The 144,179-nt window shown below is 39.4% G+C and overlaps 1 pseudogene; it reads right to left on the minus strand.

Annotated features, from left to right (window-relative positions):
- Positions 1-68,581: 68,581 nt before the first annotated feature.
- On the minus strand, positions 68,582-68,932 carry LOC118674476 (annotated as a pseudogene).
- Positions 68,933-144,179: the final 75,247 nt, after the last annotated feature.

The following is a 144,179-nucleotide window of genomic DNA, read 5'->3' on the forward strand; positions in this document are numbered from 1 at the left end:
ACTGGTGTAGATACAAAGTGTTTTTTGTCATGTTCTAAGGTAGCAGTTATTCCTTTTACCCACTCAAATGTCTCCAAAAGGATGTTTAGTCTTTTTTGGTTCATTTCTTTCCACTTCTTATATTTTTTGTGTATCTAAGGATTCTCTGTGTCTCCACACTATCAACTCCTCATAGGACGCTCAGCCCCAAGGGTCAGGAAACTTCTCTATAAGGGGCCACCGAGCAAATGCTATTTTAGAGTTTGTTTCTGCCATTGAAATATGTAATACATAAGCAAGGGGTATGTCTGTGTTCTAATAAAACTTTATTTAAAAAATAGGCAGCAGGCTAGATTTTTCTGATGGTTTGCTGATTCTAGCCCATATCCAGGTTTTTCTGGGGCTAGACTTTGGTATTGTGTCCACTTGCTTTGGTTTATACCAAATTACTGGAACCAGTTCAGTTTTGTGTAATATTATTGCAGCCTGTGCTACTTATGACTGCTCCTTTGGTCTGATCTTTTTATGAACCTTCACCTAGCCTGAGCCAGCATTGAGTCTATTGCACTTCTATTAAAACTTGTTTATCATTGTGGCATAAGGAGGACATCAGTTCTACTCTATTTGCCCTTCAATATATAGACTTAAGTGACCCTCCCTGTCCACTCAAGTCTTAGTTACTGCTTACCCAACCAGCCCCACTTCCGTTTTATTATTATTAATACTAGAGGCCCTGTGCACAAAAATTTGTGCACTCAGGGAGGTCCCTCAGCCCAGCCTGTGCCCTCTCGCACCCCTCAGGGAATGTTCACCTGCTGGCTTAGGCCTGCTCCCTGGGAGCCCGGGAGCCCTCAGGGGATGTCCACTTGCCATCAGGGAGCAAGTCTAAGTTGCAGTTGGACATCCTTAGTGCTGCTGAGGAGGCAGGAGAGGCTCCCGCCACCACCGCTGTGCTGGCAGCCATCAGCCTGGCTTGTGGCTGAGCAGCGCTCCCCCTGTGGGAGTGTACTGACCATCAGGGGGCAGCTCCTGCATTGAGTGTCTGCCCCCTGGTGGTCAGTGTGTATCACAGTGACCAGTCATTCTGCTGTTAGGGTCAATTTGCATATTACCCTTTTATTATACAGGATTATTATTATTATTATTATTATTATTATTTCAATCTTTATTGTTGAACATATTACATATGACCCCTTTGTTCCCCATTGACCCTTTCTAGCTCCCCAACACCTTAGGCCTTCACCACCCTATTGTCTGTGCCCATGGGTTATGCATATATGCATACAAGTTCTTTAGTTGATCTCTTACCATCCACCCACCTTCTCTCTGAGGTTCCAAAGTCTGTTCTATGCTTCTATGTCTTTGGACCTATTTTGTTAGTCAGTTTATTTTGTTCATTAGATTCCACATATAAGTGAGAGCATGTGATACTTAACCCCATTTTCTATGCAAGAGCACAAGGCAGTCTGCTTGTGATATGTACTCTGAGCTCATCTATTAGTGATGCTTTCACTGCAAAAAAAAAATAATAATAATAATAGTGGCTTTCACTACACAGACTTTTAGTTAATTCATTCAACAAGAAGTCTGGAGACAAGTGGTTCCAGGTTTGTTATACTGGCTCACAAATATACCCCAGGACCACAAGCTATTTTCATGTTTCTGTTGGTCACCTCATGGACAAAAGCAGTTGCCATAGCTCCAAGCATCCTTATATCACATACAACAGTAGATGTAAGACTCTGCAGTTTATGTCAGGAAGAGAAGCCCTACAACTTATTTATATTTAATACTCATTATCCAGATCTGGGTTATATACTTACCCCTGGAGCATCCATTTTAATTAGAGACTGAACTTATCAGTGCTTGTTCAGATCAGTTAGTATTTATTTCCTAGTGCTAGGAAAAGAGGCTTGCCTTTCCCTTGAGTAAGAGTATTTCTTTGACCAGCCGAAGTCAGTGTAGTTGTTACCGGGTAAGAATGAGTGTGGGAAGCCCTGCCGATGTGTGGCTCAGTCATTGAGCACTGACCTATGAACCAGGAAGTGAAGGTTCAGTTCCTGGTCAGGGCACATGCTTGGGTTGTGGGCTTGATTCTCAGTAGCGGTTTTAGAGGAGGCAGCCTATCAATGATTTTCTCTCATCGTTGATGTTTCTACCTCTCCCTCTCTAAAACCAATACAAATAGATTTTTTTAAATGAAAGAATGTGTGAGTAGCTTGATGAAAAATGGTATTAGTAATATCATTGTTTGTAAGTAACAGGAACACTGAGTCCAAAGGAAAGGATAAGAAAAAATATTTCTACCATTCATTTTCAGCATGACCTTGGATGTACTGCTTAACCTTTCTCTCTGCTTGAGCTCCCTGCTGTGAAAAATGAGCTTGATAAAGCAGCTTCTTACATCTCATGGAAATAGGAGGCATTGGAATATATCACTCAGCCCCAAGCACTTAATTCTGCATAGACCGGGTATAGATTGTGAAAAGTTTGATTAAAGAGTGTACTCAAATGACACTTCTGTTGTTGCTGAAAGCTCAATAGAGGATGCTGTGTCTCGCCTGCAACCCACTGATTTTCCAAATTACCAATTTATAAGTTCTCTTTCAGAAACACTTTGCATAATGTGCCTATTGTTCTACCTTTCTTTCCTATTTTTGAACAATCAGCAGCAAAGAGACATATTTCACTTACTTCCCAAGAAGGTTAGTTGCTTCAGAGATACAAGACTGAATGACCTTTTAGGTGTTATGTGTGGAGATAATGTACAATGGCAAGCCTGTTTTTTAAGTAACTTCTTTTTAAAAGAACCAAGAGGACCTTGGAAAATTCATGAGGGTAAGAGAGTGGAGAATAGGAAGCAGGTGAGATTTAAGGATCAATAGTTTCATAAGTCGGGGACTCTTCAGTATCTATTGAGGTCGGCAGTGTGACAAAAGCTGAATTCTTCTCCCTCTCCTGTAACTCTGCAACACTGAATTAAATGTACCACTCCAGAAACAATGTAGAGTTGATGGCACGCAAGTGCAAATGACCACTTCTATGATTAGAGTGGCTGGGAGAAAGTCCTCCATTCAAAGGATGCACTTAAGATTTCATTGACAGTGGGCTTAATGAAGCCACAACAATCACTTCTGATCTTGGGATCAGTGACTACAAATGATGAGATGCTGTTATGATCATTTTGGCATATTTTCTGAACTAACGAGCTAGCTAGCATATGCTGCAGGATTCTATCAGGTTAAGTAAGCAGAGGATTTCTCCTTAATAAAGCCATTCCTGTTTGGTATCATCTCAAAGGAATAGGAGCAAATTCTCATCCTTGTAGACAGTCCCTAATCATGGATTGAATGACCACTCATCTCAACCTTGGGCTAGGATATAGACATAAAAGCATATATCTGTACAATCTTGGCCCTCAATTAGCTTACTATGTTCTCTCTTCTGTCTCCCAAACAAATACGTTCAAAGTGATAAGGAACACTTATCTAACCAGTAGATTGTTGAGCTGGTTCTTGGAGGATGACGAGTTAGAAAAGATGCTTAGGAAAGAAGGAACTTAACATGTCTTACATTAGACCTGGAATTGTGATGGATTTGGGAATCATGTAAAGCAGTTTGGGTTTGATATGCTGAGAAAGTTGCACAGAAAAGTAGAAGAACTGGGGAGAGGCTTATCTTGGATCTTATTATCAAAAACATGATATTTTTTTTCCTGAAAGTAGTAGAAAATCAAATAACCTTTAACTACTTCTCATCAATGTTAGGGGATAATTTTCATTGATCTTCCTATTTATATGTACAGGGAGCATATAGTAAACTAAATAATTAGTGAGGAGAAAACATTCATTAAATGACAACATATACTATTTACTGGACATTCTAGATTGAGTTACCATCAATTCTTTTGAAAAACATGGCTCTAAATATACACAAAATTCTTAGAAGCTAAGTTGTCTTCATATGGCTACTTTCAGAACATGTGGAGGACTAAAGTGTTAGATTGAAGCAAGACAAAATAGCTATTTTTATTTGCCCTTTCTTTTTTAAAAAAATATATTTTTATTTATTTCAGAGAGGAAGGGAGACAGAAAGAGAGAGAGATAGAAACATCAATGATGAGAAAGAATCATTGATCGGCTGTGTCCTGAACCTTCCCTGTGGTGATTGAGCCTACAAGCGGGGCATGTACCCTGACCAAGACTTGAACATACAGACAAACAGGCAAAATATGATGCGCATACTTTATGGCATTTTGCTTACAGGTATAGCATCACAATCTGAAAAAGAACTAAAAGTAAGGTAAAACAATGCAGAAAGTCTTAACAATATTGTCAGAACAGAGGATCTAACTTTCATTCCTTTCTCATAATCTGGGCCTCCTCCAAATCCAGGAAAAGAGAGCAATCTGTCAGTTCACTTTGGTTGTTTTTTTATACTACATTTTTTTTTTTTTTTGCCTTCAGAGAGGAAGGGAGAGGGAGAGAGAGAGACAGAAACATCCATGATGAGAGAGAATCATTGATCCCTGCCTCCTGCATGCCCCGCACTGGGGATTGAGCCTGCAACCTGGGCATGTGCCCCGACTTTGAATCAAACCATGACATCCTAATTCACAGGTAGATGGTCAGCCACTGAGCACACAGGCCAGGCTCAATTCACTGCAGTTTAATGCATATTTTATTGACCGCATCTCTGAGTTAGTCACAAGTCTTGCCGTTTCAAATGATAAGAGCTTCACATTGTGAATCAACTATAAGAGTTTTCTTTCTCTTGAAGATGTTTTCTTCCCCCTGCACGTCATACCTTCACTTACCTTTAAGCCGTTCCTCAGATGCCCTTTCGCTATGAAGGTTTCCCAGAGACCTCAGAGCAGGTTCCTCGGGTTCTTTGCATTGAACCCGAACCATACCATTCTGTTCTCCCACACACCGGTCTCACACTCCTGTGGTTTATTCCTTATGCATCTTTCAGGAGACATGGAGCTTCTTGAACACACTCAAGAAATGCTTGCCAGTTTACCACTGCACGGTGTAATTTATGCAGGGCCAAATATTGGGAAAAGAAATAATGATGAATTGTCAGGTTCAAAGCACATACATAAGGTCAGAAGTGGGTGCTGCTTGGAGCCTCCAGCCCCTCTGGTACCCGTACTTTGCACAGAATCCCTCGCTGTAGCCTTGACTTTGGCTCCCGTATGTTAACACTAGGAAGCTTGGATAAGCCTTCATCCTAGTCCTCAATGCCCCTGAATGAAAAGGGTTGGAGAGAGGGAAGGGAAGTTACACTTAAGGTTTTGGATCTCAGTGACTTTAGAAATAATTTCCTTTGCCTCTCACCATGGTACAAATGAGAAAACAGAGAATCCTGTAGTTAAATTAATTTTATAGTAGATGTAATACCTGAGACATTATATCTGATTCATCACTACTGTTGTCTTAATTCCTCATCCTGGGTCTCTGCCAAAGCTCTGCCATCCCACCCCTCTTTTGGATGACTCAGCCATGACACGGAATTCCCTAGGGCTCTCCACATGCCTGACTCCTCTGTACTCTAATTTACTTTTGAGTGGAATATAGATGAAAGCCTTTTCCTCCCCTTCCCATTATGTGGCATAGCACCTGTACTCGGAGCAGGATTAATGCCTTCAGTCCAAATAAGACAGAAATTAAGGCTTAGTCTACTCCTTGATATATTTCAATACGTGAATGCAAAAAAAAAATTAGATTCTCTAAAAAGAGTTAGCTGGTACAAATTACAGCATTATTAGTATAAACCTATCTAGGGGAAAAAAAGTGATCATGAGGTTGGGACAATGCCTTTGACTTCTTACTTTGCTTTAAAAGGTATAATATATAATTTCTGACAGTGCTATTTTTTCTTTAAACTAATGATTCTGCTTTGTTACTTTTACAAAGCACTTAGCTACTACTTTCTCTAAGAAAAGGCTCTTTTATCTTTACCTCAATAGAAAATGCTTCCTGGCTTTCCCCAAACCACTATGCCTCCTAATATGGCATTGTTCTTCAATCAATCCCACAGGTACCTATTACAGAGTCAGAAGAATCTATTTTGAAAGAACCCAAAGGAATTTTCTTGTTCTCCATTGTAGGCAAGTGGAGAAAAACCTCACAATTACCCTAACTAACTCTATAACATTTATAATGCAATATTTGGAAATAATTTATTGAATGCTAACCATTTATCCATTCATTTAAAAATATGTATTGGAATCCTATGTTTTATATGTTTTCAATGTGAATCTGCTAATATGAATCCAATATGAAGTTGATTTTATCCAGAAATTATAGATAGAAAGAATGAAGCCATGAGAGGAGGTCCAGAGTTGGATAATTTATTCAAAACTATAGAAAAAATTTTATAGAAGCCAAATAAGAAGGTATTATGATTTTAGGAAATTATTGAGATATATTTTGGTTCCATGCAGACATTTTTCCAGAGAGAAATAATGCCTGCTGAAGATCTATCTACCTTTCATCTATCCATCTATCTAACAGTTTATAAATCATAGAACTTTAATCACAATGCTGTCATTACCACTTGCCTATAGAAAATGTCAGTAATTTATATGTAAAACACAGTTTCTTCACGTAAAATAAGAATAATAATAGATCAAATCTACTCACAGAATTCGAGGATTAACTAATTAAACACACACACTCACACACACAATTACAGTGGTCATTTCAGTGCCTGCCAGTTGATAAATACATGCTGCCTTAGCTAGCACCATCTCTATTTTCTTTCAGTTGATGGACCAAAAAAAATGGACTTGGTCTTAAAAGCTTTAGAGTACCAAAATCAGAGAGGTTTATAGCATTGGCTTAGGAAAAGACTTTAGAACATAAGCTATATAAGAGATGGTCATTGTTATGACTCTGATGGGCTGATGGAATAGTATGCCATAGAAAAGGCTACACATGTCATGAGAATACAAACCATCTGGAAAGATGCGTAAATAACCTTATTTTGTAAAACTGTACCTGCAAAATATAGATATGTTGCAGAATAAACTTACGTTTGTCCAACTGTGTCTTTTGAAGATGCTCATCTCAGTCTTAGAGAAGGACTCATGATAGGTTTCTTCATCAGGAACTTTGAATGAAAGTGAGAGAGTATGAGGTGGGATGTGGAAGCTGAAAGCTCCAGATGCAGCTTTGTGTAATGAATCAAGGCTTGTGCACTAAAAGGTGAATAGCCAGAGTGGGTCAGTATCAGTTTTCTCACTATGCTCTTTGCCAAGTTGTTAAATCTCCCTGAATGTCTAGGTCCTCATCAGAGAAATTAGAATGACGATAAGATTTTTCTCTCAATGTGTGTGGGTGAGTGATGTGTGTGTGTGTGTGTGTGTGTGTGTGTGTGTGTGTGTGCGTGCACTCACACACAAGCATGCACATGCACTTAAGTCATTGTCTGGCGAGTAATGCTCAATAAATGCCCGTCAGCCCTAGCCAGGGTGATTCATTGGTTGGAATATTAGCATTGCACCAAAGGGTTGATGGTTCAATTCCCAGTCAAGTGCATGTACCTGGGTTGGAAAAAATACCCCCTGATGGAGATTAACAAAAACAAATAAATAAATGTTTATCATGTGACTCATGCTATAGCTCCTGATAAGTGGAATTTTTACCCTCAGAGCTCACAAAACCTTTCTCCAATGTAATTTACCTCTAGCAGTGACCTATGCAGATTCACCTCAGCCCCTCAGCCCTTGTTCCCATGACCTACCATGGTGGACTTCTGTAGCTGACTCCTACGCACAGATCCGCAAGCAGCACTCGTGCTTGGTTTTCCAATCCAACACAGTTCAGCTAAGAGTCCAGCTTCCAATTTGGCAAGACACTCTGTCCACACCTTAGTTTCCTCATCTTTAAGATGTGGCTAAACTAGAATCCGCCCCTAAGACATAGATGAGGTCTGTCCATCTCCTTGAATGATGGTAGGGACTGAAATATGTCCCCTTAGAATTCACATGTGACTATATTTGGAAATTGGGCCTTTGAATTGGTACTTAAGGTGAAATGAAGTCATAAGGAGTTGGCATTACTCCAGTATGATTTGGTATCTTTATCAGAAGAGAAAGGGATACCAGAGATACACACACACACACACACACACACACACACACACACACACACACACAGGAAAGGCCATTTGAGGACACAACAAAATGTGTGCCATCTGCAAGTCAAGGAGAGGTCTCAAGAGAAATCAAATCTGCCAACACCTTAATCTTGGACTTCCTGCCCCCAGAGCTGTGAGAGAGTACATTTCTGTTGTTAAAGCCACTCAGTTTATGGTTTGATATTTTATATGGCAGTCGTGGGAGACTACTGCAGGTTATTATGAGAATCAAAGAGGTGATGCATATATAACACTGTGCCCGACACAATGCAGTTGATGTGTCCTACATAGGAATCTTCCACTCGTACATGGTGAAAAAAAACCAAACAGAAACTAATGCTCCACATAGAGATTTTTTAGAAAAAGTGGGCACATTATGACAAAAGGATGCAAAGATCCAAGACATACATTCAAGGAGATAGTTTATATCAGTCATAGAGGAGAATCCAGGATGATAACTGAGAATCTCAGGAATCTTGGGTATTTTAGTATGAAAATTGGACGAATGGAAAGGGTATATTCATGGCCTTTCCTGCTTATACACAGAATAAATATTTGAGGTGCTTCTTCATCTTTCAGTGTAAAATAAATATTTTAGTAACACTTCTGTATGCTATTTTCCCACTCACTGGGAATGAATTTCCTTCAGGATATCTAAGGAGACTATGAGTATTTATAATCTTGGAGGTATTCCCAACTCTCCACAGGGGAAAGATATGCTCTCACATTGTCACATCTAAGAATCAGCGCAGTGTGAAACTGAGGACAATATCCAGCTCCAAAAGGACCCTATCAGATGCCAGTGGAGATTGAAAAGAGGATAAGAACCCAGCCACAGCTGGTAAGAACAGAGTCACCACAGGCCAGCTCTTCATCTGTGCTGGTTGTAATTATAGCCCATTTCGCAGGCCAGAATAGCAGACTAAAAATATAATGTGAAGATGGAGCCAGGATCATTGACCTCCTTGGGAAGGGAAATGGAACTGGCATTCCAGTGCATGTGATGAAGCCAGCCTCGCACTTAGCACCCTGGGGCGCCAACAAGGCTGTGTTTAAGCGATTTCCTATGCACCATTTCAGAAGTTCCATCATCATCCCTTCTGCCACCCTTTATATCACCCATGTTCCAATCTTAGGGGCTCTAGGGAGATAATGTGCTTGTAAAAAAGACCGGCTCTTCTGAAAGTTGTGTCCAGGTCTTAGCTCTTTTACCAACCAAATGCAAAATATCTTGGGTAAGTTAAACCACCTGATCTCAATTTCCACATCTCCTTTCCCCCCATAAGTTTACTCTGAGATCCAGTGAAGAAATACTTAATTTTACTTTTCTAAGAATATATATATATATGTGTGTGTGTGTGTATATATATGTGTGTGTATATATATGTGTGTATATATATATATATATATATATATATATATATATATATATATATATATTTAATCCTCACCTGAGGATGCTTAAGCATATATATATATATATATATATATATATATATAGAGAGAGAGAGAGAGAGAGAGAGAGAGAGAGAGAGAGGTCTATCAGTTGCCTCCCTTACATTCCCTGACCAGGGATAGAACCCACAACCTTCCAGTGTATGAGGACAATGTTCCAACCCACCAAGCCACACTGACCAGGGCTAAGATTTAATATTTTAAAAGTAAGTTATTTTTAATAGCTACAATATTAAGATTGTTCTAGATTTTATTTAACAAATGTAGGAAAGTTCAGATTAACAGCCCAAAATATTTCATTTATAAGAGCTCTATTGGCATGTGTCAGTAATCATTGTGTGGGCACAGTCTCCTCTCACACTTCTTCTCTCAGACATGTGCATATATCTCTCCCCCAACCTACAGCTCAAAAAACTTTTTAAAAGGGTCTTCTATCTCACACCATTAACCATCACAATATGCATTTTAATGTGGCCTGGTTGCACTCTCCAAAATTAATGTCTGACACCAGCAATAACCAAGGTGTCAATCCCTGTTAACAGTCAATGCCTTGGCAGATTTTTGCCAATCCATTTATAATATGTGTAATTGATAGCAACAGAGAGAGGCCCCTGCCATTAATTCACTACAGATCACTGACGGTTATTAAGGATGATGGTTGTGGCTTTTTATCTCTTGTCAATCACACTTTAGTACTTCAAAATTAGCTGTATTAGATAAGAAAAACAACACAATGTAAAGTTCTAGAGGTTGATTCGTATTTAGCTCAAAGGAACTTTGATTATTTGCTCTGTGCTAGTTACTAGACTATGTACTTTGCGTGTGTTCTCTACCTTAATCTTTGCAGTGACAATTTGAGACATATTTTACTCTTCTGCATTGCGGTGACTTCTGTGAATCAAAGCGTGAATAATATGTGTGATTCAAAGGCCTTTGAGAAACATAGGGCTACATTTTAATTTATTGCCCAGGGTTATATAGGTACACTAGAAATAAGACATTGCCTACTCAACTGTTCTTAACCCACAACCTCTGAAACTTTGTCCTTGCTGGCAAATAGAACTTCACACAGTCAAGGTGAAAAAAATTCAAAACAACAACAAAAAACACAGTCTCAGCCTCCCTTGAAGTTAGGTATATTCAAATTAAGTATTAAAGGCTTTTGGAAATTCTGCTCTAGGGAAAACTTGGTAATGTTGTTTAACCCAAGTTTTGCCAAACCTATTGAGCCAAGAAACACAATTGTCATGTAACACCCATAAACAATCCATGAGATGGAGATTCGAGACTCTGTAAAAAAGTGGTCTTAACCTATAAGATGACAAGAAGTAAAATCACATTGGTATGCAAGAATCAAATAAACATCCAAGTACCAATAAGTAAAACATTCAAGGTTGTCACTGTGACAAGTTTTCTATATCATGAGGCTTGGTATGTTTTTGTAATAATAAAATTCTATTGTTCAGGGAATTCTCAGAGCACAGAATTACTTTCTAGACATTAGACATGTTTTTGTTTGTTGGGAGGTGGTAAAGCAAAGTGGCTAAGAAAATGGGGTTTTCCAGTCAGAGAGGCTAGAATTTAAACCCTGGCCATAGCACTTACTGAATGACTTTAGTAGAGTTACAGGACATTTCTATGACTTATTTTTTTTCTTTCTATTATTTAATTTTTAATCTGACAATAAAAGTTTTAATAGTTCCGATTTATTGAATTGGTGAGAAAATCAAATGAGGATAAAATAGTTCTTTGTAAATAGCAAGCTTCCAAGAAGGGTTAGTTCTAATTACAATCTCTCCACCGTCATCAGCAGTCCTATGAAAACCATGGGGAAGAGTCTAGACACGGCAAAATAGGGAATAGAGAACCTTATTTCTTAATTAAGGTATTCACATGAGTAAAAACCAAATAAACAAACAAAATTGTATATTATAAAGATGAAACTGGGTAGTTTAACAAAGGAAAAATAGAAGACAAGGAGAAAAGTAAGTTTTTTTATTGGGGAAATAGAGGCAGACCAGACAGATTACACTTTTCATAGCCTAAAAATGGAAAGGGAAGGTTGAGACTGGCATATTGCAGTCCTATTTATTCTTCATGAAAAAAAATCCCTAAGATTCCAGGATGCCAAGCTAGACAGTCAAATTCATTCAGACATACACAGTTTATTCTCCAAAAAGCAATCTCACCGCTATGCCTATAAAAGCAGCTCTGCACTATAGTGACTGTTGTGAAGCCACCAGGCTGTCATGGCCTGGAGGAGTTCCATTTGCATGCTAATGAAACCAGAGGCCAGATGCCACTAATTACAGCCCAGTCTCTCTGTCCAACACCCACAACCAACTGCTAGTGAAGGGACCTCATTCCATTATGCAAATGACAGTTAGGCTGGACAGAAATAAATTCTAAATAGTGGCAACCAGAGCCACGTATTGGCAGGAGGTAAATTAATAAATATATTTTAAAAATGGAAATTAAAAATTATTATTCAACACAATATTAATCATAGCTAAATAAATATGGAACAGTACAACTCCTCCCCTTACCCCACCGCCAGTGTCCTGTGTAATATAGTAAAAATTCCAGTAACTTGCTAAGGTAGAGTAAACTGTGTTTTCCAAAGTCATCAATCAGGTTGCTGAAGTGTGAGTTAAATGTTCTTAATACATTCAAGTTGTTTCTTCTTCATTAAGGAAACAAAGCCTCCAAAATGCCTATAGGGTGTTTTCCTTCTTGTGAGTGATAAAATTGTTATATCTAGATTGCATGTCTATATCAAAATAACTAGTTAATAAGAAGGAAAAAAGACATCAATGCATTTGCTACTGGTGGTTTTTGACATAGAACTTCTGTTGTACTCATGGCTTGGAATTTTTTTCTTTCTTACATTTTTTAAAATAAATGTATAGCGAGGCAGGCTATAAAATTCAAAGAAGATTGGTTTGGAGGTTAAACATCTATGTTAAGACTAGAGATAAATGACCAGTTATTTGGGAAGGTCACTTCAATTCTCCAATTCCCTTCTGTCTTAAATAAAGCTAGCAATATCCACTCATAGGCTCAATATGCTGCGCAAAGGAGACAATGTGTTTACAGCACCTTGGCCTGTGCTTGCAGCATAATAGGCTTTCACAAAAGAGTAGCTACCCTATTCCATTCCACATTCACAGCTTTCCTAGACTCTCCTCCTGGACAAGCTGTATGTCCCTTAACATACTTGAGCCTGTATTTGTTTAGTGTTGAACAAAATCTTTGGACTCAGTGGTGTCAAAGAGCCCCCCTTGCTCTGATTTTTAGAATAACATGGAGTAAGTAAGGAGGAAGTGGAGATGTACTTGGAAGCAGAATCATTCAAAAAGCGTTCTTCCTCTCTGGTTTGAAAGCAGCTTACCTGGAAGTGCACTGAACCTGGCAGCCAGGTGTTCGTTCGGGCTGGGAAATCAGCCTCCCCAAGAAAGGGATAGGTGAGCAGAGATCAGTTCTCCCTCAGGCAGTGTCTGCATCGTGGCATCATTTGCATGAAAATCACAATGAGCATTTAAATATATCTTCCACATCTCTATTAGCTGCCTGTTCTCTGGGAACATTTCATGAATTCCCAGCTGATTGAACTCCTTATTTTCTGAACATATACTTTATATTTTTCTAGCAGTTTCTGATTGTTTGAATTCTAATCCATACTTAAGGTATTTTGTTGCATGTTTAACTAGCTGTGATGAATATACTATGCCTTAGGGCAGCGGTTCTCAACCTGTGTGTCGCGACCCCTTTGGCGTTCGAAGGACCCTTTCACAAGGGTCGCCTAAGACCATCCTGCATATCAGATATTTACATTACGATTCATAACAGTAGCAACATGACAGTTATGAAGTAGCAATGAAAATAATGTTATGGTTGGGTCACAACATGAGGAATTGTATTTAAAGGGCCAGAAGGTTGAGAACCACTGCCTTATGGCATTTAACTTTCACATTTACTCTTTATCAGACTAAATATTGTAATTATATTCCCAGAGACCCTTCTTCTTTGCTCCCCGACCTCTCTTATCTCTAAAAGAGTCTGTGAGTATTCTACTCAGAGAGGTTCCTTCAAAACAAATGGGATTAATAATAGAAGGTCCAATGGAATTCCCCAGTCTCTCACAAGATTGGCAGATGGCATTTAGCTTCTGTGTTGGTTTAGGTGATTCATGTGTTAAACCCCAACCACAGGCCTTGCCTGATACCAGTCTCCCAATCAATCTTCACAGGAACTGTGGCACATAGGCATTCGACAAGTACAGACTGGATAAACAATTCAGTGAAATGTGCACGTGATCTATCTCAGATAGGAGAATTGGGTCTTAGTAATGGTGAATAATTCCCCAACACCACGTGGTTCCTAAATAAGAGAGTCAGCATCCAAATTCGTCTTCTTTTCATTCTAATCCCTATGTCCATAACGAGGATGTTAAAACAATTCTGTTCCTTATTCTTCACTTTCAAGCAGTCCTTGGCATGCAGTGGTGGCCTATCAAGCTCAAATGTCAAGTGTTGGTCCATCCTTCCTTCCTCTGGGGAGAATTTACGGAATCACTGGACACGAGGAAAGTTAAAATGAAAACTTCTTACCTGATAGTAGGTAGTGTTAACGTAAAAAACCATTGAAACCTGTAAAGAATTTTGTGAGTTTATTTGAGCCAAACTGTCGACATATGCCAGGAAGCAGAACCTCAACGAATTGAGATAGTGCTCCGGAGAATGGCAGGGTTACATCCGTATTTATACATGAAATTCATTGGTGACAGATTTAAGGAGGTGGGATTAAGTGAAGTGGGGGGGGGGAACCTCTGTGATAGGATAAAGAGCAAAATGATGGACACATACTTAGGTGGGTGCAGGAACAATTAACAAGGAATCTGTGGTATCTGTCCTGGGCCCTGCACACCTGGCTGTGCCCCAGGGGCTCCATAAAAAAGGAAGTCACAAGTTACCCAGACATCCCAAGGACATGTTATCATAGATGCAAAAAGACAGATAGGCTCAGTTACGGTAAAGATTGACCTTATCAGTGAAGATATCTGCCTAGGACGTAACTGCCCACCATAACTGCTTTTAGTTAAGGTTTAATTTCAGACCATCCTTTGTGGTTACTTCAGATCTGCAAAACTGCCATGCAGGCCTCTCCTGAGCTTGTCAGGTCAGCATGTGGCCCCTTTCGCCCACAGTAGGATGGACAGTGAATGGTGTTTTACGGGAAGTATTTATTGGAGTCTGATAAAGGAGGTTTTTAAAATATAGATATACTGGGGAAATTAGTATTTCCACCTCCCAAGGGAGCTAAATAAAAATACTCTAGTTTACTCCACCTGGGCAGCATGATGCATAGTAATGAAGAGGGCTAGCTAAAGATGGCAGCGGGCGCAGAATGAAGGCAGAGGAAAAATGGAAGGACACACAGATAGAGGTGAGACATTCTCTTAGAAATAAATGATGAGCAGCATTTTTTAGAGAATTTGTCAGGATTATCTTTAAATAACTGATTAAAAATATTCTATTAAAGTGAACTACAGATACTTATTTAAAAGAATAGAGATGTTGGAACTACATGGAGTGGTATGAATTTGATCACATTACTTACTCTCTCTGAGTCTCTTTGCATAGAAAATAGAAGTGTTAATATCTACCTCACAGGATTCTCATGCAGGTTAAGTGAGATGTCGCATGTAACACTTTTTGCTGTGTACCCAAAACATAAATAATGTACAATAAATACTAGCTGTTATTCATATCCTTATGATAACCTGAGCAAACACTGGGAGTTTTATGCAAATAAAGGCTTTGGCAAAAAATATTTTATTAGCACAGATGATGATTAATGGAAAGAAAGAAAGACTAAACAGAAGATAACCTCAACAGAAAGTGTTTATTGTCTATTTTTGTTTGTTTGTAGTCCTGAGTAAATCTGTGTCCATTTACTTAAAGTAGGTGAGATAGTCATTGGTGATAATGACAGTAGATTTTCGGATGGAAGTAAGAGTGAAGTAAAAATCTTAGTGTTGCCCTAGCTTGTTTGGCTCAGTGGGTAGAGCGTCGGCCTGCCGACTGATGGGTCCCAGGTTCGATTCCAGTCAAGGGCACATGCCCGAGTTGCAAGCTTGATCCCTATGGGGGGCAAGCAGGAGGCAGCCAATCAATAATTCTCTCTCATCATTGATGTTTCTATCTCTCTCTCCCTCTCCCTTCCTCTCTGAAATCAATAAAATATATTAAAAAAAAAATTCTGAGTGTTATCAGAGAAGGCTTCATAGAAGAAGCCTAAACAGGCATATGTGTTATGGCAGAAATCAGGCTGGCGAGAAGCAACAAACCAAATGCACTCAGAGGTTCAGAAAAGGACTGTTCATTTGCACCCATGCTGGCTCAGAGGAGCCAGCTCTCAAGGCTGAGCCACGAATAAAGTGGGGTTTTGGCCTTTTATATTTTCCTAGGCTCTTTGTCTCCCATATATGGCATGCAATACATTCTAGACATTCTTTCTATGTTACATGTTATGCTTCCGGGTATCTGTTGCAGTTTGTGGGGGAGGGCCGTAACCTGAGACAGCAGAAGCTTGACCTGCAAGAAGCAAAGGAGATTAGAGAAGCTGAGGCATGGTTATGGTGATACAAGCAGGGAGGGGGCTTGCCATCTCATAAGTACAATTTGGGAAACAAGATGCAAGTATTGACCATGGCTGTCCTGTGTAATTAGGAAGACCTGGTGTACACCTCAGTTCTACCTCTGTAGCTCAAGAGCTATGCAATCCTCTACAAACTAGGTAATCCTTGAAGGATTTAATTTTGTGATTTGTAATATAAAGTTAATGCCATGCCCTAGCCGCTTTGGCTCAGTGGATAGAGCTTTGCCTGTGGACTGAAGGGTCCAGGGTTCAATTCTGATCAAGGGCACATACCTCGGTTGCAGGCTCAATCCCTGGCCCCTATTGGGGCAAGTGCGGGAGGTAACCAATCGATGTGTTTCTCACATTGATATTTTTCTCTCTCTCTCTGTCTCTCCTCCTCCCTTCCACTCTGTCTAAAAATAAATAGAAAAATACCCTCCAGTGAGGATAAAACACACACACACACACACACACACACACACACACACACACACTCAATGCCAGTATCTTAAGATGACTGAGAGAATTAAATAAGATAAAGTTAATGAAATCCTTGGCATAGACCTTGGTACATAGAATGCATTGGACAAGTACTAGCTCATTTGATTATTATGATAAGATGGAATTGCACCAAATTCTAGCAGTTTTTGTGCTTGCTTCTTTCAATTTTCACATTACAAATGGCTATATGAGTCCCAAGGAGAATTTCCAAATATTTTTTTGGAATCTGCTCATATTTCATGGGTGCTAAGAGCCAGTCTGTCTTGAAACTTTTCATGGCCTCTGTGCCAGTTTAACAATTGCACTATAAATTGGAATTTAGTCCCTTGTGTCCATGGAATAGTTTTAGGACACTGCTGACTTCAGAGTCAAACACAAACACATATTTAATGAATCAATCAAGTTCTGTGCTTCTAAGTCTACATCCCAGGGACAGGGGATGCTTCAGTTCCAGCGGTCTTCTCAAGGGTAACGTTGTCCACTTAATGGAAATGTAATTTCTCCTCATTTATCTTTTCTCATTAAGTCAATCCCAGGACATGGAAGTCTCATAGCAGTGATCCACAGATTTATAAGAAAAGCTGTCTCTAGCTGAGCTGAGAGGCCACTAAACCCAGAATCATTGCTTACTCCTGAGTGCCTTATGTAACATGCACATGAACTTATAAACTCAACACCAAAACACAACCAATCCAATTAAATAAATGAGCAAAGATGGCCAATCGACATATGGAAAGATGCTCAACATCAGGAATCATCAGAGAAATGCAAATTAAAACCACAATGAGATATCACCACATATCTGTCCGAATGGCTTTCATCAATAAATCAAACAAGTGTTGGTGATGCTGTGGAGAAAAAGGAACCCTAGTGCACTGTTGGTGGGAATGCAGATTAGTCCAATCACTGTGTTAAAGCTGTATGAAGTTACCTCAAAAAATTAAAAATGGAACTGCCTTCCAGTGCAGTGATTATACTTCTGGGAATATATCTGAATAAACCAGCAATGCTCATTCGAAAGAATATATGCACCCCTATGTTCATTGCAGCATTATTTACAATAACCAGGATTTGGAAGCAGCCTAAGTGCCCATTAGTAGATGAGTGGGTAAAAAATGCTGCGGTACATTTATTCAATGTAATACTACTTGGCTGTAAAAAATGAAGGAAATCTCACTTTTTGTAACAATATGGATGTACCTGGAGAGTATTATGCTAAGTGAAATAAGCCAGTCAGAGAAAGACAAGTACTATATAATTCCATTTATGTGTGAAATCCAAAGAACAAAGTAAACTAGCAAACAAAACAAAATACAAATAGACTCATAAAGACAGAAAGCCTGATAGCTGACAGAAGGGCTGGGTGAAAAAGGTGAAGGGATTAAGCCATAAAACAAAAACAAAAACAAAAAATGCCAATATCTTAAAATGACTGAGAGCATTAAATAGGATAAAGTTAAAGTCCTTGGCCTAGACCTTTGATTCATAGAATGCATTGTATAAAGATTAACTGATTTGATTGTTATGATAATTAAGATGGAATTGCACCACATAGACATACTGTATGTTGACTACCAAAAGGAAAAGGGGTGTGGGAAAAGGTAGAAAAGGGTAAATGGGAATAAATAGTGATGGATGGTGAACACAGAATGCAATATACAGATGATGTATTATAGAATTTTCCACCTGAAACCTATATAATTTTAGTAACCAATGTCACGCCAATAACTTAAGTTAATAAAACAACAACAACAAACAACTTCCAGTAATCCATTGGTTGCAAAGACACAGGAACAAGAGGAACAAAATATACCTTCCCCTTCCAACCAAAACTCATGGAATAGTTATTCAGCTCAAATGTTAATAACTACCTTCTCTCCTTTGAACAGTTCTGTGTTTTACCTACATTAGCTAATTTAATTCTCACTGTTAACCATGCACTAACTATGATCTCTGTCTTACAGATAAGGGAATTGAACCTAGAGAGGTAATTGACTCTGCTGGGCCAAAGATCTTTTCCAGGTTAGACTGATAGTCCTCTAAGGTTAAGTACCGCCCTCAGCACCATTTTGACTTTATCGTGCATGTCCTTTTCTCCCCCTGCTCCCCACTACACACACACACACACACACGCACACACACACAGCCACCTGAGAGGGGAAGGGAGGGTTGTCAATGCCCTTGGAGGGACAATGCTGCGGTTCCCTGGGTTGTGAGGCTGTAGCTTTCTGGTGAAGCAACAGGCCTCTGCCTCCCGGCTGAATATGCTCACCCATGTCTGACTCCCTTGCTCTCTTTCCCTCCTCGATATCTAGCTAACATTTAGGCTTTGCACACCATATGGTGTCTGCTGCACCTACTCACCCCTGCTGGTGTTGGGAGACAGCAGCTGTGGGCCATACAGGAATGAATGAGCTTGGCCGTATTTCAAAAAACTGTATTTACAAAAGCAGGTAATGGGCAGATGTGTCCCATGGACTGCAGTATGCTGACCCCTGCTATAGATAATGAAGGTGTTTGTTAGGCAGCTGGGATTCTGATTATGGATTTACCACTAAGCTCAGAGGCTTTGGGCAAGTCACTGTGTTTGGAGGCCTTGCTTAGTCATCTATAACATAAATCATTTAATCTTTCCCAAAATGTGGACCAATAACGCTGACATGTAGGTTTCATGACAGCAGAGATGAGTCTGGTTGATTCGATGCCATATCACATAGAGCCTAGAGCTGTGTCTGACTTGTGAAAAATGCTCAGATATTGGCTGAATTAATGAATTAAATGAAGCAAAAGGTTTACTGGATTCCAGAATGTAAGACCTGACACAAGGTTGCTCTGAGCAAAGACAATTTGGGAGTAAAGGGTCACGATGAATAATACCCCTGGTCAAAGGACTGTCCCAGCCGATGCCAGCCACAGAGTCAGGTTAATTTCTACATTGCCGGCAAATGCCCTTTAAACCCCACTGAAGTGCTCCGGCCTTTACACACTCAGAGATCATCTTCAGAAGGAGCAGGAGAAAGGGGGGAAAGTGAGAACTTTAGCGTTTACCTATTAGAAAGTGAGTTACTTGAAAAAATGCATTTTAAAATCAGAAATCCCTACAGTGCTTTTAATTAGCAAGTTAAAATCTCCTTTTCCAGACCTGACAACATAGCAGGGTAGAGGCACAGACAGACACACACACACACACACACACACACACACACACACACACACACACAGCAGTTAGTTACAAAAGGTAAAGAGGTTGCATTTACCCTGCTCATTTATGAACTAATGGGCAAATCTCTACCCCTCTACATTTCCTCCTGGATCTAATATTCCATCATCTCTGTGTGCGACAGACCCCTATGGCCAATGAATCCCAATATAAATGAGTAGGAAATTCTTAGCTGGCATCTGCAAGGGAACTCAGTCAGAGGCACTTAAGTCCTCAGTGAACTTAATCTATTGTCCTTAATGAATAAGCCTGGGTGTGCATTTCCATCACAAAAGTAGCAGCCCTTTCTTTTCCTATTGCAAGGCCAATACCTGGGAATGGGAACAAAGGATGTTTAAAGACACAGGGCCTGAAAGCTTCGGAAAGCCACCTAGTGAGATGTGAAAAGCAACCTGAGAGAATTCTATTTCAAAGGCAAGTTCATGTCTGAGCATTTTAAAAAATATGATCTTAAATGTGACAACAAAGAAAAACAGAACATCTTGGAAAAGTTTTTGCTCAAATCCAAAGACGAAGTCCTTTAGCAAAGATTCCTGTTACCAGAAAGGGGACCTGGCCCTGCACGGGTCTGCCTGGGGCCACCCGGCAGTGTGTGGGTTCTGGACTTCGTGGAGGAAAAATTTCACAACGTGAGTCCAGGTGAATTTTAGAGGACGTTTATTAAAGCTGGGGATAGTGAAACAAGAAAGGGATGGGGAAATGAGCCTAGGCTAGTCTGCTTTGGCTCACTAAGAAGTCAGAGAAAAGGGGGCCTTGCGGATGGGTTAGGGGGGTTTTCTGGGATGAACTGCTGCTGTTCATTGCTGCCCTAGTTGCAAGCCTTGTGTGGTCCCTTAGAGTTTAGGTGAGGCATGTGTGTGGGGAAAGACGGAGGTGGTGGGAGGTGCAGGCATGCTCCTGGGAAAGAGAGCATGTGCCAGACCTTTGTTTATTTTTTCTCTCTTTTTTAAAAATATATTTTATTGATTTTTTTACAGAGAGGAAGGGAGAAGGATAGAGAGCTAGAAACATCGATCAGCTGCCTCCTGCACACCTTGCACTGGGGATGTGCCCACAACCAAGGTACATGCCCTTGACTGGAATCAAACCTGGGACCTTTCAGTCCTTAGGCCAATGCTCTATCCACTGAGCAAACCAGCCAGGGCCAGACCTTTGTTTAGAGGGGTTTTAAAGGCTTGGCATTTAGGGGAGGTCTTAGGGGATGATTTCAATAGAATATTCATTAGCTTTATGCTGATGTACTAAAATGAGATTTATTCTCTTAATTACCTGTCCTTGGGTGTGGTTGGCAAATGGCACTAATTGGATTTCTGCTGCCTGTCTCCCTGAGTAGGGTGATTTAAGCTATTTATCCTCAGCTTGGGAAGAAGTGCAAATCATTTACTTTTAAGTGTCCCTGGTTTAGGGAAGATAGGACTTACTAGAAGGCTGCAAACCGCTTGGCATCTAGATTTTCTAGATGCTGCAAACTGCTGTTTAACTATCTGTCTCACTTCCCTCTTCTGCTTGTCCTGGCTTACTGGCCTGTCTCATTCCCATAGGAATCAAAGCACCTAACAAGGGCTCTAAGTGTTGTCAGTGAAGGGGACTTCTTGTGGTGCCTGGAGGAAAAGAATTTCCTGAGGTCCCCATGGGAGGATGGAGTTCCATGGAAAGCTTTAAAGATGATGTAAAATTAAGAGGGTTCTCCTGCCAGGTCTTATCTCTGTCTCACCGTGGAGGACGTCCTGTCTTGTCCTCAGCAGGACCCGAATAAAAGCCATTGCCCGTAGTTTCTTCTCCATATTGAGGTCGTCCAGTCCAGCATCCGGCTAGCTTAGCTTGTGTTCCCAGCTGCAGTCCATTGCTTAAGTCCACATGGCCGTGGAGAGAGAAGGGCTAGTGTGGGGCACAGAGCAAGAGCTAACAAGGAGAGAGCAAGAGTGAGGAGGCTCCTTTGGGGATTTTAACCAGGATTTTCTTCAAACTAACCATTTAACTCGCCAAGATTTCTCACGTTTCTGATGGCATCCACCCCTTAGTCAATTTATTATTCCCCAGGCTTGACTGACAGGCAAGCATTTCTTCTGTGCCACCCTGACTTCAACTGTGCTGGGCCTATCTCCTTTTTCTCCCCCCAACAATCCAGCACCTGACAGGGGGTCTGCGGGGAGTGCCAGGAGGGGTGTTAATCCCCTTGGAAGAACAAGGCTGTGTGAAGCTGTAGCTTCCTGGTGAAGTTTCCCATATAACCATGCTTCCAATGTCTGACTTCGCTTTGCTCTCATTATTTTATTAAAATGAACTTGCTAATTATGATGATAACATAAGGACTGGGGCAGTGGAGGAACTGGACCGTTTGCTCTGATTCTGACTCTGAATAGCCACAGCAATCTTGAGAAGAAGAACACAGTTGGAGGAATCATACCTGATATCAAACTATACTACAAGGCCATAGTAATCAAAACAGCCTGGTACTGGAATAAAAACAGACATATGGATCAGTGGAACGGAATAGAGTGCCCAGAAATAAACCCACACCTTTATGGTCAATTGATATGCTTCAAAGGAGGGAAGAACGTAAAATGGGATACAGACAATGTAGTCAACAACTGGTGTTGAGGAAATAGGACAGATAATGTGCAAAAAATGAAATTAGACCACCTTCTTACACCATGTACAAGAATAAACTCAAAATGAATTAAAGACTTAAAAATGTTAGACTTGAAATGATAAAAATACTAGAAAAAAACATAGGCAGTAAAATCTCAGACATTTTTGGTAGCAGTATTTTTCAGTGTGTATTTAGTAACATTATTCTGATTTGGTATTCCAAAGTTTTCCAGTTATCCATATCAAACTTGAGCAAGTTAATGGGATCTGATGTGAATAACTTTTTAAATTAGGCAGAATTAAAATACTTAGACTAAAAACTCTTCAAAGGAGCTTGTCATAGTTCTATAAATTGATCCTATTTGCATTCTATTTTTTTTTAAATCAATGAATACTGCAAGATATAAGCTGTCAATAATAGCACGCATTTCTCTTTTACTTAAATTGCAATTTGACTCATTAGTAAAGGTGAAAATGGTGGACACAGATTGATTCTGTTCAAAGAAGTTTAGAAAACAAGTTCTTTTGTGGAAAAAAAAGGTAGGGCATTGAATTATTTCTTTGTTTCACTCTACTAACCAAGGTAAAGCAGGGTCACAGACATCTGTGGACATTTTGGAATGTCTCTGTGGCTACTCCTTCCCCTCTACCCACTTTCTCCTGCTGCACTCACAGATAACCCTCTGCATATTTATAGCATTAGAGGGGGAATAACTCTCTAAGAGCTAATTGCAATTACACATTGGTGGGAAGTAACTCTGTTTGAGTGCCAATCAGAAATATATGACAAAACTGAGACCTTCTGTCTTATTAAAGCTGACTTAGCAGAAAGAGATAAGATTTAGGGCAAGTCAGAATTCTTGTTTCATTGTCCTATTTTCAGTAAGAGATGGAATTTAGGACAACTCAAAATGCTCTTTTCTGCCCTATTTTATTGCACCTGTGTTTATTCATATCCAGCAAAATAAATACCAATTTTAGCCTTCGGTTTCTTCATTTTGAACAAAAAGTAATTTTCCCAAATTTATTTTATTTTTCATTTTAAAATTAATAGAGGTGATGAAAGAATATAGGACAAATTATATAAATGAGAGCAAAATTTAAAACTGGCCCAGTGTTCCACTAGAGAGGAATAAACTCTGCTTTCAATGAACTCTTGAAAAGTTCCTTTGTAATATGCTTATGGTTTTATGTTCATTTGATTTGTTGCATTCATAATGCTTGCATAGATTTGCTTTTATCATTTATTTTACATCACAATCATTTTATTCATTATTGTAATTTACATGGCTGTATATATTAGATAGTTTCTAATCTATTGTAAGGACATCCCATGTTTACTTAATATTTCTTCTATGTGTTAGACATTTTATCTATTTTAAGGCTTTACATATTTCGATGATGTGCTATGTCTATTTATTACCTTCTCCAAGTTTCTAATTTATGAGGATAAATTTCCAGAAATAAAATCAATACATCTAACCTTAGGATTTATTCTAGGCTTACTCCGTGGCATATTGGAATGCATATATTGCTAACAAAATAATAGGGCAGTAATATATATGATATATATATATATTCTGTACACATACATTCTTACCTACCTCTTTCACTCATTTTACTCATACTGTGCTGATTCTATAGAATTTTTTCAAAATGTACTACATATACAAATCTTGTGAAAATACAGATTCTGATTAGATAGCTTTTGGGTGGGGCCAGAGAATCTGCACTTCTAACAAGCTCCTGAAGTATATGACTGCAATAAAACCCTTACTCCCATAGTCCCAACTTTAACTATGATGTGAATGAGTCTGCCATCAGATGTGAATACAGGGTATATCAATATGCTTTCTTTATTTAATCAAACTTTTAATAGTCCTTCCAACCCGCCTATGCTCTTAAATCTATCATTTATTTTTCCTACTATCACTTTAAATGATATTCCTTGGAATTAATAGCCATTAGATTTAAATATAAACTGTCTTGACTGGATGTGTTATGTGCAGATATATGTAATTTTAATAATGCTTCAGTGCAAGGAATCAGGTTTTAAACATCTGCATCAGTCCACATTTACTAAAAATGGAATAACATGGATTGTGTTAGTTTTTACAGTAAACACATTAAGTTTAAAAATGGTCCAATGTCACTGTAAACTCTGAAATTTCAAGTCATGCAAATTATAGATTTTATGTATTAACTAATTCTTTAAAAAAATATTTGATTCTCTTCCATCATCTAGATACTTTGGTAGACCATTTCTCTTTTCTGCCTTCCTGTTCTACTTGATAATTATTCTGCTTCCTAGTATTATTCTGCTTCCTGCTGTCATAACTTATTACCCTTTCCTATGACTTGTTAATATTTTTAAGGATATGTGTTTCTAATCTTTTTCTATAATTTAATTTCCATGCACTATCTTCTGTCAGGCTTTATTTCCAGGGTAATCCTCACTTCAGGAAACAAGTTTGATAGTATTCTACCTCCTGAATTTTTTTTAAGATCAACTTTGTTTACGTTTGGCATTTTTTCATCCTTAATGTTTTATGTAATTTCATAATTTTCCAGAGAAACCATTCTGGACTGGATTGTGTGTCTCTCTGTGTGTATCTAATTAATTTAAAATGTTGATTTAATAGAGAGCTATTCAAATATTCTCTTTCTTTTTGAGTCACTTTTGGAAAGTTTTGCTATGTAAGGAATTTTTCCATTTTATCCAAGCTTTTCAATTATTATATAAAATATCTATTATACTGCTTTCTTATCTTTATACTCTCTGCAGGATCTGTAGTGATATCACCTTTTGAAAACCTGCTATCTGTGATCTCTGTTTTTTATTGTCACTTCTCTGTTTCATTGATTCATGTTCATGTATATTAACTTAATTCTCCTTTCCTCATAGAAGCATTGAAAGCTCTGAAAATCCCTACTTATAGCTTGGCTTTAGCTTCACCCCACAAGTAGTTAAGTCACCTGTCTGCCAGCAGCACCGCTCCCACTGCCACGCTCCCATGCACTGATGGCACCAGCCCCGTTCGCACCCACTGATAGTGCGGAGCATTTGGGGTAGGCACCATCAGCGGGTACCAGTGGTGGCTGCCGGCCTGATTTCCCCTCAGGAGCGGGATGAAGAAGCCCCAAGGGGCAATTGGGCCAGCAGCCGCCAATCCCACCTGCTGATGGCCCTGAGAGATTGGGGTCGGTGCTGCGCGCTGGCAGGGGGTGCGAGTGGCGGCTCCGGTGCTGGCAGAGGGTGCAAGCAGGGCCGGTGCTGGCAGCAGATGTGAGCACCAGGCGGGACAGGGGTGCGCAGGAGCAAAGAATTTTCAGTAACCACCAGCGGCTCACTATGATGACAGCGAATGGCGCCTTGCCTTGGTCTGGCGCCCCGCTCACCTGCTCCACCATCCCACCAGGGTGGATGCCCGCCATGTCTGTGCTCTGCTGCCTGCTGCTGATGCCCACCATGTTTCGCGCACATCATAGAAATCGGTTATAGGTTGTTTGCTTGTTCTGCCTGTTCGGTCTATTTGCATATTAGCCTTTTATTATATAGGAGGATATTCTTTTTGGTATGATACATGTTACTTGGTAGCACCAAAATTTTAATAAATAAATCTCCATTAATATGTGGTATTTTCCTTCTTCAAATAAAGCAGAATATTAGGTCTACATCTAGTGTCAACAATTTTTATAGGATTACGTCTAAATGACCAAGTCTCTTCCTAACACCTTGTCCAATGTACCTAACACAAAGATTGATAATGAAAAGCTAACACTATAAGTCACTTATAGAGAACTTTTAAAATTATTACTGATATGCATATTTAGTTACTATTACAGTTATTATATTTTGTTTTTTAAATTCTAACGCAAGGATATTTTTCCATTGAATTTTTTTTTTTTAGAGAGAGAGTGGAAAAGAGAGGGAAAGACAGAAATATCAATGTGAGAAAAACACATTGATTGGTTGCCTCCTGCATGTGCCCCGACCAGGGCCTGGGCCGATGTTCTATCCACTGAGCCAAATCACCTAGGGCTAAAATTATTACTATTTTTGATAATGATTGGAAGCTTAAGCTTTTTTTGTATCTCCAATTTGGCCCTATCTCTTAATAAAACAAATGGATATGAATGAATGGTTAAGTGATTTCTAAAAGGGGTGAGTAATTCTCTTCACTTGTTGTTATCATACTAAGTTCTCCAAAGTATATGAGTAAATCATCTCAGCTAATGTTCTTAACTATAAGTAAACTTTGTAAAAGTTGTATACAAATATCAGTTCTCTATTTATTTAGTAACCATCTGCTGAGTTCCTACTACATAAGTCCTCTAACATCTATAAGCAGTCAAAATGCATTTAATTTTAATTTTTAAAAAAATTAAACTCATTTATACCTGATGGATCATATTGAAGATCTAAACATCACAGGGTAGTTGTATTGAAGGGAGAGGTTTTGTTGATCTCTCTCTCTCTCTCTCATTCACGTCCCCCACCTTTTTAAAATGTACCTTTATTGTTTAAAGTATTACACATGTCCCCATTTGTCTTACTTATTGTACAATTCAGGTAATAGTAGTTTTTATATAAAGGGATACAATGTATGTTCTTCTGATTTTAGGAATGCATGTTCTATAAGGGAACTTGATTGAATCAGAGGCAAACTCAAATCTGTTTGGTTCTAATTCATATGATTTTCTGTAACAGATGACAGTGCAGGACGAGTATTCATGAAAACCCTCAGCCGTGGATTCAGCCTTCTTTTATGCTCTACTGAAGAAGGTAAGCAATTGGAAGGCAGCCTATCAGTACAGGTAATCAATGGGTTCATTGTCATTGTGCAAAGGAAAAGGGATATGATTGGTAGTAAGATGGGGGGTGGGGGGTTACCTTCCTTGTTTTACCTAAGCTGCTTTTGCATGAGTTTCATGGCTGCAGATACTGTTGTTATTGGTGTTACCATCATCATGATCGTGATTTTACCGCCTTTGCTTCCATATGCTTCTTAATAAAATGATAATGATAGGCCTTGTTTACTTACTTCACTTGTTTTTGGTATGTGTGTGTGTCAATAGAATACGGAATATGGATTTCACATGTAATGTGTTCAATTGTTGTTTGTATTGAGTCATAAGTAAAGTACTTATTAATTTGCTAATTTGGGGAGGGAAAGCAGTTCCCCCCCTCAGGCAGATAAAGAAATAGAGTAAAAATTGGGCATCCTGAGGAGAAGTATCTTTGTTACTGGGAAATCCCTCTTCTTCCCTGGACCTACAGAGAATAGGAAGAATAGAATGAGTTGGGGATAAGAAAAAGCATGCATACAGAATTATGGGAAAATAATTCCAGATGAGAATATGCTATGAATAACTTCCTCTTCTGTAAGTTAGCTTAAGGGTGTGTTATGCATTTTAAATGAGTTAATGGAAGATAAAAAGCTCGTGTACTCTATATATGGATGGCTTTAAGCGTGGATTCTATATTATAAAGTCAGAGGTGAATTAAATTCACAGTGTACTGCTTGCTAGCTTGTGATATTTGGAAAAATGTTCAGCTTCTATGAGATTTATATTTTATCAATTCAAAGTAGAATGCTAATAGATATTAATACAATTTTCCGTATCTGTTAACTTGAAGATTCAGTGAGAAAATATGTGAATTGCTTTTCATAGACTTGGAATATAGCAAGGGCTTAAATATTATAACCATTAGTAGTAGAAATGATGGTGTATAAGGGTTTAGTGCCCTTGAAGCTCATTAAACCAGTTGTTTCTGCTCGGTTCTTCCATTTGAATGAGTATCAGATAGAAGGAGAAAATGGTTACTTTTATTCTTTCTCATGTAAATCTTTCAAAAAACTCATTTCCAAAGTCCCAAAAATGATGGACAACAGGTATTAGCAGGAAGAAGGTTAGTTAAAAATCTGTGTGACTTTATTCTTTATTGTGGCTCAATTTTTAAGATAGTTGATTTGTGAAGTAAAATATTTCTAAGCATCTCTGTAGCTCAATTTTCTTAAATACAATATGGGAATAGTGATTATATGGCTCAATTTTTTTCACAGTTAACACATTGTTTGCGGGTAGTTTTTATCGCCCGCTAACCGGTGGCGCGGGCCATTTTTGCTAATTTTTTGCGCAAATGGCAACGTTCAGTAAAATTATGATAACTTTAGTTTACGTATATATACGTTACCCGCATTCTACCGCTAGTCTATAAAAAACGTATTAATACATGTCCCGCACTCTACTACCAGTCAACGCTACCAGTCAACGTAAAACGTATAAATACGTTTCCCGCATACAATGTGTTTTAAAACTTATACAAAACCTAAATTCATATTATTTCATTAAAAAGAGAAAAGAGATAAATGAACCATTCAGAACTCACCACCTGTACCCTTTTCACTATTTACGCTGTCCCCTCCAGTCAGGCTCTCAAATGGGATGGCAAAGTAGTAACCAGTTCTTCCCTCTTCATATCATTAGGTCCAGTGAAAAATAAGTTTTCTTTCTCCCCAACTTCACCAAAATTCCCCAAAATATATGTCACTGGCCATTTTGGGACATTTGCCCATCCATGATCAAAGCAACCTGATTGGAAGCCATGAGTTATATCCCTTATGGCATCCCTAGAGCATACTGGAGGTAAGCCTAGCCAAGATATGACACTCAAAAATGTATAAAAATAATATTTTAAGCAAATGAGCTCTTAATTCATTTCTAAATGCAAGTGAAATTTGGGAAAGTGGAAGGCATTCATGTCCTATAATCATCTATCATTAATGAGTAGAAATGAGCTGAATCAGATACCTGGCTTCCAGCTCCTCACCGTGCAACTCAGCCAGGCAAGGTCCATGAGGAGCTGACCATCCACCTAGCTCTGAGGCTTAGTCTGTGTCACCTATATTGTCCATGCATGATTATTTTCAATTTCCGCTCAGCTATAGAGCGGTGAGATACAACAGGAAGTGAGCACAGCCCAGATGCAATGTACTTCCATAAGTTGCAATGCCTACCAGGAAGTGTGGTGGTGGGGGAAGCGGAAGAATGTATTCAAACAATCTGAGGCCTGTTATTTCCTATTGGAAGAATGCTGACTAATAACACACACACACACACACACACACACACACACACACACACACACACACACACACCTGAAAAGTGAAAAGAAAAAAAGAAAAAGAAAAGCTAGTGTTCAGCAGGTAATCTGAAATGAAATAAACCCTATATGAACCAATGGGCAGAGTAACAGCAAGCGTACATATGTGTTGCAACATCGATCTGCAATCTAACTACCTCTACCATTACCCTAATTCTTTTCCAGTTGACAGAGCTCCTCTACCAGAAGTCAGCTTTCAGATGACCTGCTTATTTTTATAAGTTAACACGCATTGTGGCACGTAGTGTTTGAAGAATATCTTTGGCACGTGGATGTGGTTCTCAGTGATAGCAGACGTGCTGTTCTCTCCCTGTGCAGAAAGTGAAGGTCTAACTAGGGCTGTGTGAAGTTTTAGTTGAATTGAAAGAGTGCAGGACCATATCTGCTCTCCAGCAATGTGAAAATATTAATTTTAGGAAAACCTCTTTTGTTCTCAGACTTCTGATCTATACTCAGAAGGTCAAACCACAAGAACTCTAGGATTCTTTTCTAATGCAAAAGACAGAACATTGAATGATGAAGCAAAAAAAAGTCCCCCCAGAGACCCCTGTTGTAGGATGCTTGGCTTTTAAACATGCCTCGCTGCTCAACTTGGATGACGGAGAGGATAAAAGCCAGGCTGATAGGAAATGAATCCATGCATCTCTTCTTAGCAACTGAAGCTCCGAAAAGACTCTGACTCCCTGGTAAATGTTAGTTAAATATTCCTGAATAGCTGGCTGTCATCTCTTTATTGATAATCCCAGTGACATAGATTGTACTCATTCCCCTCATTATTCAAATCCCTCCTTCCCAGCCAAAGCAATAACTGGATCCAGGAGCCAGAGGGATATTTTCTTTTCCTTTCAACTCCTGCTAATTTCCCTCTGATAATTGACTTCAAAAAGGAGCATGGGAACCAGAATTTTTTAAAAGAAAAAATCCGTTGACTTTCTAATGATTTCACATTGCAGAGGGTCCCATTAGGTTTAGAACACACTTGGCATCCCCTATCAAGCAACCTATCTGAGATTTGAAGTAAAACTTGAAACAGGATCAGGTGCACCTGTCTTCTACCCACTGAGGGGATCTGGACACAGAGCCAGGTGATCTGTGGAAGGGCTGGTGTGGGGAGGGCTTGGGAGCAGCGGGTTGTGCATGTACAGCACACCCTTTCCCCCTACAGAAACACATCTGTCTCCTGAAATTATCTGATCAAGGGGAAATTGGTGACATTTAGTGTTCATAAATAATGTAAGCGTCCCGTTTGGGGTTGGCAGCTTTGTCGCTGGCTGTCAGCATCATTTCAGTATCACCCATCTCATCTCAAGACTTGGTTTCCATTGTTTCTTTTTTAAAAGAGAATGGCGAAATGAAAGAGATAACCAGCCCTGGCGGCTTTTGTTGGGAAAATCCAGGGGGAAATAGAAAAGATGAAGAGGGGAGGGGGGCTGGAAAAAGCTAGATTCTCTGGAGGCCTCTGCTTATTAATGGAATGGTAATGAGTCCACTGGTGCCCAGCAGGAGCTATCGGATCTAATAAAAGGGATATTTGTCACTCTTGTAAAGAATGAAAAGGGGACAGAAATGCATAATAATGTTATCACTTGTTTGTAGACAGTGAATGATTGTATCTCAAACTGAATACAGGTGGCAGAGATTGTTAAAAAAAAAAAAAAAAAAAAAAAAAAAAAAAGCCTCCTGGCATTAAAACGAAAAAGAAGCACTAGTATTCCACATTAGCACCAAGTAGACTAAACATAGCATTATTGCGTTTTTCTTATTCATTAGTGTTTTAAAATTGGAAACCTTTCTCTGTTTAAGTGGAGGCTCATTCAAATTGAATGTAAATAGAGATCAGAATGTTAAAAGTCCTACTTCTGCCCTGCTTTTCCTGGAATATTCATAAATGCAAAGAAGAGCAGTTAGTGCAATGATGAAGTGCAAGCATGTTTCAAAGCCACAGACCATAAGACAGTGAGATTTTTTTTATTGTTATAAAGTCGCTTAAAGGAATGGCCTCACCCAACATGCTAATTTGCTAGTTCTAAAAGTGTTTTGAAACAGATATTCAAATCCTAGCAGCAGCTATCAAATGGTTCTTTCAATACACTGATAATTTTCAAAATAAAATGTGGAATTTCTACTACCATTTGTCTGGGAAGCTTTGGAAATGTGGACTCTTCTTGGGCTAACAGAAGCTGAGGAAAACAATTTCCTAGTTAAAGATCACTTTATCCTCAAGAAAAGGTGTTTGTTATAAACTCAAATGTTTTGTATTGCAACTTTATTATTATTATTGCTAGAGGCCCGGTGCATGAATTTGGATTTGTGCACCAGTGGGGTGCACCAGCCTGGCCTGTGCCCCCTCGCAATCCGGGACCCCTCCAGGGATGTTGGACTGCTGGTTTCGACCCTGTGGGGATCAGCCAGAAACTGGTAGTCCAAAGCTGCCTGCTGCTCCTGCCTGCAGCTCCTGCTCATACCGGCCCTGCTGCGCCTGCTGTGAGCTTGTACCCAGTCAGTCCCTATCAGGAGAGGCTCATGCTGCCGCAGCAGCACTCTCCAGTTGTGAGCCCTGCATCTGGCACCCATTCATTGGTCAGCTAACAGGCATTCTCGCTGTGGGAGTGCACTGACCACCAGTGGGCAGCTCCTGTGTTGAGCGTCTGCCCCCTGGTGGCCAGTGCTCATCATAGAGACCGGTTGTTTGGTATATTAGGCTTTTATTAATTATTATTATTATTATTATTATTGTTATTGTTATTGTTATTTTGTTAATCCTCACCTACGGATATTTTTGCATTGATTTTCAGAGAGAACAAAAGGGAGAGAAAGAGAAAGGGAGAGAGAGAGAAAAATATCAAGGTGAGAGAGAAACATCGATTGGTTGCCTCCCACAGGAGCTCTGACTAGGGCCAGGGATTGAGCCTGCAACTGAGGTACATGCCCTTAACCAGAATCAAACCTTGGACCCTTCAGTCATTGGGCCGATGCTCTGTCTACTGAGCCCAACCGGCTAGGGCTGTATTGCAACTTTAAGTTGAAGGGGACCTGAAAACTTAGAGTTCCAAATATCCTTTGGAGGAAAAAAAAAGAGTAAGATACCCACTATGGACCCTCCTCATAGAAGTTCAGAATTTCTGGATTAATTTTAAATTAATGAAAAGCTTCCATCTTGGGGGAAGCCATTCATCCCAATGTCCTTGGTGATTGGTTGACAGAGCAGATGGAAGGGGAAAAAAAGTCTCTTACAAAGGAGTTATAGTGAGAGTTACAAATAGTGATTAGGAAAGGGACATGCACTCTCTCTCCAAAAACACAAACAGCCCATTCATTAAACACAAGGCTCAGATGGGGAACATGCCATGCCCAGACTTCATGGCATTGTAGGAATCCCTCTCCCCGAAGAGTGTGTCCTGGCCCAAATACAGAGAGGCATGCTATGTCTCCAGTTTTCATTAGGAGGTGGTGCCCACTGTGTGGGTGGCATAGAGATGGGTGTGTGTTAGCAAGAACACGGGCCGGGGAGGGAATGTGTGGCCTACACAACCATTAAGATTGTAGGCCGCTTGGATAATACTAAATAACTACTCTCTAACTTATATTGTGCCAAGTGGGAAATAAAGCTCATCTTCCAAATGTCAGAAACTCCCCACTTTTGCAAAGAGGTCAAGGTGAAGGGATTAAACAAAAAGAAATAAAGAAAACACAGAAGGCAGTATGGTAATTACCAGAGGGGAAGGGGTTTGGGGGAGAAAGAAGAAGGTAAGGAGGGGTGGTAAATGGTGATGGAAGGAGACTTGACTTGGGGTGGTGAACACAACACAATATATAGGTGAAGTATTATAGAATTGTACACCTGAAACTACACAATCATATTAAGCAGTGTCACCGAAATAAATAGAAAAATAAGACAAGAGATGCTGGGAAGTATTTCACTGCACAAGCAAGTGAAATGAAAGTTCCTCTTGGTTTTGAGACAGCATCAGAGTTTGGTACTGAGGCAGAGCGTTCACTGCAGACTGTTGCTGGGAACCCCTGTGACCGGAAGGCCCCTGGGTCTGCAGGCTCCTTTTCTGCCTCCCTGTGCAGTTCTCTGTGTTGGTTTCAGTGACTAGTTGTGTATGTACATTGCCAATTAGGTTAAGATTTTGTGGCTAGAAACCTAACAGCATTTCAAAGTTCCTGAACTAAGTGCTGTGCTGTCAACTTGTCGCACTTGGTCTTCTATCCGTGGTTGTAGGTGCTGTGAGGCCCCAAACAGAATGAGCATTCTGTAAACAATACCTGTATTCATCAGCGCTCTCCCCAGAAACAGAACCAATGGGAGATATTCCCTAGAAAAATGATTATTACTTATAACACCACTTATTTTATCAGAGTTTCTGTGGATCAGAAACCGTTGAACTGGGTCCTTTGTGAACTGGGTCCTTTGTGGCCAGCTTTCACAATGATGCCATCAACGTTTCAAGTGAAGGCTCAAGTGAGGATGGACTCTCCCACCCTCACCCAGCTGCCTGTTGGCAGGATTAGTGTCCTTGTGGATTGTGGGTCTGAGGGTCTCAGTTCCTCACAAGCTGTTGGTCACAGGCTTCCTTCAGTTCCTTGCCATGAGGGTCACTACATTATTCACCCCATCAGAACAAGAAGAGCCAGAGAGAGTTCTAGCAACACAGAATTCAGTCTTTTTTTTAACCTGGGCACCAAAGAGACAGCTCATTACTCTTGTCTATTCTATTAGATTGAAACCATTTGCTAAAGTCCAACATCTACTTGATAGGTGGGAAGGTATTAGGCAAAGTGAATGCCAGGAGACGGGCATTACTGGGAGCCATGTCAGAAGTTTTCTATCATATCCTCAATGTCTAAAAAAGAACTCAAATCAGAATTTTTTACTCACAAAATATAAGGTAAACAGGAAAGGCAGTGGTTCCTACAAAAAGAAATGTATGCCTATGAAGCCCAAATCTAACATTCCCAGTGAGCTGCTGTGAGGCACACATATCTTTTAAAAAGCCCTGTGTACTGTTATGTTGACACTGAGCAAGTCCTGTCTACACTCCTGTAAGCCAGACGTGTTTGTTGTCTGCACATTTACCACTGAGGCATCCAGGAGGCATCTTCCTATGACTAATTCATCACAGGAACAGGCATTTCTGTGAAGCATAGCACTTATTCAACAATTGTTTGCGAGCTTGTTGCATTCCAGAAGATGTATTATATTTGGTACCCAAACAATGCATAATTCAAGTTCTATCCCTGGTGTCCAAAGCAGGTATTATTCCCAAGTTATAAAGACATGGAGGCTGAAATCGTTTAGTCGAGTCACAGAGCTTAAATGTGCTGAAGCCTAGGCTCTCCACACGTTGCTCAATGTGAATTTTCCTTTCTTGACATTTGGCTATGGTCATAGAAAAGGTTAGCATTGGGGGTCAAGGGTATATAGAAAATTTTTGTACTATTTCTGCAACATTTTTGGAAGTCTGAGATCATTTCAATATGAAAAGTTAAAAAATAAAATAAAATACACCCCTCTCCCTCCTCACAGTAATGCCTCTCTGTGGACTCCCTATAGAATAAAGGATAAGGACTCGAGCCGGGTTCAGAGACCCAGTCTGGAAGCTCTGCAGACTTTCTGGCCCATCCTCACAAAGGCCACTCTCCACCCCGGCCCCGTTACTTGCGGCTGCTATAATATGCCAGGCATCTTTGCTACCAGGCTTTTCCTTTCTGGCCAACATTTCTTCTCCACCATGAAAATGGTGCAAACTCCTACTCATCTGTCAAACCACAGATCTTATTCCTCGCACCCCAAAAAATTCTTCCTGAACATTCCAGGTGTAATTAAGCACTTACTATGGGATTTTTCTTTCAATTTGCACTTCCTTTCATTTAGAGTCCATATCTGACATAAGTCTTTGTAACCATGCTTGACTTCCAAACTTTATAATTATAACCAAGGCAAAGACCATTCTCTGACTGCCCCCGTCCCTCAGGCACACAATACCTGAAGCACATGACATGCTTCATAATGTCCCGATGAATGGGCTTCAAGGTGCCAATTAGTAAAAAGAAGTTTGAACTTAGTAGGGATATTTATTATTTACTCTATATCTAGGCTTTATACGCATTATTAACACCAAATGACTCGGCAAGGTAGGTGCCATTGCAACCTCCTTTTCAAAGATGAAATCACATAATTAAAAAAGAGTGAATTGGGGATCTGAACCTAGATTGTCTAATAAAAGATGGTCACCCTAATCATATTTCCATCTATGAAATCATCTGTAATTAAACCTTTATTTTTCCTGCTTCTGCCATTTTATTTGAGCCACACCACAGTCACATATTATGCCTTCACCTGATCACATTTTTTAGAAAGAAATAAGCAATTCTGTCTTGTCTGTTGTTTTTCAAGCTGACCACATAAAGACCTATTTAGAATTCTTTCAAGAAAAAGAAGGTCTTAGGCATACAACATGCATTCATATTCTTCATATTGATCAAAATGGTTGTTTTGCTTGTTCTTTTCCTTCACCAGATCTGCCCATTAATTCTTTTCTAAGCTCTTAGCATCAGCGGGTAACCTTAAATGAATGACATTTTCAGGTGCTATATATTCTAGGCCTCAGGATCAGATGTTGCCATTTTCAGAGACAGCTGTAGCTCCACTCACAAAAGGCCAAGTGTCTTATAAAAGAAGGAGTCATGGTGAAGTAAGCTGTTCAAAGCCATATGCCTGATACTTTTCAGGTGCAATAGGAACAGGCCCTATCCAGGCTCCTGTCTGGGTTGCGGGCTGCTAACATGCTGGTCCTCCTCTAAAAATCATTTTGCTTCTGTTCCTTTATTGAGCATTTCCTGGGCATCAGGTAATGTGTTGAGAACTGGGCTTATAAGCATCATGTGACAGCTTGCTCTTTGTCTCCAGGACATTTACACGCCTGTGGCACAGCTTAAATTCTACCCAATTTGTTCATTCCAGAAACTTCTCTTTGTGCTCTAATTGTACAAAAGTTAGTATACATGTTTTCGTTGTTGATTTTTCTCTTCTGTCTCTTTCATTAGTTCCGTTTCGATGGGAGCACCTGTTCTAGTTGTTCAGCTTAATCTCCCCATCACATCTTAAGCACAGGGTTCTGCACCATTTCTTGATCCTATTCTGTGCCCCTCAGTGGTAGGCGGGAGCAGGCTGTGAGGTTTATTTCCAGTGCTCAACATGTGCACCACACATTCACACACACACACACACACACACACACACACACACACACACACACCACGGTTCTAGCTTTATAAACCCAAGAGGATGAAGCTGGTTTTTATTATCAGGGCATAACTTTGGTTTTTAGCTGAATATTTTGGGGAGATGCTTTAGAAACACAAAAACAGAACAAATATGCATTTTCCTCATTAACCCTATGTTCCTTAACAATATTATATCACCATCTTATGTCCTATGGAGTTGAATGGCAAATAATGTTGCCATGAGGAAAGTTGTTACTACCACTTGTATTTGCAAAGAGACAACATACTGAGTGGCAGGTTTCTGGGTCTGGAGCAATCAATCACATAATCAATTCAATGGTAACTCTTCAGCCCTGATGGCCTTGTCATAATTGGAGACCCATCTCCTCAGACCCCTTTCGCTGTGTGCATGGAAAGCATGCGTGGAATGGCATTGGCCATTGTGTAGCAATGTCAGTGGAGGGGATGTGTCCACCAAGGGTTCATGTAAAGGGATGAAGTCAAGTCCTGTTACAGGCCACAGTCCCATAGCCATTTGATAGGAATTAGTTAAGGATGCAGTACTGGCAAAGAGAAATCCTTCTGGGAACAAGGATGGTTATTACTATAATAGAGGCCCAGTGCACGAAATTTGTGCACTCGGGGTGGGGGGTCAGTCCCTCAGCCTCAGCCCAGCCTGTGCCCTCTCACAGTCTCGGAGCCTTCAGAGGATGTCCGACTGGTGGCTTAGGCCTGCTCCCCATGCAGTCAGACATCCTTAGCGCTGACACGGAGGCAGGGGAGGCTCCTGCCACCATCGCTGCACTTGCTAGCCACAAACCCAGCTTCTTTCTGGCTGAGCAGCACTCCCCCTTTGGGAGTGCACTGGCAACCAGAGGGTAGCTCCTGCATTGAGCATCTGCTTCCTGGTGGTCAGTGCGCATCTGTTCAGTTGATTTGCATATTAGCCTTTTATTATATAGGCTCCCATGCTGATCTTCCACGTGAATTTCTAAGTACAATTAGAAAAGAACCATGTGTTGGGACTCAATGTAAATATGCATGAAATAACTGCAAGTATAAGTTCTGATGTACCATGGAGCTTAAGGGGTAGTGTAAGAGACAGATTATGATAGATAAGTAAACAAGAAGACTATGACATTTACTGTGAATGAGAGAACTAAGGGACTAACCAAATTTTCAGAAGATCTACTGTAGGTGGGGTGATATGTGGTGAAAAGAATATTTAAACTTGACACATCACTGGTGAGATCCAGTTGGATAGTGTCGGTCAAGCAGAGAGTAAAGTGTGTGCTAAGGTCCTGTGGTAAAAAAAAAAAAAAGATTGTGAGCTGCCCTTGGAAGTGGAAGGAGGTAGATGTATATATGTTTAGTGAGCAAGTCAATGGATGGATGTGATGTGAGGTCAGAGAGCATAAAAAGAGCCATTTCTTCAGGGCCATCCCTTTGACCTGATGAAGATTTTTTTTAAAAAATACGTTTTATTAATTTTTTACAGAGAGGAAAGGAGAGGGATAGAAGAGTTAGAAACATCGATGAGAGAGAAACATCGATCAGCTGACTCCTGCACACCCCCTACTGGGGATGCACCCACAGCCAAGGTACATGCCCTTGACCGGAATCAAACCTGGGACCCTTCAGCCCACAGGCCAGTGCTCTATCCACTGAGCCAAATAGGTTAGGGCCTGATGAAGATCTTGTTCCTGCTCTAAATCCATTTCAGGTTTATTAGCCTTTCCTGTCACCCAGTATGTGGTTGAAGTAGTTTTCCCAGGTATCAATAAGATACTTCCAAAACCTTAAGAGGCTTTTAAAAATTGGACTTCCTTATTCATGATGGGAGAAGCAAGATGCAGTATATACATTATTTTGGAGAGGATGTCCAGGCATCCTCCAGACCATTATACACCTAATCTTCTTACTAATGTAGTAGAACCCTGAATTTTCAGAGGGTTTCTATCTTTTTTACTAGACAGACCATGTCTCAGTAAGCCCTTCAATGTGCTATCCATTTCTTGCTCTCTGGCCTGATTAGCATGACATGATTGATATATTGGTTCAGTATATTGCAGGTTGCTTCTTTCACATATGTGGCCTCTTTTAATAAGTTTCTTGTGTGAAAATTGACTCAGCTATGGAAACTGGACAAAGAATCATGCCTCTTATAGGCGCAACTGCACTCCTACTTTTGATCCTCCATTCCTTGACTTTTTTGTTTTGTTTGTTTGGTGAAGTTTTCTTTTGGTTATATAGACATGGCAGCTACTATCTATGTTGCTCCTAGGAACACCGTGTTCTGTCACCCTGGTCTGTGACTCACTGTCAGTCACGTAAGCTCCTCTAGATGCCACATCAACCTTGCTTTTCATTATAGTTATTGAGTCTGGGCTTTTTCTGGTTCCCTACCCTCCTATCCGTTGTTACCATGCAACCAGTTCTGCAATAGAGTTTCTTACTGTGTCTTGGCCTACAGAGGGTAAATACTTAGTGATGATGGCTAAACGTTTGCTTTGTTAAATGGTGTGTCCTTCAAGCCCCAATTAGAGCCTTTCTTTTTTCCAAAAAAAAAAAGTCACTCAAAATTTAATTATTGCTAATTAGTATTTAAATATATCTCAAAAACATATGTCCACATGCATGCACACATACATACACACGCATTCACAAGCAGAAGCTCTCTTCCCTTGCCCACTGCAGTGTAGGAAGATTCTACTTAATTATGTTAAGCCCTGTAGAAAGTGATCATTACACATTTTAAGAACTGGTGTTGAAATACATATGTATGATCATATAGACATGGGTATCTGGGAATTGGTAGCTTTATATGAATCTAATATAATATTTGATAGATAGACAGATAGATGATATTGATATAGTTGTCACGCTAAGTATGAGGAGAAATAGCAGATAAAGTTGGGAGATGGATGGGAGCCATATTGGATTTTATCCTATAAGTGACAGGAACCCTTGAAAGGTTTTTAGCAGGGAGGAGATACAGTTGGTATGTACTCTAGAATAAAGTAGGATGGAGTGAGGGAGTGGCAGGTATTCTAATTGAGCAATAATAAGACTTTGGAACACTGCTCCCACTACAGGAATTATTCTTCACTGGTAAGTGAGGCACAGCGTACAAACAAAGCTCAGAGCGTTAGAAAGGTATCAGCCACCATTGGACTCCATTCTAGAACTTAGAAATCTGAAGGTGGGTTGGCAGCCGGCACACAGGAAGGAGAATCCTGGTGGAGCTTCATTTAACAGGGACTTCATGACCGCGACAGGGTAGGTGTGGTGAGAGCACACCCGCAAGGCTAATTGTGCACGTGGAGAACTTCAGGGGGCTGGTTTCACATGCATTTATCCCCACTTCAAAGTCGCTGTCTGCTACATGGACACGGTGCAAGCCAGCACTTCCCATGGAGGCATGGGGCTTGGCTCATAAAAATTGAGCAGGCTAATCTAGGAAATAACTGCAAATTCATAAATAAATGCTGATATTATGTAGATTGATATGCTTATTTCAGACACTTGAGGATATGCAATAATTTTTTTTGGGGGGGGGTAATTTTTAAAGAACGGTTTCAGCCGCTTGATTTAATGATCTAGTTTTTGAGTTTAAAATGAAGAACAGCTTCAGAGGCCCATTTCCCTTTCAAGAGAAAGATTAAATAATCTTAAAGTCGTTTGCTGTGCAGTTTATGTTTGCATTTTTTATCTAATCAGCCAAACAAATATAATTAATTCAGACAGTTGCCTCTGTGGTTTTGGTGCCTGGTAGGAGCTATATCATTACAAATGCAAATGCATTCCTAAAATAATGAGAATGTCATTATCACCCCTTATTCACTTATGTGGCCGCATAGGAAACTGAAATACCATGTATTAGGGAAGTTACTTTTATAAACTGTGCAGGGAACATTATGTACTTTGCCTGAGCAGGACATCAAATCTAGCTGTGACTTTCTCTAGCATCACTATGTCCCTAGTGGGACATGCAAGTGGGGGCGTATTATAGTGACGGGGTGCTGGGCCTAGAGTTTTCCCTGAGCTGTAGATTTTATTCTCCTTCTAGTTCCATATCCTTTAGACACATTCTTTTTGTAAAATATATTGTATTGATTTTTTACAGAGAGGAAGGGAGAGGGATAGAGAGTTAGAAACATTGATGAGAGAGAGAAACATCGATCAGCTGCCTCCTGCACAACCCCTACTGGGGATGTGCCCGCAACCAAGGTACATGCCCTTGACTGGAATCGAACCTGGGACCCTTCAGTCCACAGGCCAACGCTCTATCCACTGAGCCAAACCAGTTAGGGCTAGACACATTCTTTAACACCTCTGAGCCTTAGTTCTTCAGCAGTTGCATGGACACTGATTATTTCTGCCCTGCTCACCTCAAAGGGCAATTAAAAGAATCAAGTAAAATGATAGCAATATGTAAGGTGATTGTGATGCATTACCTGTGTGCTTATGCATGTGTGTGCTTCGTCTGTGATCTCTCACTTTGGAGTTGGTCCAGTTCTCACAAGCAGCTTTTCTGCTGCTCTCAGTGCAAAGATTAGTGTATCTTTCTCCATTTTTTATAGCTTCTAAGCTGAGCCCAATTTTCCTCTTTGGAATCCCCTTTTGGATACTTTTTTGTTGCTGTTTTTTCTCTGCGTATTTGGACTTAGCTTGCTCCTGGGGAACACCCCCCTTGCTTGTGTGACTTCCCTGATACCACAGTCACTTGCCTGTGATCATAAGCCTCTACAAATCACCTCCCTTCTTCCTTTAGGGTCAAATGGAAATCGATATTGTCACCACCTCTCCAGTTGTAGTCACTCATCATCCCAGAATCTGCCCTCATGTCTTTGTAAAAAATTGTCCTGTGTTTTAGTAGTCAGAAGCCGATGGTGTGTGTCATCCTAGCTCATCTTTCCACTGCATGCACTCCAGCTGACCAGTTCTCACCTGTAGAAAGCTATAGATAAAAAGTCTTTGTAGTAAACACTGGTGTGAACAGCATTGTTTTAAGCATGCAGCATATAGCTTAGGACACGAAGTGAAATTAAAAATAAATAGTCATTATTCTTGTATCTTTTAATATTTAAAACATAATTTACCGAGAAACTTTATATTTGCTATATTCTCATTTTGTTTTTATATTTCACTTGAAACACCTAAGAGGCTTTAGAGTAAGTATTTCAATGTGAAAAATTAAAGATAATTATAAAATACTTTTATTTTGTTTCAAATGCAGCATTAGGGAGAAAAGCCTATATAACTTCCACTGTAAAACAAACTCTTATTTAGTAAGAAGAAACACAAAAAAACTACTGAGAGATTAACGTAAATTTATTATACTTCAGAATTAGAGAAACCTCTATTTGATTCCTCATTTTTCTACTTCAAAGCTCAAAAACTTTGAGTGAGTTACATAATCTTTCTAAGCTTCATTTCTGTTTTCTATTAAGGGGAAATGATTATCATTATCTTGCATTAATATGAAAATTCAGTCAGAGAATGCTTAACTAGTCCTTAGTATAGCTCAGTAGAGAAGGCTAACATCAATTAAATTATACTTTAAAAAATAAGAATAATATAGCAACTATTCATGCTCTCCTGAGGGTAAGGTGGACTATACCTCCGATGATCTGATTAATGGACACTACACCCTTAAGGCAACATGTTTTCAAATATCTCACCTGTTATTTTTTTTTTGAAGAAATATATGCCACAAAAGACTTTTAACAAATAAAACAGAACCTTTACATTTCACATAAATATGTGCATTGCTATTTGGCATTCTCATGACTGAGAGTAGGTTCAGTTTTTAAAAGCCACTTTGTCATATATAACACTGACAAGAACTTTTCCTCAGAAAGTCAAATAGTTGCATTTGGTGTATTTTATTTCTGTCTGGTTCTGCTACAAGAAGCACAATTCAAAGGAAGCATGCTCTGGATGGCCATATCAGCATAGAACTGAAAGGGAGCACACTAGAAGCAACGAGACAAGTTAGAAGATACTCTTAGGAGATGCAGAAATAGCTGAAGAGGTCCATGACACCTGCAGCCATAATGATGAAGAGTTGAGGACAGGTTTGCAAAGGCTGATGAAGTGGACTCAAAGTAATTTGTTCACCTATTTTCTGTCTGCGGTTGGAACAACATGACCATTTTGGTGTGGGTGAATGGTGGTTCGATTAAACACAGGGGATCCAGGAGGAGGCATGCATGTGGGAGAAAGATTACAAGTAAGTCCTGGTTCGGGTTATTTTAAAGTTCATGTGATTGATCCTGATTGAACATTGGGGAATAATTATTTCAATGGCTCTAGAACTAAGGAGAAAAATCTGAGCTAGAATAAAATGTGAATGATTTCAGCCGTGGGCAAACTACGGCCCGCGGGCCGGATCCGGCCCGTTCAACTGTTCTATCCGGCCCGCGGAGCCGAAAGAGCGGAGGGTTCTCTTGCTCTCCCCTCCGCTCCTTTACCAGCAGCAGTGTTAACATGTATTAGTTCACACAAACACTCCATCCATGCTTTTGTTCTGGCCCTCTGGTCCAGTTTAAGAACCCATTGTGGCCCTCGAGTCAAAAAGTTTGCCCACCCCTGGATTAGACTATGTATAATCGTATGTGTGCTGTATATTGACACTTGGTTTAGAGCTTTGCCTTAATTTATATATAGTGTGTTCTAATACAGATGATCAACTCTCAGTCTGTCTACTAGATTAGATCTTACACTTTATGAAGTAGGGGTAGGAATTCTTAAAATATATCCAGAACGCCAGAGGAGAGTGAAGGGATGCTTGAGGGAGTCTGGGAGAGTAAACTAGATTGGTAGACAGTAAATCGAATCTCTATCATCTTAAAATTATGTAAGACTTACATTTGTCATCATAAAATAAAAAGTGATTTAAATTACTTACTGTCAGAATTATTTAAGCCCATAACTGTTTTTCAATTAAAATTAACATAGAAATATATGCCATATTTTTAAAATTGTGGACATAGGTCAGAAAACTTTTGAGTACCACTAGCTCATAGAAGTGCTAGAGACCTGCTGATTTCACTTTGTCTCATGCACATATTTTGAAAACAACCCAAAATGCATGCTCTGGATACTCACTCACACAACCCTATTTTGATGAAATAATTACTTACCCCTGCTTATCCTCTTCTAGGATTCATATTATTATTCATTTCAATAATAGTGTTCCTCCAATTTGAAATTTTGGATTTAGAATTTTTCTCATATAAATTTGCACGGTAACTTTTATTTTCCTTGATGTCAAGCCATTATGTTGATTTGTGGTTATAGACTTTTTCAATCATTTGCCTTATGTTGGACATTTAATTTGTCTTTTGTTTTTCACACCCATGAGCAAAAACTGGGATTCAGACTTCATCAAACCAGTGCCAGGCTAAATGTAACTGAGATATTTATGAATCTGCTATGTATTGTAATACACAGAGCTCTCACAATGAAGCCCTAAGCAAGGGTTTCTGAATCATGGTAGTAAAGAAAAAATACAAGCTTTGGGAGTGTTTTCCCAATATTCATGATAATGAAAGACATGAAGGAGTTTGTTTGCCCTAGCCAAGCAGCAGCCAAACAGATTGTGTGGGTGGGCTAGTGCAATAACTATTAGATATACTGTAGTATTCCAACAAAATGAACTTCTACTTATAAGTACTACTCACATGCGCTTTGCAGTGGTTTGGTTAATGTGTGCTTTTTCTTGTACATGTGGAAATGATATATATTAACTGCACAAATATATCTGGGAACTGCCTTTCTACCCAGATATAGTTGCATATATTTTATCTCTTTATTGAATCACTTGAGTTTACAGCTCAGGAGACAAAGAAGGACTTTTTAAAAAATATATTTTTATTGATTTTTAGGGAGGAAGGGAGAGGGAGAGAGATAGAAACATCAATGATGAGAATCATTGACCTGCTGTCTCCTACACGCCCCCCACTGGGGATCAAGCCTGCAACCCCAGCATGTGCCCTGAGTGGGAATCAGTCTGTGACCTCTGGTTCACAGGTTGACGCTTAACCACAGAGCCCGGAAGGCCGGGCAGAAGTTTTGTTCTTTTGTTTTTTGGTTTTTTTTGTTTGTTTGTTTGTTTGTTTTCTTAAAGCTGTGTTGTGCTGAGTGTCAATTCTATATCAATGAGGTCTTATACACAGAAACTCATTATGGAGAAAATTATCATCATGTTGCAATTAGAACAATAATACCTCACCCAAGTTCACACCCTGAGTATTAGCAGAAAGAGAATTGGAAAACAGGTCCACGAACCAAACCTAGGCCTTGCCTAGTACATCTATAAACATGAGCATCTTGATGAAATCAAATTAAAAGAACACTCTACTTATATGAATATTTGAGCTATCTTTACTGAAGCTTTTAAAGTTTACTGGAATCCGTGAAGGACTAATTAGTGCAAAGTGTAAGTGCAGCCCTTTAAGAGAGTAAGCTTGATCCCATTACCATGTCAAGTGGGTTAGACTGGAAGTACTCCCCTGAGAGGCGAGCTCACTATCTCATTAGTTCTCTCCTACATGCATATGTTTACTGGTGGGGAGCTTGGAGGCAGATCGGGAAGAGGCGATGCATAATTAGGCTCATGTCTCCCAAATTGCTGTTTCTGGGAGGCCCTTCCTGATGAGCTCTGTCCCTCTCTGCTTCTGCGTTTGTCTTTTGTCATCTGAGCAGTCGGGCAAACTAAGCCCACTTTGATACTTTGCTCTAAGGATGGCCTGTGGAGTGAGATGTTTTCACTCCTTTCAAGAACCCTGCTTCTTCAAGAAATACGTAAATATTTACCCAGCTAGATGACAAGCTAAGATGGACTCTTGCCTCCCCTTCCTCACCTCCCATGGCAGTACCACGCTAGATATTAATCGGAAGCAAGAAGCTTAAATATTTCACAACCTTATGAAATGTTTAAGAAATGCAGGAGCCTGGCTGGCATGGCTTAGTGGTTGAGGTCTGAACTATGAACCCAGAGGTCATGGTTCAATTACAGTCAGGGCACATGCCAAGGTTGTGGGCTTGATCCCTGGCGTGGGGCATGTAAGAGGCAGCCAATCAATGATTCTTTCTCATCATAGGTGTTTCTTTTTTAAAATTATTGATTTTTATAGAGAGAGGAAGTGAGAGGAAAAGAGAGATAGAAACATCGATGAGAGAAAAACATCATCCATCAGCTGCCTCCTGCACGCCCCCTACTGGGGATCAAGCCCACAACCCAGGCATGTACCCTGACCAGAATCGAACAAGTTACGTCTTGGTTAATGGGTTGATGCTCAACCACTGAGCCACAGGGGCCAAGCACATCATTGATGTCTGTATCTCCCTCCCTCTTCCTCTGAAACCAATAAAAATATACTTTTAAAAAAGTGAAATACATTAAGGATACAAAGAACAATTTCCTCTCCGTGTGTGTATGAGTAGAGAGTTGCCCAGAGGACAAGTGTGCAAGGTGAGTCCCAATGTGACTGAACAAGGACACAGTAGTTGCAGGCATTACATTAGGATATCAGGTATTCATCCCAGAGCAGTTATGGAACCCGGCTGAGAGAAAGAGTTGTAACGGTATGTGAAGGTAAGCATTTTCCCTATCAGCTTTTCACGTCCCAGAATATGTATGAAATTGAGAAAATAGATGAGAAAGTGACTAGTGAAACATAACAATGCAGGGAAGTTTCCTTGGGGTAGCAATCCTTGGTCAGAGGGGAAAGCAAATGTGAATTGGTTGACCTTTGGGCTGAGCTCCAGCATCAAATTCAAAAGAAGGGACTTGTACACTTAATGCCAAGATAGAGTATAACTCCAAGGTAATATAAGCCGCTGGAGGAAATAGAGAGGTTTTTGAAGACTATAAAAATATAAAATATTTTCTAAGAGTTTATAGTACAATGCATACATAGAATTTATATAGACCCAATTATAAAATAAATCAATGAGAGATGAATCAAATATATGGAGAAATATGTCATGTTCATGGATGGTTCACCTTAATAAAAAGTTTTAGTTTATCCAAAGTAAACTATAAATGCTATTCCAGTAAAAAGTACTAGCACGGATTTTCAGACAGCTTGAAAACATTGATTCTAAATTTTATATATAAAAAAATACATTGGTAAATGGGTAAGACAAACTTAAAAAATAATAATTTGGAGGAATTTACAATGCTGGACAGTCTCCATTGATCGCTCAAGATTGATACCCAACCCTTTCCCCATATTTTTATGCCTTGGGATACTGAACTGTATGGAACAAACCAACCAGACTTCCTGGTTATCTGGCTGCTTCAACTTTATCCATGAGAAGCACTGATAGGCAGACCTACTTTTTCTCTACGAAGGCCAAAGCGCCTTATTCACAGTTCTTGCTAACAAATAGAGCTAAGTGAACCCTCCAAATGGCTGCATATTATGAGTATATTCCTGTATTGTATGGTTTATCTCATCTTGTTATGATGTTTCTGTCTTCTTTGCTACAATCCTCTCCTTAAGGGTACTCTTATATTTTATTAATCTGTATCTCAGAACATATTAACCAATTAATACAGTTTTTAAACCTGCAAGAATATAACCTGTTTACTCAACTGCAGCACAGAGTTTACATTCCGAATCATCGTATTTTCACAAAAAAAGGTTTATAGGTTTTAATCTAAATCAAGTTTATTACTTAAACATGAAGCCTGTAGTTGGGGAAAATGCTGTGTGGTGTTTTGTTTTTTTTAAAAAAATGTAATAATCAAACAGTGAAATGTAAGAAAGTTCTATTTCAAAAATAAATGAAAACATTACTATCTGTAGTTATTGTTTAATGGAGACACAATCCAATCTCAAGACAATTTTTGAAATCCCAAAGAAAATAATGCAATTGCTCTGAAAGCAATCAGCCATCTTTAATACTTTGATATTTAATAAAGGTAGCTTTATCTCTGCAAGCACAATTTGATAACCAATATTGTATTCAGATAAATAAAAAAGCACTCAGAACAATGCGCTAAGATTTAATTTGAATATAGAACTTTTTATATCTTCCCTACAACAAAAGAAAACTAGTACAAAATTTTTTTAAACATTGCTTTATTTTCCTCAAATCTCATTAATTGAGTACCCAGAGAACATAAAACACATATGGAGAAATGAAAATATGTATTTTGCAGTTCTTCTTAAATCAAAAATTATTGACACGTCATGGGGAATATATTTTGAAAAATGTGAAAAAGTTTTAAAAATTTAAAATACTTAAATATTACTTAACTAGTATTTCAGAAACAAAGTCTGAAATTTGAAAATTCAAAGCATAGAAGTGAATTGTGCCTTGATAGCATATAAGATATAAAATAGTAAAGTATTATGCATGTAAATGGAATAATGTCAAGAATTATGTTTCTGATTTATTCATTTTAAAAGTAAGCTATTTACTTCCCAGGCATATTCCATTTGCTGATTAAACTTCTTGGGAAGTTTTTTTAATATTAAGGATTACCTGCAGAGAGTATTTCAGATGGTGAAAGCAGACACATTTAATTTGGGGCCATCTGGAGAGTATAATAGAAGTAGAAACCAAATACAGTCCAAACACACTTTCATATTTAAACTAAATTTCTTAATAAAATAACACACATGGGCTCAACCTAAGGAAAATACTCAATATATAAAAAATTAAATCACATCATGTTTTATGTCTCATACGTTGATAAATTCAATGTAGGTCTTACTAGGAATAAACATATTTTGAGTTAAGACAAAACCAAAGAAATATGAGAGCCCTAGACTTAATTTTAATAGTGTCATATGAGTAGATATAGCAAAATACTGATGCTCTTTATAGAATATATCAGAAACAATGGAAGTGGATAATCCAGTGTGTGTGTGGGGGCGGGGGAGGGGGGAGGAAGTACATGTAAGTTAATTTCTTGTCCTTATTAACTATTCCTCTGTCCTTTTTTTGAACTTGCATGAGGTACCATATGTAGCTTTGAGCAATTAAAAACTGACCTCCAATATTCTTTCCTGTCATCCATGAAAATGTTCCATTAGACATGATAATTTTACCCTACAAAACATTTCCAACCTGATTCTTACTACTTTCCAAGCAGCCATGCTTAACTGTTATGTTCTTCTCTACTCTCCTGCATTTCTTGGCCACTTCATTACATTGACTTTGTTTCCTCCACACCTGGAATGCTCTGGGTTTAGACACTGATATGATCTCATGAACTTCATTGTAAAACTAGAGGCCCTGTGCATGAATTTGTGCATGGGGGCGGGGGAGGGGAAGGGGGTGTCAGGAGGGACTGTGGGAGGTTGGCTGCCAGTCCCAAAGAGGGAGCCCGCCCATGGCCCCCCTGGGAAAGGGGCCGCATCCACTGCCACCCACCCCTGGTTCCCAGACCCTGTCCCAACCTGGCCCAAAGGCCCCGGCGCGGTCAGGAGAGGAGGTGACGCCCACCATTGGCGCCCCACCACCATGTGGTTCCCTGCCTGCCCCCTCCTCCTTCCCTCGCTGCTGCACCGCCACCGCAGCGGGCGGGCGGGCCCCCAGGGAAGGGGGAAAGAGGAGCAAGACAAACCCTTTTGTCAAGGGCTGACTTTCAATAGATCACAGCTAGGGAGCTGCTCTGCTACATATGAAACCCCAACCCAAAAACAGGTCTCTATGAATGGTTTAGCACCAGGGGCCGATGGGGGCTGGCTGGCCGGCGGGAGAGGCCATGGGAGGTAGGCTGTGGGAGCACACTGACCATCAGAGGGCAGTTCCTGCATAGAGCATCTGTCCCCTGGTGGTCAGTGCACATCATAGCAACTGGTTGTTCCTCTGTTCAGTCATTTTGCATATTAGCCTTTTATTATATAGGATGGTCTTTGAAATATCACTTCCCCCTGAAACCTCTCACCTGCAAAAGAAAGTAATCATGGTCCCTAGACCTAAATGTAAAATAGAAATATAGAAGCCCTAGAAGATGATATAGGAGAAAATCTGGATTATTTTGGATATGGGAATAACATTTAGAGACAATACCAAAGGCACAATCCATGAAAGAAATGCTTGCTGAGATAGATTTCATTAATATTAAAAATGTCTGCTCTACAACAGACACTGACTGACAAGACACTGAAAAGACATGCTACAAACTGGAGAAAAAACATGCAAAATATATATCTGATAAAAGACTGTTATTTGAAATATGTGAAGAACTCTTAAATTTCAGCAGTAAGAAAATGAACAACTCGATTTGAACAGGGACAAAAGACATCTCACTAAAGAAAAGATACAGGTAACAAACAGGCATAAGGAAAGATGCTTCCGGTCATATGTAATTATGGAAATTCAAATAAAAAAACAGTGAGATGCCACTCTGCAACTATTAGAATGGCAATACCCAGAACACTGACAGCACCAAATGCTGGCGAGGATTTGGAGCAACTAGAATTCTCATTCATTGTGGATAGGACTGTAGTTCTGAAAATAGTTCTGAAACAAATGTATTTTAAGCGGAGCTTATGATTCTGAATTATTTTTATAAGTAAACTAGTGGCCCAGTGCATGAAATTCATGCACGGGTGGGGTCCCTTAGCCCCCACATAGTGGTATGGCTATTTGGAAGACAGTTTGGTGGTATATTTGATAGATATTATACTAATAATTTTGCAATTGTTTTTTTAAATTTATCTTTGAATTACAGTTGATATAATATTATATTAATTTCAGGTTTACAGCATACTCATTAGACATTTATAAGCCTAATCTAGTACCTATCTAACATCATGCATACTTATTACAATATCATTGCCTATAATCCTTATGCTATACTTTACATCCCCTTGACTATTTTTTTAAATATATTTTTATTGACTCCAGAGGGGAAGGGAGAGGGAGAGAGAAACATCAATTATGAGAGACAATCACCTAATTGGCTACCTCCCACACACTCCCTACTGGGGGTTGAGCCCACAACCCAGACATGTGCCCTTACTGAGAATCCAACCATAACCTCCTGGTTCATAGATCGAGGCTCAACCACTGAGCTACACCAGCTGGGCATCCCCTTGACTATTTTTATAACTGATAATTTGTACTTCTTAATCCCTTTCACCTTTTTTACTCATCCCTCCAACTCCCCCCCCCCCCCTCCAATCTGGAAACCTTCAATTTGTTCTCTGTATCTACAAATTTGTATCTTTTAAAAAGTTTGCATCCAGCCCTGACCGGTTTGGCTCAGTGGATAGAGCGTCGGCCTGCGGGCTGAAAGGTCCCAGGTTCGATTCAGGTCAAGGGCATGTACCTTGGTTGTGGGCACATCCCCAGTGGGGGGTGTGCAGGAGGCAGCTGATCGATGTTTCTCTCTCATCAATGTTTCTAACTCTCTATCTCTGTTCCTTCCTCTCTGTAAAAATACAATAAATATGTGTGTGTGTGTGTGTGTGTGTGTGTGTGTGTGTGTGTATAAAAGTTTGCATCTAAGTGAAATCATATGGCATTTATTTTTCTCTGACTAGTTTCACAACATGCCACCCATATTGTCACAGATGTTAAGATTCCATTATTTTTTATGGCTGAGTAGTGTTCCATTGTATAGGGTGTCCCCCCAAAATGTATACACACACTTTGAATTATTATAAAGGAAATGTTTATTAAAAGACATTTCATTTTCAAAGTTGAGATATCAGCTGTTACAATGGGAATACATTTTTTTAGGGGACACTAACACTTCTTTTTTTTTCATCTGTTGATGGACACTTATGTCGATTCCATATCTTGGCTACTGTAAATAATGCTGCAGAGAAGATAGGGGTCCATATAGCTCTTGAAATTAGTGTTTTGGATTTTTTAAAAATTAATACCCACACATAGAATTGCGGGGTCATATGGTTGTTCTATTTTTAATTTTTTTGTGGAACCTTCAAACTGCTTTCCATAATTGCTGCACCAATTTGCAATCCCACTAATAAGGCATGAGAGTTCCCTTTCTCCACATCCTTGCCAACACTTATTGTCTGTTGATTTATTGGTGATAGCCATTCTGACAGGTACGAAATGATATCTCATTTTGGTTTTACATTGCATTTCTCTGATGATTACTGATGTTGAGCATCTTTTCATATGTCTATTGACTACCTGTTTGTGCTCTTTAGAGAAATATCTGTTCAGGTCCTCTGCACATATTTTAAATTTGATTGTTTGTTTTACTAATGTCACGTTGTATTATCAACTTCCTACAAATTTTGGACATTAATCCCTTATCAGATATATCATTGGCAAAAACCTTCTTTCATTTAGTTGATTGTATTTTCATTTTGTTGATGGTTTCCTTTGCTGTGCAACAACTTTTTAGATTGATATAGTCCCATACGTTCATTTTGCTTTTGTTGTCTTTTCCCTAGAGACATATCCATTGCTCTATTTTCTTATAGTTTTATGGTTTCAGGTTGTACCATTTAAGTCTCTAATTTGCTTTGAGTTTATTTGTTGTATATGATGTAGGGAAGTGGTACAATTGTGTTTTCATTAAAAATATCTTATATGTATATTTTCAAGAGTAAATGTGCTCATCATCAGCTTTAACATAAAAAATTCCTTTGCAAATGCTATCTAAATTTGTGTCTTCCTGAACAACTCAAATTAAGCATGAATTAAAGTAGTGTTTGAAAAAAGCTCCTGAATAATCTTATACCAGGCTAATTAATAAACTAATAAATAAATTAAGAGCATGTGGGTCCTTTGGGCTTCCTCACACTAACTTAATTCATGCAGCATTTTCACTGTTGGAGAGCTTTTCAATAGGAACTGCACATTTATTTTAGAAGAAGCTTGAAGACCATAATGAAATAAGTATTGACTCACTTTCTCTCTGAATACTTGAAGCATAACAGATTGTCCTGTGAAGTAAAAGAAGTTATAATGATTATGAAATATAGACTACAATTTCTGACTCTAAATTGCTTAGAAACTTCATTTTTCATGCCATTGATCCACTGGTACATTATAAAGCTGAAAAAGTATGCTCAAAAAGGGTAAAAAAATTAATGCTAGCGCATCTACCTAACTGAACTGACAGTTTGTTTTGTGCTTCTAGAAATTTGGGTTATACAGTTTTTGAGAGCTCTAAGAGATTTGGTACCTAGACTCTTATCACCACTTTTCTCTGGTGATTAAACTTACATTGTGTGTAAAACTGAACTGACTTCCACTGGAAAAAGAAACTAGCATTAATTAAGCCATATTGAACTCTTTCTACCACTTGGGCACATTCTTGTGATAATTGATCAATTTTTTTAAAGAAGTGTAATTAGACAGTCAGTGTGGCTCAGTGGTTGAGCCGTTGACCTATGAACCCGGAGGTCTCAGTTCGATTCCCTGTCAACATGCTCAGGTTTCAGGCTCATTCCCCAGTGCAGGGCATGCAGGAGGCAGCCAATTGATGATTCTCCCTCATCATTGATGTTTCTATCTCTTTCCCTTTCTCTCTGAAATCAATAAAATATTATATATATATATACATATATATATATATATATATTTAAAAAGTATCAACTTAAGAACATAGTATATTAAAGTAAAAAGTCATTTTACATTTATAATATCTTTATTATTATTATTATATTGTCTGTACGTTCATTCTGTATAAGATCCGACATCTAAAGAGGTTTCCTAAAAAAATGCTACTAATAATAAATGATGAAATCAAATGCTCTGTCAATTTAGTAAATATTGTAGTCACTCAAAAAGCGAGCAATCACAACCATTACTTGCTGTCTCTGTGTATTTTCTGTTTCGCTGTTCAGTGTCTTTACGTAAAGAACATAGAATCTGTAAGCCTCCAGTGACCACTAAGCTACTGAGCTTTCAAATGTGACTATATGAGCCCAATGAGATTTGGAATAGGATAAACACCGTATTCTTTTTAAAGCACATTTTCACAGTGGAAAATATCGATTACAGTACATGGTTTTCAAGATGCATATAATATGCCATTTTAAAAGATGGAGGTCTTTAGAGCAGAGATAAGTGGAAGTTTCAAGAATATAGTGCGAGTACAGAGAAAATGCCAGCTGTTTCTAAAACTTTAAAAAAAAATGTTTTCATTGATTTCAGAGAGGAAGGGAGAGGGAGAGAGAAATAGAAATATCAATGATGAGAATCATTGGTAGGCTGCCTCCTGCACCTTCCCTCCTGGGGACTGAGCCCACAGCCCAGGCATGTGCCTAGCTGGAAATTGAATTATGACCTCCTGATTTATAGGCCGATGTTCAACCCCTGAGCCACACAAGCTGGACTAAAACTTCTTTTTTAAGAGACAAGGTAATCATGGATTTGTATATAAGAACGATTAGGCATCCAGTTGGGGTATATTTAGGCTGCAATTACCTACATGCCCTTCTTTTCCCAAAGGCTTTGAAAGAAAAGATGATGTCCAGCTAGGACCTTGGGAATAGTTTCCTAAGTTATCTTTTTCAGCTACCTTGAGGACCTAACCAGGGGTCCTCAAACTACAGCCCATAGGCCGCATGCAAATACAAATATTGTATTTGTTCCCATTTTATATTTTTTACTTCAAAATAAGGTATGTGCAGTGTGCATAGGAATTTGTTCATAGTTTTTTTTTTAAACTATAGTCCGGCCCTCCAACGGTCTGAGGGACAGTGAACTGGCCCCCTGTTTAAAAAGTTTGAGGACCCCTGAATAGGAACAACTAATAGCAACTTTTATCTAGGGACCTGGGATTCTGCCAGAGGAAAGAGACACGTGAACTTTCATCTCAAAAGAATATGAAGAACAGTTGTTAATATCAAAAGACTGGGCTAGCATAGTGAAAGAGAGGAATTGGCAGATGGGGGCAGGCTCCCCACTTCTTCCATCCAGTCCCCGCCATTAGCTTGCTTCCCATCACCACTACCACCACCAGGAAAACTCTTGCCTGTGATTGGGGAATGTAGGTGATCCAAAGGAAACTATTGTTTACAAAAATCGATGTGCCTGTCTTGTGTTCCCAAGTGGCTGGGAAGGTCCTTAAAGCATACTATTTGCCAGGTCCATTAGTAAGTATATCTAATATGAATTTATCTCATATGGGATTAGAATACTGTTACTGCCTCACTTTTCTAATGCGAGGTGAATAACAAACAGAATCCTAATTCCATATGGTTGGTGTTGATAATGAGGTTAATTCATTTGCCAACCATCCTAGAGTATGTAAGAGATGGGGTAGGTCTGTGTAGTTCTATAGCTCATGCTCCCGACCTCCTTCTATGCACTCTGTGTCTGGGTTCACTCTGCTCCCAGCATAGTAGTCTGTACACAACAGTGGCTCAACGGATCTCTGTTGCTCTGGTGGAAAACAAACAGTATATTTTTATGCATTCCCTAAAAATATATTCAGACATTGAATGAGGTGCTGTTCTAGGCACAATTTAGTTGTTAATAGCATAGGTATAGCCCCGTGTGAGTATGCACAGCAGTATATGAATAGCATTCTTCTAGAGGAGAGGAGATGATAAACATAGGCAGCAAGTGAGTTTCTCGTACTGTGGTCACCGTGGGAAGATGCCTCGCTCTGCCTGGAGAGTGGGCATGTTCCAGAGAAAAGGCAACGAGGACCTGGATCCTGGAGAATGAACAAGAGATGCTGAGGAGGGTGGCCGGGTGGCAGCATGCTAGGTAGAGGCAACCTCACAGAGAGAGGCAAACAGGTGTGTCAGAGACAGGAGAAATCAAGCAATCGCACTGATCATTTAACTTGTCTTTGAAAATCTTACCGGAGACAGATGTATGTTAGGATTCTGGAATTTCAAAAAAGGAGAAACCTGCTTTATAAATGCAGTAACCCCCTGGCTGTGGGGAAAGGAAACACTGGAGAGAAGCTGACAAGCCTCAGGAAGCTGCTGCCGGTCAGGGGACAGCGGCTGGGAATGTGCAGGAGGCCGGGCATTCTCCCTCTTTGTATGGGGTTGGCAACTGAAAACTGGGCTTTTTAAGGTAGGATCGTCTCAAAGGAGGGGGCACAGGGCCTCTGATGAGCCAACATGAAATGAGTCTTCATTTCGGGGGACCACATAGAAAGTTATTGGAGAGGTGAGCATTATATTTTAAAATAATTTCCCTGAAGTGCTCAATTATATGTTTCTTACTAACGACATCTGTTAGTGGGAAAATAAAGATCAAGTTGCCAGTCTCTCTAATGTATGCTTAAGTGATGAATAAACAGATTAAGGCATTTCATAAAATCATGTTGCATTTGGCGGTGACATTGTGTGCGTAGGATTAATCCAGTAGGGCAGAAACAAAGAAATTGTGCTTTTCAGTTTTTACTATTTTTACACCATTTTCTGTAGTTCTACAGGTGTTTGGAAGAAGGAGCCTTAGAATCAGAGGGATTGCATGCATGAACAATTCTTTAATACCTCCTGTTTTCTCAATTATAAAACAAGAATAACAAAAAATATCTCTCCCATGCTTTTGAGGGGATTAAATAAACTAGTACAGGGAGGCACGTATTCCATCCTCACATACAGTGGTGGTTTAACAAATGCCCGTTTTCTTCTTTCTATCTACTATTGACCTGTTTTCAAGGTAAGTAAAATATAACTCCCATCATAATGTAAATTATTCAGCCATGCCCAGTAGGCACTCAATATATATTTGATGTTTCGTGAAATCAATTGTACGGTTTTCTTTCTTTCCCCCACCCTGTTTTCAGAAGGGCTTAAATTTTCGGAAGGAAATCTTTACCTAATTGGCTTCTCCAACATTCTGGCTAAGATGAGAGGAAGTGCTGATGTTTTGATTATACGCGGATTAGTATGGGGAAAGGTGTCTGATGAAAACAAACCCAAATGCAGCAGGCATCCTATGAGTCCATGCAGGAGTCATCACTCTGTGAGAGGAATTCAAGGGTGGCATCTGAATGAAGAGGACGTGGGTATGCAAGGCCCCAGGGGAGAGGTAACTGCTCTGGCTGCTTTGAAAAGGAGGACACTCCCAAATGACAGGACTCAGTCTTTTAGCCAGACTCATTTTTATTTTACTCTAGAATGAGTAACAAATATATCATTATGGACCAGAATTCACAAAGCACAGAAGGTTACACAGGGAAAAATTCGCCTCCTAACTCTATACCAGCTAACCAGTTTCCCTGCCTAGAGGCGACCACTGCTATTGATTTCTTGAGAATCCTTCAGAGGAAATTAAACACCTACAAGCAAACATAATTCTTCTTTTTTTTCCCTGGTTTTGTTTTATTTTTTTTACAAATGGTAGTATGCTAGGCGCACACTCTGCACCTTTAATTCTTTATTGAAAAATTTAACTTGAAGATCAATGTATATTGATGCAGAAATGACTTCCGGATTTGTAACTGGGGAAGGGTGCAGACTCTAAAACCCGTGCCACTACCTGGGCACCTCTGGCTTCCTGTTTCAGGAGTGTGGCATCATCGAATCCTCACAGGTTCCTCTCACATTGCTAAGAACACGCATTCATTCATTGGATCATTTAGTCATTGGTTTAATCTACCCCAAGGAGAAGTAATAAGAAAGGCATGTAGCCTGCCCGGTTTGCTTCAGTGGTTGAGTGTCGACCTATGAACCAGGAGGTCACGGTTAGATTCCTAGTCATGGCACATGCCCAGGTTTCAGACTGGATCCCCAGAAGGGGGCTTGCAGGAGGCAGCCAATCAATGATTCCCTCTTATCATTGATGTTTCTACCTCTTTCCCTCCCCCTTCCTCTCTGAAATCAATAAAAAATAATTTTAAAAAGAAAAGAGTAGAAACCATATTAAGACTCCAACACTCTTTGGGGGGCCACCATGAAGAACACATCTATATGTAAACTGTCCAATTTATCTGGAAAAAAATTCCCTGATGTAAAGGATATCATGTATTCAGGTATTTGTGGAAGGAATTTTGCGGTTATAGTCCTCTGTTAAGCCATCGAGTTACTGGGGAACAAGAAATCTTTCCCTCCTAGACACAGGACAGTTCCAGATGCTGATGGATTCTGCTCTTCACAGGGTCATGGAGAGGCCAGGCCCTACCAGCTTGCATTCTTAGGGAAGAGGAAGTCCCAGGTGGACGCCTGGCCATGCAGTGCTGTTAGGAAGAGTTAGAGTTGTGGAGCCATCACAGCAAGCAAACCCTGGAAGGAGAGCTTCAGAGATTTTATTAAATGTTTAAGGAACCATCCTTCTAAGTGGAATGTTGAAAACGGGCATATTTCAAAACTATGTGCAGGTAAAAACAAACCCAATTGGTCACTGACATAGGGCATGTTGACCCTGATATTCAGTCTAGACAATATCCATTAAATTCCTACTGTGCACCTGTTTCGGTGCAAGGTTCTGGGAATATAGAACTCTCATACTGAGAATCAAATAAGGAATAGCATGAAAAAATCAGTCTCCATCGGAGTACAACAAGCAGCGTGTAGGGGTCTATGGGAGATTAAGGGGCTAATACTTTACTCCTCCTGAAAAGACAGGAGGGCAAAGGAGAAGTCCCTAAGGAAAATGGACGATGCCTTTAATAAAGAGTAGGGGTTTAAGTAAAAAAAATAAATAAGATGAATTCTGGAAAGAGAATGCAAAAGAACAAAACTTCTGAGACCGACAGAGCATTCGGTTTTTGGATAAGTCCAAGCAGTTCTTAATGAATGAGATTCAGGTTGAGCAATATTGGGGAAAATAGAGGAGATTAGAGTTATTGGGGTTGCCAGGGGCCTTGCACAAACCACGAAGAGTGGGAGGCCACCTTGATTGGAACACTATGGTATGAAAGCTACAGGAATTCTCCTTCAAATTGTTGATGTGCAAAAACATTAAAAGTGAGTTATTGACTTGAAACTACAGCAGCAACAACAATGATAGCACCAACAGCGAATCATGATAAGTGCTGGGAAGGAGGGACACCCCCTACCCCTACTCCAGGCAACCAATCATCTTTTGTCCTTCTGTCTAAGAGCATGGGGTATGTGTGATTGTGTGTGCATTCTAGATTTCACATTTAAGAGAGATTATATGGCACTTGTCATTCTCTGACTTATGTCACTTAGCATAATGCCCTGAAGGCCCATTCCATGTTGTCAGAAATAGCAAGAGTTCATTCTTTTTATGGCATAGTAATATTCCCTTGTGTACATGTCCCATTTTTTCTTAATCTATTTGTGTATTGGTGGAAACTAGTCTTTTGATAGGAGCCTTTAAACTATTTACATTTCAAGAAACTATTGACAGGATGCAAGCTCGGTGGGGGAAAAGTCAATGAAAAAACAATGGCTTCTGCCTGCACTTCTGTCTGGGGGAAAGCTGCTCCTCCAGCCCTCACTTGGAAGCCAGACAAAGCAGTTTCTCCCTGTACATCCCTGGTGCCTTTCTAGCTGCTGCCCCAAAGCTGGAGCTCAGAGCAAATGAGTCTGTCAGTGAGTAAATCCATGCACCAGCCCCTTAAAGGGAACCTGAGACTCCAGCAAGCAGCTCTCTCTGTCACTCAACCACAATCCCTGCCCGTTTTCACAGCCAGACATTATGGGGATTTCTCTTCCTGGCACTGGGACCTTGGGCTGAGGAGTGTCAGCCCGGATATCCTCCCACCCCCACTTTTAATTGCCACATGCGAGTGTGGGGCCTGCCCTTCAGCCTCTCCAGCCTTCCTACCAGTGTCAGTGTGGCTTCTTCTGCACATCCTTAACTATGCAGGACTTCTGCTCAGCTAGTCTTCAGGCTGTTCTCAGGGGGGTTGTTCTGTACTTTAGCTGTAATTTTGATGTAGTGCTGGGCGGGGGGGGGGGGGGGGGGGTGAGCACAGCATTTCTCTCCTCTGCCATCTTGATGAAAGTTCTTCCTTGCAATGTATTTGTGGAAAAATCACATCCTTTGTCCTTTAGTTTTGTTTTGAGATTTTCTGATTACATCCTATGGTATCGTTTCACATGTTCCCCTGTCCCTTGTTTGTCCTATAAACTAACCTTTTAAAAAGTGCACTGTCCAGACCCCTCCCTAAAAATATATATATTCTGTAAGAGTGGGACTTCCTTACTCAGTTCTTAATCCCTTTACCTTTTTATCCCATCTCTCCAGCCCCACTTGGTCTGGCAGTCATCAAGTAGTTCTCTGTATCTAGGAGTTTGTTTCTATTTTGTGTTCATTTGTTTATTTGATTCCGCATATAAGTGAATTACATGGTACTTGTCTTTCTTTGTCTGTGTTGTCAGTTAGCATAATATCCTCTAGGTTCATCCAGGTTGTGATAAGTGGTAAGATTTCATTCTTTTTTATGGCCCAATAGTATTCCATTGTATATATGTAGCACATTTTCTTTATCCATTCGTCCACTAATGGATACTTAAGTTGCTTCCATATCTTGGCTATCGTAAATAATGCCACAGTAAACATGGGAGTGCATATAACTTTTTGAATTATTTCTTTATTTTCTTCTGCTAAATACCCACATGTGAAATTGCTGGGTCTTATGGTAGTTTTATTTTTAAATGTTTGGCAAAATTCCAGACTGGCTGCCCCAGTTACAGTCCCACCAACAGTACACAAGGGTTCCAGCACTTATTTCCTGATTTTTTTAATAATACTCATTCCAACAGGTGTGAAGTGATATCTCATGGTGGTTTTGAGTCACAGTTCCCTAATGATTACTGGTGTTGGACTTCTATGCATGTACCTGTTGGCCATCTGCATGTCTTTGGAAAAATGTCTATTCAGATTTTCTGACAAGTTTTAATGACTTTGTTTGGAATATTTTGCTATTAAGTTATATTAGTTATTTACATATTTTAGATATGTGTCCCTTATCAGATAGGTGATTTGCAAATTTTTTCTCCAATTCAGTAGATTATCTTTTCATTTTTTAATTTAAATTCTTTATTGTTTAAAGTATTACATAAGTCTCCATTTCCCCTCATTTACCTCTCCCCAGCCACTCCCACCCCCCAGCACTTGCCCTGACCCCCATACTATCTGTGTCCATTGGTTATGCTCATATGCATGATCTTATATGCATATAAGATCTTTGGTTAATCTCTTACCCACACCACCCCCTCCCCTGCCTTCCCTCTTAGGTTGGACAGCCTGTTCGATGCTTCTATGACTCTGGCTCTATTTTTGTTCATCAGTTTATCTTGTTCGTTATATTCCACAAAGGAGTAAGATTATGTAATATTTATCTTTCTCCAACTGGCTTATTTTGCTTAGCATAATGCTCTCCAGGTCCATCCATGCTGTTGCAAATGGTAAGAGTGCCTTCTTTTTTTCCGCATCATAGTATTTCATTGTGTAGATGTACCATAGTTTTTAATCCACTCATCTGCTGATGGGCATTTAGGCTGTTTCCAGAACTTAGCTATTGTAAATTGAGCTGCTATGAACATAGAGGTGCATATATCCTCTCTGATTGATGTTTCTGTTTCTTGGGATAGATTCCTAGAAATGGGATCACTGGGTCAAATGGGAGTTCCATTTTTAATTTTTTAAAGAAACTCCATACTGTTCTCCACAGTGGCTGTACCAGTCTGCATTCCTACCAGCAGTGCACGAGGGTTCCTTTTTCTCCACATCCTCTCCAGCACTTGTCGTTTGTTGATTTGTTGATGATAGCCATTCTGACAGGTGTGAGATGGTACCTCATTGTCGTTTTGATTTGCATCAGTTGTCTTTTCATTTTGTTGATGGTTTTCTTTGCTGTGTAGAAGGTTTTTGGTTTGATATTGTTTCACTTGTTTAGTTTCGGTGGTGGTGTCAGATTCAAGAAAATTATTACCAGATATGACATTGGCAAATATGTTTTCCCACATATCTGATAAGGGCCTAATCTCCAAAATTTATAGGGAACTCATACAACTTAACAAAAGGAAGATAAACAATCCAATCAAAAAATGGGCAAAGGACCTAAATAGACACCTTTCAAAGGAGGACATTCAGAAAGCCAAGAGACATATGAAAACATGCTCAAAGTCACTAATCATCCGAGAGATGCAAATCAAAACAACAATGAGGTACCATCTCACACCTGTCAGACTGGCTATCATCAACAAATCAACAAACGACAAGTGCTGGAGAGGATGTGGAGAAAAAGGAACACTTGTGCACTGCTGGTGGGAATGCAGACTGGTGCAGCCACTATGGAAGACAGTATGGAGTTTCCTTAAAAAACTGAAAATGGAACTCCCATTTGACCCTGTGATCCCACTTCTAGGAATATATCCCAAGAAACCAGAAACACCAATCAGAAAGGATATATGCACCCCTATGTTCATAGCAGCACAATTCACCATAGCTAAGATCTGGAAACAGCCTAAGTGCCCATCAGTAGATGAATGGATTAGAAAACTGTGGTACATCTACACGATGGAATACTATGCTGCTCTAAAAAGGAAGGAACTCTTACCATTTGCAACGTCATGGATGGAACTGGAGAGCATTATGCTAAGTGAAATAAGCCAGTCAATGAAGGAAAAATACCACATGATCTCACTCATTCATGGATAATAGAGACCATTATAAACTTTTGAACAATAATAGATACAGAGGCAGAGCTGCCTCAAACAGATTGTCAAACTGCAGCAGGAAGGCCGGGGAGGGTTGCGGGGCAGAAGGTAGGGGGGTAAGAGATCAACTAAAGGACTTGTATGCATGCATATAAGCATAACCAGTGGACATAAGACATTGGGGGATAGGGGAGGCTAGGGGACTGTCTAGGGCGGGGGGATAAAATGGACACATATGTAATACCCTTTGTAATACTTTAAGCAATAAAAAAAAATTTAAAAAAAATAAATAAAATAAAATAAAGAAAATTATTACCAAGACCCACTTCAAAGAATTTACCCCAATGTTTTCCTCTAGGAACTTTATGATTTCAGGTTTTACATTCAACTATGTCACTCATTTTGAGTTAATTTTTGTGTATGGTGTATGATAGTTCATTTTCATTCTTTTGCATGTAGATATTCCAATTTTGTTCAACACCATTAATTAAAGACATAGCCCTTTCTCCATTGTGTTTTTTTGGCTCCTTTGTCATGAATTAATTGACCATATTCTGTTCTGTTTAATGTTAATACCACACTGCCTTAATTACTATCGCTTTGAAATATAGGCTGACATCAGGGAGTATAATAGGATTTGAAATCAGGGGGACACTGATGTCCTCCAGCCTTGTTCTTCCTTCTCAAGATTGCTTTGGCTACTTGTGGTCTTTTAGAGTTCCATGTTCATTTTCAGATTGCGCTATTTCTGTGAAAAAAAAAATGCCATTGGGATTTTGATAGGAATTGCATTGAACATGTGTGTATATTACTTTGGGTAGTATGGACATTTTACCAGTAATAATTTTTCCAGTCTATAAAGTGAAATCTTCCCAAAATAAAGTCTAATTTCCTGGATATGCTGCTTAATATTAATTTACTCCCAGGATTTTACACTGTTTTTGCCTCTCCTGGGATCACTTCTTTCAAATGTTTCTTCCTGTATTGAGGACAGGGGCTATGACTGATTTATTTTCTATATTCCCATCTCAAGGCATATTGGGCTGGTCCATGACTGCAGAATATATAAAAGTATAGATAGATAGGTAGATAGATAGATAGATAGATAGATAGATAGATAGATAGATATCTACATATTTAGATTTTGTTTTTAAGTGGGTATGAGAAAGGATAAGTGCACTTGAGGGAAAAAAGCTCATTATGAGAAAGAAAACAAAAAGAATATACAGTTGGATCCAAGCGAAAACATTGGAACAGACTGTGGACAAGAGGAATTGGGCATTTATATTTGCCTTTAATTATCAGGAAACAAATAAGTTCTGGTGTTAAAATTGCTCAGTACTCAGCAAACATTCATTTTATGACACTATGATATTCACTGCTTCAAAAGGGTGGCCTTTTCTCCCTCATAGGCTGCTGCCTCTTGTTGTTCAGATAAGTTCCAGTTACTTTTTTGCAAGGAGCTCAATAAACTTTCTAGATTATAAGTGTACACTGTGAGACAGAGCAAGCACGCGGTATTAGGGGAGGATGCGAAGATGAATCTTAGTTTCTTTTCTCAATAAGCTTTTGATGAAATGATAGAGTTTACAATAGGGATGATATTTTCTATTTCAGATTTGCTTTGTATATCATTTTATAAAGCAAGAAAAAGAATACTTCTGTTTTTTAAATGTCTATCTGGAGCTCCAGTGCATAAAAAGTTTTGGTTTTCTGTCAGTTTTAGGAACAAATCATTTAAAAAATACTGAAATAAAGGAGTTTGATGGACAGAGTGAGTAGGAACATTGGGGAAAATGGTATTATTTTCACAAAAGACTGATGATCACAGACTCAGAGGAAATTAATTGAGAAGGTCTACCTTAAATTTTTTTTTCCTAAAGAGATTCAAGCCTGAATAAGCCAGAAATTGCTTACAAAGCTCTTCAAAATAATACGTAGTCCTGGCACCCAGATTGTTCATGCTGTTCCAAGTGCTATCATAGTTCACTCTTCCCCATGGCTGGTATGCATGTTTCAGCTCATTTATTACCATTATAAATAATTCATTAGATACTATATGTAACTCACAGTCTTCTCTAAATATTGGAGGTTACAGGCATGCCCATGCGACATGGTTCCAGCTATTTGTGAATGTTGATATTTTAGTGCCAAGGATATGGTGTAGTTAATTATTAGAAGCATATTAATTAGCTGTTTTTCATTAGGCAGTACTGCAAGCAAGATTAGCAACAAAATGTTAACTGGTGGAAGATCTTTTTTATTGCATATCTCATAAAATAAAACCAAACAAAATTTGGTACACGTTCATAATCTCTGTGGCATTAATTAATTTTGTTTTTCACTAATGAACTCTAATATTAATAAATTAACTTATGCATAACGGATATTGGATCATGAAGAGATATTTATTGTGTTTAACTTTTTGCCTGGTCCCTGGAATTTGGAACTGGAGCAAACATTGGCTGTTACCTTGTCCAATCTGTGCATTTAGAATGACATAGCTGAAGCCCAGATTTGAGATGGAAAGTCACTTGCTCAAGGTTCTATACTAATATATAAAGAGCTAGGGTCCATCACGACCTAAACGTCCAGACAGACGACCGAACACCAGGTAGGGTCCCTGCTAGCATGGCAGAAGTCAGTCCTGGGTCCTGGCTGCCCGCAGCACGGTGGCGGGAAGGAGCTATGGGAATGGAGCCATGCTGCCATTGGACTGGCCTCTGGGTCCCTCCCCTGCCTGCAGGCTCCGGGGAACCAGAGCCATGCTGCGATCTTGGAATCTTGATTCCTCCCCCTCCTGCAGGCTCCGGGGAACCGGAACCATGCTGCAATTGGACTGGCCCCTTGGTCCCTCCCCACAGGCCCACAGGCCCGGGAACCAGAGCTATGCTGTGATGGGACTGGACCCTACCGAAGGGGTCCCAGATTGTGAGAGCGTGCAGGCTGGGCTGAGAGACCCCATCGAGTTCACGAATTTTTGTGCACCGGGCCTCTAGTTTGTAAATATTTGGGAAGGCAGATAAATAAAACAGAATAAAAACAAAGAAACACTTAGCTGTGGCCCTCTTTCCTAGGTTCACATAGAATTATGCTGCTGTAATGGTAGAGGGAATGTCCATTAGGAAGGAAACCCATAACTGCATGGATTGGAGTTCCCACTGGGGAACATGATTGCAATCCATGCTTAGGTCAGCAATGCCTTGCATTCACTCAGGCTTTCCTGGAACCTGAGACAGAGGCTTCTGTGAGAGTTCTCTGCTGGTTAATGTGGTAACCAGGAGAGAGAGAGCCTTTTCTCCATTTTATAATCCACAAAAAGGCAAGGAGTGGATAGTTGGTGTTAATGGGGTCAAAAACTGGCAGGAGATCAAGGTCCTTGTTTCCACTCCTGAAACTAATATTGAATTTATTTTGAGTTGGGCCTTTCATATGCCTTGTCTCATTTGCTCCTTAAAACTAATCTGCCAGGTATGTAAGAGCATTCCCACCATTCTCCTGAGAACAAAACTGACAGACAAAATGTTTATCAATGGACACACGACTGGCGACACGTGGAGCCAGGATGTGACATTAGTTCTCCTGACTCAAGGGCCATCGTGCCATTTGATAGGTTATTTGACCTGAGTTCCTGGTAGGATTATTTCTTAATATAGAGCTGAGAACATTTTCCTGGATTAAGGAGCCATTTTCTACCTCTCTTTCTCCCTCTATAGTTTTGAAAAGATTTTGAACCCTCTCCTACAAGTCCATTTACTCATTATTCCTCTCCCCCACCCCCAGCCAAGCTGAGTTATTCACTTTCCTACAAATTTGGGGCCTGAGGAAAAAAATGGGAGCAGAAAAGAAATCAACTTCTTTAAAATAGCTACTGTTTTATCCAGTGTAGATATTTATTTTCACCTAGCACACACAGTTGTATTTCAAAGAAGACACTAAAGCCTACACATTATAGATGAGGAAACAGATTTCATATGGTGACTTCACAGGTGACCCACAGCTGCCGAAAAGGCCAGAGAGGAGATATGAACAGGGTCCCCGGCTACACAGGCAATGCTGTTCCTCTGTGCCAGGTTGGATGCAGCATTAGAAACCAAGTCTTTCTCTCACCTGATCGTGAGCTGCAAGATGTTTTGAAGAGAGAGAGAGAGAGAGAGAGAGAGAGAGAGAGAGAGAGAGAGAGAGAGAGGAAGGGAAGGGAAGGGAAGGGAAGGGAAGGGAAGGGAAGGGAAGGGAAGGGAAGGGAAGGGAAGGGAAGGGAAGGGAAGGGAAGGGAAGGGAAGGAAGTAGAGAGAGGAAGGGACTTTAATGCTTTCAGAGGGGAATAATAATTCATAGAAATAAATGGAAGGAAACTAAAATATAATTTTCTGTCTTGAAGAAAAGGCCTTATAGGGTTCGGTTTCATTCTAGTTTCTAAGCTATTTTAGCTGCAGTATTTTAAAATGGGAATGGCAAATTTAAAATTACGGACTTCCAACACTGGTTTGATGGGGTGATATTACAGGACTGCCCATTTAAAACACATTTCTGTTGTTGAGGCATAAAAGCTGACTAGTGACTCAATCTGAAGGGTTTACATTTATAAAGACATAAAACATTTCATCAAAAGCATCCTACACAGAGGAGGGCTGGGCTGCCTCTGGGCCATGCACATCTTTGCCTGGCCCTCTCTGCCGGATCATTCACCAAGGTCACAGTGTGCTTGAATTCCCATTTGGACAGCTCTTTGACTGGCATACTTAAAAGTATCATATCATTATCACTAATGTCCTGTGATGTTTAAATAGCTAGAATCATAATGACAGCTAGTTTGAAACATGATACAGTTCCTATTTATTATAAAAACAGCCCCTTAGTTTGTAAAATCTGTTCAACTCTATATAGCACATTTTTATACCTTATCTCATTTACTATCTTAAGAATCCTGTGAAGTGGGCACCTTCAGTCCAGTGGCTCTCTACTGTGGGCAATTTTGCTTAAACTTTCCCCATCCCAGGTGACATTTGGCAATGCTAGGAGACATTATTGCTTATTGCAACTTTTTTACAATAAACAAGAGAGTTCTCACCCCACCCCCCAAATTCAAGTACGTAGTGTCAAAGTCCTTCTGTTTTAATCCATTTTTTAAAATGATTGAGCTGAGTACCAGAGAATCTAAATTAATTGGCCAAGGTTGCAAAGTGGGTCATCATGTGCTTTCTGTCTTGAGACAAGAAGCCAGAAATTTCCACTTACTTATGTGTAACGGCCATAGTCACGAGGGCACCATGTTTTATGGGTGCTTGAGGACTCAGTCACACTATAAACATTTTATATTAAAGGAGAATGCCCCTGTTGCAAAAGCAAGGAGGAACTAACTACCTAAGGGGTATTAGCGGGCAGGTCTCCGCGTTGAGCTATTCCAGGACCCAGGACAAGGGTTGCCAGGTGACAGTGAAGGCAGAGGTAGAAAGTCTACTCACCAAATGAAAACTGAGTTAGATGAGGGGAGAAGAGGAGAAAAAAGAGGTGTCTGTGGTGCTAGCAGAGAGGATTCCTGGGGACATTCATGAGGATGAAGAAAGAATAGCCTGGAGCAATTCTTTGATTCAAGTTCAAGTGCCCTGTGGGTGTTAAGTGATGCCTGCAGGTGCTGTTTGGGGTGTGCAAAGAGCAGCCTCACTGATTAGACTCACCAGTGAGTTTAAGGCTCACAATAGACGCTCCTGGAAATCTGGGAACTCTGACCCATTGCCAGAGATGCTAACTCATTAGCTGGGGGGGAGGGGGGGGACTGGGAGGGCTGGAAACTGTACCTTAGCACACCTTTCTTACAGATTCTGATTCTGAGGGTCAGAATAAATCAAACACCAAAGATTGTCAAACTTGAAACACACAGAAGGTATGCCTTGATGCCCCCCCTCTAGAGTCTGGCCCAGTGTTCTGAAACATGGGCAATTCACTATTTGGCTTTCTAACCTTAGTCATCTGAAACTCCTTTTACGGACATTGCAGAAGACACTCAGGTATATAGAAATTGTTTTATTATTTTTAGTTAGTTGGAAACAATGTCCCCCCTTTTCTGTCAGGAAGCAGGCACTTAAAGTGGAGAACGTCAGTTTGGAATGTTCTTAGTGCATATTTTTTTTTTTCTTTCGGTTTTCACATTTTATTGGCCACGGGGGAGGGGACCTCCTCCCTGTCAGTGGCGGGGGGCGGGGGGGAGTTCACAGTTTCTTCAGCCACTCCAGGCTTGGGCCCTGGGGGTCCTGGGGGTGGCTGGGCACGTCGGGCATGTTCCCATCATCTCGGACGGGCACTGGGTAGTTGTAGGGCGTGACCTTGTTGATCATGACGGCGTACTTGGTGAAGGGGCTGACGAAGGGCAGAAGCAAAGGCTCGCTCTCACGCACAGAGGCTCCCGATGACGCAGGACGCGACCAGCACCGGCTCCTTGGCCCAGGCATCCCTGATGAAGGTGGCGAGTCTCCCGGCCATCTTGGTCTCGGCGGCGGCCGTTCTTAGTGCATATTGTTTTATTCCCTCAAACATCTAAGAGTAGCTGGATAAATATTATGGGTGTGGGATGGGGGATGAAGATGTCCTAGGTCACAGTGGTCTGCAAACTCATTAGTCAACAGAGCCAAATATCAACAATACAATGATTGAAATTTCTTTTGAGAGCCAAATTTTTAAACTTAAACTATATAGGTAGGTACATTGTTATTAGCTTAATTAGGGTACTCCTAAGGCTTAGGAAGAGCCACACTCAAGGGGCCAAAGAGCTGCATGTGGTTCGCGAGCCGCAGTTTGTCGACCGTGGGCTAGGAGGATCAAGGTAAGCTCTCTGGCCATTAGGTACCATCTTCAGCCTTTGTGAACAAATTTTTAGCCTCTTTATTGTTTTACTACTTACACTCAAGCTTTGTTTAGATTGCTCATTAATACATACACAAATCTTGCTTAGATTTCTTTCTAATGAAACTAACTCTTTTTTTTGACCTGTCAGTTCTTCACACATTTATTGTTTCTTTGTCTAAAATATATAACACATTGGCTGGTTCATCTTTTCTTTGACTATCATTTATGATTTTCCCATGTGCAAATATTAATTGCTTTTTCTCCTGTTGATCTGGTCTGTGTCAATTTTATTATTAGTCCAGCCTATAAGAACTAAAAAAAAAAAAAAAAAAAAAAAAAAATTAGGAGGGAGGAAATAGTTTCCTAATGGGGAAAAAAGTGACATGATGTATAACATATTTGTTTTTAAACAAATGATTGAAAACTAGTATTTGGTAAGCCTAAAAAGTAGAAAAAAAAAATCGGGTGAGGAAACAGGATTTCTAGGTTTTTGTCAATCCAAAATTGGTGAGTGGCCAATTGACTCCATCCATGGAGTCTCAGTTTATGAATTTATAAATGTGTGTCCTGACGTTTATCACAGTGTCAGACATGTGCTTTGTCATGTATAATCCTTCACTGTCTGCTTGGACTGCCTGCCTCCTTTTGTCTCCATTTCCCATTGAGAAAAACCTTTCTTTGATTAAGAGTTAGTCAGCCATCAATCTTTCATAAAGGTTTCTCAGGTCATGCGTTGTCTTCCTTGGTACACGTGTTTTCCACCTCTCCTACTCATCGGTAGCATAGTGTATTCCTCTCTCTGCCACTTATTTTACTGTGTTGTGATGATCTGCTTGCTTGGAGCTTTATCATACCAGGGCCCACAAAGGGTCTACTGTTGTGTATTTTTACCTCTGTGTCCCAGCGGGCAGGACAGAGTCCGGCACACAGTAAGTGCTCAGCATCTATTCTTTTTGGTGTAAATGAATGTGCATCGTACAATTCTCGGGCAGCACTAGAGATGATCTCAGCCTTACCTCATTCTCTGAGCAGTCTTCTACCAGCGCAGTCTGAGGGCAGCACAGAGGGCATCCCTAAGCACCACCTTCACCTACCTCTTACTTTCCCCCCTGGCATTTCCCTGCATGCCCTTTGCGGGTTACCTGTGGAATGCAGTAGGTGCTCCTACATGAGCAAGTTGGAAATGCAGGGGAATTAATTACCCTGTGGCCATCTTTAACTAAACCAAGAATATTTGTTCCATTCTTTAGTCCTCCAAATGCCTGGTTCTGAGATGGAGTTCATAAGGCTTCTCAGAATGCCCAGGCAAGTTTGAAAACACAAGTCACCTACCACCGTGGCCATGCATCTTTGCATTGATTTTTCCTTTTTTTTCTTCAGTTCTCCTCTTCTATTTTCCCAGATTATTTCCCAAATAAGATATTTGTATTCAAGCTCTTCCTCGGGCTCTTTTGTTGATTTAAGCGGAAATAAACCAAGGTTCACAAAACAAATGTCAATGATAATCTTGAAATGCTCAAGGAAATGTGGAACTATGTGATAATATAATCAGAACTGTGTCTAAGAAAATGAGAAGGATAATACTAAAGATCTATGTCACAAAGTTTAATGTATACCAAGATATAGCAGATTATACTTCCCTATAATTGACCAAAAGTTATTTTCAGTCATACTTGCCCTTATTGAAACTTGTTATTCCCCCATCAAGAGGTGGGTCTGTGTTGTTGACTTTGGTTGCACCTTTGTGGCTACCTTGATGAATAGAGCATACAGGAAGTGATTATGTGACAATGTGGAGGTTATATTAGAAGAGGGGATACACATTCCATCTGGATCTCTGTTGGGACACATACCTTTGGAGGCTTCATCTTTCTATATATAAAAGCCTAATGTGCAAAGTGTCCCCTCCGGAGTTCAACTGGGAGATTGGGAGTTTGATCGCTTGCTATGATGTGAGCTGACCACCAGGGGGTGGCATGGAACGAAGGAAGTCCCTGGCTGCTAGCTGGGGAAGGGAGGCCCCGGCTGGCAGCTGGCAGCCTCTAGGGACCTTACTGGTGCACTAATTTTGTGCACTGGACCTCTAGTGTTTATATAAGAAATCTACCCACTCTAAGGCTTCCATACTAGAGAGATTCTGCAAATAAATGAAAGAGTAAGGGAGAGAAAAAGAAGGAGAGAGAGAGAGAGAGAGAGAGAGAGAGAGAGAGAGAGAGAGAGAGATATGCTGGAGGAGCCACAGTTGTTTGAGCTCCCAGCTGCTGACATCTCCAAGCACTGGTCCCAGACATGGAATGTAAGTTAAGAAGCTTTTTAAATGACACCAGCCCCAGTCACATTCTAAATACAAACTTATCAAAGACTCTGTCCCAGCATCTTATAGTCGAGTCACTTGCAAATGCTAAGAGAGAATAGAATGAATGATTGTTGTTTTAATCTATGAATTTGGGGTAATTTTTAAATACAGAACATATGACTTGAACACTGTGTGACTTTTTAAAAAAATTCTTTCACTTCCTTTTACATGGTCTTCTCTCAGGAATATAGTAAGCAAATATTGGTTGATTATCTCAAATTATGGCAAGAAAACAAATATTCCATCCTTGTCCTTTCTGAACACATTCAGTATCCTTCCCTGTTAGCCATTGTGGTAGATGACATCACCACACAAGGATTTTATGTCATGTGGAAGAATAAAACAAAATAAAATGAAGATAACCCCAACTAATCCTACTTACTCGGATATTTAATTTGCAAATCATGCAATTTAGATTTTGTAGAAGCAGCTATAATTATGTGTTTAACCTTGATGAACTCACTGCTACTGTTTCTACCTTGAAATGTATTTGGAAACATTCTCTTTCTTTATAAGAAAAAACGCATATGGAAATCTATAATTCTGTAATCCTCAAGTACAGTGAGAATGCATTACAAGGACATTAAAAACAATCCCCCACATTCTTTGCTATCCCTCTCATCAAAAGGTTGTCTATTTCAGTGGTCACCAACCGGTGGTCCGTGTGGTCCGAAAGGTTGGCGACAGCTGGTCTATTTTACTTCTCCATCCTTTGAATTTTGACTTGGTGATATGACTGGAATCTGCCAATGTAACATTAGTAAACGTGATTTCTGGAGACGTTGGGAAGACTCTGCCTTGGAGCTTGCCCATTATTAATTCTGGGAACCCTTTAAAGACCAGATGGAGATGCTCCAGTTCCCCTCCTGCCAGGTGAGAAACCACAGACAGGCCTGATCATCCATCGAGGTCATTCCCATAGTCCCATCAGAAGCCTGTATATTTAAGGACGACCATCCTGGGCCATCCAGCCCGGATGAGCTGGCCCAGAGTTAGAAAAACTGTCTGGTCAAGTCACAGAATTTGAACCAATAATTAATGTTTATGGTGTCAAACCATTAAGTTTGGGGTGGCTTATTATGTAAAAATAGCTGATTGATACAGTGTTTTCAGTATGAATCACATGAAAATATGTGCTTCCTGTTCACCTTGCCCACTCTCCTGTTCTGAAGTATAACACTGCCAGGGAAAGTCTGTTTCCTTTTTGATGTTCTTTCCTGGAAACCACTTTCATGCTGTAATTACAGGCATGATGGCAGTGCTCGATTCTCAAGTGAGCCAAGCTGCCGAACCTAAATTCACTTGACCAGCTGGGTCAGTGGAAATAAATGGCTTTCTTTGACCAGACTTGGCTTGGCTCCCTTAATAGTATCATTTTATATCCCTGGTTCAAGGACACAATTTTGCTGGGCTGGGGCACATTACTGATAAACATGCCATGAAGAAATAGCCGGCTGGTACAGCAGATGCAATTTTCTTTTCCACACAAGAGATTCCAAAAAGTGTTCTTCTTCTGTGTTTGCCTGAAGGTCAAACCTCATTAAAGGTTAACATAATGGTTTGGGGAAGTTTGACTGGGAAGGAAACTGCTAAAATTCTACGTTTTACAAAGCAGCACATTTGGAACAGAATAACTTATTCATAGTCAGTGTGATCACTCATCTTCTGGGAGTGAAATTGCTTTCTCCCATTCTTAAACTGATGCCCAGAAAACTAGGCATATGTTCCATTCTGATTGGCGTGCTAGGGGAAACACCTCATTTTTTAATGGATTTTTCAGTTTCAATCAGTCGAGTTGCAGGATAATGTTAAAAAAATCATACACCTTCAAAGTTTTCAGGTGTCACATTTTATCAAACACCCCATGATAGATCATTTACAACCACCACCTTCATGATAAACTGTCATGTTGCTCACTGACATGATACAGTTAACATCGAACTTCCGGCTGAGTAACCTGGCACCTTTTTACTTAAAAATAATAAAGGGCTCACCAGGTGTATTTTCCCACACATGTTTTATTTCATAGCCCTTCCCGGCTTCCACTCCGCATTATTCTCTCGCTGACATTTCGCATGTCATATGGTGACTTTCCTCGGGGAAAGTAAATCAGATTTCTGCCCGGAGTGCAAACTGACTAATAATAATCATCACCATAAAAGAGTGTGTTGTGTTTGGGACCAAAAGTGCTATCTGGTTGTTATGGCAACCGGGATTTGCAAAGGGATGCCTGGTTGTGAGGGGCAGGCGCCAGCGTCCCCAAACCTATTCTTCATGCAAGCTTCTCCCAACAGAATAATTTCCAACCCTTCCTAAAAATGGATGCAGAGTGACAGATTGTCAGCTCCTGTAACTAATCGCACTCAGGAAAGGAACCACCTTTTCATCAGAGAATTTGGTCTTTTCCCTTTTCTCTGGACTAATTTTGACAAAGAGAGAGAGAGGCTGAGTGCATGGCCCTGTATTGTTAAGGCCACTTGTGAGCAATGGTAATTGCTATCACAGAGCTGGTGGATGCACCTGGTATCATATCACTTCCTCTACCTTCTGCTTTTTACTTCTCTCCATCCTTTCATATCATGACTTTCTCACCTGGACAACATCTGTCCATCATAAATATTCATATCCAATCTTGTGTGACATTTTACTACAGCTATGCTCATCAAGATATGTCAACCATTTGTTTACATACCAGTCACTCCAGGAGACTAAGAAGTCTACAAGCACGGATTCTGATTCATCTCCTTTTCACCAGATTCTGGAGCTTGCCAGACACCTCCTGGTTGTCTATGTAATGAACTGAGTCGCATGTGACAGCATCATTAATGTACTCTTGATATCCATGGCACATGTACACTAGAGTGTTCTGTGTAGATTAAGGAGATTATAACACAGGGCAGAATATACCATCAGTAATAAATTGGATTTTGAATTTTGGAGGAGCAGAATTTGACAAAACTTATACATATATAACCTTGGTTAAGCTAATTGACCACTCTAAAATCCAGTTTTTCATACATGGAAAATGAGAATTAAAAACTCGTTTTGGCTGTTGTTTGAAGATGATATAATGCAGTTAATTATAATAATGTTGATTTTTTAAAATATATTTTATTGATTTTTTACAGAGAGGAAGGGAGAGGGATAGAGAGTTAGAAACATCGATGAGAGAGAAACATCGATCAGCTGCCTCCTGCACATGCCCGACTGGGGATTGCCTGCAACCCAGGTACATGCCCTTGACCGGAATCGAACCGGGGACCCTTCAGTCCGCAGGCCGACGCTCTATCCACTGAGCCAAACCGGTCAGGGCACAATAATGTTGATTTAATTCATCTATGATAAAGCCTCTACTTATATTTGGTATTCAATGTTATTTTAGCTCTTTGACTCAATGTGGTAAAGCTCAGACCATTTCTCTTTGAGTCCATAATGTCCCATCCTTATCAGTTGATACTAACCAATAATCATCACTGAATTTTTAAATGATTGGCTCATGTATCTTGCATCCAAAAGACAGATATTAAACATAAATTGAAGTCTATTGGAGATATATTACTCCATTCCCTTTCCATTAAGAAGAAAACACTGCCTCTATAAAACCACAATTAAGTTTAAAACATTAAAAATATAATATTTTGTTTCAAAAGAAATGGTGGAAATACTCTTTTTTGTTGAAAAATAAGTGCCGGTGTTGCATGAGTCTTAGGTACCAAGAAAGTGATAAGTGATGCGGGCACACAGAGGGATCTATCTCAGAATGAGATCGAGTTATTCTACCTAGAAACTCAGATCCATTGTTTATTGGTAAGTTAGAAGAATATGTGTTCTTTTTTTCTCCTTTAATACTTCAGTCTATTTTATGTAAATATATGTATATTTTCAATTTTGTGTGTATTATGATGCTTTACCATCTATAAAAATATTTCTGGCTCAGGAGAGACTATCATTATCAGAGGTAGGAAAGGACCAGCCTAGAACATCTTTGATGAGGACTCTAACCAAGTCAGAGTTTCTTTTGCTCTACACACCCTGGGTGGCAATGTCCCTCTGCCTTCATAATCCCAGGGCCAGGCACCAGGCAGCCAGGGACCACTTACAGACCAGAGCCCACTGAAATAGTTCAAACTAGCCAACCTAAACTGTCCCCCCTACCCTCTCGTTTCTCTCCTATAGAAACCCCAGGAGAGGCTCTGGTCTATAGCTTTCTCCCCACTGTAAAGCTGTCTGCTTGCTGACCCCCAAGTGTCTTTCCCATGTGGTCCTGCAGGATATAGTTTGCCTCCTGTTTATGGGACCTGTGTGTGTAATAAACGTGTTCTCCCGAGCCTCTCCTCTGTTTCCTTATTGCCACACCTGAATGACCATCTCATGAAAGAATACAGAACATTCCCCTTCAAGTGAGTCCTCTGACTTCCTGTCTTCTCTATGGTTAACTCCACAACTTAAGATTTCTACCTACCCCCTCTGCCATAGCATCTTCCCCCCTCTACTTGAATTCACTGTTAAATTTCTGCCTCCAAACTTCAGTCCCTCTGCCTTGGATACAACTTCTTACTTTGGTTTGCTTGAAATTTAAAAAAAAAAAAACACAAATAGTTTAGAGTAGGCAATGTATTTGCTGTCTGTAGATTTCATCCTATTTAATCCATACACCTCCACCCCATCCAACTCTTTCTTCCCTCAGTTCTCCCACCTACATAGAATACCCCTCCCAAGCTGCCCTTGTGCAGAATTCTAATACACAGCAATTAGCTAATACAGTGTAATATGTTTGTTATATCTAAATCCCTATTGTACAATAAACTCCTTCATAGCAGAAACACCAGAGTAGCACAGTGCTTTGTACTCCATGGAAAATACTGAATATATTTTATATTAATTTATATTCAATTACTTGGATCACAGTTAAACTGTAGGTTTTATAAAATTTGGAAAGCGTAGTAAAATTTTCCCAGTAAAATAGTTCCTCCCACCATTATTTTATCTGTAACACATTGCCTTCAGTCATTATATACTTATTTCACAAGTTTACATAATTAGAAATTTTGCAAGCATACTAATTTACTTACTATTTTCACTGAATGTCATCATTCCAACATTTACCTTGGTTTCTACATTTTTCACAATATTTTTCAATGCTTCTTACCCTCCCTGATAAAAGTAATATAATTCAATTCTTACTTTTCTTATTTTGGAAAGTATATTTCGTTGATACTTCTCTGCAAAAACTTATTTTCTTCCTTGGATGATATCCTTAGGAGAAGTTCCAGAAAGCAATATTACTAGTCTAATGGATCTGCATATTTTTCATATGTCATAATAAACATTTCTAATCTTTCCAAAGGAGATGAAACCAGCTTATATAGATGCCAGTAACAAACATGAACTTCTTTCTCCCCATCCAAGCTCACATTGGCTGCCATGACTATTTTTTTCTAATATGATAGTGATTTCAATCCTGATTAATTTCACTAAGTACTAATAGGTTGCATTCTCTTCAAATCCACTAGTATGCATAGAGTACCTATAGTATACTAGTAGCAAGGCATTATGCTAATCATTGAGAAGACAGAGAACAGTAAAACATTACTCCCACTCTGTAAGTTATCTGATTCTAGTGATCAAAATTCTAATTCATTACAAAGATACCCTGAAGGAGGCAGGTAATACCAGGAGAAGCGTGAAAAAGATTCCACAATGACACGCCTGTATCTATTAGAAAGGTTTATTGCTTAATGTAGTCCCCTTGATTTAAACTGTCTGTTGAGGGCTTTCCTGCATCCCTAGCAAATATTTACATTTTAGGACATAGCACCTGCTTCACACCCCGTCTTCCTCATCTACTGGGCCGCTTTGTCCTCACTTGGACTGAACTTAGTAACTCACCGGGCAGCTCCCTTACCCTCACACTCAAGGATTTAAATGGGCTACCCTTTCTCAACAGCCCCCATGTTACCATCTCATGTCTTAAGCAACAGAAAGGAATTATTCTTCACCAGGTGTTTATTATTTTTTTCTACCTTGTCAACTTCAAGAAATAATTTTCTGAAATTGGGAGTGTGGTAAGTTGTAGTATTATTAGCTGCTGTCTAGCAACTACTTACTATCATTTATTATCCATCCCACTGTATGCAGTCTAGTCAGCCACTATAGCATATCCCACACAAAGGCTCTTTAGGGGACACAGATGTTTCCTTTTAGGCCATTAACCATTGTTCTAAGCAGATTATTAGACTGGCTGGACCCCAAAACAGGACAAAATGAGAACTCCCCAAGTGAAATGCTTCAAATATGAACCCGCACACAACGTGGTCCTGGAACCAATTTTTGTCTCCTTGATTTTTTTGTTGTTGTTGCTATTGTTGTTATTCCAATGTCTGCCTCCTTTTTAAAATCATTCAGTATGTTCTGGTAACCCAAGTTGATTCAGAAAGCATGGAGCCCAGTTGCCAAAGAAGGCATCATTAATCAGCAGGATGCATATGCTTAGCTATATTTTCACCAATTTAAACACTTAGCAACAAAACCCGGGCAATCCAGGCATTTCAATAAAGTGTCATTCTTAGCAATCCAGGTTGCGGAGGAAAATGCACTCAGCACGCAGTAATAAGCCCTGCAGAAACAGACCTCTTCTGGTGCAAGCCCCATGCTGTTTCTTTTGGCTCAAGGAAGCGCTAATAATACCTTCCCGCATCTCGGGGCTTGCTGAGGGGCCACTTCACGTGGTTCCCAGACATGACAACTGCCAGTGCCTCCAAGACACAACTGCACCCCACCCCGTTTGAAAACATATTGCCGACATCTTCCCACACCTGCGATGGCTTGCAGGAGTGGGGACTTGTTCACTCGCAGCTGCATCTCGAAATGAAAGTTCGTTCCATTTACTTGACCCTGGAGCCTTGTCCAAACAAGCTCACTTGAGCTTTACCCAGATGGTGGCCATTACTTCTGCCTCATTCATTACTATTCCTTTCAATCAGGGCCCTGGGCCAGCTGGCACACTGACATCGTTTTTTCACGGGAAGATGACACATCTTCATCCCTCACTCGGCAAGTCCAAAAAGTGGCTGTAAGAACTGCAACGATGTCCATGTTGTCTTGTTGAGCCTGCGTCGTACATCTGTGATATTTATTTAATCAACTTGGGTTAGTAGGGGGAAAAAGGCAACTGTGGACAATGACAAAAATGATATACAGGTCTGATTCTTATATGAAGTGACTATTGAAATAATAGAGCTGCATAGCAAACCACCCCACACTCGGGGGCCTATAAAAACACACATTTGCATCCCACTCATTCAGCTGCAGGTTGATGATGGTTCGGCTTTTCAAGGAAGGACTCAGCGAGGTAGTACTGCTTCCAACTGCAGATTGGGTTTGGGTCGGCACCATGTGTGTTCATTCTTGGGCCAGACTGAAGGGGCTGTAATGACCTAAGACCTGGACCTCTTAGGGTCAGTGTTACTGGCATCGCCAATGCTAAGCCAAACTGTGCTTGAGTCATGTCCATTGGTCAAAGCAAATCACGTTCCTATGCTTGAAATTAATGAGCAAGGGTAGTAAACTCTGTCCAATGTAGGAGAAGGGGAGTAAATATCCACTGAATAATAATTCAAATCATCATAGTTTTATACAAATAAAAAGGCATAGACTAATATTGAATAGTGTTATAAGAGGTATAACACTGGATTATTAATACTTTTAGTATAGATTATAGGGTGTTTTTTTCCATAAGATTGAAAAAAAAATAATCTACCATTGTGGTAAATTGGTGCCCAGTGATATTTTGAGTTTTCCTGTTTCCAAGCAACTAGAAGGGCATTGGGGAGGGCCCATATGGCAAAATCTAGCTAGCAAGTGTCATTTTTATGCTGTGGGCCCAGGGTGGCACTGCTTAAGGTGGTAACTTGATAAACTTAGCATAATTGCTCAGTAATATTTGAGTTTTGCTCATTATATGAATCCAAATGTCTCAGAATGATTTTGATGCCTCTTCAGCTTTTAATTTCATTCTCCATAACATCTTTATTCTCTACTAGAGGCCTGGTGCACAAAAATTGTGCACTCGGGGGAGGGGGGGTCCCTCAGCCCGGCCTGTGCCCTCCCGCAGTCTGGGACCCCTCGGGAGATAACGCCCTGCTGGCTTAAGCCTGCTCCCAGGTGGCAGAGGGCAGGCCCAATCCCTAGGTGCAGCCCCTGGTCGGGCTCAGAGCAGGGCCGATTGGGCAGTTGGGGCCCCGCCCCCTGTCATACACAGAGCAGGGCGATCGGGAGGTTGTGATTCCACTCTCAGTCACGCTCAGGGTAGGGCCGATTGGGGGGTTGGGGCACCATCCCATGTCACACTCAAGGCAGGGTCGATAGGGAGGTTGCGGCGCCACCCCCTGTCATGCACAGAGCAGGGCCAATCAGGGGGTTGGGGCATTTCCCCCTGTCACTCACAGAGCAGGGCTGATCAGGGGGTTGGGGTGCCGCCACTCTCACATTCAGGGCAGGGCTGATGGGGAGGTTATGGCTCTACCCCATCACACACAGAGCAGGGCCCGTGTGGGGGAGATGGGGGTTGGGACGCCGCACCCTGTCACACACAGAGCAGGGCCGATCAGGGGGTTGGGGCGCCGCACCCTGTTGCACACAGAACCGCAGGGTGATCAGGGGGTTTGGGCACTGCCCCCTGTCACGCTGATCCCGGTGCCGGGAGGCCTCGCGGCTCCGCTGATCCCGGTGCTGGGAGGCATATTACCCTTTTACTATATAGGGTAGAGGCCTGGTGCATGGGTGGGTGCTGGCTGGTTTGCCCTGAAGGGTGTCCTGGATCAGGGTGGGGGTCCCCACTGGGGTGCCTGGCCAGCCTGGGTGAGGGGATGATGGCTGTTTGCAGCTGGTCACACATCCTTCAGGGTGGGGGTCCCCACTGGAGTGCCTGGCCAGTCTGGGTGAGGAGCTGAGGGCTGTTTTCAGGCTGGGGGTGACTGAAGCTCCCAACCGCTCCTTTTTTTCTTCTTTTTTTTTTTATTCTGGGCCAGCTTTAGCTTTGAGGCTTGGCTCCAGCTCTTAGGCCTCCGCTGCTGAAAGTAGGTTTCTGGCCTTTGCTTACAATGTTGCGATCCTGCTGGATGAAGCCCGGCAGGTTTCTGGGGTTTTTGTTTAGCTTCTATGTTTGTTACATAGTTGCTTGCAGCTCAGAGGCCTGCAGCAGCAGGCGGGGAACGTTGGAGTCCTCCGACACTGAAGCAAGCAAGCCTCATGTTAGTTTCAAGCTGCCTGGCTGCCGGCCGCCATCTTGGCTGACAGTTAATTTGCATATTGCCCTGATTAGCCAATGGGAAGGGTAGCGGTCATACGCCAATTACCATGTTTCTCTTTTATTAGATAGGATAATAAGTTTTCACTAATTGAAGGAGTCATTGCAAGTGTTGAAAAATGGGCTTAAATAACAATAAATTAAGAAAGAAAGTTAGATACACTAAAATGTATTGAAATACCAAACAAATTATAGAATACACGTTGGAAATCATTCAACTTAATGCAAGGAAATAAAAAGAGTACTAATATAAAAGTAGATTATCGTCATGAAGTTACTTAATCAGTCAAGATTTGAATTCTATGACTTTATCAATGTATCTCTTGCACAAAACCTTTGTAATTATTTACATTTTACAACAGGTGGTTATCTTTGATGACAATCACATATTTATTTCTTCATTGGACTGTTGGTACCTATAATGATATTCAGCATATAGTAAGCACTTCCCAATATTTTTAGATAAATAAGTAAAGTTAAACTTTTTTTTTTTTTTAGTTGTGAACTAGCCATGCTTATTTCACATTTGTATTCTTTGTGTCCCCGCTTTTTTTTTTTTTAATTGGAAATTTAGGGATTCTGCTCATATGTTTTACTTTTATAAATGTTTTTCTCCTAAGGGCATTTCCTTTTATAGTTGGTACAAATATTTATTTTCCTGGATGCCTCTGTGAGGGAGGACTCCACTGTCTTTGCAATTATATCAGCACAGATGGCAGAACCACCAGGCTCCCGGTGGCTGATCTGTCGCCTTCATCTCCCTCTGGGACATTCCAAACCCAAGGAGTGAAATAAACACAGGTCATAGGTAGGGCCTGTGGCATACTAAACAAACACAAAAAATTGTAAGCGCCCGCCATAGTTAATCATCTAATCACAATATATCTAATAACAAAAATGTGTTGTGACTCCCATTTTACCAGCCAAGAAACTGAGGCTCACAGAGTTTATTTCCCAAGGCTATACGGTTAACAAGAGCAAAACAACTGTCCAGATTCACATGTGTCTGAATGCCCACTATTCCTCAGTGCCTTTGAAAGGACGCATCATCGTGGGAAGCACAGCATGTACTTAAAGATTAAAAACAAACCAACAAAATTTATCTTTTATGGGTGTCACTGAGGGGCTTCAAGTTATTGGACTAAAATATTTTAGGGAAAGTCCTTCGTCTACACTCCAGTTGTCCTTCATGAAAGCCCCACATTGCACTCCAGAGAGCTCTTGTTAGGTCTTTGGATTCGTATGCCTATGTTATCGGGAGAAAATCATGCAGAGCTGACCACCACGTGCCTGGTAGCTAGACTTGGACAGCCCTGCAATATGTCTAATCAATAAATGAATGTGTTTGTACATTTCACGTGGAAAAGCATGCTGAACTTTGGATAGAAAATTCTTGAGGACAATGAGTCAACCCCGTATCTGTAATTTTAAACAAATATATATTATGTATTACTGCATTAAAGGGATTCAGTATACATTGTAATCAGGCTTTATTTCCAAAGCAAATCTTGCATGGTATTTTATTTCAACTTGCTCTGGTACGTAGAAAATGAAATAAGTCCTGCTTTGTTTAACAAACATAAATTAGTCTCTTTATCATTTTTCCAACAACCACTCAGCTGTAAATAATGGAAATTATTACATGATGATTTCACCAAACTGCCTGTCAAAGGCTGTAATTGTTATACTTTAGGTGGTAAATATATGTTGCTTTGAACTGCAGATACTAATTTGTATCAACATCTGGAACCTTCTACTTATTTATAGATAGTCACGCTCCTGAAAGAGAATTCCGGAGATCTGGGTGACCTCCACTTCCCAGGTAGATGTAAATGATCAGTAGGGGCAAAGAAGTAGGCACATTTTTTTGTTGAGCACTTATTTTTTGCCAAGTAATATACTTGTCACTTGCCATGATAGCTTATTCTTAACATGAGCACCATGAGGTTAGAATTAGCACTGTCCACATTCAAATGCAAGAATGAACACTCTTGTATGCATAACATAGTCTGAGCACCAGAACCATCCATTAGGGCTACAAGTCTCTAAATACAATCTTAACCAAGCCCCCTTCTGCTGCCCATGAGTCTTGAAGCAAATACTTCATGGGAGGGAATCCTTCACTTAACAATGCTGAGAACTTCTCATTTAGGATATTTGGAAGTAAAACAAGTATCTCCTTGAAAACTACGAATTCAATTCTTTTGTGTTCTAGTCACAACTGCCTGCTTTCAAATTTATGTTTCCTGCTGTCTTCAGCTGTAGCAGAGTACCAGATCCCATCCGGAGTTCATGAACCAATATCCTCGGGTAATTGGTACCATATTAAATTTGAGATTCACTGTTTAGTGTTTCTATTATCACCATCTATGAACTCATTGAGACCTTCACAAGTCTTCCATTTTATGGAAGATTTTATATCTATTTTCTCCCAACTCATCACCCTTTTGTTTTACTTGTCTCTTCCTCATCCAACTTTGACTCTCAGCCCCATTTTTATTAAAAAACAAACAAAATAACAGACCTGGCTCAACCCTAGACCAAGTAAATCAAAATATCGAAAGGGACAACTCAGGCACCAACATTTAAAAAAAAAAATTCACCAGGTAATTCCAATATGTAAATGTGTCTGAGAACAATAAAACTAACTCTCTCTTCTCTTTTTTGATTGCATAATTACATGTTAGGGAAATCTTTCATCCTGTGTCAATGCAATTAGCCTGCCTTTCTACCTAACATTTACATATTAATAAAGTTTAGCTGATGGATACACAGCAGGCGACTTTATTTTTCTTATTAACTTTCATTACACCTTAAAGTTTCTGTAATTAACATATATGACATTAAAATAAAAGTTAAATGATATGCCTATAAATTATTAACACAAATTATCCTAGATTTTCATCTTTCTTACAATTTTTGCTATCTTCCACAATGAATGAATATTATTTTCTGCAAGGGAGATCAGCCTTTAAAATCAAAATACAACATATTTTGAAGTATGGTTTACTGACACTTGTTCATTTTAAAGTATACATGATTATATATTTGGTGGTCTCAATCTTTTAAAAAAATTCCAGACATATAATTTTGTTAACCAGTGTCACCCCAATATATTCAATAAAAAGGGGAGAAAAGTGAAATTAAGAATTGAGAGGAAATGCTTCAAAACCTAATTATAGGTACTATTTAAACTTTTATACTTTATTAGGTTTCTGTTGTGTAACAAGTTACCACAAACTTAACTAAAAATATCACCTTTAATGATCTCACAGTTTCTGTGGGTCTAAAGTCAGGTCATAGCAAGACTGGTATGTCTCAGTGGTTGAAACTTTTTATTGTGTGTGTGTGTGTGTGTGTGTGTGTGTGTGTGTGTGTGTGTGTAACACATATACAATCCTATGTAATAAAAGGCTAATATGCAAATCAACCAAATGGTGGAATGACTGGTTGCTATGGCGTACATTGACCACCAGGGGGCAGAGGCTCAATGCAGGAGCTGCCCCCTGGTTGTCAGTGTGATCCCCCAGGGGGAGTGCTGCTTAGCCAGAAGCCAGGCTCACAGCTGGTGAGCACACGGCAGTGGCAGGAGCCTCTACCGCCTCCGCGGCAGTGCTAAGGATGTCCAACTGCCAGCTTAGGCCCGCTCCCCTAAGCCTGCAGTTGGACATCCCCCGAGGGCTCCCGGACTGTGAGAGGGCACAGGCCTGGCTGAGGGTACACTCCTCCCCACCCCCCGAGTGCATGAATTTCATGCCTCTAGTTAACAAATAAGATAAAGTATATATATAATCAATATTATTTAAAAATTAGGTCAAAAGTACAGCACAAATGCTATATGTATGTGTGTGTTTTGCATGGGTGTGCCTAAAGTATGAGTGCACGTTCTGCTGCAGTGTCCAGGTAAGCGCCAGTGCACTTACATTGCCATAGCAACAGCACTGGAGGCACACTTACTATCTCGTTGCAAGTCCTGGAGCTGTTAGGGATGTCGATGAAGTGTCTAATAGACTTCCATAGACGTAGTAACAGCCCCACAGGAGTCATTTCCCTGCCAGTGCAGGTGTCTATGCTGCTACGGTGTCAATAAAAATGCTATTTTTATGTCAATGGAATGGCCCCACGCAAGTTCTACTGCTGTCATAAAAATAAAGGAAATAAAACACACACACACAAGCCAGGCTGTTATCTGATAAGAAATCTAAATTAAACCCTCCGCAGCTGAGCAGGGCTCGCTGGTGACTCACAGTGTGTGTTTGACCGTTCTTCACTTTTAGAAGACGGTAAGCCCAGCGATTTCCAGTCCAGAGGGCCCATACCTGGCTACTTTCAAACACTGCACGGCTTAAGATCCAGTCCGTGGAGTTAGCAACAACCACAAAAAAGTCCCACTCTAGCCAGCTAGCCCATCTTCTATCATCACAGCCCCTGCCATAAAGAAAATTTACCTTGCTCTTCCATGTAGACACTGTGCTGCTATGTGTGGTGTAAGGCTTGAAATGTGCTGCTTTGATAGCTGATAAGATCAGACAACTTCAGAAGCCCTGACCACAAGCCCTGCTATGGACTGTGCTCCTTCAAGTTAGGTCACATAGCCAAACAGCCCTTCTTATGGGACCAGGCATCATCCCTGCTTGTCCCTGAGAAGTGAACTGCAGTTCCCTGCCAGCCTGTGGAATTCTTTAAACAAGCCGATGACTTCCTCTCTCAAAAACCAGGGTTCACCTCACCCCTTTTTCACTACAAAGCTGCTTCTCACAGCCCCTGGTTGCTCACATTTTTCCTGAGTGCGTCCTCCAATACGGCCAAGCACTGTGCAGTGTCCTCCTCCCCGGCATCTGCCCAGTGGCAGGGGCCATATGTTCATCCATCTCCATAACTCTAAGGTGGGAATCCCTCCCTTGACACTGGGTCGAAGGGGAGGCGACCGGAACAATCTGTTACTCTGGGAATGTTTGATTATGCCTTATCCCACCACAGCCCCCTTAATGTTTTCCTATTGATTCTCAGCCAATTTCATTCTAGATCTTTGCTAAACCCTTGGAGATCAAAAGAGATCCTTGGTCATAGACCCTATGATCTCACTATTTTCGTCCCTAATAATGGCTCAGCTTGTGGACTGGAGCATGCTACTAGCTATGACAATTTGCTTTGTTTAATTATAGGGGATATTTCTAATGCTGTACCGTGATTCTACATGCATGTTTCATGCATGTAGTCCTGCTCTCCATCACCTTTATCCCTCTTCACCCTCCCTTCTGGCTGTGAGAGCATGTTTTAGCCCAATACCACATCAAGGCCCTGCTATGAGAGACAGTCAGGCATGTGCAAGAAAGAAAGAGGTCTGCTGCTCATGTGCTGCACGATGCAGAATATGGAGGTGGCAGTCAAATGCAATGGGACACCTCTCTCACTGGGTGGTAGAGAGGGAATGAGAACTCCTGTGTCACAGTGGGAGAAAACGAAGCAATTAGGAAGCCCAAAGATGGGGCAGTTTTTGGCAGCCTTGTAAGGTAGCGTCAGCATGATCTGGAAGGCAGCCGAAGGGAAGTAACTTTTCTTTAGGCTCAGAGTGTATCCACAACCACTCCCCATTAGACATCTAGAGAACAAGGTGTGCTGAGGCCATGCCGCAGTCATTCAAGTTTAGGTTGTGAGATGCAATAGTGTGAGGAGCTGAAGACGTTCTTCATTTAAATTTGAGAAAAGATTGTAAGGACTGATCTGACATTCTTCTAGGTGGATGAGAATTTCTGTTTATTTCAAGGTTTCATGGTGATGCTCACTCAGACAATTTTTATAGTATACGAGTTGGGCAAAAGTAGGTTTACAGTTGGAGTACACGAAACACATGGTATATTCTTATGGTATTATTTATTAATTATTGTATTATTTTCCATACAAACATCTGTAAACCTCGTTTTACTTACCCCTGTGCATATCATCCCATTGATAATGTACAAAATACATCACCTGTTTACAAAGTTCTCTATATATTAATTTAGAAATTATTTCTCTTGGGGTCTTCTTTAAATTTTCTTACATTTCCTTTAAACTTACTCTTTTAATCTTTTAATGTAATGACATTTTTGCCTGACTTCATTTAGGGTCTAAATTCATTGTCATATCAGGTCTCTAAGCGCTGAAGTGCTTAGTGTGCTATGCATCAAACATTAACAAACTGTTGACTAACCAGCTGGGTTGCACCTGCACTTATGCACTGTAGCTATAACTAAATGCCAAAACTTTACCCATGGGGAGGCCAGCATTTAATAAATGATAATGTCTGGTGCTTAAAGAGTCACTATGTCACAGAAACTACACTTTCACTTATAGGATATTAACCTTCCTCATACTCAAAGTTCTATTTAATTGCTTGATACATATTAATACATCATGGTTGTTCTGTAAACATCATATATTGACATCAGTGCACAGTATTTTTTCTAAGCACTGTCGCCTCAGTGCATTGCCAGGTGCAAATGGTCAAAGCACATCTCTCCTGCCTCATGATGAAATACAACAGCAGGGCAGAGAGGCGTAAATCCTCAAACTTCCTGAAAAGTGCCTAGCAGCAGTATCCAACTCTCAAACCGCTGAAACCATCTAAAGGGAAAATTGAGAAGTGGGGCAAAATGTCACACAGAGGCCATTTTTAGAACGTTTAAGACTTACCAAGAACTTAATGTTGGGGACATCTTTAGGTTTCTCCAGCTTTTATTATAAATTACCTTTTTTTCAGGTTAAAAAAGAAAAAGTGCATTTAACAGAAAATCATCCCATTTCAACAAGCTCAGCACTTTTGCTGGCTTTTAGCAGGTTGTTTTTTGTTTCAAAGCTGATCATTCTTTCTGCTAGATTGAAGAAAAAGAAAGAAACGTTTATATAAAGATTTGAATGTATACAGACACACATGCACACGACTTACATATTTACATATTTTTTCATTTAAAAGAAAAAGTAGAATTCATCATTAAAATGTTCATAAATCAGGATCTTTGAAGTTTTTATTGTAATTTGTGGCTGAACATTTGATGTTTGAAAATTAACTATCAGCATTTGTTATTCTTTTCTGAGGATTGCTTTAGTAGAAACTAATTGTATTCCTGTGCCTGAAAACATACCAAACGTGTCCTTACATCCAGGTATTCTATTCAAATGGAAAAATATACAAATCATCAAACAACTGATGAAAATAGGGTATCCGAAGGAATTCGTCCATCAGCAGCTTAACATGTAACAGAGTGAATGGGGAGGGGAGGCGGGTAAGAGATCAACAAAAGGACTTGTATGCATACATATAAGCATAACCCATGAACACAGACAGTAGAGGAGTGAGGGCATGTGCTCAGGAGCGGGGGAGTGGGAAGGGCTGGGGAGAGGTCAATGGGGGGAAAGGGAGACATATGTAATACTTTAAACAATAAAGAGCAATAAAGAATTTTTAAAAACTCTTAATATCTTGGCCATTGAAATCGGCACTTTCAGGATGGCCATACTGCATTAAAATGTTTGTTTTATGTAGTTATTTTTGGTGTGACTATTGAAAGATTTTTCAACATAGCATATAGATAGTATTGTTAAAAATAAAAGGTTTTTCTCCTTTTTTTAAAAAAAAAAAAAGAGTGAATGGAAATCTAGAGGTAGAATTAGTCCAAAATCCATACAAATTTATTCAGTTGTATTGATTTTGAAATGAGGGCTATAGTATTAAAAAAAGACAACCAAGTGATATAAAAAGACAGAAAAGGAAAAATATCATTGAGTATTTAGTGTGTTTCAGGTACTGTGCTAAGCAGTTTACCAACATTTTTTCATTTGGTTAACCTACCAAACCTGTGAAGGAGACTCCATACTCATAATTCATTTGGTCTTTTTTATATTTCTTGTAAATGGACATAATGATACCTATCCTGTCTGTATTTTAGAGTTGTTATAAATACTGAGAGAATATATATATATATATATATATATATATATATATATATGTATATATATGTATATATATATATATTAGTGTGTGTATATAGGTATGTCCATTTTTACATCTAATCTATATCTAGATAATAATATCTTTATGTATTTGTATTTCTCCATTTTGCAAAATCAGAACGAATAAGTAGTTCCCTAGATTAATGTGCTAGTCAGTGATCTATTTGGGAGCCAACACAGATATTTTCTTTTTACGACACATACTTCACATACTACAACATGCTAGAATAAAGAGCAGGTGTTGACAATCATGCACAAAGATTAAAATCCCAATTCCATTACCACCTTGCCCTGTGACATGAATGTAATTATCTAAACTACCTGATCCTCAGTTTCTTCAAAGTGAATATAATTTATGCATTCAATAAGCATTTATTCGATATCTATTATATGATAATGTCCTAGATGCATGGGATTACTTTATTGATCAAAATTTGGAAAATATCTTCTCTTGTGTAGTTTACATACAAGTTGGAGAAACAGGCAATAAATAAGCCCAATAGGTAAGTATATAATTTACTCTCTTATAAGGTGGTAAGTGACATGGGGGAAAGCATGCTTATTCATCCCATCTTGAGAGGGAATTTAGATTAATTATACGACATACCTAGAATAGGGTTAAGCATGTAGTATTCATCTACTCACATGGTTAGATTAATTTCTTCCTATTTAACATACCCTCAGTCTCTTTCCATTTGCTGTGCTCTCCCTAATGGCAAGATACTAGTATAAGATAACTACTATTCAGAAATCAGTTCCCTCATGACCTCAAATCCCCAAATCCTCAAGAACTGATAATTTTTTTCCTTTTAAAAACTATAGTTGCCATAAGAAATAACTGAGTCAAGCACTTCAAGTATAGTTTTTCAGATGTGGATGGTAATGAAAGAGGCAAAAGAACAGCAGTCTAACAAGTAATCCCTGCTGAAGCCTTTGTGTGGAAAATACAAATAAAACTTTGAGAGAGGCAAAGCTCAACACAAGGAAATGCATCATAGCTGCAACGTGGGGTAATACACCATATGCCCTTCTACAGCCGGGCACAGCAGGACATTGCCAAAATGACTTTCTTAGCTCACCCTGTTGAGTTTAGGTACAGAACGGGAAGCCATATGGTGCAATTCAGCCTTCTACGTGAATTTCTGTTCTTTGGGTTTTTTATTGTGTCTGTCACATTATTTTACTATAAGTTTTGATGTGAATGTGCAAACTGGTTTTGCAGGAACAATGAGGACCTCGCTGAGAATGCTGTGAAGCGAGATAACTTCTGTTTGCCTGGACAAAAGTCCACGTGGATGCTGGCTTTGGATTCAGAAGGTTCACAGCATCTAGAGCAGCGGTTCTCAACCTGTGGGTCGCGACCCCTTTGGGGGTCGAACGACCCTTTCACAGGGGTCGCCTAAGACCATCGGAAAACACATATATAATTACATATTGTTTTTGTGATTAATCACTATGCTTTCATTATGTTCAATTTGTAACAATGAAATTGGGGGTCACCACAACATGAGGAACTGTATTAAAGGGTCGCGGCATTAGGAAGGTTGAGAACCACTGATCTAGAGGTTGATGTTCCAACTACTGGGCAGAAACAGGCCTTAAATGCAAGGAATGGTTCCCTGTAAAAAAAAAAAAGCAAGTCAAAACAAACACTAGTTCAAGTTCTGGCTCACGGACCCAAATGCACTTTGAGTTATGGAGATTTTCCCAGTCCCATTATGGTGTAGACCACCTTGACTAGGCACTCATCAATCTACATATTCATTCAACAACCTTTAGCTGAATATCTGCTAATAAGTGTGTCAAATGTAGAAGTAGACTCAAGGGACACAAAGGTGTAATACGGTTCCCTGGAGACTTGTATGCTTAAAGTATGGCAGGCAGTACATACGTGTTGAGAAGTAATTAAATGTGGTGGAATGTTGATAAAACTTTGAGGGCAAGGTGCTGTGGGCAAAAAAAAAGGTAATAATAACCAATGAAATCTGAATGGAATTGAAATGTTTTAAATTGGGAATAAAAACAAAACATGTGATAACACTAAATAGAAGTTAAGTGGTAAAATTAGATTTCCTTCAAGGTAGATGAAACAGCCATGAGGTCACAGAGGCACGGGAGCGTGTACTGTGTTTAGTCCTTGGTAAATTATTTAGTTGCCGAATAGGTAGATAGTAGCTGAAGCATAAGTTGTGGTGGAGATGGCTCTGAAGGTTTGCCTAGTAAGTTGGAGATACGTTCATGAAAATTTAGACTAAAGTCCTCTAGAAATAAGTGCACTTCTAATGAAATTAACTTTCTCAAAAACTTCACCTGGATAAAAATAACAGTTTTCCTTTGAACTTCTTATACTCCTTTGCATAATTCAAATTCCTTTAGCCCTTGAGGGGAAGTGCATGAGCATTCAGAGATGAAAGACAGAGTTCCGTAGGTAAAATTACTCCAACCAAAGCTGTATCAATGCCAGTGAAACGGCTGTGCTGGATGTTTGCCCCAGTGTACCCGCCACACCTCCTTTGCAGTTAGCTGTAAATCAGGTCATGGAGTTGAAACATCTGCATAGATCTTGAATGAGATTCAGATTTTTTAAAACTCATGCTTAATATATTTAAGGACACACTAGGGAAAAAAAGCATTGCCTTTGGTATCTTAGACTCATTCTCATTCCATTACTGCTAGTTGGTTATCCCTGTGAAAAATGCTTCATCTTTGAAAGTCTGAATTATTTCTTCTATAAAAGGGTGACAGTAACTCTTACTGGGCAGGGTTGTTGAGAAAATTAGTGATGTAGAATTTGTGTGTGTTATATAACCATTACCCTGTTCCTAGCATGAGTATCTGTAATGATTTCAGGGTGACCCTAATGAGTATGGTAACAGTAAAATGAGGGTAGGGCACTGGGGACATCACTCATTCTTATGGTTTCCAGGAGTTGGAGCCAACTCATCAGCACCAGAACACACAACAGCAGTATGGGTTTTGAGTTGGCCAATTTGCTGGACACTGGCAAGTATATATAATAACCACCTTTGGGTCTTACATTGGGTGGTGCAGCATTTCTTTCAAAGCACGTTCTCTTGGATATGCTGAGGCCTCTTATATGTCTTTGCTCATAGAAAATCAAAGCATGGAGGCAGACAGTCATCCGGAAGCCACATCATTTTTCTTTCCAGAACTGGGGGTGAAGGAATAAATAGGAAGTTCTCAGGAAGTCCTCTTGTCCTCTCTAGCCATTTGTCCAAACTTATCTCCACTTTACTGGGGAGGGAGGCATCAGATTACAACCTAACAATTTCCTGGAATGAAGATTCACTTGACATTGGCATCAACCCTCAGCTTTCAAGAAAGTGATCTTTCTTTCACTTTTATTTTTTAAATTAAATTTATTGGGGTGACATCAGTTCATAAAACCATACAGATTGCAAGTGTACAACTCAATAAAACATCCACCTAGGACTGCAAGGACTGTTTTCTAACTTGCATTGGGATTTTCAAAACAATAGGCACAACTGCTCTGATCTTGTTCCCTGCAGATGCATATTCATTAACCCCTCATGGAATGGTTCTCCTTATCTTATACTGGCCAGATTCAGACCTTAGCCTACAAATCAACTGGACATAAATGCAGATCATTCCTACTCTGAAAATATTGTATAAGATGGGTTTATCCTATGTCTGACACAGACACTGAGGGCCTTTTATTTTTAAATACAAACATTTTCTCTTCTAATATTTGGAATGGATAAGACGAAGAAACGACGAGACTCCAGAAAAAGAAAGAGCATGGAAGGTCACATTTCTTAGGGAAGGCTTCTTTGGAAACTCCACTGGGACAGCCACAGATGTTAGATAGATAGATAGATAGATGATAGATAGATGATAGATAGATAGATAGATAGATAGATAGATAGATAGATAGAGATAGATAAATGATAGATAGATGGATAGATGATAGATAGATAGATAGATAGATAGATAGATAGATAGATAGATAGAAAGAATTATAGGTGGGAGAAGAATATTCCTAGTGAGGGCTTAGCCTCAGTCACTGTACAGAGTGTCTGAGGAATGTTGATAATGATGACTTCCCCTCCTATGGACTGAATCGGCAAGGCCTGGGAATGGATGATGTCCCTGGGATAGGATAAACTTTATTGCATGCAACCTAGTTCTTTTCCACACCCTCTCCTCAAAATCTTAACCCTAATTATTACACCCTAAGCTAATTTTTCAGTTTTCCTTTAAATCTGACACCTTCACTCCTGCACTTTTGGAAACCTCATGGGGACTGGTGCCATTATAATCCTTCAGATGCTAGTAAATTGTTTGGACAGCCCCGCCCCACACCTTCCTTTCATCTCACTTTTCTTATTATCTAGTGATGCTAAATTTCCAACACCCATAAAGACTAGCCATCCTAAGTGTTTCTTTTATATCATCTACCTACATGCACAATACTCTTCCCATTGTCTGTTTGTTTTTGTTTTGTTTTTTGGTTTCTGGTTTTTTTTGCCAATCCAGTGACTTGTGGAAAGGCCACAGGATGAAGAATCATGGTGTCTGTAACACTGACCTAGAGGAACAGTGGGGTCGATTGGCCTTACCTCCTGGAAGGCTGCATTGGGAAGGGCCGAGAAGCTGCACTGGGGCCAAGGTAGCCTGCAATGTTCTGTGTCTGATGTGCACGTGGCAGTGCAGCATGAGGGCACACATGCGTGGCCCTCACTAACTGTAACGGACACCCTTTCCATTCCCAATTTCTTCCAGTTGGCCAGTCTCTGCTGATTTTTGCTTTTCCCCCCTCTATCCAGCCTTAGTCTATTATTTCACGCTAATACTTCACCAAACTCTTAATTATCTCAAGTGGGATTTTCCCTGTAGTATGACACCTTGTGGCAGAAAAGCCAAGACAACCCCAAATTTTATTTTAAATGCATGACTTACTTAGTAAAACTTACAGTAAGGTTCACCCATCTTACCTTGGCTTTGCTACAGTATTGGTAGCAGCCTCTGTTCGGTAACCTCAGAAAGACTTGGGCATTCCAGGGAGCTGTAATTGGGCTGTGCATAAAAGCAACGGTAAACGGTAAATACCTAAGTAACAAGATGTACTGCCGAGTGACCTTGGAGAAGACAGCAGGCAGCGCCAGGCCTGAGACAATCACATCATTCTCTCGCACTTGGAATCTGCAGAGTTTGGAGGACATTCTCACTCGGGGTAACTCCTGGGTGCTAATCTCTCAGGCACTAAGGCACCCAGGTGCTTTTGATTATGTGAGATCTACTTTGAGGTGTATCGGTATTTCAGCCGGCGGTATTAAAATTCTTGACAAGGTAAAGCAGTGTATTAAGAGCTTTGCCTCTTAGCAGCTAAAAATACACACCTACTCTTGCCCCCTCTTATTCCATCTGAGACATTAAATGACACTGCTCTTATCAGTTTGGCTGCAAAGTCATTAATGTTGTGTTTGAAATGAAGAAGGGAAAAAGCAAATCTTCTTAGCTTCTGAGGTGTCATGTGAATTTCACAGCACCCTGAAGGAAAAAGTTCTCTTTTTTAATTTTAAGATTTGGGATGGTATGAGTAGGATGACTGACTGGTCTTGTGGACTGACTATAACAATTACAGAAATGCTTCTATGTGTTGTGGTCTTGAATCAAAGTAATCAAGAGATTTGTTGAAAGTCCCCACTGTAGTCATAGTCAAAACGTAACTCAATAATACCATGGACAGAAGTATAACTCATTTAAAAAGAAAGTAATCAGATTGATAAAATCCCTTACCAGTCCAATGTTAGCCAAATCTGAATGCAATAATAATAACTATAAGGGAAATTTTTGTTGAGATATTATGCTAAATTCTTTGTATGCCTTAGCTTATTTAATACTTCTGCCCCTCTTCCGGTAGGTGCTATCATACCTATCGCCTATATGATTCAATGAGGGTTAGAGAAATTAAATAATTTTCCTATGATTGCATGGCCCAGCTTCTTTTGGAGAGCAGACGGGAGAGGATGAGACACACAGAGAGAGAGAAACATCAATGTGAGAGAGATACATTGATTGGTTACCTCCTTCATGCACCCCGACCTGGGCCAGGGATCCAACCTGCAACTGAGATATTTGACCAAAATCTAACCCAGGACACTTCAGTCTGAGGCTGATGCTCTGTCCACTGAGCAAAACTGGCTAGGGTGGGCAGACTTTTTTAAAGCATGGGTTCTTTTTATTTCATAACTTCTTTTGTGACAGCATACCCATCTTTTCCTAAAACACAATGTTAACTCTATTTTTTTTGTCATCTGGAATATTACTGTTGTTTAACTTTATGACACCCTTTTCTTATGACCTACATAAAATCTTATCTCAAATAGCCAGACTTTCAAATTTTCTATGATGTGCTTATTGAGTTCCTTCATTTGGCTCCAATCAAGGATTTGGAATTCAAATTCAGGAGTTGGAAGAGAGAGGAGAGACACTATGTCTCAGAGTTTGTGTGTTTTTAATATAGTAGTTATTTTTCAACAGGAGTGTATTTATCCCAGTTACAGATGAAACAGACCAGATATTCCTGATTCGAGTATTTCTTCTATAACCACTCTGTACTCAAAACGCAGAAGTAGGTGCTAGAGATTGCATGCTGGTTTTCAATAACTGATTCAAGTTGTAATTGAGTAGCTGGATAAAGGGAGGAAAGGGATTTTCTATAGCGGATTGCGAATCCCAAACTCCTACTTTACATCTTGCAAGTAATCCGGGAATGAGGCTGCGGATCTATTAAATGTTCACCACCTTACAAGCAATCTGTATATGCTAACCCACCAGGGAAACTCAATAACTGCCGTGTAGAATGAGAAGTATGTTGTGCCAATTTAGAAGAACGGGAAAACTACAGTAGAGAACTAGTGTGAAATAATATAAGAAAATCTTCACAGGGCTACATACTGGCATTAAAAAACAACAGCTAGGCCGGCCTGGCTCAGTGGCTCAGAGTTCGACCTATGAACCAGAAGGTCATGGTTTGATTCCTGGTCAGGGCACATGCCCAGGTTGTGGGCTCGATCCCCAGTGGGGGGCGTGCAGGAGGCAGCCGATCAATGCCTCTCATCATGGATGTTTCTATCACTCTTCCTTCTCCCTTCCTCTCTGAAACCAATAAAAATATATTAAAAAAAAAAAAAAGAACAACAAAACAAAGAAGCTCATCTCGCCCTGGACCATATATTGCTGCAGTCTGCAGGCGTTGTTGGGATCCCTGGTTCTGATGGAGAATGCGATGAGACTGCTTTGCTGAGTAATCGGCTCTGCACCCAGACACTTTCAGACTGCTGTCCAGGGCCCAGATGTCCAAAAGGGGCTGCTGATCAGGGGCTGCTGTTTGTTTTACTGTAAGTTATTCCTCCTGTTCATGAAAAGGAAAACATCATCTCTCTGTGCTAGCTATAGGGGGGATTTCAAAAAGTAAATGAGATTGTAACATCACTATCCCATTGTGTTTGAAGCACAGTAGCGATTGTCAATGAGGAAAAGTCAGCCGGACATATCATAAAGCTAATTAAAACGGTGTCAGGAGATAAAGTAATTAGGACACAGTGTACAGAGATATGTCATGATGTCATTCTAGGGGGGAAAAAGGGGAAGAAAGCATTCAAATCTTCAAAAGTGTAAACAAAATAGAGAATTGCATACAATCACGGGAAAGCAAATTAATTACTGCTTCACTCAACACTGACAGACAGCATAATAGAAATAAAAGCTCTAGAGTTGTGTTTAAAGATAAAAAAAAATAGCTTGTTTTTTATCTAGCTGTAGGCCTCATCCTGATGTCCAATTACTTTGTCCAAGCGACTCATTGTCTCTGAGCACCTGAAGGGAGTCACTTAAAGTCTCATGACTATAGAAGCAGGGGGAAGTCCCACCAAAGCAAATGGAATCCTATCCCTTGAAAGGTCTGAGTCTGTAGAATTATGAAATTCATTTGCATGAGCTGCTGACAAGCTGCGCTGTGTGGAGAGAAAACACAAGAAGCATTACGGCCCATCAATTTCTGAAATCCACTTTTGTACAGGAGCTACTGGTCATGTCTGTGCAAATTTCTCAAGCTGCATCCCCATAAAACAACAAAATCAGGCAGTGTCAGCAGAAACGGGGGCGTTTTGAATATATCAGTCAGAGAACAAGCCCATTTGAAAAACAGACTTAAGAAAAGGTCAAACGGGAGGTTCTGGAAACACTAAAAGCTCTCACGTGAATGCCTGTTATTTATCTCTTTGGAAACTGATAGACTGCTGACTACAACAAACTTGCATGTCACGTGATTCATGCTCCTTCCACCTCCCAGCTCAAAACTTAATTAAGTGTATCTACATCTGGCTTCCTGATATACATTTGAAACTTTCAAAATAATTCCCTTAAGCCTTGAGACCGCCTGTAAAATATGTTTGTGGGTGTAAAGGACCCTGCCGGAAGTCACCATGTGTAATTACAGTAAGACAATCTTTGTGATTGGTATCATGTATAAAGTTAATTGTCTCATTAACCTTAGGCATTATCATCTAAGACCCATTATAAACGAGAATCAAACTTAAGACTGTAATTGAAATAAAAAATAATGACATCAACATAGTGTATATCCCTCCATTGCGATCTTTTAGATTTCAATGCATGTCTCCTCAGGTTAATAACTTATAAGAGCTGTGATATCAACATGATCAATTAGTAGAAAACTGGCCGTGCTGTGTTAGCTGCCTCTTAGGATGTCTTAGCACCTTTCAGATTCACTATCTGTATTGCTCTATGCCATTTCTATCTCTAGGCAACAGAATATTAATTACTTAAAATGGAAGAAAAAGTCTCTTCCATATTCAATAAATCTTTTGACGTAGATAATGGAGAATAAGAACTTCTAGTTGCCCTTGTGTCCATAAAACCAGAGCACAGGAGAATCCTATGTAGTCCTATATAATAAAAGCCTAATATGCTAAGTGGCCCACTGTTCGACCAGTTGCTATGACATGCACTGACCACCAGGGAGCAGACACTCCGACAGTAGGTTAGCTTGCTGCTGGGGTCCGGCCAATTGGGACTGGGCAAGATGGGCTGGACATGCCCTGGAGCCCTCCTGCAATCCCTCTCCGTCCCTAATTGTGCACCGGTGGGGTCCCTCAGCGTGGCCTGTGCCCTCATAATTTGGGACCCCTCGGGGGATGTCAGAGAGCCAGTTTCAGCCCGATCCCTGCAGGTCAGGCCGAAGGACCCCACCGGTGCATGGATTCATGCACCGGACCTCTAGTTTAAGAAGATTCTAGGATGGTAACAGAAAACGCAATGAAGTGACAGGCTTTGATCAACATTGAAGAGGTAGCATCAAGTGGGAGCAGTGTTAGTTGTTCCACCAGAAGCTGAATATATGAGCTGTAAGAGCTCAAAGATGATTTAAGAACCCAAACAGTTAACCAGATGTCAATGTCACCCAGAAGAAGTACATTATGATTTGGTAATAATTTGACTTAGATTTTGCTGGCTAAATGCATTCCTGTATCCCTTCTCAGTTGTGCTCCATTAACCCAGATATTATATGTCAAAATAAAAAAATCCTATATAATAAAAGCCTAATATGCCAAGTGTCCGGTCATCCAATCGTCTGTTCAACCGATCAAAGTATAATATGCTAATGATATGCTAAGGCTGCTCAACTGCTCACTATGACATGCACTGACCATCAGGGGTCAGACAATCTATTGGTCAACCAGTCGCTATGATGTGCACTGACCACCAGGGAACAGATGCTCTGACAGGTAGGTTAGCTTGCTGCTGGGGTCCAGCCAATTGGGACTGAGCGAGACAGGCTGAACATGACCTGGAGCCCTCCTGCTGTCCCTCCCTGGCTGGCCAACCTCCTGTGTCCCTCCCCAGCCCTGATCGTGCACCAGTGGGGTTCCTAGGACTGGCCTGTGCCCTCTCGCAATCCGGGACCCCTCGGGGGCTGTCGGAGAGCCAGTTTCAGCCCAATCCTGCAGGGCAGGCTAGGGACCCCACTGGTGCACGAATTCATGCACCAGGCCTCTAGTGGACTATAAAAATGACCAGAATCACCATTAATTGAATATTTACTATATCAATAAACAGCAGTTGAATACTTACCTACACATAGTAAGTAGTTAATTTACTCTTTTATTCCTTCCTTTTTAATTTTTAGAACATTTCATGTGGTAATTAATTGTCCCCATTTTAGAGAAGGTATTTAGAGGAAGTGTCCCATATGGCTTGGTCTGTTCTTAGGTTAGGAAACATACCAACCACTGGTGTCCCTCTAACTGCTTGGAAAAAGAATACAGGCTATGATATGCTGCCCATGTGTGAAACCTTTTAGCCCTGCAAACTGAAAATATGTGACCTGCCACACTAGTAAACATGGACAATGTAGGCACTGGTTTCTCACCCATAAATTGTGTAGACCAATGGGTGCTAGTTTTATTTAGGCTTTGGTTGGGTTTTATTAAATTTCGTGGCTCTTCAGGCTTATGACTTACCTAAAGAGAATAGTATGAAAGAGCTCAATGTAAGGGCCTTTTCACAATAATCGTAATCTTACAGTATGTCTCATAAAAGACAACTCCACACACTTTACTCAATAATATAAAAATGATTTTGAAAATCCTAATAAAAAGTAAACTATAATCATTTCATAGTTATAACAGGACTTTTTTCTTTATCATTTCTCAATAACCAAAACTCTGTTGTTTTCTTAGAGAAGCAAGAAAAATGATATAAGGACTCTGAACTGGTGAAGAGATTTTAAAGGAAAAGAGAAAAAAAAATAAAGAGCCCAGAGAATGGGGCTCGGGGGAATCTAAAGGGTTACTTTTTTTTCCTTCTCTTTAGAGCTCATACCACATGGGGGATCATGGTGGCTGGGAACAGAGTCTCCTAAAATGAAGGTATTTGATGAACAAAAGGTCCCATTGCTGTAGAAATTGTTTGTAAATTATGGCAATTACTCTTAGCATTGTAAAGGAAGTAGACTGGAAAAGGCTACTGTTTCCTTGCTATGCTTGATAGTCTACTCTTTTTCTCAGGTCTTGGCTTGTTCTGTCTCTGTCTCTGTCTCTCTCTCCTTTTTGTTTTTTGTTAATCCTCATCTGAGGATATTTTCTCATTGATTTTTAGAGAGTGGAAGGGATGGAGAGAAACACAGAGAGAGAAACATCAATGTGAGAGAGACTCCTCAATTGCTTTCCTCCCACACCTGAGGAAGTGCCCTTGACCAGAATCAAACCCAGGACCCTTCCGTCTGCAGACCAAAGCTCTATCCACTGAGCCAAAACCGCTAGGGCAGAGTTGGCCACTTTTGATCCCTATCACCCTATCTCACATTCATTACTCTCTTTCTTGTTTCCTGTTAATTTTCCTTCCTTACTATCTATAATTATTAGGTTAAGAATTTCTCCATGTGTTATAGCTGAACTTGTGAGTGCCGAATACTAGGGGACATAATCTACAAATAAATCTAGGAAAACAAAATGAGTTGCCTAGGGGGGTATCCCACGTCTCATCAGATATGCTAAAGAAGGGTTCCCAAGGGTGAATCCTTTGTGAAGAATTCTTGAATTCTCTCAGGGACCTGGACCATGGGCATGGAGAACCCCGAGCATTTTTCAGGGAAGCCAGTATTCATAATTTCCAACCACAGGCTTTTTTGCCTGGTTTTTCTTTGAGACTTTTTTAAAATTTCAAATTAATTAAAAGCAATCTTAGAAAGTTCTGTAATTTTGTTTCTTTTTCTTTTCTTTTTTTTTTGGTCTTTTTTACTATGTCATGGGCTTGCGATTGCAGCTCTAGTAAACCTATTGAAAATAGCTTATAGTAAAAAGGTAGTAATTGAGAATGCAAAATTCAGTTCCTTAGCTATCCCTTAGCAAATGAACAAAAAGAAAAACCTTACCACCTGGAGGCTGAACATAATACACAAAAAGTGAAGTGCTTTCCGAATTCTCACTTACAGCGATTGCACGGCATTATTTTTCTTTGTGTGTGTGGGTGTGTGTTGAGCACAGTTTCTGTGTGCTTCTGTCTGCTTCCTCAATAAAAGTTTTATTTTCTTATGAATAGTTTTGCCTCTCACATTATGTTGCTTAGCATGTGTCTTTTGGTTTCCAAGGCTCTGACTCTTCTCATCCCATTAGATATTTCAGTTTAGAAGATTATAGCACCTTAAGGCATTTCTCTTATTTCCATCATTAAGTGAAATAAATTATCTCACTAACCAGACAATTAGTTGGGCAGATGTTTATCTTCAAGCTAATCAGTGTTTGCCAGTGGGTCAAGTTATAAAAAATATGATAAGTAGGCCGACCATTTAGCAACTTCTATGGGCATGGTATATATCAGAGAATCTGGTAACACATGGGTAAGGCAGGCAATTATATGTCTATGGTATATATTTTTATTGCATTCATACATGTAATCAACAAAAACATTTAGAATGATTCACTGCAAAGAGATAGTAATGTAGCTGTGCTGAAAGATTATTAAATAAACCAATAACTAGCCAAAATATCTCATTATTTACTGCAAATCATCCCAAATAATCTATAGGAAAAAGTGAAAACAGAAAATATATTTTTTTAAAAAGACTAGTGGGGTACATCTACACGATGGAATACTATGCTGCTCTAAAAAGGAAGGAACTCTTACCATTTGCAACGTCATGGATGGAACTGGAGAGCATTATGCTAAGTGAAATAAGCCAGTCAATGAAGGAAAAATACCACATGATCTCACTCATTCATGGATAATAGAGACCATTATAAACTTTTGAACAATAATAGATACAGAGGCAGAGCTGCCTCAAACAGATTGTCAAACTGCAGCAGGAAGGCCGGGGAGGGTTGCGGGGCAGGAGGTAGGGGGGTAAGAGATCAACTAAAGGACTTGTATGCATGCATAGAAGCATAACCAGTGGACATAAGACATTGGGGGATAGGGGAGGCTAGGGGAGGCTAGGGGACTGTCTAGGGCGGGGGGATAAAATGGACACATATGTAATACCCTTTGTAATACTTTAAGCAATAAAAAAAAAAAAAAAAAAGACTAGTGGGGAAACAAGCACATTAGATATTGAACAGATTACACATATACAATGTATAGTTAAATTCATCATAATAGTCAAGTTAATTGGTTTATTAATACTATTACATTCATCCAAAATAAATAATTAAGAATTAAATGACAATTAAGCACAAATATTTCTTAAATTGGTATTACACAGGCTTAAGAAATAGTTTTAATAAAAAGATAACATCAGTCATTATTTATAGTCAATAACTAATTGATGTAAAATGCAGATATATTCTTGGTTACATATTGCTTTTAGTATTTTATGGTTGAATAAAAGCACACACAGGAAAACACTCATTAAGGTAATTTTCTACACTACATTTGGTAGTTGGTATGTACTAAAGTCCAGTCATTTAGTAGGTTTCAAAGCATATGAAACTATCATGGGTAAAATTCTCAACGTTCTATAGAATGTCTTCAATCTTAGTCAAAAATAGTGAACAGTCAATGTACAATGTTCTTGCTAAGGTAATTACACACACAGAGAGAGAGAGAGAGAGAGAGAGAGAGAGAGAGAGAGAGAGAGAGAGAGAGAGAGAGAGAAAACGTTCCTATGAAGCATGCCACTAATTCTCTATTGGATTAAATGAGATGGGAGAGAAAATGTGGTCTTTCATACCAGAACTCCACTAAAAATTCTTAATCTAAAATTTATTTGAAGCCTACCCCTCTATGGAATCAACATGATAACTATTTCAGGAATCCAGCTTTATTTTGGTAATTATCTTTAGAAAGACTGACACTTAAAATAAATGGATAGTATCAGCTGGATAAATGCTTACACTATATTATTATACTTTAAAATTTTATTCACAGCAGTTTCGTACAACCCAGTTGCTTATAATTTGCTGTAATTGCTCCTCAAATAGAGCATTAAGTTTTATGGCTTTATATTTTCCTTGACTAAAAGGCTTTATTACCATAACAATGTACGGAAAATGGAAATATTGATACCATAACCTCTAAGTAATGTTTGCTTATTACTTAATGTAGGAATATGCAGCTTAATTCTAAATGAATCAGGAAGTGCCAAGGAGGTTTTTTTTCCCCCCTCTCCTTTTCCTAACTTATTATTTCTGTTCTAATAGTCCTAGGGCTCTTAAAGAATGGAAACATCTATTTTATTATGTATTTTTGTGTATAACAAGGCAGAGGTCTCTGTTAATATCTAAAATAAAAAAGAAGTGTTCTAATTTAAACCTTGGTTCCTTATTTTTCTACAGGCCAATGCCCTTTGCGGGAGCATGGAAATTTATAGCCAAGCCCAGATCTATTAGGATCAAGACATAAAAGAAAAAAAAATGGTTTTTAGTGCAGAGGGAAATAACCTTTTACAATATTAATAAAGGCTCTCTATACTTACTATATTTCTTTGACCTATAATGTCAGAAATATAGATTACACCCTTAAATCATGCTCTTCTAGCTTCATACCAAATTTGCACCATTCTGCTTTATCACAAATGTGTCCAGGTTTTTACAACATCTGGCACATTTATAGCAATTAGTTCTGGGCAGGCTGTAGTACCGCCAGTCTCAATTTCTCAGCCCAAGAACATACACAAATTATGATTAGTAATGATTTATTCAATGATGAAGCAATTCATCTTAGTCCATTAAAGCCTAAAACTATGAGTTGACAGTTGTGATTTGTGCTCTGGTTTCCTTTGATGCCATCAAGTTCTCCCTAAATGTTAAACAGAACGGATACAAAAAGTGAAAAGCGGTTGAAGTAAATACTATGCCACAGTAAAATATTCTTTATCCCCTTGGGATAAAATGATAAAATTGTAGCAATTATACCAATCTTTTTTTTAACATAGGTGAGTAAAGCACAGTGTTTGGAACACTGTGAGAGATCTTAATAAATTTTCATTAATTCAGTTTTATCACCATTTGGCTAAAAGCCTTCATTTATAAAGAGTGTCATATAGGAAAACCTCATAAAAGATTTGAATTATGATTAACAATGGTGATTTTTGGAAGCCCTGAACTATGATTCATGATTTTCCTCCAACCCCCTTATATTGTAATTCCTTTCTCCTTCTTTACCTTTGATGCATGCTCTGTCACGGTGCCTTCATTAGTAATTTACTAGGGGAATTTTTGCCTGAATCACAGAATTTGGAATTGTTTGCATTTATCTTGGTCTAACTGTTACCTTTTCACTTGAAATAAGGCAACATTCCAGTTAAGTGTCCATATCTTGAATAGTCTGTATTCCGTACAGTGTTGAGTACCGTGTTAGGTACATAGTAGGTATTTTAAAAATTCTCACTGCTCCATTCTGGAAATATTTTAGTTTCTACAAGTTAAGTGAAATCATACAGTATTGGTCTTCTGCCTCTGGGTTATTTTACTCAGCTTAATGTACCCCAGCGGGAGCGGGCCTAAGCTGGCATGTTGGACATCCCCTGAGGGGTCCCGGACTGTGAGAGGGTGCAGGCCAGGCTGAGGTACCCCCGCTTCCCCCAGTGCACGGATGTTGTGCACCGAGCCTCTAGTGTTAAATTATGTATTTTAATTTACATTCCATAAATCTGTTTATTTTATTTTCTAGATGAGAAAATTAGATTGTATTGAAATTGAATAATATTATGAATACTGATCTGGTAGTAAGTGGAAGATGCAAGATATAAACCTAGTTCTTTCTGATGCTACCTCTCTTTGTACTTCATCTCTAACACTGATTCTTGGAGACACAGTCAAGTAAAATTAGGGCAATGGTCTCTTAAATTATCCTAATAATTTAACCAGTATTCATTATGAATAGCATTTATCTGGATAATTGTGGCCTTTAGTTTATCCCACATACACAGATATGGTCATAAACTACTCTTGTAAAAATAAGAAAAAGAAGTTACTTCTCTCTTTGAAAGTACTAATTTTTTTTAAAAAAACAAAAAACATTATCAGAATATTCTGCCCACAGATGAATAACTTTCTGTGCTTTTTCCTTGTTTGATAATTTTGTTGTTGTTGTTAATCCTCACCCAAGGATATTTTTCCATTGATTTTTTAGGGAGAGTGGAAGCTAGGGGGAGAGAGAGAGAAACAAAGATGTGAGAGAGATACCTCAACTAGTTGCCTCCCGCACATGCCTTGATCAGGGCTGGGCCAAGCCTGCAACTCTGGTACATGCCCTTGACCAAAATTGAACTAAGGGCCCTTCAGTCTGCTGGCCGATGTTCTATCCACTGAGCCAAGCTGGCTAGGCCTGTTTGGTATTTTTTCTAGCTCCTTCTTTGTAAGGCCAACAAAGGAAAATTCATGAATTGATTTCTTCCTCTTAACTAAAGGCAATAAATGGAGGAATTTTTTTTCAGCCAGAGTTGTTCTGCTAACCACATGGACCAAACATGATTGACGTATCCATCTTCCTGAAAATTACATAAAGACAGCAGGTAATTGAGTCATTAGAACTGCTGCTCAGAAATGATTCCCTTCCTGTTTGACACAAAAGAAAGTGCCCTTTGTTTTGTCCCTTATTTCAGGTAATACTGTTAGACGTTTTTAGATACCACGAACATGGTCTAATTCCTTTTTCCTCTATCTTCACAGTTTAATCCTATCATGGATTCAAATGTCACACATGAGCACGCATGCACACACATGCACATACAAACACACACACACACAAATCTAGCATTTCTTAATTTAAAACCTTATTAGCTATTGCTAATATTATTATTACTGCCTTTTCCACTCAGATATATTACAGATACAGCCCCGATACCTTCTTAGGAGTGTTCCTAAATTTAAAATGTGATAAAACATATCTTACTAATGATAAATTACTCCTCTTAGACTGTTAGCTCCTATATTTTAGGACCTGTTTCTTAATTAACTTTGATTCTTCTGTGCTCAGAATAGTGCTAGTACTTACTAGCATCGGTGAATAAAGGGCCTTATCAAAAGAAAGTCTGCAAGTCTTATTCTTAGTGTTTGACTTTAGCTCTAGGTCCATACTATCCTCTCTAATTCTATTAATGAATATACCACCTCGCTAATAGAATTTAACTACCTCTACTGGCAAGCTCTGACATTGGCTTCAGTCAACTAGAATCTCTGTAAGTGTCTTCCTGGCAATGACAGATCTTGGTTGCTTCTTAGGTCATAATGCTGCCAATGCTTCCCTGTTTGGCCATTTTTATAGTCCACTTGGCTTTTGAAATCCTACATTGCTTTCTAATCTAACAGCTCTTACTACTTCCTGTGTTTGTTTCCTCAACTTGTCTTAGGCTGTCCCTATAGTACCTGTTTCCTGATGCTTCCCAAATGTTTGACCCAGGGAAAGTCTACATCTCTAGCTTTGCTTCTCAGGCTCTCTCACTCCTCAGTGGCTACAATGGCCCTATCATTAGCTGCTATTTCCTGATGCCATCTCCAGGTTTTGATGTGATGGTATATGACTTGTGAAAGGATCACACACTGGATGTCACCTGGCACTAGGAGGTATGAATAATGGCTGATTCTTATCTTGGGACTATCAGGTGAAGTTTTAAAAGTTAGCAGAAGCCAGTTACAATTTCAGAAGTTGCCAGTACTAGGGGACATTTAAAATAGTGCTTGAATACAAGATATTCAAGGTGGCACTACCGAATTGAAACTGGAACAATTTAAATTGGAGTCACCGAATTAACATTTACTATTGAGGTTGGGCAAGCTCGAGGTCATAAGCCAATTTAAAATAAAATCAGACTCATATTCAAGAGTCATATTTGAAAGAGGACATTCATGGCCTAGTTCAAGGTCATAGATATGGGGAACTAAGAATTCCTTGAGTTAACGTAGTATAGAAGAGTCAGGGATTCCATGATACAGAAAGAAGCTGAAAGATGGTTTATTTTGTCCTTTGTCTTTCACAGGATCTTGTAAGTGATTATCAAGCACTGAAAGATAATTCATATTCAGGGCAATAAGTACACTAGGAACAAGAAAGTCAGGCATACTAACTGGAACTGCAAGTTCAGTCAATAAGAACCACAAATATCCCTAGAGAAGCATTCTCCTCTCCAGGAATATGTTCCTCTTACTTTTTTTTTTAACTTGGCATTTCATATTTTAGCAGATCACCACCCTCTATAGCATCTTACGTCCAATCCCAGTCACTGGGAACATATGTTTTGGCTCTCAGATACATGGACAATGAGAGCGGGAGATGTTTTATTATGACAATCAAGCAGCCTGGCCTGTTTCTGCCATATGAAGGGCCATTCTCTCTTTATGTGAAGTTCCCCAGAGAGCTTTTCTTTTCCCAGGAAGAAAATCTTATGCACATCTTTGGATAATCAGTTTCAAAAAGAGCACAATAGTCGAAACATATTCTATTCTTTCATGATCACAGTTCTGAGTCGCAGTTGAAAAAAACCTCCTTTCCTGTGCTTTTTTTATAGCACTGAATATACTGTCAATAAGTCATAAAAATGTCTGCAACCTCCTTTTCTTTCTATTCTTCTGCGATGCATTACATGTCAACATAGTCAGTGCATGAGACAAGTTAGACATATTACATCAGGAGACTAAATCTCTAGGGTTGATGATATCCTTAGGGCAAGGTGCTCTATATTCTGACAGGTGTGTTTCTTAAATTAGACTTTTCCTGTGTGTCACGTTTTCTATAGCCACCCCACAGCAGAGGCCGTGGGATCAGATTGATTTTTGGACCACTATCAAATATAAATAACAATTAACTCTCATGTCAGCCTCTAGCAGGCAAGCACAATTGCAGAATGTCTGCACTTCAAGAAAGAATAAAGTCATCCTCCTTTGGGCTGAATAATTGGGGAAAAAGCCATATGTCAGGAGCAGAAGGATATGTCTACAACCTCACTGAAATCCTCTACCATTATACAAGAAAGAACTCTAATTCTAATTGCAGGTTAGAGTCTATTTATGACAGGGCATTATGTAAGGGTCTAAACTCCTTAGCATGTCTTGAAAGGAAATGCCTTTCAAGCCAAAGCTACCTTTGTAACCTCACCTCTAGATAGGGCTCCAAGATGCCATATGTTCTGAAACAATGAATCATTGTTTTTCTGATATTACTGCATGATTCCTACCCATAACTATTTTCAAATACTTTCTTTTTTTAAAAAAATATATTTTATTGAGTTTTTACAGAGAGGAAAGGAGAGAGATAGAGAGTTAGAAACATCGATGAGAGAGAAACATCGACCAGCTGCCTCCTGCACACTCCCCACTGGGGATGTGCCCGCAACCAAGGTACATGCCCTTGACCGGAATCGAACCTGGGACCTTTCAGTCCGCAGGCCAACGCTCTATCCACTGAGCCAAACTGGTTTCGGCTCAAATACTTTCTTTAGGGATGCTCTGATCTTTATTTCACAATTAACTATTTTATCATTGGAAGGCAGAGCCTAGGACCAGTGAGATGTATCTAAGGATATCAAAGACCTAGGTTGCTTCTCAATTGTGGTCTTGTCATCATCAGTGCATCTTCTTTTTTTAAATAAATCTTTATTGTTTAGATTATTACAGTTGTTCCTCTTTCCCCCCCCAGAGTTCCCCTCTACCTGGTTCCCACCCCACACCCTGCCCTTACCCCCCCCCCCACCACTGTCCTCGTCCATAGGTGTACGATTTTTGTTCAGTGCATCTTCTTGCCAGAAGGCTCAGTACAGCTGCTCAAGCTCCTCCCACCAGAACTGGAAAAGAGGAAGGATGTGCACTCACTTTGAGGCACTTTCTAGAACTTACACATTTCACTTAGGTTCCATTTCATTATAAATTAGTTATATTACCGCATCTAAGGTATAACACAAATATAATCATCATTTTGGAGGCCTTGTGAACCAATCACTTGGTGGTGGTATTACTGAGAAAGTAGCAAAGGATAGGAATAGAGGAGCAGCCAGTAGGTTCTGCTCCAACCACTTGGTGAACTTACTCCAGCTTTTTCTGGACCCTGGAGAAAAGCAAGTTAACCTCATTACCCATGTTTAAAATAGAAATGTGTTAAAAACATTATATTAGCATAATACATATTCATGCTCAGTTAAATTTTAGTTACTCATAAAAAGATAAGTTTGAACTACCAAAAAGATAAAGATTTTGGTTGTCAGATATGTGACCTTGTTCTAGGAAACATAATTTCATACTAGTAATCTCTCTCTCTCTCTCTCTCTCTCTCTCTCTTCTCTCTCACACACAGACAGACATCACACACATAAATATTCTGAAGTTCTGATGATCAGTTCTCTCTTTAAAAAAAAAAAGTCAGTGATAGTTACTGTTTTGTATCCTTCTTGGTGTTTAAGAGAATTTTTAAAATGAGATAATGTAGGACAAAATGCTTTTCCAGATGGTATGGTGCATTAGTTATCTTCTTCCTAGTAAATGATGGCCAGGTGAAGAACAGACCCTCACATGCTCCAGCAGTATGATTCCCTTAAGGTTTAAATGGAAAAAAACAATCAAGTTCTATTAATGCACGTATAGATGAAAGACTAGTACAATGTGATTGTAAGTTTCCTTGTTTATGCAGCAAATACTTTCTGAGCATCTCTTTGATCTGAATGCTGATTTGGGCCCTGGGCTATAGCAGATTACAAGACCTGGGAGTCTTTAACTCATGAAGCTTATCATGGAAAGGAGAATACAGATCCAAATAATGATGGAATGAGATGGCTTAATTACACTTTAAAGAAAAACTATTGTATGCTCATGGGGAAATGGAAGATTTAAAATTGTAGGGATACCTAGGTAACAATGCCTTTCTGAGGCTTTGGAGTTTAAATATGAATCTGAAAGCCAAGAAGGCAATAACTCCGTACCGTAAGAGGAACATTCCTAGGAGCTAGAGAATGACAGAAAATTCCAGGTAGAGGAAACAGCACCTTGAAATGAGAAGGATCCAGGGGGCATTTAAGAAAATTAACTGCCCCTGCCCTGCTTTTCCAGTATACAAAATAAAATAATAATGAGTCCTAATTTCTTAACAGAGAATAATCTATAAGAAGTCATTTGTAAACTCTGGCATGCTATACAAACAATAATTTTCCTGTTTATCTAATATAAGTAATAAAGCTCTAGGTATTTTGTGTTTACTATTGAGTTTCCAATCCCCCTTGCATTCTAAAAGTAGAGTTAGTGCTTTACTTGGACTATGGCGAATGTTTTTTATCTCTTTGTGTTTAATAGGAAAAAATTAAATGTTCAAGTTTGGAAGGAAAAAGAATAAAACCTACCAATTCCAGAAATATGCATGGATTCCCCTTTATTGGCGCCATCTGGAAGAGAGAGTCCCTAAGCTGTAGGTAAACCTGAATATTTTATTTATTTGGAAATGTTAGTGGAAGAAAGGGAGGTCCAGAAACTTTAGCTCCAAACTGCATTAATGACCACATGCCTAGCTTCTGTATTCCCAGCTAGTGTCGTGACTTTCATGGTTGATGCAACACAATCAGGTACTGCTGTGACTGACCTCTGCCGCAAAACCATACTGCCCTGACGTCCATGCAGCACGAGAGGCTGCAGGCCACTCTCACTCTGAGGAACGCATTTGCTTCCCACCGGATATTAACGTTGATTGTTGACCACACAAACTCAGGATGCTATGCCCCAAAACCTTTCTCTCTCCTATTATAATCACCTGATTCTAAGTATAACAGAAGTCAACAGAAAACACAACATGCTACAACATTCATTAACAATAAAACTCAGTCTTTCTACACACTTTTTTAAAAAATACATTTTATTGATTTTTTTACAGAGAGGAAGGGAAAGGGATAGAGAGTTAGAAACATTGATGAGGGAGAAACATCCATCAGCTGCCTCCTGCACACCCCCCACTGGGGATGTGCCCACAACCAAGGTGCATGCTCTTGACCAGAACTGAACCTAGGACCCTTCAGTCTGCAGGCCGACGCTCTATCCACTGAGCCAAACCGGTTAGGGCTCTACACACTTTTAAAATGCGACATGCTATTCAGAATCAGCCATGATCATGAGTGCCTACAATGCAGAAAATGAACTCCCGCTGCCTTCACCCAGTTTGCTTGATTTAAATATTTCTAACAAGCCTGTGGTGGATTTGATACAGCACTGCTATCTCCATGTTGAAGCCAAGGAAACATACATTGAGAAATATTAAGTTGCATAATCATATAGTTCCAAAGAAGCGGAGCCAGAATTTCAATGGAAGTCTACCCCTCTCCACATCCAGTGTTTGTTCTCTATAATTAATTGCTCCTTCCTTTGCATGCATCTCCTTCCCCCTCCACCCACACACGTAGAGTATGCTGCATAGAGATCGTTGAGAAGATGTCATGCCCTTGATCACTTTTGACGTAACTGTCCTTACTAAAGCGATGACCCTTTAGGTCAATGTAAGAGAAGTGACAACCTGTTTGACTTGCAGAATAATGGACTTTTTAAAAATTGACATTCTGATACTCGAAGTGTAGCTCCAAACTAAGTCCCAGAATAAAAGTTTTCCATACTTACTATTTTTTCCTCCTAATTGAAGCCTCACCCATAAACCATAATAATTCCCATTTTAAACTATGAGAGCCTTGAGCAATAGAATGGGGGGGGGGGGAAGATATTTATTTATTTTATTTCTGCTTCCTGGGAATTACTTTTTAAATATGTACTTTCCCAGGAATTCTAAACATCTGAAGATCTACAACATCACCAGTTAAGTTACCCAAATATCACACAGCTCTAGCCATTGGAACTTGTTTTAATTCTTGGGTTCCTCTCCGTAGTATATACGTCAAATGTCTAAAGTAAGACAGACTTTATGGATCTGATAGGGAGCTATCATTTCTATTAATGTGGACTACAAAAAAGTAAACAAAAGAGATGTAAGATATGTGATCTTAAAAATTCCCACAATCCATAGTTGTCCTAATTCAAGATATATCCAGGGAAAAAAATGTGACTGGAATTTTCTTTTTCCAACTAATGTGGCAGTGGCATGTGGCAATTGTGGAAACAGGACATGCATTTCGCATACTGGTCTGCTTGAAAAAATACTTTAAGTCTTTGTATTTGAACAGATATGCTGATTATTTTATTTTACGTTATTCCTCTAAATAGGCCATACAGTACTTTTTTTCTTTTTAAATTCAGGTAACACAAATGTACCTATAATGCAATTATATTCTAGCTGTATTCCTCAGTGAGGAACAAACACATGGTATTATGGATGGGGCCACTGCATACATTGCAGAATACTTAATCTCCCTGAATTTCACTTCTAAATGTCACTGGCATCCCCCATGCCAGTCACTGTGGCAACACATACCCTCTCCACATATATTGTCAAATATTACCTGGGTAAAGCTATTCCTCCCAGATGAGAGCCATTGTATCAAACTTGCAGAAAGACATCACCATGTTCTTAAATATGGAAGCAAAAGAACCCAAAGATGGGGATTATATTATCCAGAACTGGAAAAGGCTCATATTTTTCCTCAGGAGAAATGAATCCCATTGTACCTATCCCTGTTTAATGGGCCCAGCACAAGAGAGAGGGATAGAGGTGAAATCGTTGTGGTTTTAAGCCACCCTTGGCGGTACTTTGTAATGCAGCCCTAGGGACCTCATACAAAAACTATGAGTTATGAAGCGTATCAAAAATCAGTAGTGATTATTCAATCATAAAGATTCCCTGGAATTGGAAAGAACTAGGTTGTATTTTAGAACATCCAATCCATTGTTCAACCTTCTCATTTTACACATGGGGAGTTTTTAGCTCAGAGAAAGTGATCCCTTTATCAGAGAACACACAGCTAGTCAGTAGCAGAGCCTGGATTAGAGCTGGGAACCTTGATTCTCAGTCCAAAGCACTTTCTACTCTGGTACAGGGTTTCTTTATACCTGAGCAATGCCTTCCATCCCTGGTTCTACTTCAGTTCAACATGCTCACCCTATTCCGATGGAGATTAACCTGAACACCTGCAGTTTGTAATTGTCACAGGATAAGAATACCCTTTTCCCTCCCAAAATGCTAGAGCATGGGGTCTAAGCATATTCAATGCCGCGGTTACCATGGTACCCATGTAATTTAATTACCACTCTTCTGTGAATATTTTAAAATGAAATTGTTAAAAGATCAAACAGCGCATTCAACATTGTGTGGCTATAGAAACGATAAGTAGTTTCTGAACTGAAAATGTTCTGTTCCTGTAGGGACTTGATTATTTTTTATGCGTTAAAATTTAATTACGGTATTGGATATATACATATGTTTCTTTAATATATCGCTATGTCTCAAAAGTTAAATATGCCAGAAACATTTTACCTTTTAATTTTACACTGACCAGTTCTTGCAGATCTCAGCCATGATTTCACCACTGTGTTTTAGATATGTCTAATTAGAGAAAGCCCTACGTACATACAAACTTCAAGGAAGTCTTGCAAAGAAAACAAAGAAATCCAAGGAGTTCTGCCATTTGGTATTGGAGCCATCTGAAAGGATAACAGCATGTGGATCAAACCACTTAGATTTAAACACTGATGTACCCAGGAAATGCCAAATTTCCCGCTAGAAAGTTAAGATTCAAGGAGGAACAAATAGCCTTTAAAGCCTCATTTCACAAAGTGCAGTTCAGGAACAGGTGGTACCAAATATCACCATCACCCAGGAGCCTGCTTGGGATGCAGAAATACAGACCCCATCCTAGATTCATTGAAGTAGAATTTCTATTTTAACAAGATCTCCTGGTACTTCCATATGCACATTAAAGTTTGAGAAATCTTGGTCAAAAGAATCAACAGTCCAACAATGAACAAAATACTGTTAAAAAATTGCAAACGGACATTGCATATGCTGCAGTGAGATATGCAATGAGTAGTGTGATTGAGTTAGGGATGTGTAACGTGCTTCGAGGTCAAAGGAAATGGAATTGTATGTCTGGAACTATAATTGATATATAATCAAACCAGTAATGTTTGTTCAGTGTCCTGTGTCTTGAAGGTTGAATAGTAATTTTCCAGGAAGACAACAGCCAAAGGGGCATCACTGAATTTAAACAGGAAGAATAACTATGACCGAGTAGAGAAAGAGAAATTGTTATAGAACTGGGGTTGGTTCAGATTACTTGAGTAAAGAGTTTAAGGGCATCATGGCAGATCAAGTTCCTTAACAGGAGCTAAGCCATGACCTGTATATCTGAATAAAGTATTTAGATACTGAGTTAATCTTAAACTAATAAATGTATTAATTTAAAATTATATTATTTATATGGGTTCTGTTCATTCAGAGCCTACGTATAATAAGACCTAGAAGAAATTTTCTTTGTTTTAATTTCTGCTTATTTTTTTATCATTTTTATTTTTGTCCAAACTATGTTTAATAGTAACTATGTGTTAGTGCTTTACACAACTGGACTATATGCACTCTAAACTTAGGGACCTTTTCTACTTTTATGGCTGTATTTTTCAGGCATAGATCAGTGACTAACCCATAGTAACTAATCAATAAATATTTGATTTAAATAGCCAAAAAGGACTTCATATAGGGGTTGACTACCAATTGTGGAACTGTGAATAAATATATGTGCCACTATACATATTTTAATATAAATTAAAGAAGTTATATTAAATGCAAAGTACCAGGGGAATAAAGAAGGAGAGGTTTAGTAAAGGTAAAGGGTTTGGTTTCACCAGACTATGCAGACAGAAGGGTGCATAGAAGAACTATGATGAAGCCAGATTTCGTGCGCCCATACCAAGAACTATTTAGTCTCAATCCACAAAGAGCTCATAATAGTGAGAAGTTCCAAACTGTGTTATTTTTGCCTGCTTCCATCACACATACAGAGATGCTTGAGCTCTCTTCCAGGGCATTTAGGTGGAAATCCACCTGTTATGTCCTCTCTTGGTGTCATGTGTATGAGAGTATATACTGTCCTTGATATGTCTAGTGTGAAAAACCAAAGCTTGGAGAATTGTTTCAGTACCATGTCATCCGCAGGTGCTAAGTTAACATTTTCCCAGGTAGAAGCCTCTCTGTGTGATTTACTTTGTACCTTCAACTCTAATGTTAGTCTTTTGAAAGCAATCACCAGCCAGATTGGTCTGGCTGTTTGATGAGAATGAGGATGTTTAGAAGTTTGTCCAGTTCATGGAATTGAGGTTGAGTCTCTAGCTGCTCTCCGTGGTGCTATAAAGAACCTGTTCCCAAGGTATTTTACTTTCCTATTCTAAGTTTCAATTTAGGGGATTTTACACCTTGATATGTCTAGGTCATGTGTATAAAGTATTATATCAGGATATAAAACACCCATTTGTCAGGATGCATTCTGGACCCAGATAACAAGAGCTTCTTCAAAAATTCTAGACTCATGGTGTTTCCTCCTTCTCCCTGGTGAATAAGAACCCAAGAGCCTTAAAAAATGATTATGAGGCATTTTAACCTGGTTTAGTTGGGATTGTCTCACAAAAGGACCCCACCTAAAAAAAGGAACCTCGTATCAGTAATATATTAAAAAATTATTCCAAGAAATATTGGTAGGAATGTAGGGAATTGTGACAGAAAGTGGAGGACAGCTAAAACCTGGCGAGTCATCAAGCAAATATCCACTCTAGATAGCTAGAGCTTCATCCTGTTTCAGTACTCAGGTAAAGAGTACACATCCTTGCCTCAGAGTTTATCTCATTTAAGAGCCAAAGGAGCTACTGCTACACCAACTCTTCTTGTCAGTCATTGGCGAAAGGCTATTTCTGCGTGGTTATAGTACCCTCGCACATCCATTCAGCCAGTAGAGCTGGCTCCCATCCCCAAAAGAAGCCTTCAGGAAAGAAATTGCAGGAGCTGACAGTTGCAAGTTGGTAGCATGAAATGAAATGAGAGTGTGACAGTGGGATATGGACAGACACAACCTTTGAACAACTCTTTCTTACTTAAGTCCAGGGTGGCTTGCTTTCTTTTTTTACCTAAATAAAGCTATTATTTGACTTATTCTTTTCACAAAAAGGGATATTTCCTTCAACTAATTTTACATATATTCTGGAAGGCAAGAAGAAGCTAGTTAGAGTGACTGAAACAGTCTGTATTTTGTTCTGGTAGGTGGTGTGGCTGTGAGTGAAAATATAGGTAAATATCCATTTAGCTGTACACTTAAGGTTTGTGCAATTTGCTTTATATAATTCTTCAATTTAAAAGAATAGTCCTCTATGTTGTTAGAAACATTGATTAATTTACTCATTTAGGCATTCAAAATTCGGAAAACAAAGCTAACCACTTACGGGTATGAGCAAAAGAGATGCTTTCGCGGGGAATTTCAGGGGGTTGGAGAATATTAGAGTTAAGGATAACTCAATGCTGAAATGCTGTGTTTCTGCGTGGAATACCAAACCCACTTCTGCTTTCCATTCAAAGTACAAGCACACACTGGATCTATGGGGGTACCACAGTGGGTACTGAGCACTCAGAGGTGGACAGTAATTATCTGCCCTCTTATTTTACTCACACTGACACTGCTGCCACAACGCCCACCTTATATCCCCACTGACTAGGGAGTGAAGGTACCAGGCTTATCTGTCCTGTTGAAATAGTTGTAGAAATAAGATATCTGCTAAACTCCATTTTTAATGTCAGCTATTTTGTTATCAATCTATCTCTTCCTTCCCCTGAGCATATATGCCACCATCGTTGAATGTTTAGAGGAAATACACGTCTTCAAAGTCAAAGGAGATTGACCCTTAAAACTAAAACTGGCTCGATGAACAAATCCCAAAGAAAGCTACTGAACATTTAATAAATATCTTTTTGTTCTGGTATTTTAAATATCATTTTAAAATTATTTAAAATGTTTAAGAACATATATAAATTAATGGAGCCCAAAATTTGTAATTGGACTCCAAGAAATACTTCAATAAAAATTTGATAGCTCTACATTTTTCTCTAAAGGATGCATTTCAATATTGCATTTATAATTCTCTCTCTCTCTCTCTCTCTCTCTCTTTCTCTCCTCCCTTCTCCCCCTCTGTCTCTGTTTCCCCCTCTGTCTCTCTTTCAGAAGAAGGATTTCCAAGCAGGTATACTATGCCTTTAAAAGATCTAAGTAGTAGGAAAGAAACTATAAATTTCTTTCCCTACTGTACTGCGTGCCAGAAACACCTAGAAAACCCTCTAAGCTGTCAAGACCTGCCAAGTGATAAAAGGAGAAGTGATGAAAAGAAATGGAACCTTAGAGCTGACCGCCTAAAAGCAAAAATTTCTCTGGGGATTTCTGGATACAAAAGAGGTTTCTGTATTTCCCAAAGAACACCAGATCACATTAACTTATTCAAATGGGAGGTCAGATCTCAGTGTTTAGGTTTAAAGCTGTCCCATGTGCTCCTTGATAAGAGCACAAAATTGACAAATCACACCTTTGAATAAATTCATTTTAATCCCTTTCTTCCTTTTGATGTAGTAAAAATAGTCTTGTCATGTAGCTACGATTGCATTTAATGGTTGTCATTCACAGAAATGGAAAAATAATATCTGAGTATAATGCCTTCAAATATGTCTAATAGCATTTTTACATATGGAGAAAAATACTTTCATTTTACATGAATAAGACCATTACTTCATGATGATGATTGAGAATTCGGCAGCTTCCCTTATTATAGGGTAATGATAAGAGCAGCTCCATCTCTTCTCTGTCATTTATGTTAAAAAATGGTAATCCAACCAAATCTATATTCCTAATGTTTGCTATAACCCCATTAGTTCTCAGACACATTCTTATCAAAATCTCCCCTAATTATCACCACTTTACGTGATTTTAATCTCCTCTTTTAAATAATAAAGACATCTCAATCTGTTATAATTTAAGATGACCTAGTAAATGCTGTTTTTTTTCCCCTTATTAAGCATTTCTTAAGCACATAAGTTGTCACTCCTGTACTAATTTGCTGTAACACTCGTTGATAAGTGGACATTAATTAATGCGAAATTACAATGGAATTTTTATGGAAGTGCAGGTGACATCCGCATCAGCACCAAATGAGTTCATCGTGATTAAACTTATTACCATTTCCAATTAACCTTGAGTGCCCCTGGATGTTAACGGCACACGAGGCAAGTGTTCGTGCAGCCTACAGCTCCTATTGCAAACAAACCCTGCACGTCACACACCGTGAAGAGAGTCGAGGGAAGAGTGGCACAGGCTGTTTGTACTCATTGTGTATGCAAAGGGTCAGAAAATGAAAATAGCAACAATGGTCTGAAGACTTCCAGCAACCAAACTGTTGCTCTCAAAACACCATCAGAAAGAAGCCTTCCGCAAACTGAATTTGCTTTAAATGTCATGGGCAGCTAGATGGAGAAGGCTCATGTTAGTCCCTCTCATCAAATTAAGACCTGTTCCTTACTTACCCTTTCCCCCATTCACCATAGCAACGTTCTCTTTGATGAGTGTTGGTAGATCACAAGCCTCACCCTGGAATCTGTTTTTAACTTCCCCTGGGACCCCAAGAGTCCCAGGGACACAGAGCAGAACTGGTCTGCCATGCATACTGGTATTAGATGGAGTTATTGGAGCAGGTCCCAGTGAATGAAGGCCATTGCCAACAGCTCCCGTGACTGCAAGCCCTTTCCTGACCATGACCAGGTGCCCTGCCCAGTGCCCACTGCAGGGAGCAGAACTGACTGCCAGTCCCAGCTGCTGTCCCAGTGGATCCTCCCCTGCATTTACCCCAAAACCCAGCTGATGCCTGAGCATGACTGTGGGCCCAGCGCAGGATCAGTCCAGCAAAACGTGGGACTCCTCCATCAGGCCTCCTCCTGAAGAGTGCCTGGTGTGTTAGCCAAAACTTAGATGGGATTGCACTGCAGTTTGAGACTATTTCTATACCATCCTCCTTCCTATCATGTCTCTTTCACAGGAGTCACAACTTCGTCCCAGTATAGAGTCTGTTTCTACTTTTGTCAGCATGTTCATTGTCCTCTTGGCAACTTGTTCTCTGGAGACCCAAGATAATTCATTAGTAAACAGGATACAGAAAAACATCTTAAGTTATGATAAATGTGTGTAAAAATGTCTGTTTTGAGTGAGTACCTAGTGATAGAGGAATAGGAAATGAGTTGTAAATATGGTTGGAAAAAAGGCAAAATCTCTTCATAATATATTAGGTGGTTTAAAAGAAAATAGAACCAGGCAAGCAACAATTGGATCTTGCTGGCAACTATTGAAATGGTCTACAGTGTGTTGCTCAGCATTACACCCAGTCTCAGTCTCTCTCTCTCTCTCTCTCTCTCTCTCTCTCTCTCTCTCTCTGTTTGATATTGACATGTCAATATCAAAACCCAGTTGTCAACTCAGTTTAGGAGCAAATATTTGACTCTTCATTATATCAGATTTATATCCATATGCCAATCAAAAAGCAGCATAGTTTAAACATTTTACTTGTGTATCCAATATTATTAAAACCCAGTGACTCCATAAATTGAGTAATACCAATATTTAAAAGAATGAACATTTTTTATTAAAATGTAAAGGTGCTTAACTCAAAGTACACTTTTTGACATCACTGTTGGTGCATTTTTTTTGGATCTAACTCCAAAGACAATGTTAATAAAAGGAAAAATAAACAAATGGGTCTACATTAAACCAAAAAGCTCTGCACAACAAAGCAAGCCATCAACACAATAAAAAGGCAACCTACTGAATGGGGGAAGTCATCTGCACATCATATATCTGATAAGGGTTTAATATCCATAAGGAACTCAATGACAAAATCAAACAATCAATTACAAAATGGGCAGAGAATCTGATACACAATATTTTGCCCCAAAGATGACATGCACATACCCAACAGGCATATGAAAAGATGCTTAACATCACTAGTCATCAGATAAATACAAATCAAAATCACAATGAGGTACCACCTCACATCTGTCAGAATGGCTGTTATCAAAAGGACAAGATATAGCAAGTGTTGATAAGGACATGGAGGAAAAAGGAACCTGGAGCATGGGAATGTAAATTAGTCCAGCCACTATAGAAAACAGTAGGGAGTTTCCTTAAAAAAATAAGAATAGAGCTGCCATATGATCCAGCAATTCTACTGCTGGGTATTTATCCAAAGAAAATGAAAACACTAATTCAAATCTATATATCCATCCTTGTGATCATTGCAATATTATTTATAGTAGCCAATATATAGAAACAACTTAAATTTCCATCAGAAGAGAGAGAGAGAGAGAGAGAGAGAGAGAGAGAGAGAGAGAGAGAGAGAGAGAGAGAGACTGAGACTCAAAACACACACAATGTAATACTAGTCAGCTATAAAAAATAATTAAATCTTGCCATTTGCAACAGCATGAATAAACTTTGAGGGTATTACGCTAAGTAAAATAAGTCAGAGAAAGACACCATATAATTTCACTTACATGTAGACTATTTAAAAAAAAGTAAATGAACAAACAAAACAAAACTCGCAGATACAGAGAACAGAATGATGGTTGCCTAACAGGGAAGAGGGTTGGGGTTGGGTGAAATGGGTGAAGGGGAAGAAGAGATGGATGACTTGTCCTTGGCTGATTACTTGTATCACTTCTAAATTATACAAAATTTTAAGGAGTCTAAAGGAAGCCAATGCAGAAATGGGTGAAGAGGATGAAGAGGTATAAACTTCCAGATATAAATCAACGATGTATGCATGATGGCCGGAGCAGTCGATAGAAGCCATTACACAAATCTTGTAGATTTCCAGCTAGCCAAATGTTATTCAGACACATTTTATCAACTCAGCTTATGGTAAAGTTTCTTTCCCACCCTCTCTATCCTTTACCCCTTCTTTCTGCATTTCCTCTCACTTCATTTCTCTCCTCAGGGTGGGAGTCTAGAGATAGCCCATCTGGTTTTGTGCTGTAACCCTATCCCAGGAGAATCTCCAAATAAGTATTTGCAACAAACAAATACAGTGGGGCCTTGACTTAGGAGTTTAATTCGTTCTGAGACCGAGCTCGTTAACTCAAAATACTGTATCAACTCAATGCAAAAAATTGGCCGAGAGACAGCTGGTATCTCAAAAAACTCGTTAGTCGGGACACTCATAAGTCAAGGCCCCACTGTAGTATGTTATCATGACTCTAGTTGTTGCAAAAATACAAATAAGACTTTCATCTGGAATGTCTCATTTAGAGCATGACCAACAGCACTTTTTCTTGGACATTGTCTTTCCACCCGTAGTCATTTACGTGCAGACTTATTTTTATGTGGATCATCTGATGGACTTATCATCAGTTTCACACCGCAGGGTCATAAGAGCACAAGAAACCTTAAGCCACAGTCTCATTTTGTAATTGAGTCTGTACCTCTTCAGACTGCTGAAATAGAAAGGATTTGATTTTCATCATAAGACAAATTAAAATTTAATAACCTGTTAAAACACAAATGTCAAAAGCAAATCTTAAAGGCAGGGTTGCAGTCCTCCCATAAGTTATGTTTTAGTCCCATTTTCATGCAAATTGTTTCCTTCACTATAAATATCTATTTTCACAGAATATGGTAAAAAATTCTGTCAAAACATTATTTGGTGATACAACCTTTGTGTGTGTGTGTGTGTGTGTGTGTGTGTGTGTGTGTGTGTGTAGAGTAAGGACAAGTAATCAAATTTTGTTTTTTGAAAAGTAAAACTTCTTTCATATATGCGTTGAGTCTAAGAGCAGATCTTCATCTCAGGTAAATGCTGTTCTTTTAAACTGAAGAGTCTGCAAAAATTTGCACTGTGAATTAATCAGATTTTATAATTATTTTGGCCTTTAGTTATTGCCCTGTTTTGCAATTTATTCATACATTTGTGATGTACCGTATCTCCTTTGAAGTTCCTGTCAAATTGTCCTTACTTTGGAAATGGCAATAGGGTTTTGTTGGCAACAAGTTGTGTACTGCTGGGTCCTCTTTGGGATGACATGAGAGTGAAAAATAAAGGATATATTCTTAAAACCAAAGCAATGCTAATGTGAACATGATTATTTAGTTTCAATCAATTATCATTCAAATATGGCTTATAATTGTGAAACTTATGGAGCTATGAAAGTGGAAATTTATAATGATGCTGGCTTAATTTCATTAATTTAATGCATAAAGCACATATTACACAGACAGACGTCAAATTAAAAACTCTCAGACTCTAATTAGCTTTAGAAATCTCTTATGTCTAATTGATATGGCTGCCATAATTAATTTAAACAGTGATTTCAAACTGACTGTGATGCATATCTTATTCATTACTGATCTTTAAAGGAAAATAACATAAGACATGGACATTTGCAACTGTCTAAATCAAGACAGTTGCAGATATAGACAACAGATATAAACAGCTATGGGTATTTGTCTATTAAGTATAGCCAATGGATCACATAAGAAATACAATTCTAAAAACTTCATTTCTATGAGTAAATTAACCCTGTCATATTTAAAAGTCCTATGATTAATCTAACTTTAAAACTTATAGAATATTCAGAACATTTATTTTAATCACTAGTTATGAATCCCGTGTACAATAATTATGCAAGTGAAACGTTTGTCTGATTGGAACATTTTTCATCAAATTCTAGCTTGTACAGATGTTTAGCAAAATGTATACATAGTAGATAGATAAATGGTGGTAAAAGATTAACAAGTTGATGAAGGAAAAATCGAATTTTAGGCATAGGCTGTGATGATGAAGAAGAATGAGTTATGAAAACAAATTAAGTTTTAGCTTTAACTTTAAAAGATAACACATTCCATCAGTTTATCATCTGGGTACTTCAGTGTTTGTGAAATGCTCATTTGGCTGCTTATTGATGACCCGTTCACATGTTTGCTTATCCATATCAATAACATGGCCTCAAATTTGATGGATCTTGATTAAAATTGTATGTTTACATCATTTCTAAATTAGACATTAACTAAATGTATTCATTTAGACTTAAAATGGCCGTTAAAAAATAAGAAGCAAGCAATAGATAGCTTACTGCCTCACTAATAAGTACATGGAGGAGGATACCTGTTACAGTCTCATGTATAGCTTCCTTAGACTATGACCGTTATCACATGGAGGAAATTAAGACTTTTCAATAAAAACACCCTATCATTCAGAGGCTTTGAAAAAAATACATTATTTTTGTATTCTTCCAAACCACTGCAAATACATGAGCACTCCCCAGCACTTCAGTTCTTTGGGATACCAGTGTCGGACCTGAATCTCCCAGCAAAGAGTGGGAGGAATCCTAATGAATTTGACTTAGGCAATGAGTTTGCCCCTAGTGTGTCTTTAGCCAATTTGTGGAGGTACATTCCACACATCCCACTTCAAAGATCCCTCCCGTCCTCCCTACAGACATCCCGAGTCTCCATGGTCTTGTTTTCAAAGTGGTCCGCAGGCAGGGTGCTACATCACTGAGCCCTCAAGCCTGACTCCAAGTCACATTTTGTCATAAGGGTTTTGAAATAGCGTAGCTTGTTTACTGTCCTTCCTTATAAAATTCTCTCAATGAAATTAAGTCATTTTTTTTTAGTTCTAGTCTATTTTTTTTAGTTCTCTTAAGTTAGATTTTAATCTTGATTTTTCACTTGAAGGAACATATTTTCTATTTGAATTCATATGCACCAAATTCTACAAAGTAACTGAGCTTTCTAAGCAAGTTTTGAAGAATCTTTACTATGTGTGTCATAGACTAAAAACTGACCTTCAGAAGATATTTTACTTCCTAATCCATGGAACCTGTGAATGTTACCTGAAATGGCCAGTGAGTGAATATTGCCTTATATGGGAATTATTGCTTAAGAATCTTGAGTTGAAGTTTATCCTGGATTATCTAGAAGGCAGGCACCTATGTGCAATCACATGTATCCTTATAAGAGAAAGAGAGAGAGAGACTTCTCTTTCAGACTCCCATCCTCCATAATTATGTGATAAATTAATTAGAAAGAGTTGCAGTGGAGTACCCCCATTTTAGTAAGTATAATGAATACTCTAATTTTCTGGGTTCATACTCTCTGTGTCATTTGCGAGCTGTGTGACAAAGTAAAGAACGTCTCTTTGCTTCAGTTATTCATGTGTGAAGTTAGATTATTAACAGTTACATTTCCTGCAATTGTTATCAGGATTAAATAAATCTATACTGGAAAGACATTTATAACAGTATTTGACAGAAGAGTAAGTATTATATAAGCTGGATAAATAACAGGACACAAAGTATGCAAATGAATCTTTATAATACGGAATAGGAGCCAAGAACTATTTCAGGCTTCCTGAAATGGCAGCTTAGTGGTTCTCCACTATTAAGCAATGAAATCCTCTCATTAAAGAAGGGAGTTTCATTTTTCAAAAATTGACTATTTTTGTTTTAAAAATTACTACATTCATTTTTAGTGCACAACAGAAAATGGTTCTAAAAATTCTGTTTTCTAGTGTATTAAATTATGATGACATCCTTCTATAAATTGTGAAGCATTACTAAGACGTTTTAGCATATACCAATGTTTTCACAAAGCCAGATGCTCACAAACACACACACAGAAAATCAATAGGAGAAAAATCATTTTCATAATATTTTTTTCATACACAGAAAAAAGTTTTAATTTTATTTTTTGAAAAGTTTACAGTAACCAAGGAAATTAATTTTAGCTAGAACAAACAAAAGAAAAGAATGGGCATATGTGTATGAGTTTGTGTGTTCTTTTAGTCCTGCCATTTGACCTTACCTCCTAATTATTTTAATGTTTTTTTTTCAAGGACTTAACAATTACATGTAAATTTCCATTTTAAAAGTGGTCTTCCAATAGTGAATTTGGTGACAGTATGAAAATGAAGAGTTTTAATAAGCTGTGGCAACATAATAAACTGTCATAGAGAACTAATTATCACTTAAGGAACTTACAATAGCTGTCATCTTTTCATACTGAGAATAAAAGAACTAAATGTGAATAGTCATTCATCATGCAAATGAATGGGATAATTTTTTAGATTCATATTTTGTGGAACTGAAAGCCACTCAAAATGTCTTTATTAAAATCAAGAACAAAGTTGTTTATTTCTTTTAATTGAATTTATTGGGGTGATATTTGTTAATAACATTATATACGTTTCAGGTATACAATCTATAATACATTATCTGTATATTGTATTGTGTGTTCATCACCCCAAGTCAAGTCTCCATCCCCCATTCCCTCTTCTACCTTCCCCTACCCCTCTTTCCCTCTAGTAATCACCATACTGTTGTCTGTGTGAGTTTTTGTTTTTGCTTAACCCTTTCACTTTTTTCTCTTTTTTTCTTTTTTTTAAAATATATTTTATTGATTTTTTTTACAGAGAGGAAGGGAGAGGGATAGAGAGTCAGAAACATTGATGAGAGAGAAACATCGATCAGCTGCCTCCTGCACAACCCCTACTGGGGATGTGCCCACAACCAAGATACATGCCCTTAATCAGAATCGAACCCAGGACCCTTCAGTCTGCAGGCTGAGGCTCTATCCACTGAGCCAAACTGGTCAGGGCTCCACTTTTTTCACTCAACCCCAAAACCTTCTTCCTTCTAACAGCTGTCTGTCTGTTTTCTGTATTTATATGAGTCCATTTCTGTTTTGTTTGTTAGCTTATATGGTTCATTAGATTCCACATATAAGTGATCTCATGGTGTTTGTCTTTCAGGGACCATTCTATTTATTTAAAAAAATTCTTTGCAAAGTGAAGTTTCTTACTTTGTAAAACATCTTCTCAGTCATTCTGACTTCCTTAGAAACATGATTCCTTTTACTTTTGAAAATGTATTCCTTATAACACCACTCACTTCTGTTCACCAGTTAATATATCATTGAACAATGTCAGACCATTTATAAATGTATAATGGGATTATGTAATTACCGGTATAAGTCATAGTCAGAGAACCCATAATTTAAATCTTGTGCCAAAGCTGGTGAAAGAATATTTGTGAATATCTAGACTTCACCAGAATAGTTAGGAAAAAAAAATCTTTACTCGTCTTACATTCTCAAATTAAACATACAACCTTTCCGACTTTAGAGATTTTTATCTGTGAAAGTTCTCCACAAGTTGGCTAGTCCAGATCTTGGGCCCTAGCCCCACTCTGGTTGTATTCTTTCCTCAAGAATCCTATAATTAAGCATTCTGCTTTTAAATAAAATATGAAAGGACAAAAAGATCATTAGCTCCCTCACTACTATAATGAAAAAATCCAGAAAATTAACCATCTCTAATGTGCAAAGAACACTGAGAAACTGATTTCCAGAGAGACGAGATGCTGGATCCGATTGTTGACAGAGAAAGTGTGTGAAACCAAGGACTTTGCTCAATAACAAGAAAAGAGGACAAAGTTATTGCTGCTGATGGAATTGGAAGAATGTATTGGAGTCTGAAGGACTACATCTACAAGCAACATTAACATTCTCAACATAGTCCTTCTCGCCCCCCTCCCCCCTATGTTCTAGAACAGTGAAGGCCTGAATCGAAAAGTAGGAAGAATCCATGCATTCTTATCTATTTTCAGAGTGATTGGCACCTAAGGCTCTGATCAGACTAAATAGAAAGATAATACCCAAGTCTAATACTTTCCCAGCTCAAAGCTCAAACACTGACAAAATGAAAGAGCAGCACCAGGCAACAACAGTGCTGGACTTTGGAAGTTGGGTTCACCATAAGATAGCTCAGTTTTCTTAAAACTATGCAACTCATAACTTGAAAATATTTAAATTTTCTTCTCATTTCAATCTCCAACCATAGAAAACAGATTGGGGAAAATTTTTCAACTGAGAATTTTACACCCAACAAAAATATGTTTTAAATGTTGAGATGAAATAAATATATTTTCAGATTTAAAAATCAAATTTAGACATAATACTACAGATGAAATAAATGCATTCAGAAGTAATTAAATTGAGCTGAGGTCAGTGTTAAAAAGTCATTTCAAATCTTAGTATAATTTCTGTAAGTCATCTTTGAGAGACGTGGTCATCAAGACTGTCAGAGACAGGTAATAGCATAGGGCTTAAAATGGAAATTTCTCCAAAGAGTTGTGACGATTAAATAAAATTGTGTAGGTGAATCACATAGCATGGGATGTGACATATTTCTTCTAATAGATAATTTGTAGTTTTACTCTTAGTTATTTTTTCTTTTATTCCTTCTTTCTCCCCTCTCTTTTTTCCATATTCTTAATTATTTCCTATTTACTTTTTCATTTCCCTTTCTTTTTTCCCCAAACTATCTTTTCTCCCATTTCACTATCTCCCTTTTTTTAAACCCTCTCTTAATTCTCTCCATCATTTTTTCCTCTGTTTATTCCTAATGATGTCTTCTCTCTTCTCTCTCTTTCTAATCATATTTTTTACATTAAAGATGAATATTAGTCCAGATATTTGTCTTATTTTTGTGTATTTTGTCAGTATATGTAGGGTAGAATCAGTAAACATATGTCAACAAGTTTATTTAGACTTCTTTTAAAAAAACATATCTGTGGGAAATTTCTCATATCACCTGACAGATAATGTTAAGTTTATATAACTGAAATATAACCACTTACACAACTTTTTTTTCTGAATCAGTCTATGAATTACTCACACCAGTATTATAGAAGAAACTTCCTAAAAATGTATTTTCTCATACCACTGGGAATAGAAACTGGGATTTTTTTTTTTCTCTCCCGAGGAGATTCTAATACTTTGTGACACTTGGCAGCCATAAATACTGTGCACATCACCTCATCAAAGTTTCTGGTAGCATAGTTAGCATCCTAAATATCTGAAACCTTGAAAATGTTAAGCAGAAACTATGGAAAAGTTAAGGCAAATGGATATCATTTTGAGTAATCAAAATTTTAGATGAATATTGAAGTTACATAGTTGTTACTGAACAAAATAAAATACTGAGGACAGTTTTTTAATGACTTCCAACATGTATTATGTCAACATTAATTCTGTCATTTTGATAACTATACTGTAGTTACAGAATAATATTACATAATTGCATTAGAAGAAGTTGGTGAAAGCTATATGGGAACTTTGTAGTATTTTCTCCTTTTTTCTCTGAGTTAAAAAATATGTATGTAATGAACCAAGTCACTATGAGATATACATTTGAGACAAGCATTATCTATAACAGTGATGGCGAACCTATGACACGTGTGTCAGAGGTGACACACGAACTCATTTTTTTGGTTGATTTTTCTTTGTTACATGGCACTTAAATATATAAAATAAATATCAAAAATATAAGTCTTTGTTTTACTATGGTTGCAAATATCAACAATTTTCTATATGTGATACGGCACCAGAGTTAAGTTAGGGTTTTTCAAAATGCTGACACGCCAAGCTCCAAAGGTTTGCCATCACTGATGTATAAGAATAAAAGTGTAATATGCTAATTAGCCTGGACTTCCTTCCAGACGACCTTCTGGATGAAGCCAGGGCTTCGAAAGAAGCCCAGGTCCCAGATGCCAGAGGGAAGCCAGTGCTGGCAGCTGGGGGAAGGAAGGCCTACTCTTGTACGAATTTCATGCATCAGGCCTCTAGTGTCATATAACACATATGTCTATCCATTTAAAAAATAATGATTTGTTAGGTATCCTGAAAATCTATGTTGATATCATTCAAATCATAGTACGCATGTGCACATGTATCCACATGTGAACATACACATGTGTATTTCCTTTTCAGGTTGAGAGATTTGGGGGGCAAAGAAGTTTCATTGTTTTTTTACTTGCCTCAAAATTTCTAACCAAACAGAATTGTATTCATAAAGTTGTATGCCATAGGTATGCCGTGTATATTAGGATTCCTGGGAGGAATCTCTGGTGGCGTCCTGACTGGAGTGAGTTTGACATTTTGCATTGTTACAGTTGTCATGATAGACACAAGAAATACTCTTTGTGGGATCACCAGGGGTCATGGCATTCATAATCTTCAGAAGAGGCAGGAAGAAAGAAATCTCACGTTTGGAAAATTGTCAAAGAAAGGCAGCATTGACAATGATACCTAGGGGAATATGGGAGCTTTGGAGAATTTTAAAGACAACTTGAAAACTGCAATTGAGAAGCAACACTAGCAAGTGCATATATTTTCCTTTTATAAGGCGATCTTTACTTGTATCAGATAGTATTTTTATGTTGACAAAAAGACATTAAAATTTTACATATATGTGATGATGAAGAATTAGGTGAAATTTTGGATCTATTTAGCTGTGAAGACCAATCTAGCCTGAACTGCAAAGGGCACAATGTTCCTCCCCGCCCCGCCCCCCCCTCCCACCATGGAACTAATAATGGGGTGAAATAAGATAAAAGAAAAGATCCCAATTCTAAATGATCTTCCCAAAGAGTGTATTTTGGAGACAAGGAATGAGTACTCTTATTTCCACTCAAGTTTTGCTCACAGCTGTCCAAGTTAGTTCCTCATATAACCAATGTGATTCAGCTCCTTGCCCTTGGCCCCCAGCTGCCAAGGAGAATAAGTCTAACTTGCTACATGTGTGTAGCCATCTGGCTTTCTCAGTGTGACCTAACTCGCCTCCACGGCTCTCTCCTCAGCATCCTCCTTCTCCATCTCCATTGCTATGTACGGCCATGCTTACCCTCCTTTCCCAATTTTTTTTTTAATTTTGTTGGTTATGGATATGTTGTTCCTCTGGAGAACAGTGGTTCTCAACTAGGGATGATATGGCCCCCTCCTTAAGGGACATTTAGCAATGCCTGAGACATTTTTGATTGCCGTTATGAGAGGGCTGCTATTGGCATTTAGTGGACAGAGCCCAGAGATACTATCATGCACAGAAGGGCTTCCTTCCTCCCTCGCCCCAACAAATACTTATTCTTCCAAAGTGTCAATGGTGTTGACATGAAGAATCACTGATATGTAATGAATACATCCTCTTTCTATACCTGATATGTACTTTTTACTCTTTCAAGATCAGCTTTAATGTTACCACCTCCATGAAGTCTCCCAGGATTTAATTGATCTCATATATTGCTTCAGATTATTTGTTTTTACACATGCAGCTAACTCCTGTTAGACCAAATCATTTACACACAAGACTCAGGCCTTCAGTTCTCAATGCACTGTCAGACACATGATAGGAACCAAAAAGTGATGGGCTATTGAATCAATTAATAATGCCTGGGGCTGGTGGCACTTTACCCACAGTCTGTACTCATGTTTGTGCCTGTCATTGTCTGATGATTTCCCTCATCTCTAAAATGGGCAGATAAAAGCACCTGTGTGGTGCTTGAATTGAGTTATTACATGAAAGTTACTACATGTAAATTGAACAATACCTGTCACAGAGCAAACACTGAATACATCTTCATTTTATTATTTTACAATATTGACTATTCTTCACTTTGATTGGTTGTATTATGCATTTTTATACAGTAAACCTAACTCTAAAATATAGAACCACACAATCTTATCTCCATCTGTGACTTAGAGCTTCAGTCACTACTAAAATCGTTGCACTCAATATTTACTTAGCCATCCTCCTTTCCCCCAAAAAACATATCCTTATTGTCAGCTTCAAGTATTCTATTTAGATATATGCTAAATCTATTTTTACTTTAAAAAAATCCCAAAGGACTTGTTATTAGCATAACCAATGGACACAGACACTGGGACAGTGGGGGCTTGCCCAGGGTGGGAATGGCTGGGGGAGGGGCCAATTGGGGGTAAAGGAAAAAGGAGACATATGTAAAACTTTCGACAATAAAAAATCCAAAATCCAACACAAGTGCCCTATATTCAAATCTTAAATCTCAGGATATCAATATGCATAAATAATACCATATTAGTCAAATGGCAGGTATTTCATTCATATACATTTATGTCATTGGGCATTGTGTTTGAGGCTATTGAACAGCTTGGGTTTATCTATCATTGCATAAATGTAAGTAGGCACTCACATTCATTTTTCTCTCTGGATTTTTTTTTGTAAATATTGAAAGACATATAATTTGAATCTTCTCCCATCTCAGTCCAGGTAAAGTCATTAAAATGATCTGTTTCGTGGCAAGCAGGGAGCTGCTGCAGGCTGTGTGGGAACAAGGTCATGCACATCAGTCTGCCCATAAACATTTAAGGCCTCATGGTTAGGTGTGATTATAATAATGGGCTGTAGCTGGTTAGGTAAATACTCAAGATCTGACATTAGTTTATTGAACTAATGGCTTGTGACTTGAAGATAGGGACTCCGTTAATGAGTTCATTTCTCGCAATCATTTTAACATCTCAAAAGTCCCCAACCTTATCAGAATTGTGAATTACTTGAGTCTAAAAATATTAGGCAGAAATGTAATAACCGCTCTCTAGAGATGACTGCCTCTTCCTGCTTCCGTTATGAGAAAAGAAAATAAAACAGGTGAATCAAGTGAATAAAAGAGATTATCAAATTCAATGTGTCAGTAAACTCTCAAATCCATTCTTATGTTATTATAATTGCATTATCCAGACTCTTGGTGTGAGTAACTGAGCAGAAATTCTCCTGCCTCCAATCCTCTTATCTAACACAAGAAAATAAAACAATGAGAAACAAAGTGATAAAATAAAAAGAAAAATTAGTCAGATTTTTCTCTAAGGTTGTAGCAGACAGGATATGGGCTAAAGAACCTAATGGTGAGGATTGTCATGTAACTGTCTTTTTTTTATCTATTCTCGCTCTCTCCCCTCTTTGCCCCCTGTCTTACAAATATGCCCAGATATTATAAGACTGTTTTCCTTTGCTAACCACTCAGTGTACTAGTAAGTGCAAGACATATAAATAAAGAGATAAAAAATAATTTATGGCCTGGCTGTGTGCCTGATGGTTGAGTGTCAACTTGTGAACGAGGAAGTCACCATTCGATTCCCGGTCAAGGGCACATGTCCGGGTTGTAGGCTTGGTCCCCAGTAGGGAACATGTAGGAGGCAGCTGATCAACGATTCTCTCTCATCACTGATGTTTCTATCTTGCTCCCTCTCCCTTCCTCTCTGAAATCAATAAAAATATATTAAAATTTATTTTTAAAAAAGAAATAATTTATGTTCTCCAGACATTCAGATGAATGTGAGTAATGGATATCTATGGATTTTGTCTTCCAACATTCCTTCTTCTTATAATAATCACAGCCTGATTTTGCTTTGAGGGAAAAGAAAACTTTTATATTTATGATAATTCATATAGTTTATTCTTTGATGAGTGCTTCTTTGGGTGACGGGCATGTGAATCTGGTCAGTCCAAAGAATTGTGATAAAATTATATATGCATATATTTTGGGATATATAATCTGGTTTTCTTCTTGTTCTTTACTTCCAAATTTAGAAAATTGACAAATCACTTAGGCATTGAAGAATCTGTAGAAAGTTCCCCCTTTTTTCTGCTTTGCTCACTATCTTTCATAATTCTTTACTTGCAACATCTTCTGCAGATGCTTATGGGAGCCAGAATTCACTACTCATTCCATAACGTAATGTTTTATTCTCCTTTCATCTGTACACCTGATTGAATTGTGAGGATTAAGTGAATAAAGTGTAAATATAGCAAATAGAGTAATGCTAAAAGTCCTGCAAAACACTGTTAAAGTATTCAGTTAAAGGGTCACACGTTTTTTTTTCATAGAGAAATTTACTGTTCAATGGATATTCAGTATATATTGCATATGCATACACACACATACAAAAGGATAATATCCCTTATCTATCTATCTATCTATCTATCTATCTATCTATCTATCTATCAATCATCTATCTAAATCCTATTGTTTCTACTTTTCTGGTGAAGTCTAATACAGATTTTATATTAAGTGGGGAGCAGCTGTAAAAACATACCTAAAAATATAGAAGAAGCTTTGGAACTGAGTAAAGTGTGCAGAGCAGAGGAGGTTGGAGGTGCATGTTAAAAAAAGCCGACATTGCCTTGAGGAGACCAGTGGTAAGAATACGGACATCAAACTGAGATCCCAGACAGAAATCAGGAACATGATGCTGGAATCTGAAGGAAAGACAATCTTCATTATTAAGTAGCAAGGAACTTGGCTGAATTGTGTTCTAGTGTTTGTGGAAAATAGAAATTAGAAGTGACTGACTTGGTTATTTAGCTAAGAAGATGTCTAAGCCAGATGTCGAAGGTGCAGCCTGGTTGCCCCTCGCTGTTTATAGTAAAATGTGAGAGGATAGAGATAAATTATAAAATAAGCTATTCAGCAAGAAGGAACCAAGACTTGAAGATGTAGAAAATTTTCAGCCTATTTTTGTTGGGAAAAAAAAGTTGAAAAAATGTGTTTTGGAGAGAACCCCAATGGATTGACTGGACAGTCATTCCGTAAAGAGACTGTTGATGTAGCTCAAAGATCAAACCAGCCATTACAGCAGGAGCCCAGAAATGAGATGGGGCTATAAGAGCCCGAACTTGTACTAAAGGGGATGGAGACAGGACACAAGGAAGGAAAGCTGTGGTGGGACTTACGGGATTCTACGAGATGCAACAATGGAGCTATCTAGATGTGAACTTGCATTATCTTTCTCCAAGAGGGAAAATAACCCTGAAGATGATTCAGAAATGTGCAAGGCTGCCATTCCCACGGTAATAAGTCTGGGGGACATGGCTATCTTCCCTCAGTTTTGGTGGGCCAAACTCGTGCTGCCCAGGTCCTCACAAGCAAAGCTGCCCCAAAGCTGCAGGTATGGGGCTGCTGCCCAGGGCCAAGCAGGGCAATGCTCCCGCCCCAGGGGAATCAGTAGGTAGGACCACCACACTGGGGAAGCTAGAGGACAGAACATTAAGCAAAAAAGATGACTCCCAAACCCTAAAATTAAATGGAATTTGCTCTGCTAGGTTTGGGCTTAATACATATAGGATTTGAAGCAGTCTTCTCTTTACCACCTCTCTTTAGTCCCCTCATCTTCAAATTGTCCCCACGGGAGTTCGGTCATTCGCTATGATGTGCACTGACCATCAGGGGGCGACATGGAATGAAGGAAGGCTGGAAGGCTCTGATTGGCCCTGATCGCCAAACCAGACCTAGGGACCCTATCTGTGCACAAATTTCATGCACTGGGCCTCTAGTTGAGTTTATAAAAGAGAATATCACCTTGAGGACACTCAGCTATTACATACTATAAACACAGTCACAGAAACACTCCCAGGCCTAATAGTTAAACTCAGAAACGGAATTTAAAGAGAGTGCAGAAGATATGGCAGGCCTTCCATGCAAATCAGTTGATAAAGATTAGTTACTTAAAGACCACATTTGAGTAAGCACATTCCGGGATTCAAAATAAAGATCTCACAGCAAGCCCAGCATACATTGTGAGAAGCATGGTAGCACTGACAATTGATGAATCCATGGTCTTATCTGTTAGGACCAGGCCCTTTTCCACATGGTGGAAGGGCTTTGCATTTCATAAGAACAGGGATCTGGAGACAAGTGTCAGGAACCACTGATGAGCCTCTATGTGGCTTCATATCAATAAGTGGTGTAGTGAGATATGCAGGATTCTTTTTATAAGATATGGATGAATCATTTCTAACTCCTTTGTTAAACACACACACACACACACACACACACACACACACACAAAACCACTAGTTTTATAAAATGTGTCAAGTTGAAACATGACAATTTTTGTTTTTATTTTGCAATGTTGTATTTTAAATGCCGGGGTCCAACCCCTGCAGGTCCAGGGGTCCCCAAAGGTGTAGATGGAGTCGGCGAAGAAGGAAGGACACGGAGACAGTGTTCAGTTGATCAGCAGCCTAGCCAGGATCTCCAGCCAGGATCTCCAGCCAAGTTCTGGTCTGGATCTCCAGAGAGGTTCTGCTGTTTATTGTCTTGTTACATCTGTATTTATCCCAGTTGATTTTAATCCTGTCAATTTCTATTACAAAGGTTAGGGCGTTTCTTATCTCCATTCCAGGGAGTAAAGATTATGTAGCTTAAGCATGATTGTTTGTAGTGATTAACTACCCGCCTGGCACTTAGTTAAGGAGTTTCATCCCCTCCCTGACTTCAGGGAAAAAATCCTACCTGGGGAAACAACCTTTCTTGGAGAGGTGACCTTGGTTAAAACACACAGCGCTAAGGGGAGCAAACATATTAAGAACAGTATGCTATATACGCCAGGTCCCTTGAAACATATGCTGTGCAGATGTTTCTTTCCTGCAGCGACTGTGTCAAGCAGCAAGGATGGACCGGCTTCCGGCATTTAAATACCTGAATTGTTCCTGCTAGGTATTATTTTGCTATTACAGTCAAATGCTGATTACAAGATGGGCAAGTACATAATTCAGTATCCTCAGTGGAGACACATTTATTTGTTTAATGTGTTTCATGTTACAGGGCAACTAGTACACATTCGGTTTACTTATGGTATAATTCACTGGACTCTCTTTTATAGCTGAAAGGTTCCAGTATTAAGTATGTTCTCAGCAAGTTCCAGTTCTTGAATTCCGCAATCCACCACAAATATAAAGCAACACACTGCGAAGAGGAACATAGACTTTGATAATTCACATTTAAACAAACACGCAAAAACATAATACATTTCTGTTTAAAATGCAATCTAACATTAGAATAATAATATATTGATAAAATAGTGGCATTTATGAATTTAAGGAATAATCTATAAATCAATTTTGATATTATGAGGCCAATCAATACATATATATTGGCAATATGTATACATGGCTATATATTATATCACTAGAGGCCTGGTTCATGAAATTCATCCCTCAGCCCAGCCTGCACCCTCTCCAATCTGGGACCCCTTGGAGGTTGTCGGACCTGCCCAATTGGGCCTAACTGGCAGCTAGACATCCCTCTGACAATCCAGGACTGCTGGCTCCTAATCACTTGCCTGCCTGCCTACTTGATTGCCCCTAACTGCTTCTGCCTGTGAGCCTGATCACCCCCTAACCGCTACCCTGTGGGCCTGATTGATGCCTAACTGCTCCCCTGCCAGCCCAATCACCCCCAACTGCCCTCCCCTGCCAGCCTGGTTCCCCCGAACTGCCCTCCCCTGCCAGCCTGGTCCCCCCGAACTGCCCTCCCCTGCAGGCCTGGTCCCCCCGAACTGCCCTCCCCTGCAGGCCTGGTGACACCCAACTTCCCTCCCCTACTGGCCCGATCGCCCCCAACTGCTCTCCCCTGCTGGCCTGTTTGCCCACAACTGCCCCCCTGCCGGCCTGCCCACCCCCAGCTACCCCCACCTGCTAGCCTGGTCAACCCCAACTTCCCCCCCTGCTGGCCTGGTCGCCCCATGCAGCCTGCTGTTCAGTTGTTTGGTCATCCCTCACTAACCCCCCTGCTGGCCTGGTCACCCCACACAGCCTGCTATTCAGTTGTTTGATTGTCCTCAGTAACCCTCCTGCTGGCACAGTCGCCCCATGCAGCCTGCTGTTCAGTTGTTTGGAAGTCCCTTGCTAACCTCCTTGTTGGCCTTGTCGCCCCAAGCATCCCGCTGTTTAGTTGTTACTGTTACTGTGACGGCATCCCGGGCAATTTGCATATTTCTCTATTAGATAGATGTTATTTCTGATGGTCTAAAAGGTATTCCTTTTCTTTCCCCAATATTGTTGGATTTATACTGTTGTTACTTAAGTAATCATGATTGTTTGTATAAGAAAAATAAAATCAGCTTTGCCTGTTTTGTTACCCCCAAACGTTTCATTTGTTGATAAAAACATTTTCTGTAGATGGACTTAACTCATTTCCAAATATGAGTGGATAGAAATTGCAGTACCTGTTTGCAGAACTAGGCTAGGTCCAGAATTATTAACCTGCTTGTAAAAATACTTTCTATTCTACAAGGTGGAAATTATTCTTAAAATTTGAATTTATTAAGGTCAGTTTGCTTTATCCAGGGGTCATCGTATAAAGGACGCAATTCTAGCTGCACATTTGCTAAAAGTACAAAAAACTTTATACAGTCAGTAGAAATATGCACTTTCAAGCTGAATATCAAAAGGAAAACAGAGAAATATTAGGTCACTAGATGGTGCCATAATGTTATTTTTTACATTATTGTCAGAGATTCTGGAAAAATATTACATCATTTCAAAGAGGCATCATTTCAGGTCCCATCCCGGGCAAAAAGTAAACTTCATCCTTACTTTTAAAACGGACATTTAAGAAAGGAAATGCTATTAACCAGGGAAAAAAAGGAGAACATTGAAATAAATTCAATTAAAGTACATCAGTAAGCTCCTTGGACAGATTTTCACAATATAAAGAACTATTTAATATGAAGAAATAATATTTTGTGCTGAATTTTGAGTTTGAGAGTAGTGATTTTGTTCCTGAAATTACTTGTAATCACTCATTATATACTGAATGTATATATAGAAAATAGTATTTTCCTACCATACTGAAAAAAGCCATAATTCTTCTTACTTTTCATACAAGCCAATGTATGGTTTTATATCAAATGGATTTAAGGACTTCTGTTCAAGTAGGGGTTTCTTTGATAAGTAAGTCTGGATCCTGTGTCTTTTGTCATTGTTTTTGTTGTTATTATCAAGGAAAGATGACAATGGTAGTAGCATTTACTGATAGGACATTCTCCATATGGCTGATATCAGAAAGACACTGCTTCTGAAGTGGCAGTTTTCTCAAACAAAAATATTTTACTGTGCCCAAAACAAATGGAGAGTTCCTTTCCTATTTCTCAAATATCCGAACCTGTTACCTGGTTCTAGGTAAAAACACTGCGCATGGAAAAACAGCCCATAGAAGCCTGAGGGAGGCTCATTTGCATTTCTTACAACCCCCACTGGCTTAATCCTCAGCACAGAAAAAAGGAGTTTCTCCCCTCCAGTCCCCAATGGCCATGCGCAGGCACACTGTGGAAGAGACTGAAGAATTTTACTTGTAAGTCCTTTAGAGATTGATGGCAGAGGAGAGGAGCAAGACCTAGCAGCCTCAAAGCGCTTCTTTATTTCTCTAATGAGAGCAATTTCACACTGCACTCCCAGCCTCCCTTTAGACAGAGTTTGCTCTTTCGCACATGATCATGCAACATGAAAACTGATTTTGCAACCCAGTCAGAACAAGGAACCTTTCAAAAAGTGCAAATGTCAGTGTCAGATGGATGCAGATTCATCTTTGATAACAAGATTCAAAGTTCCTCAAACACTGATCTGTGATGTCTCTGAGGATAAATTCATTCCTTCCAGAAAGAATTTGTTCCAGGTTGCCAAGACCACCGATTCTAACCGCCACGATGAAAGATTCAGATGGACTCTGGATTGAAATAGGGGAACAAAGGATGAGGTTAAGACTGTTCTGAAGGAATATTTCTCCTCCATTAGAAAAGATGACTGCTTTACTCACTCATATTTAAATTACCACTTCATACCCAACTTGAAAAATGAATATCTAATAGTACATTAGTACGTGGGAAGGGTTGTGTTGGGGGCAAGTTCCTCAGACAGGGACTTGACATCTCTGGGTGCAGAACATTGGAAGAACACAAGGGTGACAGTGGGTAAGTGGGACATGCTTTATTTGAACAAAGAAGCCAAAAACTGGTGGCACCTTATATACAAGCTTAAACAAAAGAGGCCTTGTGCCCATTAGTGACACTCGTGCTACATTAACATAAACGGGTTGTATAAGGGTGCGCTTGCTCAGTATGTACATGGCTACTGCTGAGTCATTGCTCTCACGCGTGTATGGGGCAATGGCTTTATCATAGTAATACTGCTTTGTCCTTGCTGCAAGCATGCCTGTGGTGAGCAGGCCTTGGACCTCCAGCGTTCTCTGGTCAGGGCCCCCACAGGTTGGTAGCTTTGCTGTAGCCTTATTTTGGGGATGAGCATCTTTGATGTAAGTTACAATTAAGTTGGGCTTGTCTGTGACTTGGGTGAAGATGTAGTTAACAGATCACTTATAGGGCTGCCTGACCCTCTATTTTACAGCATGCTTCCCAGGGGATGTTAGTTTGTAACAACCCTTTTCTTCCTTGGTGGCTACTTGCGATATCAGGTACTGCTTTAACAGGCCATATACAATTACTAGTAAACACAGACTTTGACATTTTTTACTGTGTCTTAGCTAACATGATATGTATAAATGCTGATGGTCATATTCTCATGTATGAGTTTCATTTGAAAGGTGCAGGAGTCCAAAGAAATCAAACATTCTGAGTTTTTGTTTAAAATATTGATTCTCAGCCCACATCATTGGCGAATTTGGACTGGTTTATTGAGCCAGGGTTTCCCAAGAATGAGTGCCTTGCTTTCTTTCATGCTGTCTGGAGTTTCCCAGATACCAGTGGGACATCACGGAAGAGGCACAGTGACAAATCCTTTGCATCCATTGTCTTCTCTGCACACCATCACTATTATTGTAAAAGGGCTCTTATCAACTTAATTTGTAGGATGAGGGAATGGGGGCTTGGAGGTGGTTGAATGACCTGCTTGGAAACAGATTCAGCACACAATCTATACAGTTCACAGTATAGGGCAATAAGTGTCGCCTCAGTCACGTGTACCCACAGCAGGCTGTGGGGGTCTTATGGTGACAGATGGAAAGAACTATTAACACATTTTTGTGGTGGGACAAGAGAGTAGTACTTTGGTAACATAAAATAGGCAACACCCTGAGGGGTTTCCACTTTATCCAAAAACTGTAATAGGTTTCATCTCAGATCAATCATTAATAGCTGTCCAGAGGGCACCGCATTTGGACTATGATTGTTGTGTGCCCAGCATCTGTTCAGTTGTGTGATTTCCCCCACCCCCATATGTTACCATCTAGAGCTGTCAATTAAGGTAGTCCAGCCTAACCTGGCCAATGGTGGCAGGTGGTTCCAATTAGTCCAATCCTATAATCTTAAGAATTTACATCTGCACAAGTGTGACCCACAGATGAAAATCAAGTGGGAAGGGGATCAATTACCCTGACTATGGTGAGCCAAATGGCCATGAGCTCCTGGCACCAGATGACTATCATCTCTCTGTGGTCCAGCCTTCCTGGAAACACCCCTCCCCCCCCAACCTTAGATTCCATGAGTACTTCATATCCTTTATGAACCACAACTCTGCTCAATAAGGTGGTAGTCATTTAATAAAAACTCCTGGTACTTGTATGAGGATTAATTTAAATAATATAAATGAAACACTAGACACAGTGTCTGACATATTACAATGACTCACACATGAACCACCCACATCTGACTAAAACATTTACAGTAGCCTCCCGGTATCTTCGGATTTGCTTTCCATGGTTTTAGTTACCTATGGTCAACCGGGGACCAAAAATGTTACATGGAAAATTCCAGAAAGAAACAATTCATAAGTTTTAAATGGAAGCCTATTCTGAGTAGCATGATGAAATCTCATGATGCCCCCCTCCTTCCAGTCCTGGAGGTAAATCATCCCTTTGTCCAGCGCCCCCATGCTGTAGACTCTCTGGGAAGGGGGTCGCTTAGTAGCTGTCTTGGTCATCACACTCAACCGTCACAGTATGGCAGTGCATGTGTAGAAGTAGCTCTTCTTTTCCCTAATAATGGCCCCAAAGTGCAAGAATAGTGATGCTGGCCACTCAGATATGCCAAAGAGAAATTATAAAGTGTTTCGTTTAACTGAAAGAGATGTATGCATAGGACCAACCATAGTGTGTGTGTGTATATATATATATATATATATATATCAGGCACTGTACTATCCATGGTTTCAGACATCCACTGCTCCACTGCAGTACATCTTGGACTGTACTCTTTATGGGTAAGAGGGGAGACTACCGTATAGCCCTTTCAATCATAGATGGGTTTTTTTAGAGTTAAGACTGTCCTATTTATAGAGCTATGCTCTACATACCTGTTGGTCCTATTGCATTGTTTCTGTCCGTTTCTTTTGTTGAGCTCTGACACTCTCCTCCCATAATGAGCACCTGTTTCAATGGCGTGGAATTTTCCTTGATTTTTCTAATTTGATTTTGAAATTTTTGATAACAAAAAATAGGTTATCAAATCCTAGATAGTGTGAGTGTCACCGTGAGCCGAACAGTAATGAAGATGGGGAGGGGGCAGAGGGGGCAGAGGGATAGAGAAGGATTAGAACATATTTAAGCTACATTGGGATTTAACTGGAAACGTGTTCTGAGAAGGTGCCGTTCCCGTTTATACAAGCTCTTTAGAGAAGGATTTAAAGTTACAACATGCAGATTAACGGCAGACATTCTCTCTCCCCAACTTGGAACATGTTGATCAATGAGGCATAAAGATATAATTGGTTTATAGACACATTTGTTGGAATGTATTTACCAGGCTCTTAAATACCACATTTCTTTGAGCCTAAACCGTAAGCAAATGAATTTCAGAATTAAAAAAAACAAAACATGGGAGTTTCTCTGAGATATTAATTATTTATTTGTATGTCAGTGTTAAAAGTTCCCACCACCCTGCTCTAAGGAATGCATTTTAAGAAATGCCAAGAAGGAATTAATTAAAATGCATTTTGGCAGTAAAATATCTTTATAGAAAAGCTCAGAGACCTCTCCTATAGACATCATCAGTAGATTGTTTTAAGCATTAAATCATCTATGTATGTTTCTGGGTCTAGTGCAGGGGTGGGCAAACTTTTTGACTCGAGGGCCACAATGGGTTCTTAAACTGGACCGGAGGGCCGAAACAAAAGCATGGATGGAGTGTTTGTGTGAACTAATATAAATTCAAAGTAAACATCATTATATAAAAGGGTACGGTCTTTTTTTTTTTTTTTAGTTTTATTCATTTCAAACGGGCCGGATCCGGCCCGCGGGCCGTAGTTTGCCCATGGCTGGGCTAGTGAGAGGTATAACTGCCTGAAGCAAGATGGACTGAAACAGAGATTTTTCTGTAGGTTGGGACTTTGTTTTCTGGATATCTCAGTCTTTTTGTTAATAAGAAACAACAAAAATAATCTTAAGATCATATTATATCTGGTGTGATAAGAAATAGGGACCTTTAGAACTTGCAATATGAATTCCCTTTATAAGTGATCACAGTAATGCCTTTCTTAAGAAGTATAAATAAAACCATCTTGAATGTGGTGGACAATTAAGGGAAATCTGAGTGGCTAACAGAGTAGTGAGAAGACCACTTGATAAGTCCTGAGAAGGCAGCTCTGCCTGGCTCTGTCCACCTACGCCAGTGATGGCGAACCTTTTGAGCTCGGCGTGTCAGCATTTTGAAAAACCCTAACTTAACTCTGGTGCCGTGTCACATATAGAAATTTTTTGATATTTGCAACCATAGTAAAACAAAGATTTATATTTTTGATATTTATTTTATATATTGAAATGCCATTTAACAAAGAAAAATCAACCAAAAAAATGAGTCCGCGTGTCACCTCTGACACGCATGTCGTAGGTTCGCCATCACTGAGACCATAAAGTTGTTCCAATGGGCCTGGGCCAAGATGCTCCCAAGAGATTGGTCAACTGAAGAAATTATTTTTTATATTGTGTGTGTTGAGTGCGTGTGTTGCATGAGATAATTAATGTCTTTTGAGAACTGATTTCAAATTCCAGTTAAAATGGACACAATACAATTTCTAGTAAGATGCAAATAATTTACTAACTACAATTTCTAGTAAGATGATTGAAAAGAAAACCTCTAAATAGCAGGTCAGAGTCAAACTGTCTTGGATCCTTTGTTCAAGTGGATGGAAAATAAATGATTACTAATCCCAAATGACACAGAGTCCATGTGGAAACTGGTAATATTTTATTCAGTGTTGGTAATAGCAATTATTTCTAAGTGTTTTCATGTACTAGGCATTATCTCACTGCTTATGTATACATTAATGCTCACATCCCCTCATGAGAGGGGCAGTATATTCGCTCATTTATAGTTGAAGAAAAACCATAGTCATAATCACCTGAACTCCATAATCACACCCTCCAGGGGGCTCCAGAGTGTATCCTCTTACGAACTAAACTCTTCTGCCTCAGTTAGTATGATTTAAAGACAATCAAGATTGACAAGAAAGAAGAGAGATTTAAAGAATGGTGGAGCGGGAACTGTATTTTTGCAATAAAACCTTAGAAACAAACAAACAAACAAAAAACAGAAAAGAAATGAACATGGTTATTCGAATTATGAGATGAAGCAACTGAGAAATTGAGAAGTTGAGGCAAGGGCTATGCTATTTCATTCTGCTAGAATACTGTTTAGCCTGTCAATTAATGTATTGATTTATCCAGTATTCTTTGAGTAGCTGTTCTATTTAGAGTGAATAACATAGTCACTGACCTCTTGGAGCAAAATGCTAGTGGAAAATGAAAAGTAATTAAAATACACACGCATAGACATAGGAATTGGCATGCTTTGATACGAATATTGATAACGACACCGATTTAGATGTAGATATAGATAGCTATACGCACATGGGATAATGCCAACAATTGGTAAGTGCTTTTAAGAAAGTAAAGCAGTGATTCTAGGGGTGAAGAGGGAAGGCTTTTTCTAAAAATAAAACAGATGGGTTTTCTCGTGCTCCTCTCCAGCTTCAGCTTCAGTGCGCTCTTGCTTCTAAGTAACCACACCTGACCCTCTTTGAAAACCTGATTTGGGGCGATGGGACCTGCCTTCCCTGCATGGCTCAGAAAGGAGACCCTGCCTGGAAATTTACATCTTTCAGGGCCACCCCGGGAGACCCGTTAGCCTCTGATGATCAGGTATGGGATGACGAAAGCCCAAACCCTTTGCTTCCGTTGTGAACAGCTCAGAGCCTAACCTAACAGTCCAGGTTCCCTTTTGGGATTCGGTTTACTCTGCCTCCACTGGACTTCCCCTGGCTTGGCATCTCCCCTCCCTCCTTCCCCCACCACCTTCCTGGAAACCTCCTGAGAGCGCTTCCCTTATGGATGCATGCTGGCTCATCACTGCCCCACGGCCCAGAAGCAGCGGGCATACATGGGACTGACATGTTCTCAGTAGACAGGACTCTCAGGACAAAGGCTGAGAGGGTCACGGGCCAGCCCAGATGTCCGGGTACCCAAGAGCGGGCTTTCCAGAAACCTGAGCTCTGGGAAGTCTCTCTGAGGAGCCGGTGTCTGGGCTGGGAAGGAGCCAGCCATTTGCAGAGCCAAGAGAAATGTTTTCCAAGCAAAGAACTAGTTCGTCCTAGTGGCAGAAACGGTACCCTCTTTAGGAAGACAGAAGCCCAGTGTGGCTGGAGCAATGGGAGTGAGAGCCCAGGTGTGAGTCC

The sequence above is a fragment of the Myotis myotis genome, unplaced genomic scaffold, assembly GCF_014108235.1.
Source record: "Myotis myotis isolate mMyoMyo1 unplaced genomic scaffold, mMyoMyo1.p scaffold_m19_p_19, whole genome shotgun sequence".
Taxonomy (NCBI): Eukaryota; Metazoa; Chordata; class Mammalia; order Chiroptera; family Vespertilionidae; genus Myotis; species Myotis myotis.